Genomic DNA, 144,179 nt, shown 5'->3' with positions numbered 1-144,179 from the left:
GTATGAGCTTTTGATTTTGTGTAAATAGTTCTTGATGTTGTGGATTGAATACAAGGTTAAATGCGGGATTTTTGGGGTTGGGTTTCAGTTGAGCAGCATACTGTAAGGATAATTTAGCAGGAGCAGAAATTATCTTATCCTAAATTTAGTCGCCTTTTATGATCATGCAATAGGGGCAGCAGGTACAATTCCAAAGCCCTACCTGCAGGGCCATATCATGGTGTTAGACAAGTGGTAAAGAGACATTTTGGAAAGTTATATGAGGTGCAGAAATATTTCTTCGTTTTGAAAAAAGGATAGCATTTGTTTTTTCAGCGTTGAAATTCCTTGACCAGGTTTCCAAAATTTCTAAGTCGTGGTTGAAAGATACTTCAATTTCTTGGGTAGATTTAGCTGACTTACTTAAGAAGGTATCATCTGCAAACAATCTGCTTATGCTTGGCATGTTTTCTGAAATATCGTTTACGTATATCAAAAATAAAAGAGGACCCAGTACCGATCCCTGTGGTACTCCTGCTGTTAATGAATTCCACTGACTTGATTTATAAATTACCCTGTTTCCTGTTTGTTAAATAATTTCTTAGCCAATTTAGAATATTTCCAGATATCCCATATTTTTGTAGTTTGTGAAGTAGTCCTCTGTGCCATACTCTATCGAAAGGTGAGGCAGAGGAACAAAATAGTAAAAGTTAATCATTTACACAAAAATTTAGTCATGTTAACTGAAATTTAATATCGTTGGCATTACTCATGGTGAGCATAATGATTGTTCATGAGTTTCATTCTCGATACAGTTTGTTTTTAATTTGATTTCACAAAGATTACACCATCTCTTGTCCATGTACTGTATCTGTATATTTGCCATCCGATTTTCTGTCTCTCACTTTTGGCCCAACTCAACCTTGTTTTGGTGAAGTCTTCGTTAACAAAGACTTTCCTACATCATGGAGCAATCTTTTTGATGTAAAAAAACATTTCCACTTTTAATTTATGGAATATAAATTTTGCAATTATTGGCCTAGGTTTCCCATCTTGCTTTGGTCCTACTTTGTGGTTTCTTCCATGTCCAAACTCGAGAATCCTAGCACCAGTTTCCCTTGCTATGTCTAATACTATCCTGTCGGGTGTTTTCACCTTCAGATTCAGGAATACCGTAAACTCGTTTTTGGGGTGGTTTTTTCGACGAGGTTCAGTTACCCTGTTCACGCAGAAGTGAATTTAGAAACGGTCCCTGGCACGGATAAACGTCTGAACAATTTCAAAAATATGTTCATTGCAATAATTGGCAAACCAGCATTTCCAGACAAAATTAGATTTAAGGATAAAGGTTTATATCGTATCAACTTGATTAGCATTGCATGTCTCACAGGCACAAGAAGGAGAATCAACAAGATTAACACGATACAAATCGCAATTAAGATGGCTTCAATTGTGTCTAAGTTTAGTAAGCAGAATATTCAGATGACGTGGTCCGTTGTTGAAACAAGAGGCCCAGAGGGCCTGTATCGCTCACCTGGTTTTTTGTTAGTAATTATCACAAGACTCTGACAATTAGAAAAATAAGCAAAATTGACTCCCAAAGTTTAATTTTGAATCACAACCATACAATGATGCTATTGATACCATACAAATATGCTATCCAATACATAGGTTCAGAGACAAAGTAATTTATATGAAAATAGTAGCCTAATTGACCTTTTGACCTCGCATCTATTGCCGTTTAAGGCCCCGGGGGTCAACCCTATCATTTGTACAATTTCAAATCCCAACCCTATAAGGATGCTAATATTGCATATATGTGCTCTTCCATTCTTAGTTGCAGAGAAGAAGTTGTTTATATGGAAATAGCTAAATTGACCCCTTTTGACCCCACCCTGCAGGCCCCCGGGGGGTCAGCCCTATCATTTGTACAATTTTGAATCGCCACCCTATAAGGATGCTACCATTGCATTCTGAGCGCAATCCCATGTTAAGTTGCAGAGAAAAAGTCATTTATATGGAAATTGACCACTTTTGACCCCGCCCCTCAGGCCCCCGGGGGTTAGCCCTATCATTTGCTCAATTTGGAATCCCCACACTATAAGGATGCTACCACTGCATTATGGGTGCTATACCATGCTTAGTTGCAGAGAAGAAGTCATATATATGGAAATAGCCAAATTGACCCCTTTTGACCCCGCCCCTCAGGCCCCAGGGGGGTCAGCCCTATCATTTGCACAATTTTGAATCCCCACACTATAAGGATGCTACCATTGCATTATGGGTGCTATACCATGCTTGGTTTCAGAGAAGAAGTCGTTTATATGGAAATAGCCAAATTGACCCCTTTTGACCATGCCTCTCAGGCCCCCGAAGGGTCAGCCCCATCATTTGAACAATTTGGAATCCCCACCCTATAACGATGCTACCATTGCATAATAGGTGCTAAACCATGCTTAGTTGCAGAGAAGAAGTCATTTATATGGAAATAGCCAAATTGACCCCTTTAGACCCGCCCCTCAGGCCCCCCGGGGGTCAGCCCCATCATTTGTACAATTTTGAATCCCCACCCTATAACGATACTACAATTGCATTATGAGTGCTATACCATGCTTGGTTTTAGAGAAGTCGTTTATATGGAAATAGCCAAATTGACCCCTTTTGACCCCGCCCCTCAGGCCCCCGGGGGGTCAGCCCTATCGTTTGGACAATTTTGAATCCCCACCCTATAAGGATGCTACCAATGCATTATGGGTGCTATACCATGCTTAGTTCCAGAGAAGAAGTCGTTTATAATTGGAAATAGCCAAATTGGCCCCTTTTGACCCCGCCCCTCAGGCCCCCGGGGGTCAGCCCCATTATTTGTACAATTTTGAATCCCCACCCTATAAGGATGCTACTATTGCATTATGGGTGCTATCCCATGCTTGGTTTCAGAGAAGAAGTCGTTTATATGGAAATAGCCAAATTGACCCCGCCCCTCAGGCCCCCCGGGAGTCAGCCCCATCATTTGTACAATTTTGAATCCCCATCCTATAACGATACTACAATTGCATTATGAGTGCTATCTCATGCTTAGTTTCAGAGAAGTCGTTTATATGGAAATAGCCAAATTGACCCCGCCCCTCAGGCCCCCCGGGGGTCAGCCCTATCATTTGTACAATTTTGAATCGCCACCCTATAAGGATGCTACCATTGCATTATGAGTGCTATACCATGCTTAGTTTCAGAGAAGAAGTCGTTTATATGGAAATAGCCAAATTGACCCCTTTTGGCCCCGCCCCTCAGGCCCCTGGGGGGTCAGCCCCATCATTTGTACAATTTTCAGTTAGTAGCCCATAAGGATGCTACCAGTCAAATTTTGTTGAAATCCGACCAGCGGTTATGGAGAAGAAGTCGATTGTTGACGGACGCCGGACGACGGACGCTGCGGTATCCCATAAGCTCACCTCGGTCCTTTGGACCAGGTGAGCTAAAAACATGGCGGCTTATGGCGTTCAGGAGTGACAACAGCTTTAAATTTTTTAAATTCTTTAAATTCCAATTTACTGTGGTTGCCGGTATAAACGAGGACCTAGTACTAGTAAGACTATAATTGTGCACTGTATAGTTATTATCATTTCTTAGAGGGTATGGGTTTCCATCACCTTATAAGCGTCATTTTATTATGCATTTTATAAAACAAAGCAAGATTTCTTCGTTCTCTTCGACTTTTAACGTATCCCAACCGGTTTCAAAATACAACGATTGTCTACTGGCATATACCAGCAACCAGTAACCACCCTTGCGGCTTCCAGTTGAATTTTTTCTAACATGTCAATATGAGTATTAGATAAGCCACTCCAGAGTTCACATGCATACTCAAACACAGGTAAAATAAAACTGGTATAAATTTTACTAAGGGTTGTCCTATTCAATAGGAATTTCGATTGTCTTAAAGCATTTATTCTTCTAGACGCACTGTTACAAATATTTTCAACACGATCACCCCGTTTAGCATTGGCGCTTAGAGTTACCCCTAAATGTCTATAATTATAAGAAAAAGTTAGAACATTGTTATCACACAATAACTCAATATCGTTATAGTTTTAGAATATTTGAAATAAACAGAACGTCAGTTTGTTTGAATTAAATGTGACTAACCATTTCTTAGACCATTAATTTATAAGTTGAAGGTCATGATTCAGTACATGCTCAATCTCATTGCATGAATTGGAACCATAAATCAAAGATGTCATCAGCAAACAAGAGGCCCATGGGCCTTAACGGTCATCTGACTATTAGTACAATACAACATAATCGTTTAAAGATTTTAGCCTATTTGACCACTGTGACCTTGATTGAAGGTCAAGGTAATTCATTTGAACAAACTTGGTAGTCCTTCATCCCAGCATGCTACATGCCCAATATCAGTACCCTGGGCCTTCTGGTTCTTAAGAAGAATTCATTTAAATATTTTAGCCTATTTGACCCCTGTGACCTTGAATGAAGATCAAGGTCATTCATTTGGACAAACTTGGTAGCCCTTCATCCCAGCATGCCACAGGCCTAATATCAGGTCTCTAGGCCTCATAGTTATTCACAAGAATTTGTTTAAATGATTTTAGCCTATTTGACCCCTGTGACCTTGAATGAAGGTCAAGGTCATTTATTTGAACTAACGTGGTAGCCCTTCATCCCAGCATCCTACAGGCCAAATATCAGTACCCTGGGCCTTCTGGTTCTTGAGAAGAAGTCGTTTAAAGATTTTAGCCTTTTTGACCCCCGTGACCTTGAATGAAGGTTAAGGTCATTCATTTGAACAAACTTGGTAGCCCTTCATCCAAGCATGTCACAGTCCCAATATCAGTACCCTGGGCCTTCTGGTTCTTGAGAAGAAGTCGTTTAAAGATTTTAGCCTATTTGACCCTCGTGACCTTGAATGAAGGTCAAGGTCATTTATTTGAACAAACTTGGTAGTCCTTCATCCCAGCATGCTACATGCCCAATATCAGTACCCTGGGCCTTCTGGTTCTTAAGAAGAATTCATTTAAAGATTTTAGCCTATTTGACCCCTGTGACCTTGAATGAAGATCAAGGTCATTCATTTGGACAAACTTGGTAGCCCTTCATCCCAGCATGCCACAGGCCTAATATCAGGTCTCTAGGCCTCATAGTTATTCACAAGAATTTGTTTAAATGATTTTAGCCTATTTGACCCCTGTGACCTTGAATGAAGGTCAAGGTCATTTATTTGAACTAACGTGGTAGCCCTTCATCCCAGCATCCTACAGGCCAAATATCAGTACCCTGGGCCTTCTGGTTCTTGAGAAGAAGTCGTTTAAAGATTTTAGCCTTTTTGACCCCCGTGACCTTGAATGAAGGTTAAGGTCATTCATTTGAACAAACTTGGTAGCCCTTCATCCAAGCATGTCACAGTCCCAATATCAGTACCCTGGGCCTTCTGGTTCTTGAGAAGAAGTCGTTTAAAGATTTTAGCCTATATGACCCTCGTGACCTTGAATGAAGGTCAAGGTCATTTATTTGAACAAACTTGGTAGCCCTTCATCCCAGCATCCTACAGGGCAAATATCAGTACCCTGGGCCTTCTGGTTCTTGAGAAGAAGTTGTTTAAAGATTTTAGCCTTTTTGACCCTCGTGACCTTGAATGAAGGTCAAGGTCATTTATTTGAACAAACTTGGTAGCCCTTCATCCCAGCATGCCACAGGCCTAATATCAGGTCTCTAGGCCTCTTAGTTATTCACAAGCAGTTGTTTAAAGGATTTTAGCCTATTTGACCCCTGTGACCTTGAATGAAGGTCAAGGTCATTTATTCGAACAAACTTGGTAGCCCTTCATCCAAGCATGTCACAGTCCCAATATCAGTACCCTGGGCCTTCTGGTTCTTGAGAAGAAGTCTTTTAAAGATTTTAGCCTATTTGACCCTCGTGACCTTGAATGAAGGTTAAGGTCATTTATTTGAACAAACTTGGTAGCCCTTCATCCCAGCATCCTACAGGGCAAATATCAGTACCCTGGGCCTTCTGGTTCTTGAGAAGAAGTTGTTTAAAGATTTTAGCCTTTTTGACCCTCGTGACCTTGAATGAAGGTCAAGGTCATTTATTTGAACAAACTTGGTAGCCCTTCATCCAAGCATGTCACAGGCCCAATATCAGTACCCTGGGCCTTCTGGTTCTTGAGAAGAAGTTGTTTAAAGATTTTAGCCTATGGCGAATCGAGGCCAGTTACCTTACTTGAAATCGACAGGTGGCGCTTCGGGCGACCCGGTCCAAGTTGGTTTCCGGTAACATTACGATTTTAGACGATTTCGTCAACGATTTTCTGCGTCTCTTTTATCGCTAAAAGTCGTTATCCTGAATGAAACTTTGCCGGTAACGATGTCTTCAGACAAGTATGGAACATGGACAATTGATCAACTTAAGTGTGAACTGAAGAAACGCAATGCGAAAGTGTCTGGGCGTAAAAAAGAACTGATTGAAAGGTTAGCTAATGTACTGTATGTAGGGCCTATGTATAACGTAAACAAAGATGGTCTGATGCGCTCATCCTGTTTTGGTTTTTGACAAAGGTCGCTAGTATTATCAATTAATCATACTTGCTGTAAATAATAAACAAATAAAGAATTATTATGGCTGTTTTAGATTCATGGCGTTATTTGTTCTTGTTTAAAAATACGTCTGTATTCGGTAGACTTGTGTAAGTCCGACTGTGCTTGAACGCATTGTAAATTCTTATGGGGGATCGTCAAGTCGATATCATCGCAGCTATGCAGCCTATCTATTTTATCCAGACATGATTATTTTAAAATTTCTTTGAAAAAGATGATGATATCGAATACAAGATCAATATAAGATAGTGGACTGCTATTGTATGTAAATTTGCCTGTATAATGTAATCATTTGTGAACATATGATAACACCCCTTGTTATAGATATAGACTACTACCGTCTACTGTAAATTTGTTGAGCTTCATAGCTAAAAACCACTCAATATTTGAACTACAAGAACTTGTTTAATGGCTTGAGTTAATTTATTGATAGCTATAGTAGTAGTATTAGCTTCAATTGCAATTTCAGACTGGAATCATATACAAGAAATTTCAACTTTGGCAGCAATAATGACGTCAGAATGGAAGATTTCAAAATGCAGCTTCCAGATGAAGCAGGGTATTGTGACCTGAACAGTGACAGAAAATTCCCTAATGTAACAACTGCTAATATAAACACTTACCTTGAACAATATGACAAATCTATTGAGAAGGTATCGATGAATATGTACAAAGAGAAATACCTCATGTACATGCGAAGTGTTAGTTATAATGATATGTTCTTTGTAAGAAGTTCCTGTCATGCTGAAATGTCAAAATCAGTAGCTTACAAAATTGATGTTTCATTTGATTCTGATGGGCATGTTCAAGAGTCACAGTGTGAATGTGCTGCGGGCATGGGACCAAATGCCCACTGTAAGCATGTGTGTACTGTACTGTATGCTGTATCAGAATTTTCTTGTAAAAAATGTGATCGTGGAACTAACATGTACAGAAAAGCTACAAACTTTCCATCATGTAAAGAGGTGTAAGGGATCTCCACTTAAAGCAAGAGAGTTGAAAATGGATGGTGCTAATGAAGTCTGTAACATAAAATTTGATCCTAGACCATTGCATTTGAGAAAGTGTGACAACTATAAGGACAATTTCAGAAACATTTGTCTGTCTTCTCCAGGAATTTCTAATTTACCAATTTTTCAAACTTTTGTTCCAGCAAATACATTGGCTGTAGCTCATGATCATGACTACTTTGCTTTGACGCATGAGGATAATTTTCTGACTTCATTAGGTGTAAAAGATGTTGATGAACATTATGTTTCTAAAATTGAGTCAAACACGAGAGAACAATCAAACAGTAAACTTTGGGGAGCAGAGAGAAGCAAAAGGCTTTGCTCCTCTTCATTTGGAAGAATATGCAAGTTGACAAGCCTCACCGATAAAAAGCGGCTTGCAAGTGCATATCTGAAACCAGCTGAAAAGTTGAAGGCCCCATCCATTATTCATGGGAAGAAGTATGAACCATTTGCTATAGAAAGATACATGTCAGAAAAAAAGTGTGATGTTTCAAAATGTGGACTATTCATTTCTGAATCCCATCCTTATTTGGCAGCTTCACCCGATGGTGTAGTTGAAGGGTCACATTTAGTTGAGGTTAAGTGTCCGTATGTTTCTAGAGACAAGGAGATCACCCCGCAGTCCATACCATACCTGAGAGAAAATGGGAAGGGAAATCTAATCTTATCTCCTAAGCATGATTACTTCTATCAAGTCCAAGGACAGCTTTTTTGTACCAAAATGCACAGATGTGATTTTGTTGTTTTCACTCTGTGTGATATGAAAATAATTGAAATTGAAAGAGATGATAACTTTATATCAAATATGGTTTCCAGTCTCACCAACTTCTTTGATGAATACTTCTGTCCAGCACTTCTGAGCAAACAGTACTATAAAACGTACAAAGGAGATGTAGAAGTTCACAGAAAATAATCACATAAGAGTACTTGCCAGATTCTGAGTTGGATGTATGAACAGATGTATGAGTGTTAAAGGCTTAGTAATGTCAAATTTCCATTCTTCCTTGAATGATTTTTTTTTTATTTTGTTAAGGTTATGAGAGAGAATAATGATTGAGCACAAGTAAAATTAAAATTGCAAAATCATGGCATAATTTAAGCTGATTGATGTAAAATTCACTGTCTCAATTATCAATTTATCATTATTTCAATTATCATTTTCCTCCTATGGCATAATATAAACAAAGTAAATAATTATTCCTTCTATTTACAGTTTTCTGTAAATATACCATGTTTTTTTACCAAAATGTTCTGTCAAACATCCTGACATTGTCTTAGATCTATTCAACAGCTGATTCATGATCAGTGGAACACATCATTTGTTATGGAGGCTGAGGTATCCTGTTTGTATAGTGTGATATTTAATCATAAACATTACCACCAATATTTTCATAATAACAGTTACAGATCTAGTATGTGTTCCAGTATCATTGACATTATGCAGCACTTGATAATGATAATTTCAGAAGGTACATGGGTGATTAATTATTGAGTCAGTGCCATTTGTAAATATATCACATATAAACTTTATGAAAAAATAATGGAAAGAGTAATGAATTTATGTACTTTTATTGTTATCAGTTATGTATTCTGACATGTGCGTACCAAGTACCCGCTACTGTATAACATGATAATTAAAGATTTGAGTTGTCAGTTCACTCTTCTCTGAACGATTAAGTTTATCAGTACATTGCATAAAGTACACTTATATGATACAAGACACTACGAATGAATCTTTATGATCATGTTGAAATTTAACCTCTCCAAAATATTGACCAAGTTCATTTATTAGCCAACTTGTTGTTTGTTTTGTCTAAAGCATACAAATAAAAATTTTACTTTTATACATGTAAGTGATATACACTGTCACTTAATTAATGTAAACAAAAAATATTTCGCATGTAAATTTGTTGCAGTATTTGATTAACCGGTATATAAAATGTAAAGACAAAGTGAGTTTGACTCTGGGATACTTTAGCTGAGTGATTCATGTCCTGATAGGCTGAAAGTGAACATTACCATGGCCACAATCTCTAGATTTCCACATGTGCACTAATACTTCTAGGCCGCTAGTTTGAATCCCATGTGGGACATGAACAGATAGACCTGTAGTGACCGCTAGCTATAGCTTGTCAACGGTTTTTCGCTGGGTACTCTGGCCTTTCCTCCACAATCTAAACCTGACAGGTCCTTATAAGCCTGGCTGTTCCAAACAAACCAAACCTTTAAATTACTGTGTTCCAGATTAGCTTCAAAATCATTAGGACCTTTTGGGATTTTTACAAAATTTTGTTATGACAATATTGATATCTATAGCTAGCTCTATTGGAATGATTATGGATTTTCAAAATCTTAAGGACATTTGGAAAGAGTATATACGTACTAGCAAAATGGACTAAATTAAGTAAATTTATCCCCAATCTGAATCACTGACTTAATTTATATACACTATTAATATAAATATTTAGTTATAAATGTAAATACATTTAAAGGGACAATTCAGTGAAGGTAATTCTGCTACAAATGTATTGTTCTACATTCGTTATGAAACATATATTAACAAGAAATATTGACAAATTTCATGAGTCATGACATTATGTAATTTGATTGATATCGTTGAAATTCCAAATCGTTGATCAATACGATTAAGCAGGTACATCATGTATGCTGTACCAACACCCAAGCCAAAGTCATGCAAGTTAAACAAATGCAGTACATAACCAGAGGAGTTGATAAAATAATGTTTAGACAAGAACATGCATCTAATTAGGTAAACACCCTACTGTAAGAGCGATATGAGTAGTTCTAGACAAAAAAATCTTTACTACAAGAATGGCAAGGGCCAGGGTTCTGCATGCAAGACATCCGATCACTATAGTGTAAAACTGAATTTTCCTTTAAGCATGAGATGGAACAATGCAAGGGCGAAAAATTACAAAGCATGAAGCAAATAAATATAATTTCAGTTGCCAACTTTGTCTCTGTACTTGTCATAGGCTCAGTTAATATTTTATAAGTTTTTGCTAAACCAATTATTCGTTCAATATGAACACGCTTGCTTGCAATTTTCCTATCCTTCATGACAATTTCTCCAGAAAGTCTATTCTTCTTTTTAAAGAAACTTGGTATGTTTATAGATATATCCATCGGTGCAAATATATCTTGTACATTAAAGCCTTTGTCAGCCATAATAGAATCCCCAGGGTCACATTTTGTTAATAGATTGCTTCTCTCACATATCTGACGGTCACTAGTTGAACCAGCATAAGCTGGGGAAACATATGAAATAAACCCACCAGGTGTGGCACCAACGAGAGTCTTCACAGTGTTTCTGTTTTTATATGTTGAAAAAGTAGCTTGTTGAGCCTTGGGTGCTTTTGGCTTCTTAATAGGACACTCAGTTCCATCAACAATTAATCTGGTGGTGGGAAACTTCAATCCAAAGTCAGATGGTGTAAAGTGATGTACAAGTTCTCTTACTGGCCACAAATCTAACTCTTTCCATTGTAAATACATAAAATTTATCCAAGTTAATACAATATTAGATACTGTGTTGTCAGATATCCCGAAGAGTCTTGACAGTTCAAAATACTTCACCGGTGTGACGTCTTAATTTCATCAATGTCATAAAAAAATGATTTTCAACTGACAAATTACAAACTTGATGTCCTATATATTCCAAAGAATATGCAGCTGGTCCAAGTGTTCGTAAAACAAACAGAAATCGAAAATAATTTTCTAGTCCAGTATAGAAATGTATTCCAGCATCATCATCAATGAAGTTATAAATGTTAAACATTGGATGAGCTGGTGTCTGAGTGGATGAAGTAAAGGTGGTTGGAACACTTATGTCAGACTTGGTTTCATTTTCCTGTAATACTTCACCGGTTTCATCATCACAAATCTCAACATTAAGTCCAATGTCTGGTACAGTATGTAAATTGTCATCAGACTCAGTATTAGCTACAGCATCAAGTTCTACGAGTAGTTTCCTTTTGATACCTCTATTCATTACACGTTGTCCTCTAGCATGGTCCTGTGGCGATGGTTCATCAGTCCATGAGAATACACTTGGAACAACACCTTTCTTTAGACGTTGATGTAATGGTGATGATCCTAAAAATATTAAAAGTGAAAAATAAAAAATTAAATTTTGCAGCTGCATGAATCACATTTTAATACCACTTAAAATTTAATATGATAATTACATATTGCTTTGATGTAAAAAAAAATTAATACACATTTGCTCATTTTTTGTTTGTTTATTTTGCTTTTTATCCTTTTTACACATACACAGAGTATCATGGGAATCTCGTTTCATTAAACCTTAGCACTTGCAAGGCGTAAATTAAATATTTTATATCTATCTACATGTGCACGTGTCAAAGACGTAATAGCAACGATATATTCCAGATAACACTGAATCCTTATGTATGTTGTGTGTGTGTGTGGAGGGAGGGGACCGGGTGTGATAACGAAGCGACTATGTTTAGCCGATAGCAGTAGTTACTAGATCGCTCGATATAACAATATCAGTATTATATTACAACATTAGTTGTACATGTCGTATTTTCTACATCGTGAATATGTCTGACTGTACTGTAGAGATTGTGCGATCACTGGTTGCAGTACCGAGCAGGTACCGAGCAGGACCTGCCGAGTGCATTTAACTGTTTACAGTCATATCTCTTTCCAGTCAGATAACATTAGACCGTCGCCTCGGACGGTAATCACTACGAGTCCGAAATACCATCATAACATATATGCATACACAATGGTCAAACACGTTTTTTTTTCAATGAAATATTATAATTAGTCTATCTATAAACTAACTTACCATAAGATGTTTCTTGACTGTAATCATCGTCCTTGAAATGCATTTTACAGACGACGCTATGTTGGTTTGGCTCCCACAAACTAAACCTGGTATTGCCTCGCTTGATAGCACAAATCCATGCTTTTCGCAGCTTACTTTCGGTGGGGAAACTATGACCTCCTCTATTGTGACACCCAGGTACGGAACAACAGGTTGAAGGCATTATAAAACAGCTTTGTTGACAGTGCTCACGGTTCAGTAATTCACAATGGCGTATCTAATATAGCTGGATAAAACCCGAGACTTAATATAGAGGAGTTCCGAGAGCGGGACCGGCTTTCCCCCTGCTGCCACCTAGAATACCGGTAACGGTAGATAACTGGCCTCGATACACCATTTGACCCTCGAGACCTTGAATGAAGGTCAAGGTCATTTATTTGAACAAACTAAGTAGCCCTTCATCCCAGCATGCCACAGGCCTAATATCAGGTCTCTGGGCCTCTTAGTTATTCACAAGAAGTTATTTAAAGGATTTTAGCCTATTTGACCCCTGTGACCTTGAATGAAGGTATGTATTATGTTTAACAATTCATCGTTCAAATACTTTACCTACAGCTGACAGTAAAGGGAAAGGTCGTTGATTTGAAGGGATATGCCTATCATCTTTTTTTAAATAACGGCCTAACTATGGTTTGTTTCCACAGGTTGGGGTAAGTACATGAATTCAGAGACATATTAATAATATTTGAAGAGGTTTACATATAGTATTTGCAGTGTAACGTAGCATGTGATGACTAATACCATCTATTCCTGGTGCCTTTCCCAATTTCAATACTACCAAAACATATTTTATATTTCTCTAAAGTTTAGTTCACTATCCAGAGAAGAATTTGTTCTAAAATCAAGGGAAAGAACTATAGCATCACCATCATCAAGGTTCGTAATAGAAGAAAAATAATTGTTCAGAAGCTCGACGTTTTCAAAATCGTTTTACACAATACTACCATTACGTGGATCAACCATAGGCGGGATTTCATTAGATGTATCCTTGTTTTAATTAACCTTCTCAACAGTTTCCAATATGCCTTCGGATCATAATTATCAATAATACCAACAATATTAGTATAGAACGTTTCTCATATAATTAACACGATTTCTAGCTCGTTTATAACAGGTTATATCAATATCTCTCATACTTTTGCATTTCCTGTGTAACCGATCATGTATACGAATATTTTTTCTCAGTTCTGATGTCATCCACGGCTTATCATTCGGTTTAATAGATACAACTTTTTTGGGAATACATTTATTTACCCTAGATTTAAATTTGTCAGTAAAATATATACATGCTTCAACAATACTGTTTGATTCTATAAACATATCATTCCAGGTAAAATTTACAATTAGTCTATTTAATTCATTAAAATCCGCTTGTTTATAATACCATACTTCACGTTTGTAAGATATGTTAAGTCTACTCAAAACTTCTACATATACCACACATTCTTCATGATCGCTCATGTTTCTATCAAAAGATAACACTGACGATTCAATGTGTTTGACATTTTCTGACAGAATAACTGGATCTAGAAGACTGGCACTGTTATTGGTTATACGTGTAGGAGAGTTATTAACATTTCTTAGATTATAAGCGGTTTAAATATCCGACAAGGCATGTTGCCGCGGTAGAGTTAGCATGTCAACATTAATGTCAACTACTATAACACAATTAGAAGATGATTCTAAAGCGCCTGCTAAAGATGCCCGTAAAGGATTCCAGAAAGTGTTGTCAGAATTTGGGAGTCTATGTACAAAACGCAACTCCACGGAAATTCTAGCCGAGTCCAAACTACCTCCCCGTTCGTAAACTCTAAATCTAAACGTCTCGTGGCTTTCATTTGTGACGAAACATAAACCAATATTCTACTCCCTGCAAATTTCTATCCACCCTAAAAGGACTACTGAAACCATTTAATTCTAGTTCACTGGTAAGTATATTGGCATCGAGACGTGTTTTAGTTAGAGCGTTAACATTATAATCATTTGCTATTTCCGCGGCTATGAAGTCAATTTTGTTTCTAAAACTACGAATGTTTAAATGGAAGATTGATATCTCACCAATAATTGGTCCTGGATTACGTTCAACATACACGCAAATCAGTAATAATTATAATAGAAAAACTGTATATAGTTTATGTTTAAAATAATTATGGAGTCTTTCATGTAACACCACTGTCCTGCAGGTAGGGCGTTAGAATTGTACCTGCTGCCCCTATTGCATGATCGTAGAAGGCGACTAAATTTAGGATCTTATCTTTTCTCTTCTTCCTAACTGACTTTATCTTTCCTAATGCCTCACTTGGCACCGCCTCACTTTTGGCCTTGAGTTGAGCGTTCGCCCCTGTGAGGAAGGCTCTGGGTTCTGTCCCCTGGCCGAGACTCACCAAAGTCTATAAAAGCGGTAGTTTCTGCTCCGGCTTAGCGTTCAGCATAACGGGAGTGGGACGACTGGTTCACCCGTTGTCAGTATAATGTGACCGGGTGGGGTGTGTTGCTTGGTGTCTTCGGCGGCATGCTTCAGTGATATAGCACTATAAAAAGGGAAATAGTTCCACTATACAAGGAGACACAACATGAATATACCGCAGTCTCCCAAAAACACACCTCGCACAACATACACGCAACACCGCATACATGGGAGGCCGTCCTTACATGACCATAGCTGTTAATAGGACGTTAATTAATCAAACAAACAAACAAACAAACAAACAAAATCATGTAACACCAATACATCGTTTGGTTTATAAATAAACTGTTTACACATATCAGTAAAAGATGAAAGTATGAACATAAAAGTAATGAATACTTTTTAACAGACAATACCTAAAAACTTTATATAATGCACTCCAATCGCGGCCCTATAACACTCAAGACTATTACCCATTGTCAAAAAACATTTGCACTACAAGTTATTGGGTCATGTCAGGACGTACACGTTAAAGACACTAGGTGCTGACGCACGGGAAGATCGACTCACTACACGTGAACAGGGAAGTCTGCGATGAGAAGGTTGAGTAAAGGGAGGAAATAGAGATGAAAGAGTAAGCAGGAAAAGAAGCGAGGAGAAAAGCATGTTAATAAGTAAGTGAAAGTTGTTATTGATTTAAATAGCTTTAAGGGATTTCTCAAGCACTGCTGAGTCTCAAGAGTATGCATTTTTTACAGGTATGTACATACAATAGTAATGATATTATAGTTATAAGAATCACTTCACATATAAAACTTCATATAAAAGCATTCGTCGGGTAGTCTTTGTCATAAATTCCTTTACACCGATACATATTTTAAAGTAGTATAAGCATGTATTAGGTTGACTTTGCAAACAATACACCGATCTACATATTAGGTTAATTTTGTAAATAAAACACTGATCTATAAATTAGGTTGACATTGTAAACTGATATATGTATATAGGTTGACTTTTTAAACAAAAAAACACTGAATTATATGTATATGTATATGTATAGGTTGACTTTGTAAACAATACTTTGTTTGTTTGTTGATTTATTAACGTCCTATTAACAGCTATGGTCATGTAAGGACGGCCTCCCATGTATGCGGTGTGTTGCGTGTATGTTGTGCGAGGTGAGTGTACTTGAAGACTGCGGTATGTTCGTGTTGTGTCTTCTTGTATAGTGGAACTGTTGCCCTTTTTATAGTGCTATATCACTGAAGCATGCCGCCGAAGACACCAAGCAACACACCCCACCCGGTCACATTATACTGACAACGGGCGAACCAGTCGTCCCACTCCTTGTATGCTGAACGCTAAGCAGGAGCAGAAATTACCACTTTTATAGACTTTGGTGTGTCTCGGCCAGGGGACAGAACCCAGAGCCTTCCTCACAAGGGCGAACGCTCAACTCAAGGCCAAAAGTGAGGCGGTGCCAAGGGAGGCATTAGGAAAAATGAAGTCAGTTAGGAAGAAGAGAAAAGATAAGATCCTAAATTTAGTCGCCTTTTACGATCATGCAATAGGGGCAGCAGGTACAATTCTAACGCGCTACCTGCAGGGCCATGTAAACAATACACTGATATATGTATTAGGCTGACTTTGTAAACAAAAACACTGGTAAATTTATTAAGTAATAAAGGAGATAATAAACCCATTGGATTGAAATGAAATGACTTCTTGAATATTTGTAAATTTTTCTGTGATTACATGACTTTATAATGGAATTTAAGAAATATACTGACCACTAAATATTTAAAAGTATTTTTTATTCTGTCATTTTAGGTTCAGAGATACCTATGCCGCATATGCGATCATTTCGAGTCTCCAAAAAGAGACCATGTGGAAAAACGTTTGACAGGGCAAAGTTCCAATTTTGCCTGTGTGCCAGGAATTCAAAAAGACTGATGAACAGGCCCCGATTGCGAGCATAGATTGCAACGCCACCATTACTCCAGTCAAATGCTCATGCATGCTATATATAATGTAGTCCGGAGGAGTAGGAGGAATTTCGACTTTTACAAATCGCCTCGAGCGGCAAGGTAAAAACGGTGGTGAGGGAACTACCACCTCCTACACAGAATATTCTTAAGAAAGTGGTACCAACACCCACTCCTCGCACTCCAAGGGGAAGTCCACTATCTTCATTGATGTGCCTACTAGGATTACAAACAAGTCACTTCGACTGTGAGTACCGCCTCTAAAACCACTCCTCACAATCTGTCGGTCAGTTCTTCATCTATCATCAACTAACAAAGAACACCCCGTGTCCCAATTCGCCAATTTTTTTGACAATCTATCTGTGTCTTCGTGACCAGCGCCAGCAGAGAAGGAGCAGGCTCCAATTGTATCGTCCATCATCACCGAAGCGAAACCAAAAAAGAGAAAGAAGAAAGCATGCCGTCCCATTAGGCCTAAGAATACCACAGAAATACCCTCATTAATATAAGAGGGAAATATCGACATAGTCCAAGGGGTAGAATTTAAAAAAGGAAATAAGACTTAAGAAGCAACACACCGCATACATGGGAGGCCGTCCTTACATGACCGTAGCTGTTAATAGGACGTTAATTAATAAAAAAAAATCAGTATGTTGTAGCAACGGATATCTCATCTACAAATATGTCAACATTCACATCAGCAGGATTTCTGTCAAACAGTACTTTTGTTTGTTTGATTAATTAACGTCCTATTTAAACAGCTATGGTCATGTAAGGACGGCCTCCCATGTATGCGGTGTGTTTGTGTGCGAGGTGCGTGTTTTGGGAGATTGCGGTAAATTCATGTTGTGTCTTCTTGTATAGTGGAACTATTGCCCTTTTTTCATAGTGCTATATCACTGAAGCATGCCGCCGAAGACACCAAGCAACACAACCCACCCCAGTCACAGCAGGAGCAGAAACTACCACTTTTATAGACTTTGGTGTGTCTCGGCCAGGGGACAGAACCCAGAGCCTTCCTCACAGGGGCGAACTCTCAACGCAAGGCCAAAAGTGAGGCGGTGCCAAGGAAGGCATTGGGAAAGATAAAGTCAGTTAGCAAGAAAAGAAAAGATAAGATCCTAAATTTAGTCGCCTTTTACAATCATGCAATAGGGACAGCAGGTACAATTCCTATGCCCTACCTGCATGTATGTGGTGTGTAGCGTGTGTGTAGTGCGAGGTGCGTGTTTTGGGAGACTGTGGTTTGTTTGTTTGATTAATTAACGTCCTATTAACAGCTATGGTCATGTAAGGACGGCCTCCATGTATGCGGTGTGTTGTGTGTATGTTGTGCGAGGTGCGTGTTTCGGGAGACTGCGGTATATTCATGTAGTGTCTTGTATAGTGGAACTGTTGCCCTTTTTATAGTGCTATATCACTGAAGCATGCCGCCGAAGACACCAAGCAACACACCCACCCGGTCACATTATACTGACAACGGCGCGAACCAGTCGTCCCACTCCCTGTATGCTGAACGCTAAGCAGGAGCAGAAACTACAACTTTTATAGACTTTGGTGTGTCTCGGCCAGGGGACAGAACCCAGAGCCTTCCTCACAGGGGCCAACGCTCAACTAAAGGCCAAAAGTGAGGCGGTGCCAAGGGAGGCATTAGGAAAGAGTTAAAGTTAGATTACTGGGTATGAAGAGAAATATACAAGAAGACACAACACTATCCGCACTGTGGTACCTGCATAACATACACGTGTTGTGTCTTCTTAATAGTTATAGTGGGAACTGTTGCCCTTTTTTAAGTTCTTCCTGGTCATTTTCTTTAACATGTGTCTTCTAAGATGTCCATAGCAGAATATTGGAACACTTTGCTTCCTAGCCAAACATCCACCTGGTTCAGAAAAGTCATGTCAAGGAACAGATTCCAAAATATATCCCATTTCTACGTGTAGTAGATTTTCAGAGGATTGGTTCAAAACAGGTATTTTAAACAGTCTTACAACTTTTGTGTCCCGACAAGGCCTTCTACTAAAACATTACAGTATCGTGTCCATTTAGTACAGTATTTCCATTGAAGTTTGAAAAAAACGTTGTGATAACACCATGTTTTGTCAATAAATTCGTTCCAAATCTATTTCTATGTAAATGTTTGTTTATTCGATTATTTTAACATCCTATTAACAGCAAGGGTCATGTAAGGACGGCCTCTCATGTATACAGTGTGTGAAGTGCGAGGTGCGTGTTTTGGGGAGACTGTGGTATGATTGTTTGTTTGTTTGTTTGATTAATTAACGTCCTATAAACAGCTATGGTCATATAAGGACGGCCTCCCATGTATGCGGTGTGTTGCGTGTATGTTGTGCGAGGTGAGTGTACTGGGAGACTGCGGTATGTTCGTGTTGTGTCTTCTTGTATAGTGGAACTGTTGCCCTTTTTATAGTGCTAATATCACTGAAGCATGCCGCCGAAGACACCAAGCAACACACCCCACCCGGTCACATTATACTGACAACGGGCGAACCAGTCGTCCCACTCCCTGTATGCTGAACGCTAAGCAGGAGCAGAAAACTACCACTTTTATAGACTTTGGTGTGTCTCGGCCAGGGGACAGAACCCAGAGCCTTCCTCACAGGAGCGAACGCTCAACTCAAGGCCAAAAGTGAGGCGGTGCCAAGGAAGGCATTAGGAAAGATAAAGTCAGTTAGGAAGAAGAGAAAAGATAAGATCCTAAATTTAGTCGCCTTTTACGATCATGCAATAGGGGCAGCAGGTACAATTCTAACGCCCTACCTGCAGGGCTGAGCAATCGGATAATAAATTCATCCATTATTAGTACTACTTACAAAGTTAGTCCATGTATAAAAAGGTCACGTAATCGGTAAACTGACACACATGCTTACTTAATGTCGTATTTTTCCTGGAGCTTTCGTAGTTAACATTGGAAAAACTCCCGGTGTCTTAAATAGATGGAGACGATAGTTATAAATATAAAGGTATGTGTGAGATCGCAGTTATGTTCTGTTATGACCAGGGCCAAATCATGGAAGTGCTGACGGTATGTCCAGATGCGAGAAACCACATGATTGTGACTGTCCAGAAGCTGATGTGCAGAGTATCTGAGATTGGCCCTGCATGTAAGGGCGTCAGAATTGTACCTGCTGCCCCTATTGCATGATCGTAAAAGGCGACTAAATTTAGGGTCTTATCTTTTCTCTTCTTCCTAACTAACTTTATCTTTCCTAATGCCTCCCTTGGCAACGCCTCACTTTTGGTCCTGAGTTGAGCGTTCGCCCTGTGAGGAAGGCTCTGGGTTCTGTCCCCTGGCCGGGACACACCAACGTCTATAAAAGTGGTAGTTTCTGGTCCTGTTTAGCGCTCAGCGTACAGGGAGTGGGACGACTGGTTCGCCCGTTGTCAGTATAATGTGACCGGGTGAGGTTTGTTGCTTGGTGTCTTCGGCGGCATGCTCCAGTGCTATAGCACTATAAAAAGGGCAATAGTTCCACTATACAAGAAGACACAACATGAATATACCGCAGTCTCCCATGACACACACCTCGCATAACATACACGCAACACACCGCATACATGGGAGGCCGTCCTTACATGACTATAGCTGTTAATAGGACGTTAATAAATCAAACAAACAAACAAAAGTATCTGAGATGTGAACCTTGTGCGAAATGTACCAAACGAGGTAGAGATTGATGAGCTCATTAGTCCAAGATGTAATAGATGAAGTCAGATCTGTTAAGACCAGATATCAAACTATTCTAGAGGAAGATTTTACATGGACTCCTTGGAAAGTTTCCTGTACTACCAAGGCTATTAAGAAGCTTCAGTTACAAGACCCTACCTTGAAAATTCTATATAAAAGGGTCTAAGATATGACATGACCACCATACTTTGTAGTAACCCAATCCAGTTTAGCAGTCCGCCATTATTGTCGCATAATTAAGTATTTGCTTATAAAAGGATGACGTCCTTTACAGAACTTTTCATCGTAAAGACGGAAGCTGTCATCAAATACAGTTACTGGTACCAAAGATCATTATAACTAAATTCTTACATCATATGCATAACTAACTTTCTGAGGTCATTTGTCATAGATCATTTTTTCCAAGTGGGTTGACATACTTTTCAGTTCCAGACCAGACTGCGAAGACGTGTGCATATGTTATATTAAACGAAGTCATCAGACGTTTTGGATGTCATCTATCTATACACTCAGACAAAGGAAGAAACTACGAGAATACCATTTTTAAAGAACTTTCTACGATGTTAGAGATGATGACCAGAACTTCACTTCGTCACCTCCAGTGCTACTGCATATAGGGCAACATCACATGAATAAACTGGTTTAACACGGAATATGCTGATGATGGGACGAGAACTACGATTACCTGTAGAAATTCCTCCTGCGAGACGTTGATAAATGAATATTTGTTTGATTATATTGTTTGTTAGATTATTAAAACGTCATATTAACAGCCAGGGTCATGTAAGGACGACCTCCCATGTATGCAGTGCGTAGCCTGTCTGAAGTGCGAGGTGCGTGTTTTTGGGAGACTGCAGTATGTTTGTGTTGTCTTCTTGTACAGTGGAACTGTTGCTCTTTTTATAGTGCTAGCATTACTGAAGCATGCCGCCGAAGACACAAGTAACACATCCCACCCGGTCACATAATACTGACAACGGGCAAACAAGTTGTCCCACTCCCTGTTTGCTGAGCGCTAAACAGGAGTAGAGACTACCACTTTTATAGACTTTGGTGGGTCTCGGCCAGGGGACGGAACCCAGAGCCTTCCTCACAGGGGCGAACGCTCAACTCAAAGCCAAAAGTGAAGCGGTGCCAAGGGAGGCATTAGAAAACAAAATCAGTTAAGAAGAAGAGAAAAGATAAAATCCTAGATTTAGTCGCCTTTTACGATCATGCAATAGGAGCAGCAAGAACAATTTAAACGCATTACCTACCTGCACGGCTAGATGTAGAACATTTATAAATTATTCATGAATATCCTCCAATTATTCATGAAGATTTTCATACAATTGATGAACTTCATGAATAATTTAGGAATACATGAACATTCATGAATATTCAAAAAAAAACCTGCGTATTTTGCGATTTTTGTTTGTGTATCTAGTTTCGGAGAAATACTACAGGAAAATTTGTCAGTATCGTCATGCTAGTAAATAACCATGGTACACTTTTTTTACATTTTTGTAGATCCCTGTAAACATTTTGTTTGTTTGTTTAATTAACGTCCTATTAACAGCTATGGTCATGTAAGGACGGCCTCCCTTGTATGAAGTGCGAGGTGCCTGCTTTTGGGAGACTGCGGTATATTCATGTTGTGTCTTCTTGTATAGTGGAACTGTTGCCCTTTTTATAGTGCTTAACACTGAAGTATGCTGCCGAAGACACCAAGCAACACACCCCACCCAGTCACATCATATTGACAACGGGCGGACCAGTCGTCCCACTCCCTGTATGCTGAGCGCTAAGCAGAAGCAGAAACTACCACTTTTATAGACTTTGGTGTATCTCGGCCAGGGGACCGAACCCAGAGCCTTCCTGCTCAACTAAAGGCCAAAAGTGAGGCGGTGCCAAGGGAGGCATTAGGAAGGATTAAGTCAGTTAGGAAGAAGAGAAAAGATAAGATCCTAAATTTAGACACCTTTTACGATCATGCAATACAGGCAGTGGTTACAATTTTAACGCCCTACCTGCAGGGCAACCCTGTAAACATTCAAAAGTGTTACCAAAACCAAATATTTATCAAAGTCCTGTATACTCTTTAAGGTCACTTGAGAAGAAGTCCGTTATAAGTCCATAAACATTTAACATTTTTGACTTCTCCAAAACTGCTAAAGCAATTTCGATTACATTTTGTACAAACCTTACAAGGCATAAGGACAACCAAACTTGTGAATCTCGGGAGTACATGTATGGGAGGGGGGATAAATCGTCTAAAATTTCAAAAATCTTTTCCGCTCACATACCGGGTAGAATCAAATACGCTTAATAGATGGAAAGGTGTTAAGGTCCTTTACAAAAGAACGTGAAATGTATGATCCTAGGGTCTCACGTTTTGCCCTGGGGAGGGGGTCAAATTTACTATAGTAAAACACATTTAAGGGCACTATTTGCTCAATTTTTCTACGATTTGTTTGTTTGTTTGTTTGTTTGATTAATTAACGTTCTGTTAACAGCTATGATCATGTAATGACGGCCTCCCATGTATGTAATGACGGCCTCCCATGTATGCGGTGTGTTAAGTGTACGTTGTGCGAGGTGCGTGTTTTGGGAGTCTGCGGTATATTAATGTATTTTTTATAGTGCTATATCGCTGAAGTATGCCGTCGAAGACACCAAGCAACACCCCATCCGGTCACATTATACTGACAATGGGCGAACTAGTCGTCCCACTACCGGTATGCTGAGTGCTAAACAGCGGCAGACACTACCACTTTTATAGACTTTGATGTGTTTTGACCAGGGGACATTATCCAGAGTCTACTGTACCTCACCGGGACAAGCGCTCATCTGGAGACGTTAGGAAGATATAAGAAAGTAAGCTAGGAACAAAGAAGAGATCTTAAATTTAGTCGCCTTTTCCGATAATTATATGGGCAGCAGGTACAATTCAAATGCCCTACCTGCACGATCAAAACTGTCTTGTTATATTCTACTGTCATTGTCTATCTTTCTTTATTTTACCTCAATAAATAAGTTGTAAATAGCAGTGGCATAATTATCGTTATTCTATGAAAATGATGTGGTTCTATTATTGCCACGACTTACTCTATATTAATACTTCAATACTGCGAAGTTGCCAACCATACGCCATATGATAATTTTAGTTGGATAATAATAAATAATAATAGTATTAGTTATCTTGTTTACCGCGTTAAAAGAACGACATGCATGCGCATCTTGGATTGCTAGGCCGATCGGGAACCGCCGGCACATTCCATACACGTAGAGATGTGTTTAGTTGTAGGTTACTACAGAGATAATAATTAAATAAACTGTTTTTTATGTTTTTTGTTGTTCACTAGCACTGTATCTATCGGCTGCTATCTTTGAAAGATGTTTTTACAAGCTGAAAATATATTAAGCCCTGTATGTAGAGCGTTACAATTGTATCTGCTGTCGCTATTGCATTGATCGTAAAAGGCGACTAAATTCAGGATCCTATCTTTTCTCCCTAACTGACTTTACTCTTCCTTACGTCTCCTTTGACACCACCTCACTTTTGGCCTTTGGTTGAGCGCTCGCCGCTATGAGGAAGGCTTTGGGATCTGTCCCCTGGCCGAGACACATGAAAGTCTATAAAAGTGATTGTTTCTGTTACTGATTAGCGCTAAGCATAACTGGTGTGTTTGTTTGTTTGTTTGTTTGTTTGATTAGTTAACGTCCTATTAACAGCTATGGTCATGTAAGGACGGCCTTTCATATATGCAGTGTCTTGCGTGTATGTTGTGCGAGGTGCGTGTTTTCGGAGACTGCGGTACATTAATGTTGTGTCTTCCTGTATAGTGGAACTGTTGCCCTTTTTATAGTGCTGTATCACTGAAGCATGCCGCCGAAGACACCAAGCAACACACCCCACACGGTCACATTATACTGACAACGGGCGAACCAGCCGTCCCACTCCCTGTATGCTGAACGCTAAGCAGGAGCAGAAACTACCACTTTTATAGACTTTGGTGTGTCTCGGCCAGGGGACAGAACCCAGAGCCTTCCTCACAGGGGCGAACGCTCAACTCAAAGCCAAAAGTGAGGCGGTGCCAAGGAAGGCATTAGGAAAGATAAAGTCAGTTAGGAAGAAGAGAAAAGATAAGATCCTAAATTTAGTCGCCTTTTACGATCATGCAATAGGGGCAGCAGGTACAATTCTAACATATATCAGCATAATATACCAGGATATTAAAAAACTTTCTGATTGTATTTAATTTAATTGTGTATTATTTTGTGATCACATAAAATTAGTTAAAGCATTTCTAACATTAGTTTTTAGATATTATCTATTCTCTATAATTATTATTATTTCCTTACTATATATTTAATTACACTGATATGATAGTGCATGCAGTTAGTATGCTTTTTTAAGTTTCATGTTACTTTTGTACACTAAAAATGTATAATTAAATAGTTACATTTCAAAACAAATTTTATCTCATAGTTTGGTTTTGGATTGATGCTTATTCTCACTGTTGTGATGATGTGGTAGCTATATACACACAGGTAATTTTTATAGGTGCCCTCTACCTGTATCAGTGTCAGGTGTGACCCCCCACTGTGTTGTTATGTAATACAGGTAGACCAGGTGCAATTTACTACTCGTACAGTCACCTTGTCACCTATATAGGCATATACTGCTGATTTTCTGTTTATTTTCTTAACATTACTAATCTTTATTTGGAAAGCATTAACAGACAATGGGGGGATACTTTTTGGATAGGGGGGCTAGTTTTTTGATGGGCAGAAAAAGTATCCGGATATTTTTTTGATGGGGGATACTTTTTTGATATGACACCGGGTGTTGAGTCTGTATACTTCCGCTATGCGCAAATTCCAACTGTGCATGCGATACCAGAAGTCAGTGTCTTATAGTGTTAAATAGATTTTGCCATGATTTAGTGACACCAAACTTTCAAAAACATATTAAGATATACATGTCGGCGATAATCTACCATAAATTAACAACAGTGACATTACACACTGCTAAACGCATTTGTTTTGTGTTAACTTCAAGCGACTTATCATACAAACTCTTGAATTGGTCAGGATATTCTAAGCATCTGATCGACTTTGGAAACTTCCGGAACAATATAATGCAATTCAGGTTTATTTAGTCAATAAGAGAAAGTGACGAAGGATGATGAGCGAAAGCGCTACGTACACCTGTTGCAGAGGATGATTTCATAGCGAAAATTAAGGTTAGGAAGTATCTAGCGAGCACTTAATGTCTAACAGACATATTTCTAGTTATCACATAATCCACCTGCTATCCAGTAATTTTGCCCGTGTGATATTTTCGCATATGTCACTAGTGTAATATGACCTGTAGCATTTTTCATTAGTTGAAAATTCATTGACGTCTGGCAGAAACAATAAAATGACGTCAGGATTACGAGGACGGTGGGGCTTAATGGCGGCATTTGCTGGATTTTTAGGTCACCTGAGACGAAGTCTCAAGTGACCTATTCTAATCGCCTTTTGTCCGTCGTCGTGCGTCGTGCGTCGTCCGTCGTGCGTCGTATGTCCGTAAACAATTTACATTTTCGACTTCTTCTCCAAAACTGCTGAAGCAATTTCATTGAAATTTTGCACAAACCTTCTAAGGCATAAGGCCAATCAAAATTGTGAATTATATGGTCCACACCACCCAGGGGGCTGTGGGAGGGGCCAAAAGGGGTAAAATTGAGTAAAATTTCAAAAATCTTCTTCTCTACTCACAGATGTGGTAGAATCAAATACTCTTCATAGATAGAAAGGTCTTAAGGTCCTTTACAAAAAATGTGAATTATATGACCCTGGGGTCTCTAGTTTCCCCCTGGGGAGGGGGTTAATTTTACTATACTTTATATTGAGAAAACACTTTTCTGCGCATTATTTGGTCATTTGTAATAGGAAATGAGTCAAATGTTGTCAGAATTATCAGTATGACATGGCCATTTAATCCTATTAACAAATTTTCTATGACTGACCCCCAGGGGCCTTAAGGGCGGGGTCGAAAGGGGTCAAATAGGCTAAAACTTCAAAAATCTTCTTCTGAAATTCTGGAAATGGTAGAATCAAATACTTTTCATAAATAGAAAGGTCTTAAGGTCCTTTACAAAAATTGTGAATTATATGACCCTGGGGTCTCACGTTTCCCCCTGGGGAGGGGGTCAAGTTTACTATAGTTTATATAGGGAAAACACATTTATGAGCATTTTTTGCTCAATTTTCATTGGAAACGAGTCAAACTTGGTTAAAATTATTAGCCTGAGATAGCATTTTAATATCATATCCACATTGGTTCTGGCCGACCCCCTAGGGGCAGAGGGGCGGGGCTAAAAAAGGGTCAAATAGGCTAAAACTTCAAAAATCTTCTTCTGAAATTCTGGAAATGGTAGAAACAAATACTTTTCATAAATAGAAAGGTCTTAAGGTCCTTTACAACAAGAGGCCCAGAGGGCCTGTATCGCTCACCTGGTTTGTAATGCCAAGTAATGTTCTGAATACAGGTTCATTGTTTCTTTTCTGAAGGAATTTTGATATTAACCTCTAAATCCCCTATTAGGCCCCACCCCTCCTGCCCCCAGGGGGTCAGAGCCAAAATTTATACAAGTTCTGTTCCCCTTCCCCCAAGGATGTTTGCGGCCAAATTTGGTCACAATCCAAGCAAAACTCTAGGACAATTTATTTTAGCAATTTATAGGATTTACCTCTATTTCCCCTTTTGGGCCCCACCTGTCCTGCCCCTGGGGGGCCAGAGCCAAAACTTTTACAAGTTCTGTTCCCCTTCCCCCAAGGATGTTTGTGGCCAAATTTGGTTACAATCCATACAGAACTCTATGACTAGTAGCGATTTAAAGAATTTACCTCTATTTCCCCTATTGGGCCCCGCCCCTCCTGCCCCCCGGGACCAGAACCAAAATTTATACAAACTCAGTTCTTATTCTCCCAAGGATATTTCTGGCCAAATTTGGTTACATTCCATGCCAAACTCTGTGACAAGTAGCGATTTAAAGGATTTACCTCTATTTCCCCTATTAGCCTCCGCCCCTCCAGCCCCCGGGGGGCCAGAGCCAAAATTTATACAAGTTCTGTTCCCCTTCCCCCAAGGATGTTTGTGGCCAAATTTGGTTCCAATTCCTGCAGAACTCTATGACTAGTAGCGATTTAAAGGATTTACCTCTATTTCCCCTATTGGGCCCCGCCCCTCCTGCCCCCGGGGGGGTCAGAGCCAAAATTTATAAAAGTTCTGTTCCCCTTCCCCCAAGGATGTTTGTGGCCAAATTTGGTTGCAATCCATGCAGAACTCTATGACTAGTAGCGATTTAAAGGATTTACCTCTATTTCCCCTATTGGGCCCCGCCCCTCCTGCCCCCGGGGGGGCCAGAGCCAAAATTTATACAAGTTCTGTTCCCCTTCCCCAAAGGATGTTTGTGGCCAAATTTGGGTACATTCCATTCACAACTCTATGACTAGTAGCGATTTAAAGGATTTACCTCTATTTCCCCTATTGGGCCCCGCCCCTCCTGCCCCTGGGTGATCAGAGCCAAAATTTATACAAGTACTGTTCCCCTTCCCCCAAGGATGTTTGTGGCTGATTTTGGTTACATTCCATGCCAAACTCTAGGACAAGTAGCGATTTAAAGGATTTACCTCTATTTCCCCTATTGGGCCCCGCCCCTCCTGCCCCCGGGGGATCAGAGCCAAAGTTTATACAAGTTCTGTTCCCCTTCCCCCAAGGATGTTTGTGGCCAAATTTGGTTCCAATTCCTGCAGAACTCTATGACTAGTAGCGATTTAAAGGATTTACCTCTATTTCCCCTATTGGGCCCCGCCCCTCCTGCCCCCGGGGGGGTCAGAGCCAAAATTTATACAAGTTCTGTTCCCCTTCCCCCAAGGATGTTTGTGGCCAATTTGGTTCCAATCCATGCAGAACTCTATGACTAGTAGCGATTTAAAGGATTTACCTCTATTTCCCCTATTGGGCCCCGCCCCTCCTGCCCCTGGGGGATCAGAGCCAAAATTTATACAAGTTCTGTTCCCCTTCCCCGAAGGATGTTTGTGGCTGATTTTGGTTACAATCCATGCCAAACTCTAGGACAAGTAGCGATTTAAAGGATTTACCTCTATTTCCCCTATTGGGCCCCGCCCCTCCTGCCCCTGGGGGGTCAGAGCCAAAATTTATACAAGTTCTGTTCCCCCTCCCCCAAGGATGTTTGTGGCCAAATTTGGTTACAATCCATGCAGAACTCTAGGACAAGTAGCGATTTATAGGAAATGTTGACGGACGGACGGACGGACGGACGGACGACGGACGACGGACGACGGACGCCGCGCCATGACATAAGCTCACCGGCCCTTCGGGCCAGGTGAGCTAAAAATTGTGAATTATATGATCCTGAGGTTTCACATTTCCCCCTGGGGAGGGGGTCAAGTTTACTATACTTTATATAGGGAAAACACATTTATGAGCATTTTTTGCTCAATTTTCATTTGAAACGAGTCAAACTTGGTTAGAATTATTAGCCTGAGATAGCATTTTAATATCATATCCATATTGGTCCAGGCCGACCCCCTGGGGGCAGAGGGGCGGGGCCAAAAAAGGGCCAAATAGGCTAAAACTTCAAAAATATTCTTTTAAAATTCTGGAAATGGTATAATCAAATACACTTTATAGATAAAAAGGTCTTAAAGTTTGTTTATAAAAATTGTAAATTATATGACCCTGGGATCTCCTGTTTCCCCTTAGGGAGGGGGTCAAGTTTACTGTAGTTTATATAGGAAAAACACATTAATGAGCATTTTTTGCTGAATTTTCATAGGAAATGAGTCAAACTTGGTTAGAATTATTAGCCTGAGATAGCATTTTAATATCATATCCACATTGGTCCTGGCCGACCCCCTGGGGGTAGAGGGGCGGGCTAAAAAAGGGTCAAATAGGCTAAAACTTCAAAAATCTTCTAAGATTCTGGATATATGTAGAATCAAATAATTATAGATGGAAAGGTCTTCAGGTGTTTTATAAAAACTGTGAATTATATGACCTTGGGGTCTTACGTTACCCCCTGGGGAGGGGTCAAGTTTGCTTTAGTTTATATAGGAAAAACATATTTGTGAACATTATTTGCCCAATTTTCGTAGGAAATTAGTCAAACTTGATTAGAATTATTAGCCTAAGATATAGCATTTTAACATCCATATCCGTCCTCGATGACCCCCTGGGGGACCAGAGGGGCAGGACCAAATAGGGTCAAATTGATTAAAATTTCAAAAAATACCTCTCTCTAAGTTCACAGGTTTGATGGAAGCAAATACTCTTCATAGTCTAAAAAGGTCAAATTTATAAATCACTGACCAACTTCAAGGCCCAGCAATAGAGGGGGCTGTGGGAGGGGCCAAAAGGGGTAAAATTGAGTAAAATTTCAAAAATCTTCTTCTCTACTCACAGATGTGGTAGAATCAAATACTCTTCATAGATAGAAAGGTCTTAAGGTCCTTTACAAAAATTGTGAATTATATGACCCTGGGGTCTCTAGTTTCCCCCTGGGGAGGGGGTTAAGTTTACTATACTTTATATTGAGAAAACACTTTTCTGCGCATTATTTGGTCATTTGTAATAGGAAATGAGTCAAATGTTGCCAGAATTATCAGTATGACATGGCCATTTAATCCTATTAACAAATTTTCTATGACTGACCCCCAGGGGCCTTAAGGGCAGGGTCAAAAGGGGTCAAATAGGCTAAAACTTCAAAAATCTTCTTCTGAAATTCTGGAAATGGTAGAATCAAATACTTTTCATAAATAGAAAGGTCTTAAGGTCCTTTACAAAAATTGTGAATTATATGACCCTGGGGTCTCACGTTTCCCCCTGGGGAGGGGGTCAAGTTTACTATACTTTATATAGGGAAAACACATTTATGAGCATTTTTTGCTCAATTTTCATTTGAAACGAGTCAAACTTGGTTAGAATTATTAGCCTGAGATAGCATTTTAATATCATATCCATATTGGTCCAGGCCGACCCCCTGGGGGCAGAGGGGCGGGGCCAAAAAAGGGCCAAATAGGCTAAAACTTCAAAAATATTCTTTTAAAATTCTGGAAATGGTATAATCAAATACACTTTATAGATAAAAAGGTCTTAAAGTTTGTTTATAAAAATTGTAAATTATATGACCCTGGGATCTCCTGTTTCCCCTTAGGGAGGGGGTCAAGTTTACTGTAGTTTATATAGGAAAAACACATTAATGAGCATTTTTTGCTGAATTTTCATAGGAAATGAGTCAAACTTGGTTAGAATTATTAGCCTGAGATAGCATTTTAATATCATATCCACATTGGTCCTGGCCGACCCCCTGGGGGTAGAGGGGCGGGCTAAAAAAGGGTCAAATAGGCTAAAACTTCAAAAATCTTCTAAGATTCTGGATATAGTAGAATCAAATAATTATAGATGGAAAGGTCTTCAGGTGTTTTATAAAAACTGTGAATTATATGACCTTGGGGTCTTACGTTACCCCCTGGGGAGGGGTCAAGTTTGCTTTAGTTTATATAGGAAAAACATATTTGTGAACATTATTTGCCCAATTTTCGTAGGAAATTAGTCAAACTTGATTAGAATTATTAGCCTAAGATATAGCATTTTAACATCCATATCCGTCCTCGATGACCCCCTGGGGGACCAGAGGGGCAGGACCAAATAGGGTCAAATTGATTAAAATTTCAAAAAATACCTCTCTCTAAGTTCACAGGTTTGATGGAAGCAAATACTCTTCATAGTCTAAAAAGGTCAAATTTATAAATCACTGACCAACTTCAAGGCCCAGCAATAGAGCATATAGTGTTTTTATGTCTTTCATTTGTTTTATTATTTGTTTTATTATATATTCTAACTCAGGTGACCGTTAAGGCCCATGGGCCTCTTGTCATTATACATTTTGACGTGAAATTCTTTGTTTTGTTATGTGATAAAAAGTATTTTAAATTTGTGTTCATTTCTTATGAGATTTTATGAAACTGGTCTCGAAGATTTTATTTTTGCTCGCCAAGGCTCGCAAAACTTCTTCGACTCGTTTTATAAAATCTCATGAAATGAAGATCCTATATATCCCACTCCCTGTTTACCGAGTGCTAAGCAGGAGTAGAAACTACCACTTTTACAGACTTTGGTGTGTCTCAGCCAGGAGACTGAAACCAGAGCATGACCATAGCTGTTAATAGGACGTTAATTAATTAAACAAACAAACAAACCTTCCTCACAGGGGCGAACGCTCAAGGCCAAAAGTGAGGCGGTGCCAAGGGAGGCATTAGGAAACAGTCAGTTAGGAAGAGAAAATATAAGATCCTAAATTTAGTCGCCTTTTACGATCATGCAATAGGGGCAGCAGGTACAACTTTAACGCCCTACCTGCAGGGCAGACACGCACATTGTTCATCATATATAATAGTCACTAAATGTCCTATCCATATATTCCCTATCATTGGAGAAATATATAATTTATCTTTTTAGATACACCCGAGGTCACTTGTCAACAAATAGAACTGCATAAGGGAGACATTCAAAATATTCTGGTTGAACAGCCAGGGTCATGTAAGGATGGCCTCCCATGTATGCGGTGTGTAGCGTGTGTGTAGTGCGAGGTGCGTGTTTTGGGAGACTGTGGTATGTTCGTGTTGTGTATAGTGGAACTGTTGCCCTTTTATAGTGCAATATCACTGAAGCATGCTGCCGAAGATCAAAAACATTGAAAACTTTAAGGATAAATAATTTAAAGTTCTTCCTGGCCATTTTCTTTAACACGTGTCTTCTTAAGATGTCCATAGCGGAATATTGGAACACTTTGCTTCCAAGCCAAGTATCCACCTGGTTCAGAAAAGTCATGTCGAGGAACAGATTCCAAAGTATATCCCATTTCTACGTGTAGTAGATTTTCAGAGGATGGTTCAGAACAGGTATTTTAAACAGTCTTACAACTTTTGTGTCCCGATAAGGCCTTCTACTAAACATTACAGTATCTTGTCCATTTAGTACAGTATTTCCATTGAAGTTTGAAAAAAACATTGTGACAACACCACGTTTTGTCATTAAATTCGGTCCAAATCTACTTCTATGTAAATCAGACGTTTTAAACTAGCAATCGGATAATTAATTCATCCATTATTAGTACTACTTACAAAGTTACTCCCTGTATAAAAGGTCACGTAATCGATAAACTGAAACACATGCTTACTTAATGTCGTATTTTTCCTGGAGCTTTCGTAGTTTACATTGGAAAAACTTCCGGTGTCTTAAATAGATGGAGACGATAGTTATAAATATAAAGGTATGTGTGATATCGCAGTTATGTTCTGTTATGACCAGGGCCAAATCATGGAAGTGCTGACGGTATGTCCAGATGCGAGAAACCACATGACTGTGACTGTCCAGAAGTTGATATGCAGAGTATCTGAGATGTGTAAGATGTGCGAAATGTACCAAACAAGGTAGAGATTGATGAGCTCATTAGTCCAAGATGTAATAGATGAAGTCAGATCTGTTAAGACCAGATCTCAAACTATTCTAGAGGACGATTTTACATGGACTCCTTGGAAAGTTTCCTGTACTACCAAGACTATTAAGAAGCTTCAGTTACAAGACCCTACCTTAAAAATTCTATATAAAAGGGTCCAAGATATGGCATGACCACCATACTTTGTAGTAACCCAATCCAGTTTAGCAGTCAGCCATTATTGTCACATAGTTAAGTATTTGCTTATAAAAGGATGACGTCCTTTGCAGAACTTTTCATCGTAAAGACGGAAGCTGTCATCAAATACAGTTACTAGTACCAAATATCATTATAACTAAATTCTTACTTCATATGCAAAACAAACTTCTTGAGGTTATTTGTCATAGATCACTTTTCTAAGTTGGTTGACATACTTTCAGTTCCAGACCAGACTGCGAAGGCGTGTGCATATGTTATATTAAACGAAGTAATCAGACGTTTTGGATGTCATCTATCTATAAGGTCACAGTACCCAAATCGGATCAGTACCCAAATCGGATCACGGATTCGAGAAATTGCTCTTTTTATCGCATGCACATTTTACGTTTAAAATAAACGTACATATAGTCATAAAAATGCATTTCCGCGATATTTAAACCAAATTTTGAAGCAGTGATCGATTTTATTATGCTTTAATGAAGACTTTGAAATCGGCAAGTTGGTGTTATTTTCGTCAATCTCCTACAATGTCACCGTGCGACGGTCTATTTTCTCATGTTTAACCCCATTACACTGCACTACATATCATCAAAACATAAAAGTATGTACCCAAAACAAGAATAGAGAAACATTTAGGGAGGTATTCGATGAACAGGGTAGTCCATACCTTTATTTAGGATGCCACTAGAAACGATTCATATTCTGCCGCCATCTTGGAACTATTACTCAATGATCTTTGCGCATGTCAAAAAGTCATTCTAAACGAACAGGTACTTGTACTATGATTTTCCGGTTTTTTCAATGTTGTATAAGAGTTATTTCCCTTCTGTCATTGTTTCGATTTTTTTTGAGTTTTGCATATCTGTGATTATTAATATTTATAATAATTATTATCTTACTATAAGATGTTGCTATTATCAATTATAATGTAACATTATTTGTTTTCTCCAGCAACAAAGAATATACAAAACACAACTACAGATATGAGAATGTGTTATTAAATAAAATGTTTAAAATATGTAAATACAAATAGTGAAATACAGAAATGAATATTACAAAATGTTCAAATTCATATTATTTGTATTATTGATTATGAAAAAATGTATTTTAGTACACAAGATGTTAACAAATTACCATAAAATATTTATATTATTTTAAATACTGTTTTAAACAAAACAAATATAAAGGAGATTATACAAATGCAATATTAGGTAATGATATGTAAACTGGTTTAAAAAATATCTTTCTGAACAGTAGTGTCTACAGATAAGAAGAGGTAGTTTGTTTCATATACAGAGCACTGTCAGTGAAGTTTTTTTCTATTTACAGGGAAAATAGTAAAAACCTTTAAATAGAAATATCTGGTGCCAGCATGGCAATATCAAGTACGTGGCCTTCTGACATTGGTAGAGATCATTCTTGAAGCAGAACAAACAAATTTCAGCGAGGAATACCAGAGTACATAAATCGTGTTACATCTATCAAATTAATTAGATTGGTTTTGAATTTGTATTATTCTAAATTTTTTATATTTTCAGATCACTGCACTGCCATCCAAGTTTCTGATATTTCCTCCTCTAGTCTGTTTTATTTTTATTACACAATGTATATCATTTGACAATCTGATAATAAGTTGATTTTTAAGTGTATATTTTATTAATTCATCAATGATACTTGGGAAAGCAAAATACAACAAGAATTATTCATCAATGATACTTGGGAAAGCAAAATACAACAAGAATTATTTATCAACACTTTATTTAATCTAGAGTGACATATCAATTTTACTGTGAGACCCTGCATTTCCAAGTGAATCAGCATGAGTGAAATATTCATTTGATATTAGTTACAATTATTGAAGTGGCTGCTATTTTAAAATCCAAGCATCAATTAAAGATAAGCATCAATTAAAGATATTGTACACTTCCATTTCAGACATAGGGTAAGTGCATCTATAATATGAATGAAACATGTTTGGTCAAGGAACATTCCTGTACAAAGTATGCCACCTTGATAGACAAGGGTTGTATACAAGGTCATTGGATCTCCGTGACAAACTCCCACACAACAGCAGCAGTATGTTTGTCCATGAAAAAGTCCTCTTGATAAATTGCCCATGAAAAAGTCCTTCTGACGTTTGTAATTTATGAAAAGTCATTTCCAAGTGCAGGCTACCTTGATGATAAGTCTACAAAACCTGAAATAAAAAAAGAATAACTGAGACATATGTAGCTGTAAAATATTGATAATTTCTGAGCAAATGTTTAAAGCCTTAAGATTTGGAAAAAAAATCTTAAAATTTCAAATGAAAATCCACAGCTTTACTAATAAAGTAATGTTTAATGTTATAGCTTATAGACATACCTCTACATAAAATCCTCCAGGTATCTTTTGAAGCGTCCATCAAAAGGAAGACTCCTGATGTTAATACTTTGGTTGAGAAGGCCAGAGTGAACAGTGTGGAATATTTTTGTTTCCTTCCTCACTACTCATTTGCTACAGGCTTTTAGTGTAGCCTTGTTTCAGCTAATGAAGGCACTGACTTCATTTCAGAGCTGGCAATCAGTCATGGATACCTGAACAGTCACCTAGTTATAGAAGAAAAAAAAGGTTTAACTCTTGAAGTTTTTCATTTACAAAATATCTTGTACACATGTGATCAATAATAAACAACTAATTAGAAAAAAAATACTGTCTGATCTTGTTAACTGACACTTAGGTTTTCATAATTCTTAGACATGTAATATATATATATAAGCTATTAACTAAACCTAAATTTGCCAGTTGTCTCCCTTCCATCAAGTTCATACAATACCTGTTGCTCTTCTGGACAACCTGTTATTGTACATGTAAGAAAAGTGACTATCAATATCGCCTCCCATGAACAGCTCTCAGACAACAAAACAGACTTGGCTCATTTACATATTATTAGCATGTTTATACTTAATACTGTGAATAAAGTTACTGAAGATAGAATGAATTATCCACATTTCTGTTAAATATAAGTCAGAGGGTTTTGAGATCACATTTTAACTTGAACTGGATTATTTATTATTGCCTTGTATTTCGCCTTATCACTCTGTTCGAAACAAGGACAACATATATATAATAATTGTATTGAACTTAATAAGTACAGATCTACAATTTGAAGACTTTGAAATTTAAAATGAAAAAATAAATATGAGAATTGATTTTTGCTTCAAGGTTGCCCAAGTACTTGTGTTCCATTTTTCTGATGCATGCACACAGTGATTAAAGCAGTCATTCATTAATCAATAATAATTAAACAAAATACTAACCAATCATGTTTTGTATAATAAGCTGAATTAAGACACATTTTTCAGTTCTTCAGAAGGTTGGGGCCTGCAATAATGAAATAATATAGTATGTATTATACATCACAATAATATAGTAATAATACAAATTCATAGTTTGCCAGGTACAGTACTGTATCAGGGATCAAGCCTCTCTTGTGTAAACATACATGAAAGTGAAGGGAATGGGTGTTTTTTTTTAAATAGTTATGACATGGTTGCGTACAATATGTAGATACAATGTATGTCAGTACACCTGAGTTCCATATATATACATGTGTAGAAGAAAATAGAAAATGTATACGTAGCGGCCAGACAGGGATTCAAACTTAGAACCTCCCAACAATAGCTGACTGAGCAACTTGGTCACCGACTATCGATCCAGTCTTATCCTGCTACACATATGCAGTCACATGTGCCTGATCATTGTTGATGCTTATGAGATTTGTATAATGACTATAATTATGTATGTCTGCAGTTCAAATAGTTATAAGACAAAATTATCAAAAGTTCCCAATTCCCAGAAATCTCTTGCTTGTGTGAGATTTAATCTACTATTTTTTTTCTATTAATTTCACAAATTAAATTTTAATAAATCACTAAAAGGCAGCAAGATTTACATTATAATTTAAAAAAAAGAATTACCAATATATTTTATATGTAAATATAAATAAAAACAATAATTGATAGATATTCATTTGATGCATGTTACATTTTAAAGAATAAAATCTACCAAAGTGCACTGTATGTATTTCAGTTGTTGATGTTACATGTTGTCACACAATCTACTGATTGTGTTATGTGGAAGATCGACAGTAAATAAACTTGAGACCCCATCAGGATTCGAAAAAAACTACGAAAATTTTGTTATACTTTGATAGACATAGGGTAGAAATGGTTAATTTCTCAATTAAAGCATAAAATCATTTAATTGTTGCAGCTAAACAATAATAAATATCGACCAATTATCATTTTCGTCAATCTAACAATGCGCACCTGTTCGGTTTGTCAACCGGAAATTGAAACCGTCATGCGGTCGATCGTGTTATGAATTTGAAAGGCTCAATAAAACACTAAAAAATGACTGTGACGCACAAAATTACTGATCAATCTTGTCAATAGTGATGATATTTATCGTACATACCAATTATTTAACTATATAATGCATAAAATATACCTATTTTGGGTTATTTCTCTCGCTGATCCGATTTGGGTACTCTTCTGTTAAAAAACCGGAAGTTCATCTGTCAATGTTTGTGACGTCATAATTCACGCGCGCACGCGACTATGACAGTGTGGAGCTGTCTGAACTTCGTCAGGCATAGCCTTTTTATGAAAAAACACGATATGTAAAAGGTCAGTTGCAAAATTTGGTTTAGAAAGAAGAAAATGTTGTTTTGGTGATCCGATTTGGGTACTGTGACCTTACACTCAGACAAAGGAAGAAACTACGAGAATACCATTTTTAAAGAACTTGGTACCATGTTAGAGATGATGACCAAAACTTCACATCGTCACCTCCAGTGCTACTGCATATAGGGCAACATCACATGAATAAACTGGTTTAACACGGAATATGCTGATGATGGGAAGAGAACTACGATTACCTGTAGAAATTCCTCCTGTGAGACGTTAATAAATGAATATTTGTTTGTTTGATTGTTTGTTTCATTATTATAACGTCCTATTAACAGCCTGGGTCATGTAAGGACGACCTCCCATGTATGCAGTGTGTAGCCTGTCTGAAGTGCGAGGTGCGTGTTTTGGGAGACTGCAGTATGTTTGTGTTGTCTTCTTGTATAGTGGAACTGTTGCCCTTTTTATAGTGCTATATTACTGAAGCATACCGCCGAAGACACCAAGTAACACATCCCACACGGTCACATAATACTGACAACGGGCAAACAAGTTGTCCCGCTCCCTGTTTGCTGAGCGCTAAACAGGAGTAGAGACTACCACTTTTATAGACTTTGGTGGGTCTCGGCCAGGGGACGGAACCCAGAGCCTTCCTCACAGGGGCGAACGCTCAACTCAAGGCCAAAAGTGAAGCGGTGCCAAGGGAGGCATTAGGAAACAAAATCAGTTAGGAAGAAGAGAAAAGATAAGATCCTAGATTTAGTCGCCTTTTACGATCATGCAATAGGAGCAGCAAGTACAATGCAAACGCCTTACCTACCTGCACGGCTAGATGTAGAACATTTATAAATTATTCATGAATATCCTCCAATTATTCATGAAGATTGTCATACAATTGATGAACTTCATGAATAATTTAGGAATACATGAACATTCATGAATATTCTTTTATTCATGAAATCAAAAATATTCATGAAAATTAAAAAAAAATCCTGCGTATTTTGCGATTTTTGTTTGTGTATCTAGTTTCGGTGAAATACTACAGGAAAATTTGTCAGTATCGTCATGCTAGTAAAAAACCATGGTACACTTTTTTTTTTTACATTTTTGTAGATCCCTGTAAACATTTTGTTTGTTTGATTAATTAACGTCCTATTAACAGCTATGGTCATGTAAGGACGGCCTCCCTTGTATGCGATGTGTTGCGTGTATGTAGTGCGAGGTGCCTGTTTTGGGAGACTACGGTATATTCATGTTGTGTCTTTTTGTATAGTGGAACTGTTGCCCTTTTTATAGTGCTTAACACTGAAATATGCCGCCGAAGACACCAAGCAACACACCCCACCCAGTCACATTATACTGACAACGGGCGGACCAGTCGTCTCACTCCCTGTATGCTGAGCGCTAAGCAGAAGAAGAAACTACCACTTTTATAGACTTTGATGTATCTCAGCCAGGGGACCGAACTCAGAGCCTTCCTGCTCAACTCAAGGCCAAGAGTGAGGCGGTGCAAAGGGAGGCATTAGGAAGGATCAAGTCAGTTAGGAAGAAAAGAAAAGATCCTAAATTTAGACACCTTTTACGATCATGCAATACAGGCATCGGGTACAATTCTAACGCCCTACATGCAGGGCAACCCTGTAAACATTCAAAAGTATTACCAAAACCAAATATTTATCAAAGACCTGTATACTCTTTAAGGTCACTTGAGAAGAAGTCCGTTGTAAGTCCATAAACATTTAACATTTTTGACTTCTCCAAAACTGCTAAAGCAATTTCGATTACATTTTGCACAAACCTTACAAGGCATAAGCCAAGGACAACCAAACTTGTGTATTTCGGGAGTACACGTATGGAAGGGGTGAAAATCGACTAAAATTTCAAAAATCTTTTCCGCTCACATACCGGGTAGAATCAAATACGCTTAATAGATGGAAAGGTGTTAAGGTCCTTTACAAAAGAACGTGAAATGTATGATCCTAGGGTCTCACGTTTTGCCCTGGGGAGGGGGTCAAATTTACTATAGTAAAACACATTTAAGGGCACTATTTGCTCAATTTTTCTACGATTTGTTTGTTTGTTTGTTTGTTTGATTAATTAACGTTCTGTTAACAGCTATGATCATGTAATGACGGCCTCCCATGTATGCGGTGTGTTAAGTGTACGTTGTGCGAGGTGCGTGTTTTGGGAGTCTGCGGTATATTAATGTACTTTTTATAGTGCTATATCGCTGAAGTATGCCGTCGAAGACACCAAGCAACACCCCATCCGGTCACATTATACTGACAATGGGCGAACTAGTCGTCCCACTACCGGTATGCTGAGTGCTAAACAGCGGCAGACACTACCACTTTTATAGACTTTGATGTGTTTTGACCAGGGGACATTATCCAGAGTCTACTGTACCTCACCGGGACAAGCGCTCATCTGGAGACGTTAGGAAGATATAAGAAAGTAAGCTAGGAACAAAGAAGAGATCTTAAATTTAGTCGCCTTTTCCGATAATTATCTGGGCAGCAGGTACAATTCAAACGCCCTACCTGCACGATCAAAACTGAAAATAACAAAATGTATTTTCAGTTTTGATATCTTATTATATTCTACTGACATTGTCTATCTTTCTATATTTTACCTCAATAAATAAGTTGTAAATAGCAGTGGCATAATTATCGTTATTCTATGAAAATGATGTGGTTCTATTATTGCCACGACTTACTCTATATTAATACTTCAATACTGCGAAGTTGCCAACCATGCACCATATGATAATTTTGGTTGGATAATAATAAATAATAATAGTATTAGTTATCTTGTTTACCGCGTTAAAAGAACGACGTGCATGCGCATCTTGGATTGCTAGGCCGATCGGGAATCGCCGGCATATTCCATACACGTAGAGCTGTGTTTAGTTGTAGGTTACTTCAGAGATAACTCACTTTTTTCGTTTTTTGTTGTTCACTAGTATCTATCGGCTGCTATCTTTGACAGATGTTTTTACAAGTTGAAAATATATTTAGCCCTGTAGATAGGGCATTACAATTGTATCTGCTGTCGCTATTGCATGATCGTAAAAGGCGACTAAATTTAGGATCCTATCTTTACTCCCTAACTGACTTTACTCTTCCTTACCACAGGGGGCCAACTCAATGAAAATGAATGTTGTATTTGGTGGATGGACTGATGAGTATATGACAGTCATGTGATTTTTTTTCCAAAAATACCAGATTTGAAAAATTATTAAAAAATCGGGATATTTACTATAAAACAGAGAAAGGGACGACAGTCGCCATATTGGATTTTTTACCCCACCTCGATTAAAGTTAATTTTTTCATAATAGTATACCTTTTTTCCTAGAGTCATAGTCACGCATCAGTCCTCCGATAATCCATAATCACACACATACCATGCAAAAGCATATAAACGATGTCTATATAGTCAAACGCAATATTTTAATCCAAAATTACCGGCGCTTTCTGACTTGTGACATCGAAAGCAACGTCCTAGTAAAGAGCGACTAGAGTGACTTCCCCTGCAGTGTAATTCAATGGGTTTAATCAGAGATATTCCGATACGTTTGTTTTCGCGGAAAATTTGAATATTAAAACGTATCGGAATACCTCTGACTAAACCCATTGAATGACATTGCAGGGGAAGTCACTCTAATCGCTCTTCATTAGAACGTTGCTTTCGATGTCACAAGTCAGAAAGCGCCGGTAATTTTGGATTAAAATATTGCGTTTGGACCGAATGGTACATTCAGATATTTCCATTAGCCTTACAAATTCTGACGTTTGGTTTTTTGTCCAGCTGATTTCATTTCCACAATAATATCCTTGATGCTATCCATGAATTTTTCCTTCGATTTCCTTCCCATTTTGACAGGATATTTGTTTACGTCGAATACACGTAAAAGAGGACGGTGCACAGTTCAAATTTAAGGGGAAAAATAACAATTCTTGTGTGAGTTACACCACCTTAAACACTCTAAGCGCACAACGACTAAATCGCCATTTTGGAAAATTGGTGTCATAGGGCTGTACATTACTCTCGCATGTGACCTGTTTTCATAACAGAAGCTCGTCAAAGGACACTTCGCAACGTTATCTTCATTTCCACAACATGGTGTTACATGTACATTAAAAGTTCAACTTTTAAATTGTCGCAGAAGTCTGTTTTTCTTTAAAACGATATTCAGTTTCATGAAGATTTAAGATAAATCAATATAGGACAAGAGTGAGCTGTCTTCTGTAGAAAAGCAACATTTGCTTCCCTCCCCGCAACACATTAACTTAAAACAAATATTCAAACTTTAAACAATGATATTAAGCATCGAAGAAGAATGGAATTCTATTAATATGTCATGTGTTATTAATGATGCTCCTATAGATATACGAGTCTAAGAAAAAAAATCATGTAAATATTTCTAAATAAGGGAGATAATTCAATATAGACAGAATTATAGTATAATAGTAATGGTAAGCCATTGATACATTTTTTATAGATTTTCTCGGTTTGTAATGGGTACATAATGCAGTGATTCTGTCTGTGTCTCGGACTACATTGAACTGAAATGAAAACTTGATTTGCTCCCTTGAAAACAGAGTCATTTATAATGCCAAACGTCGTGTTATCGGGTGGTTCCTGAAGATAACGTCGTGTCCCATGTCTAATAGCGCATAAAATTCACCTTTCTTATTCCTTACATTAGCGAAAAAAATCCTTCAAAAGATCTAGAGCACTCAGATAACATTCGGAGGGAATGCCAAAGGTTTCTTGTAATCCCCTCTCGAAGCAGAATTCTCGTAATATCGATGCAGCATTTCTTGTCATATCTTTAGTTTTCTTAGACACTTGATCTTGTACGAACTGTTCATTGTCTTCTGAAAATCGACGTTTTGTTCCGCTACCGTTACGCATCCTGTCGGCCATCTTGACGTCCGCATCTACATCTAATACGACGTAATAATGACGTAACGCGATAATGACGTCACATTTCATTCACACGCAGCGTCGCCCGGGCCAGTGGGCACTATTGTAAATAGTTTTCATGTGTGTAGGCAATCAGAACTCATTATTTTGTCATATGATGTACTAAAATAGTAATTACTTATACCTGGAATTACTTAGTAAATTTTGTATTAACGCATTTTGTTTCTGTAGACATTAAGAAAAATTGGTTGTCACATATTCCTTTTTCCGAGAAGAGAAATTGAGCGCAAAGTATGCGGAAACCCATCGTTAGCTATTTTTGTCCAATATCTAATGGTAAAAAATCATTGCCTAGATAAAGTCTATTTGTTATGGTGCTTTTACATTATCAGTGAGAAGACTTGATACAGAGTAAGAATTATTTCTTCTTATCTGACGTACACTTACTTTGTCATCAATGTTTTAACATCAACTTTCCAAGTCCCTTTAACTCTTTGCTTCAACACGCAAGCAGATCTCATCAATGTAAACGCACGCAACGATGGCATGCTAAAAAGTGTTCTCATCTGCAGAAAAGTCGACACCATATCGTAAATAAAATATGAAGATACTGAATACACGTCGTTCATAATAAATGACAAAAGACATTGTATAAAGATTTAGCTTCACTTTCTATCAGGATGATGTGGTGTACATACCTATTCTTTCTGTGGATGGCTTACAATGGTTTGTATATCATAAGCTTACATTTATTACAGTATCGGTAGTGTTATGGATTAGTACATAACACTACCGATACTCCAATACCAATACCGTATGTTTACGCAATTTAACTGTCGGAGCGGATAGTAACTTAGAGTAATATCGAAAATGTACAGAATGAAAACTCAGAAAAAACACTAACAACTATATGAAATAATAAAAATAAGATGTCGCACCTATCGTGTAATTCGTGAAAGCACTGCCTGAATCTACGTGATATTTCATAATACTATGTCTCGGACTTCTTAGTCAGTTTGACCGATTGCAAAGTGACAATATCGTTAGTAAAACTGATGATATGCAGTAAGACACCGATAGGCAATGTGTTATCTGTAATCACTGTTAGATGTCAATATGTATTGATATAAATATTATACTATTAATGGCCGATCTTTCCTCAAGCAATAAGGTATTTCCTCATAAATATTGCAATATTTGAGTTTTTCCTATTCCATACACTGGACCAAGGACCTCAATTGGTCACTCACAACCGTACGTGAGTTCATGAAATTTCGTTTTGTTTCGATGAAAACTAAAGTATAAACGTTAAAAAATCCAACTTGTAACAAGCATTTGCATTGGCGTAAAAATGACGTCATCGTTTGTAACGTCAACTCTGATTGGATGTAATAACTGCGCCAAAAGTAGAAAAAAATGTCCCTGAAAGGAGTTTCACGGGATTAGTGAGAGTAACTTGGATTATAGGGATTTGTATGTTATGGAGATATAATATAAAATAGTAAGTGTACTCTGATCATATACTGTTTCCTGGTTTCTTCAGAATGCATTTCGATTATAGAGTTATATCGTCACAATATATATACTCGATTTAATCATTAAAAATGATTTGTAATTAGTGTGATACAGCGATACCGCTTATTATTATAAAATTTTAATTTAGCAAAACTTGTAACGGTAAATAGTTTGGATCCCTTTGATCTCCCACACAGCTCGGCGACGATCAGTTTGCAAAACGTTTCTGACTGGCCGACCAATTAGGGAACAGTATCGGCGTGAGTGTAACACTTTGACTAATAGTTTGGGAAGAAGGCGGGGCAACTTATCGTCGCAGGTTTTTTTTTTAATTTCTATTTAAAGATGCTCCACCGCTTGCAAATGGTATTTTTCACTATCAAAAAACAGGAACAGACAATTTAGTATTTAGCTGTTAGAGAATGTTAAAATTCCATCATGTTTTGAATATGCCATATTTGTTCCACATTTGCAAATTTTCAGATCATATATACAGTAGCGTTAGAGAATGTTAAAATTCCATCATGTTTTGAATATTCCATATTTGTTCCACATTTGCAAATTTTCAGATCATATATACAGTAGCGTTAGAGAATGTTAAAATTCCATCATGTTTTGAATATTCCATATTTGTTCCACATTTGCAAATTTTCAGATCATATATACAGTAGCAACAAAAATGATTGGTTGAACTATTTTTGATAAACTGTTAAAAGGGTTATTTTCTTTCATAAATGATTTTTACCTGGTGTAATGTTTTTTTTTCTGAGGCAAATTTTCAATAATTGATACATGCCATGCATATGGTAATAAAATTAAAATATAATTTCTTAACTTTATGTTACACAAAAAGATGTTGGTTATAAACTGAACGCTGCATTTGGCGAAGGTGGACATTTGAATATTATGCAAACAATTGAAAAACAAAAAAGAAGGAAAAAAAGGAGATGACTTTAACCGTCAAACGTTGGTCCCGCCTACAAGCAAAACTATTAGTCAGTCAAAGTATTACACTCACGCCAATACTGTTCCCTGATTGGTCGGCCAATCAGAATTATTTTGAAAACTGATCGTCGCCGAGCTGTGTGTGAGATCAAAAGGATCCAAACTCTTTACCGCTACAAGTTTTGCTAAAAAATAAGCGGTCTCGCTGTATGTTTTGTCTCGATTACGATAAAAGGAATGTTAGAGAAGAGTTTGTGGCTATCCTGTCTCGATATCCAAATCAATTTGAATTAAAGAATTAATTGAATAAAAGTTTTCCTGTCTAAAACACGAAAAAACGGATCTTGCAAATGAGGGGAACATAACATGTACTACATGTAAGTACCAAAGTGTTAAAAAGGCGCTCTTGTTAGGAGAGAAACGGTCGTGAATTTCATAAAATATTGTTGATAACTTTGGCGTAAGTGATATGTCTTCATTAAGTGCAATATACAATGAAATTGAACACATTTTCTATAGATTTCAGCGTCATTGGTGTTTTCTGTTATACAGATATGGTGTTTGCTGTTCCGGAACCTGATCGGTCTTTATCGTCAACGTTAAGTAGTCACTTAGTAATGTTTGACAGCAATACGATGGAAAGTTCAGTTAAACCAGAGAACGATGTAGTCGAACAGATCCGACCTACAACGTCTTCCCAGTACCACATTAGTTTACATTCCAGTGGTGGTATCGATGTTACGGGATATTACTCGACTGAAGAAATATTGGATGCAACAATCAGTGATTCAGACGAGCATATTCTATCAAGCGAACCTACCACTCCCAGAAATGTGGCATCCGAGCTTGACTTTGCTGCTTCCGCGTCGGCAAATGATACCTACGTTCAGGAATACACCACTTCCAACTTGGACAACGTTACCCCGATCATAGACAATGTGTCCTCCGTCATGGATAATGCCACTTCCGTCATGGACAACGTCACTTCCGCTCCTGTTCCAGAAGTACCCATGTGTCGATGTTCCTGCCACTACGCTGCCAACCTTAAACTATACCGCAATGCGACTACGGTCAATATAACGTCTGAGGAGGTTCAAAAGGAACTCAAAAAACAGGTGACGAATCTGCAGAAGCAGTTGTCTATCAACAAGACAAACTTATCGTCTGAAAAGCGGAAGAAGTCCAGCATGGTTGACGACCGTGCCAGCGCACGTGGGGTCGGCTTTATAGGAGTTGCTATGCTTGTCTTACTGATGGGTGGTCTGGTCCTCATGGATCTCACTACCATCAAACGGGACTTCCAGCGTCTCCGGGACAATCTTGGACACTGTTGTAAGGAGAGTGACAATGTCTGTTAACTAATAACTACACAAACGGGACTTCCAGCGTCTCTTCGACAAGTCCTTGGACATTGTTGTTTGAAAAATAATTATAGAGTTAAGTAGTCGTTCGTCTTGCGTCATGCGACGTCCGTTTTCAACGCGATAACTTAAACCTAGCTTAAAGAAATTTATTTTGTAGACTAGCATTAAAAATATCTCGCACGAGTTAGAAAATCAGCTTGATTCGAGAGTAATTTAAGGAGTTATTGCCCTTTGCACTAATAATTATTATTGAATCTTGTGAACGCGATAACTTTAAGAAACCGAGCTTAATGAAACTTTGTGTGTAGACTAACATTGGCACGATCTCGGACGAGGTCTAAAATCAACATGATCAAGTCGCAATTTACGGAGTTATTGCCCTTTGCACTAATAATTACTATTGAACCTTGTGAACACGATAGTAAATATGAACTAAGATTAATGAAACTTTGTCTGTAGCCTAATATTGAAAAGATCACGGACAAGTTTGAAAATCAGCTTGATTCGGCGATAATTGATGGGGTTATTGCCCTTTGTACTGATAGTTATTATTGAATCTTGTGAACATGATAACTTGAATTTTTTTGTAGACTAGCATTGGAAATATATCGGACGAGTTCGAAAATCAGCTTGATTCAATTGTAACTTACGGAGTTATTGACCTTTGCAATTATAATTATTGAATCTTGTGAACATGGTAACTTGAGTAAATATGATCCAAGCTTAATTGAACTTTGTGCATAGACCTATTAGATGTATGTTCCTATTTCGTGAACAAAATACAGCAGTTGCCTACTAAATACATAACTAATTTGAATCAAATATCAGGTGACCGTTAAGGCCCATGGGCTTCTAGTTAAGGTTTATTTTTACCTTTAGACACAACTACTTACACGTTGAACTACATTTGTATATTTTAGAATTATATCATGAATGTCATGTTAGATGGTATCACTTTAATGAAAGTATGTTTTATATGTAAAAAAATCAATAACAACATGCAATCGATGTAGACGTAAGTCTACAAAAATGCTCTGTCAGATCAATATATACTTATCCTGGAGTTATGTTTTTAAATATAGCGCTAGGTAAATTCAATAATTTTGATAGGTATAAAAAAAAAAACGATTCAATTCTACACAAAATATAAATAGTTCCTATGTTTACATGTGTATGTACTTTTATCGTCTGTATATCTTCAATAATTTAGAATATTTAGGAAATAGTATGAAGTGTCGTCTATACATGTAATAAATGATAGCCATATGCATGTCTCTGTAGTGAACAAAGATAATGTACATACATGTACACTTGCAGCGCCAGTATGTTCTTGCGTGTAACTTGTTTTTTATATATATTTGATAAATTGTCATATCTTCATGAAATCACGCAAAACAATCGATATATCTCTCTGAACATGGTCGATATTACAATATCAAAAGCAGTTTTTTGCGTGTGAGATCACTTGACGAGTCTTTTGTAAAGCATGTTCTTATTTGATGTATAAGAGCGGGGGAGGGGGGGGGGAATCTTAATAATTATGCAAGTGGTAAAACGTACTGTGTCGCTCAAAATTTAATCATCACGTTATAGTTTTTTTCACTTTTTTATTCAGAATTGTTAGTTTTATGAGCGTTCACAAATTCGCGACGATCAATTATCGCTATTCCACTTTGATTGCGAAATTATAGCACACGCAAAAATAAGATGGTTTTTATTATATTTAGAAGTACATGCGAAAACATTGTAAGCACTTATCATATCTTAAAAAGTGAATTTGTATTTTAGCAACTTGTAAAAACGACTTTATACAATACCGTTTGTTTGGTTCAAATATGGTGAAGGTACTTGTAATGGCTGGTGAACTCATGGAAAATGAGTGTTTGAAATGCTCTCTGAATTCATTCAGTTTTTAACATCATGGTCAACAGATTTGTACTTTGTAGTCAATGTTGAATGGTGCATTGGCATAATTTAATTGCAAGTCCTGAAGATTACGTCTTATGCTCTATGTAAGTCTGCTAAGTTTATTCTGGAGAATATTTGTAATTGGTACAGTAGGAAGCCTTAATTCATTCAGTTTTCAACATCATGGACAATCGAGATCATTTATGTTTTTGTCCATTAGTATCCGGTGAGAGGGCTGGCCAAGGATTCACATCAGTCGACTTGTAGATATCGTCTTGCGCAATATTCTAATATACGATGTGGCCTTGCATTGTCGTCCATGAAGGCAGGATGTCTGGCTATAACAAGCTTGTGAAAATGATTTCTGTATTTCTCGCTCATCAAGAAGCTGTCAAAAACTGCATGTTCATATTACAATAGTTGGAGAAGCAAGATTCAGACGGTGACTAAATCTCAAAATATTGAGTGCGTTCAGAGAAGCAGCAATGGCACCAATCATTAGTTACCATTGGTAGAATTAATAACTATTGGCACCACCACTGACAGAGCTCTAGACCGTTTGATAAAAAACAAGTTTCCGATGGTAAATTTTGTTTGTTATTATTGGCACCAATTGTAACTATATCTACCAATGGTAAATCTAAGGTAAATGGATTTACTCTTAACGCGCGCCCACTGTAGACAACATTTCTCAGGTCATATACAGTATTCTTCAGATATCCTATATATACTGAACGTTTGCTCTCACTTACAGAACCGATAGTACCATAAACGCACAATGAGGGAATGGTGTATTCCGAAATGGCAACATTCGGCTTCAGATAAGTTTACCTTGTCATCTGACACATGTAAACGTATTGTACTACCATAAGACACGAGCGACATTTTCCAATCTCATAATATAAACACGTACTATTGAAAACTATATCGTCAAGTACCTAAATCGGTTCTACAACCATTTCAGTCGTGTTTACCATAATCCCTCGCTCGCTTTTGCCTTCATATACATACACACACTCCCTCTCTCACACACTCTTCCTTTCACATTCTATCTCACTTTTGTCTCGTATTTTCACGGACTCTCTCACTCTGTCAAATATATGGGAAGACCAGTAGTAGGTTAAAGGTTTGTTTGTTTGTTTGTTTGATTTATTAACGTCCTATTAACAGCTATGGTCATGTAAGGACGGCCTCCCATGTATGCGGTGTGTTGCGTGTATGTTGTGCGAGGTGAGTGTACTGGGAGACTGCGGTATGTTCGTGTTGTGTCTTCTTGTATAGTGGAACTGTTGCCCTTTTTAAAGTGCTACATCACTGAAGCATGCCGCCGAAGACACCAAGCAACACACCCCACCCGGTCACATTATACTGACAACGGACGAACCAGTCGTCCCACTCCCTGTGTGCTGAACGCTAAGCAGGAGCAGAAACTACCACTTTTATAGACTTTGGGTGTGTCTCGGCCAGGCACAATTCTAACGCCCTACCTGCAAGGAGCTATGTTTACACATTGGTACCGATCGCACCTGTGTTTGAATTTAATCTACCAATCCATGCCAAATCTTCAGAATATATGACAAATCTTATCGATCTTGCAAAAGATTTATGTTTTATATAAATATACATGGGTTCCTCTCTTACCCTTATTTTTTACCATGCTATAATGGAAAGTGGTTAAGCAGATTGGCACATTCAGAAATTAATTTGATGTTTTAATGGATACTGTAGAATGTCGAAGTTTTTTATTTCGTTGTTTTTTTCCTGTAAAATACATGGGAGGTAATCCTTGCTGCCCCTCTATGCAGACCAGTTATCTGATCTACAGTTAATCCCCTAATGGGATGATACTAATCCGTTTAATAAATGTCGTTACCGACAGTTACAGTTCACTACACATGTACACGTGTAGAATAATTGCAGCCAAAAAGATTTGGTGTAATATGACAATAAAAGGCAATCGTGACTTTCATTAGATTTTTCTTCCATAGCAAACCACAAATGTTCAAAGTTAAATTTAACAAACTGATGTGGCGTGCAACTTTCAAAATAGGTTAAAAATATGTCCGTTGTCTTCGACAACAAGAGTAGATCTTCCGTTAAAATGCTGACTTTCCGTTTTCTGACGTTACATTTTTATTTTAGGACCATTTCTATTTATATAAATATATCATATCAGACATGAATCTTGAAAGTCTTTCAACACTTTTTGCGGATGATACGTGTATACTTCATTAAGTAACTTTGTTCTGAGCCCGCATTTCTAGATACTGAAACCAAAATAAAGAATATCAAGTATTGGGCAGGAAAGTGAATGGTAAATCATTGCATCTCCGAAAAACGGCAAGTTCTACTAATTTAATAATGAACATGTTATTCGTGTTATTGATTTAAAGTGAAATGTTAATGTAGAATTAGTTGAAAACCACTATAAGCACCTAGGAGTTATAATCTAATGCTACGTGTGACTACGTGTATAATGATGTCTGAGGAGAAGTAAAGGTACTTAGCTTTTAAAACTTAAATCAAAATAAACACACAGATGTTGTCATTATATTAATATTGTTGTGATGTTTTTTTGTGATCAATTTACTCTATGTGACACACATATATTTGTTGAAACAAAAATAATATCAGGATTACCTTGTTTTGTCAGTAGCTATAGATTATCATTATACTTTTTAAAAAGTGAAGAGGGACACCTTGTTAATCATCACTGAGTTACAACTCTTTTGTACAACATACACATGTATATTACTATAAAATCAATACCAAAGTACTGCATTTGTCAGATTTATTACCACGTACCATTACGCTTGTATTATCAGAAAATTCTTATTATAACCTCATAACGACTATATGTACATATGTACATGTACTCCCTACTAAAGTAAAAAAAAAAAAAAAAAAATATTTTTAAAAAAATGTTAAGTTCTATATTTTTGAATCTCTTCCAAGAAAAAAAAATCTTGTACCGCTGAGGAATATTAATAAAATGAAACATGTTTGTGGTCAACGAAAAATCAGCACAACTTTAAAACTTCGCGCCTTGGGTGAAAATCGAGAGTAGTTTCCCTTTGAAGAACTCTTACGTTTGTTTCCTTTATCAACGGTTTCCCGCGGACAAAACAGGTGATACATCGCAAAATATAAGTGTAAACGGAACAAAGATAATTCAGTACTGAGTAAGTATCAATCAGATCATGTTTGTTTAATCAATTGTCGAGGACACGTGTGACATTTGATTCTGACGTGTGCATATCATGTTAACCTTGTCACCGCGGCCTATGTCGAACAGTAGGCTTAGTCCGTAAGTTAGTCCGTACACACTAAAATGAGCTAATTCGATCCTGTGTTGTCTGTTAGACTACCGTAGTGCCACTAATTTTGAAAGTATTTGATGTGTTGTCATGTGTTGTTACTCTTGTTCTTTGTTGCCGTTTTAAGTAATATAAATCATGCACGGCATGGAAAAAGCAAAGCTCTATTTCCTCCTTTAGATTATCTGCAAGAAGAGCGGTCTCTGTGCCACTGACTGTCGCTGAGACTAGTCTGCAGAATCATTTTTTTATTCTGAGTTATGAGGGTCCAGAGCCTATGACATTGGCCCCACTCCAGCTATCCAGCAGTAGATCAAAATGGGAAGTGGCACAAAACAGCTTCCAAGGTCTTAATTTATCTCCTACTGAGGCTGTAAATGATGAGCACCAATTAAAAATAACAGGAAAGTGGAGACATAATGCCTTCAAATAATTGTAAAATTAAAAACTAAGTATAACACATTTAGAACCAGCAACTAATTAAACAAACTGTATGAAAGAAAAAATAAAATCAAAGCAAAGAGCAGAAAAAATTTACTTCCCCTAGGTCGGAAATAAACTTTATATGACCTTGCCAGTCCCATAAAGGAGGCTGGGTCATCAAATTGTTCAGCATTTCCCCTATTTTTCAACTTTAATTTCTAGGGAAAGAAGATTTTGATCTCGGGTAATTGAATTTTGGATGTCTGCTTGTCCTTGGCAATTACAATTGACATCAAGATTATTTTTATACCCCTGTGGAAAATACTAATTCTAGCAATATTTAGATCATAGTTCCATTTAATTCCTAAATAACAAACGCATTCCAGTGATAGACTGGAACTAGAAAAGTTGAGAGAGCTATATACTTCTATTTAAAGTTATAAGTTTATCGTGAATACTCAAACTCTTGATTCCGTTATGTTTCTCCCTTGGTTAGCCATGCCAGCGCGTCGTGCCCAGAGGTGTGGTTGTGGTAGAGGAGTGTTTGGACTGATAGATTGGACCACGCCACTTAGACGACCAGCCGCTCTCAAAAACTTTGCTGATGCACCGATCTCTCCAGGAGTTACCTCCCCTCAGTCTGTCACATCTCCCTTCTCACCTTTTCCAATCTCCCCAGGAAACGCTGTGGGTTGTAAGTATTACAGAAATATATACCTCTGGAAAGAACCAATGTTTCTTGTAACCCGACCATTAACACTCCTATTTCTGTGTATACCATGAAATGCTTTTGATTTTCAAGACAGAAAATAAATTATCAAGTCAATAACTGTAATAAATATTATCCGATTTTCTTCAAACTTGCATGGTAACAAGGTTGAATGCCTTAAGTGCCTGACCATGTTCGATCAACTCTTTCAGGGGATGTTATTTATCAGAGTTATGGTCCTTTAATTTACTACAAATATCATTTTTCTGCAGTTTCTGTGTTATAACTAGCAAATGTTAAAACTAATATTGTTAAAACTGGTAACAAATTTAAATGTCTTGAGGGCTTATAGCCAAGTTCGATCGCCACTTTTGGCAGATCTTCATTAGTAGAAATATGGCCCTTTGATTAACTTTTTTTTTTTAATTCATTTTCTGCCACTTCCATACAATAACTGTTATAAATATTAACCGATTTTCTTCAAACTTTGTTACAAAGTTAAATGTCTTACTTCCAAATAAGACTTCAGTTTATTATCCCCCGCCCAACGAAGTTGGCGGGGGTTATACAAATGGGTTCCGTCCGTCCGTCCGTCTGTCCGTCCGTACGAATGGTTTCCGGAGCATAACTCTAAAACCAGTAGAGATATTTCCACGAAACTTCATACACACATTGGTCTTATGGTTTAGTAGTGCCTTTTGCTATTTTTAGGTTTTGATTTTTTGCGTTTTTTTCGGTAACCATGGAAACATTGCTGAAAAAATCATATTTTTGTACCAGGTTCGTTTCCGGAGCATAACTCTAAAACCGGTTGAGATATATGCACGGAACTCCATAGTCACATTAGTCTTATGATCTAGTAGTGCCTTTTACTATTTTAAGGTTTTCACTTTTTGTACTTTTTTCTGTAACCATGGAAACATTGCTGAAAATGACAGATTTTTGTGTAAGAATCCTTTCCGGAGCACAACTCTAAAACCAGCAGAGATATTTCCATGAAACGTCATAGACACATTGTTCTTATGGTCTAGTAGTGCCTTTTGCTATTTTTAGGTTTTCACTTTTTGTACTTTTTTCTGTAACCATAAAAACATTGCTGAAAATATCATATTTTTGTAGCAGGTTCATTTCCGGAGCATAACTCTAAAACCAGCAGAGATATTTCCACGAAACTTCATAGACACATTCTTTTTATGGTCTAGTAGTACCTTTTGCTATTTTTAGGTTTCATTTTTTGCACTTTTTCCGTTACCATGGAAACATTGCTGAAAATATCATGGTAAATGGTAAATGTTACTTTGCAAAACTCCACCCATCTTTGTGTATATAGTCAAATATAAATGTCAAGGCTGTATACCTGATTCAACAATTGCAGCCCCGCTCTACTTGAATTATACTCCATCTTTCTTTAGCTCAACTTCCTTTTTCCTGGTTTTTTTTCATACACATAAGTCTCCACAATCAAACTTACTTCAGCTTTGATATCTCCATTGGCGGGGGATCTGAATGACTATGTCCTTGTTTTTTCATGTTTCAACCAAGGTTAAACCTAACCTCAATGATATTTACCTACAATATGTCTTGGAAGCGGGAGATGGAAATTTCATGAATTTGCATGTATACAATAAATATGGTTTTCACTGACAATTCAAAATCAAATTGGATTTAATCTTTTGTTTTATACGATAAATATGGATTTCACTGACAATGCAAGATCAACTTGGATTTAACCTTTGAAAAAGCTTGCACCAAACCAAATCAGAAAGGGTTGTAGAGTGAAAATTTTGTCATAATTCGCTAAATATTTTGTACATTATACATGTACATGCCCTTTTGTTTTGTGTTTATTAAGATATCATTTAAATCCAATATAAGTTTAAGAAGAATCATTTTGATATCTGTATATTTCAGCTTGGGCAGATGCAGTAGAGAGTCCTTCATCAACTCAGAAGTTTAGCCCTGGAGACAAACTTATGGTGAAATTCAGCTACACAGCCAATGTCAACAGTCCTCTGGATCAGGCAGAATTAAATGTTTCTCAGAAGGATAATGTGGAATTTATTGATTTTCATGCTGACAATAAACTTTGGTCTTGTGTTCGAGATCGTAGTGGGAAGCAGGGCTATGTTCCTACAGACTATCTTATGGTAAGTTATTTTACATCCCCTCCACATTCTTTATCGCCTTTTCTTTCTTATACCAGGTGATGTACCTTTCAGGTTGGCCAATCCAATAACTGCTTTCAAAATCTTGAAAAAAAACTTTAGGGAACATAATGGCTTCCAACTTTCTTTTTATGCATTGTCATTATACACATTATTATTGTAGTCCAAACTTTATTTTGTAGATTGTGGAGGACAATGTGAATGCGTTGCCATGGTTACCAAAGTCTGCTGAGGTTCCACAAGAGAAAGGTAAACGTTAATCTCGTTGTGATATACACTACAGGCAGGTGGATGTATTTAACCAAGTTTATACATATATAGAGACTAACAAATTTTTGATATACCTACAAAACAGTGTGGGTTAAGTACAATTTATTGTCGATTAATTCCACTTTCTGGTTGTTGTGACATTGCAAAAATCAGACATCATAATCACCACAAGATTGGACTAATCTTCGATAAATTGTACTTCAACAACGTCATCATTTTGGTACATGATGTATCTTGAAATAAGCATACGTGTATTGGTCATTATCAGAGGTCAAATTGTATTACAATTTGTCATTTTGGACTTATTAAGCAGGTGGTCTTTATACAGAGGTCATTATCTTATTCTCATGGAGTTATGTGCTGTTTTCTGTAGGTATTGAATTGAATTGTGAGATCATGAATGTCATATAGTTTACACTTTAATAGGCTAGTACAGTACTTACATGTAGATGATATCAAACTATAAAATAGTACGTATACATGTAGCAGAACAAAAACAGGAGACTACAAAAAATTGGAAATGAGGATTGTTATTTTATCTCTCTTAATAATTATTTGTCATATTGGTATCCATATTAGAATTTTGTCAATCTGTTGACTATTGTCTTTTCAGTCGAATACAAGCCTTACAAATCAGCATATCAGACAAACATGGCTAAAGAGACAGCCAAACAGAACTATATATGTGATGTGTGTTGTCGTGAGTTTAATGGACCAATGCCCTACAACGCTCACATGAAGAGTAAAGCTCATCTGGAGGAGGTTATGCTATTGGAGGAGAACTCTTGAGAGTGAGGCAACGTTAGGAAGTGTGTTGGGAACAGTCCGGAAATTGGCAGCAAATTATTAGGATTTGATCGAGATTTATTTGGATGATCAAAGATTATTACTATGATACAGACTTAGAATCTTAACTCATTCCCCCTTAAAGACACATTTGAACTCTTCTGATTCAAAGACTGGAAGTGTTCATTATGAAAATTCAGGGGTGCATGAGTTAAAAGGAATGTGAATATAGGAAAAGGTGGCAGGGATATTTAATTTAGAATACAGGGAATTTCAATATAAAAACAACAATTTCTCTTCTGGTGTTCATATTTTTCCAGAAGTTTGAAAAATCATGTATTTTCATATAAAAATGAAGATTTCTAATATTTTCTGAAGAATGAGAATATACAATGTATTGAAGGAGCAGAAATTAGAGTAAGTTTAACTATAGAAAATATTTGCTATCATTGTTTTGATTGATATTCACTGAAATGAATGTGTATGAATTGTTGATATTAAGATTTCTTAATGAAAAGAATCTTACAAAAGTTTTTATATGTTTGATATTAAGTGTTTTAAGATGGAAACCCTATCTTAAAATGATAATGATTGAATGTATTCAATTAGAAATTGTTGTTTATTAGTTCCTAAAATCTTATAAGTTGTTAACTGGGAATTTTTTGTTGTTATATTTAGTTTTTTATTGATTCTGAAACAAACATTCCATGTTTTTCCATCCCCTTCCCTCACCTCATCTGATAATTTTTTCAACATAATACTGGTACCTTATGTGAAGGAGTGTAGAATGACATTTGTGATGAAAAAATCCACTATTATCAAATGGTATTTACATTACATTTTATAATTTGATATTCACAAACAGAAAAAAAGCATAATAATATTATGGCATGAAGTGATTACTGCAGGATTGCATTTTAGGTATAAAGGTCAAAGGTGAAGGTCACTGTTTCTAGAAATACAATGTGCAACAAAAAAAAAAAATATTTTTATTAGTTTATAAGTCCTTGGTTTATTGAAGTCAAACTTAATACTTACATTATTCTCCTTTCCATATGTAGTCTTCTTACATGTATATTTTATTTCTTTGATGAAAAATCTATGTGTACATATAATTTCCAATGTTACAATATTTCAATATGTAGGTATAGGTATAATATCTATACATTCTGTTGTAGCACAACTGACAAATTATAAAAATGAACAAATTAAATTATTGAAATACAAAAGAAATAGTGTAGTAACTCATTTGCTATTATACACATACTTTGTTTGCCTAATGGATGTTTCTTTCTCTTTTTAAGAATGATTATGGTGCCATTCTTGTAATGCAAAGTGATACATTGTCATTATTTTTAACAGATTGATGATTTACTGCTTCACAATTCATTAATTAAGCTGCCTTCCTGTCTTGACATTTTTGTGTTCATACCTGTTCAGTGTTAAATTGTTTTAGACAATTGGTAATATTAAAACATGCAAAATATGTTCTGATAGAGCTTAAAGGTAGGTTTCGCCCAACCAAATAAATATATTTTTGTGAAATGCGATAAACGGGAGAAAAGATGGAAAAACATATTAAAATACCTCAATTTAATTTCTTTATGCGTTTGAGATTGAACAAATGTGTCTTGAATACAAAATTGAAGGAAATCCTTGATTTTATTACGGTGTCCGTCAGACAAAATAGTATGCAAATGAAGCTGTGATGGATTGTGTTGTCTAAGTTTCGCGCATGCGCATTGTCACGCACTAAAAGTAAACAAAATGGCTGAACGAAAGTGTGTGAGATAAACAAAACAAAAATATCTGAATCGGCAACAAAGTGGAGGAAATTATAATGGATTCGGTAGCGTAATAGGATATCTATAAGGAATTAATTCAGAGATGGCATGTACAATAGAAGAAACAGAAGCCACATCTCAAGTGGAACTTGCCCGAATCTGTTGGGACTCGTGTAATGGCATTGCACGTGGTGAGTTAAATTTCAATACATAATGCCAGCGCACAAACAGCCGCAGACTAACTACATGTATATTTGGAGTACAAAGCTAGCGAGCGCATGTAAGTAACATGAAGTGTTTTAGATTATATGATAATGTATAAACAGTCCATCGCACTTCGATTTGTTGTTGGGTTTTTTTTTTTAACTAAACATGCCGTGTCAAGACTGTCACTTCTATCTGACATTTTGTTGCACGCTTCCGTTTGTTGATGCGGCCTCGTTTTGGAAAAAAATACGTCATGTTCTATGTAAAGCTTGACTTCACTCTATTTTTAGAGGAGTGTTTTCCTGGTCAAGCTAGGCAACTGACCACCCATATTGTTCGCTGTATCCATTGAAAATGATCTCAAGATTATATCTATGTACAGGATAAATTTCAATTTCGTAGTCTTTATATTTCATTGGGCGAAACCTACCTTTAATTATGCATATTACTTTTTGGATGAATGATCAATAATTTAGAAATAATGATCTCTTCATTACACATATAAAAATATCAAGTTCTTTTGTGTGGTACAGTTCAGTTGTAATTTTGACAATAGTTAAGATACATATCAATATTCATAATTCTGTTAAAGGGAAATAATTCAAAGAATAGTATGATTTGTGAAATTATAATTATACATTCTTAGTAAAACCAAAGAAAAGATTTTTGACAGCATTTTATATACGAATGAAAAACATATAACTATGTATGTGTATACATTGTATGTCAGTGTGTATATTTGACTTTTAATAGGCATATAGTTACAGTTTAGTGAAGGTTTAATTAGCCAAAATGATGAACCTATCAACTTAAATAGACAGCTAGAAGAGAGTAATCATAAACTTGTATGTCTGTCAGCTTGGAAACCTGAAATATGGCTATCTAAGTAGAGTCTTAAGTCATGGAAGCATTTCATTGTGTTCAAATGTAGCAGCATTTCTTGAGAAAGATTAATAAATAAAAAAAAATAATGCATGAATGTAATTAAGATCAAACTCACCAAACTGGTAATAAAATGACAATAGATTTAATCATTTACATGACAGTATTGATATTACAAGATGTCTTTCACTGTTTTACCAAAGAATATTTTGTCTTACACATGGACCTTGGATGTCCAAAGTGATCTCACAATCTCACCCATAAGTGATGTGTTGGATCAACTCTAGATTTAATTGGTTTGATAGTCAGGATTCTTTAGACTTAATACATGTCTATTGTAGTCATAAGGACCTTGTATGAATTCCTCACAAACATGTAAATTGTATACTTCTTCCTATGTATATTGTGTATTTGTTACAGATCAAGCTTCCTGTTGACATGTCTGTGTGTTCATTCATAGATATCAAAACTGCTCCAGTCTTGGAATGAGAAGAACTCCTATGTACATTTGTATATCATTCTGATCTGTTAGATTTACTTCCTTTATTTCACTCCGTCAGTACTCTTCCCTGTAACTCTGATATAGCAGAATGATGTATATACATGTATGGGGAGATGGTTGTAGTCAGGAGAAAATGGAATTGTTGTGTATCAACATACGGTTTAAAGGTTACTACTTACAGAATATACAAACCACAAATACCGTATACTGATATTGGTTCCCGTAAAATATATGTCTAAAAACTTACATTAATATTCCAATATTTTATATTTTTTTCACAGAGTCATCTATTCATGAGAGAAGGATAAGATTGTTGTGTCATTCATTTGTGATAAAGTAATGAGTAATTCATATTTTCTGAATGTAACCAATACCAACACTAGTACTGAGTACTACTTTAACTTTAATAAAAGATAGGACAAACATGTCGACCTATACTAGACCATTCTGATCTATTTGAGTTACTTCCCTTCGTTTTACTCATCTCAAACAAAGGGAAGTAACTGATCGATCACATTGACACTAAACACTTGATCTGACCCATTGCTTTATTTCTTGGAGTAAAGTCAAATCATAGAGCCTAAATATTTGTAAAAAAATAATTTCTGATTTTCATCTCTCACCCTCTATATATCATTAGATAGTAGTTTGTTTGTTTGCGGGGTATGGGGTGTACTGACAGTACATACACATAGGTAGAGGTTAGTCTGTCTCATAGCTTTGAGCATAATATTTAAATAGTGCTTTACATCAATATCATGGGTATGAAACTGTGGATCTATGAGTAGTTTTGTTCAAGGAGTTTTGGGACCAAGATTTTTTGTTATTTGTTTCTTAGAGAACAGGTACAGGTCATAGGTCATAGTGCTTATCATTGCTTCGGTGAAGGTCATTAAAAATTATGTCTGTTGTTTTATTACAAAGTGGTATTATCTTGTGTTTCATCAGGATTTAAAATTTTATTGGTAAATTAGAATGTGAATCATTGCAAATTGATTCTAGATATTTTAATTTGATTCAGGTAAATGATAATATTTTGTCACACCTATGGTTTTGTTTAATGCTTTAAATTTGCAGGGGTTCACCTTACATTATAAGTTTTAGAACACATTGCATTTGCAAATAATGTTACCATTGTTTGAACTTGAACCTTCTTATTAATAACAAGTCTATTTTTGTTGACAATAAAGACACACTAATTCCCTGGAATATCCTACTAGAGCCAAAGAATACTGTATAGTTTACTTTGTTGTGAATGTTTTCGGTATTTTTTCTTGTCTCACCATTCCCAAATAGAAGTATTTTTTGTTTTATTGGTGTTACAGTATGAAGATGTATGTTATCCATTGTCAGTATGTAAGCGGCAACTTTAATTTGAAACATGATATAATAATGCATCATAGCTGTATGTATATTATTTGCTTTTGTTTGTTATCTTGTGTAGTTGTTATTGAAGACAGGGGTTGTTATTAATTTCTTGTTCATTTTGCAGAGAAAATAAATTTGGTTTAGAGATTAAGTTTAAGAGGGACCAGAACAACATTTCATTTACAAGCTTTGTTTAAAATTCTTTGGAATGACATGTATAGTGTCTTGACATCTAAGTGCTATGAACAAGAAGTTTCAACGTTTGAAACCAGTATTTGTAGACTTAGTTTTTGTTTTCATTTTGATTTTTTTTTAGTTTTAATGAATAAATTTGGAAAAAAAAATGGAAAAAAGATTTTGTTTATATTAAATATTTTTCTTCAGATTTTTGGCCTGATTTCCTTTGCCATCCTCAATATCCCAGTGGTTACTCTCACTGTCTTTCTATCCTCCCCATGACTGTGCCATAGCGAAATGGAAGGCATTTTCAGGAAAGAGAAAAGTGACCAAGCATAGGCTTACAGAGACTCCTTTTGAAGATTATATAGAAAGAGAATGACACCCAACTTCAAAGCCGTACATTGTACCTTTATTTGATTCTTTTGATGTAAGGTCCAAATTACTGTACCTGTCCTGTTGTCGCATATACTGCCTTCAGTTTTGCTATGAAATGTTCCAGGGGCCTGATATTATCATGCGTAATGCACATGTGTACTGGGGACAACAGCTGTTACATGTATCTCTGTAAGATAGGTGTACATGTCTGGTACTGGGACCAGAGGAAATTCGGACTAGGTACAGTGGTAATATATCCACGGCACATTAGGGTGACCATAGCACAGCTAGAGCGGTGTCCTTTCTGTTGGACATCTTGTTAAGCTTAATAAATCTGTCGTGTACGTTATGCAATTGTATCAAGAAAGTGTTACAGACTGTAATTTTAACATACAAAGGACCTAATGGCCAAAGCTACAGTATACAAAAATGTGTAGGACATCCTGACCCGAAGGGTCAGATGACCTATAGTTGCTTTTTCGTCCGTTCGTCGTCCGTCCGTACCCGCCGTGCTGCCGTGCGCCCGGCGATTAAACTATTCCCGACATTTGAACTTCTTCTCAAGATTCTACCAGTGCGATTAGGCTGAAACTTGCGTGAAATGATCCTGACATGGTCCCGACAAAGTGTTGTTATTTTTCGGGTCGATCCGAAATCCAAGATGGCCGCCACAGCCGCCATCTTGAAAACACATTTTGAACTTCTTCTCAAGTTCTACCGGTGCGATTTGGCTGAAACTTGCATGAAATGATCCTGACATGGTCCCGACAAAGTGTTGTTATTTTTCGGGTCGATCCGAAATCCAAGATGGCCGCCACAGCCGCCATCTTGAAAACACATTTTGAACTTCTTCTCAAGTTCTACTGGTGCGATTTGGCTGAAACTTGCGTGAAATGATCCTGATATGTTCCCGACAAAGTGTTGTTATTTTTCGGGTCGATCCGAAATCCAAGATGGCCGCCACAGCCGCCATCTTGAAAACACATTTTGAACTTCTTCTCAAGTTCTACCGGTGCGATTTGGCTGAAACTTGCATGAAATGATCCTGACATGGTCCCGACAAAGTGTTGTTATTTTTCGGGTCGATCCGAAATCCAAGATGGCCGCCACAGCCGCCATCTTGAAAACACATTTTGAACTTCTTCTCAAGTTCTACTGGTGCGATTTGGCTGAAACTTGCGTGAAATGATCCTGACATGGTCCCGACAAAGTGTTGTTATTTTTTCGGGTTGATCCAAAATCCAAGATGGCCGCCACAGCCGCCATCTTGAAAACACATTTTGAACTTCTTCTCAAGTTCTACCGGTGCGATTTGGCTGAAACTTGCGTGAAATGATCCTGACATGGTCCCGACAAAGTGTTGTATATTTTTCGGGTCGATCCGAAATCCAAGATGGCCGCCACAGCCGCCATCTTGAAAACACATTTTGAACTTCTTCTCGAGTTCTACCGGTGCGATTTGGCTGAAACTTGAGTGAAATGATCCTGACATGGTCCCGACAAAGTGTTGTTATTTTTCGGGTCGATCCAAAATCCAAGATGGCCGCCACAGCCGCCATCTTGAAAACACATTTTGAACTTCTTCTCAAATTCTACCAGTGCGATTTGGCTGAAACTTGCATGAAATGATCCTGACATGGTCCCAACAAAGTGTTGTTATTTTTCGGGTCGATCCGAAATCCAAGATGGCCGCCACAGCCGCCATCTTGAAAACACATTTTGAACTCTTCTCAAGTTCTACCGGTGCGATTTGGCTGAAACTTGCATGAAATGATCCTGACATGGTCCCGACAAAGTGTTGTTATTTTTCGGGTCGATCCGAAATCCAAGATGGCCGCCACAACCGCCATCTTGAAAACACATTTTGAACTTCTTCTCAAGTTCTACCGGTGCGATTTGGCTGAAACTTGCATGAAATGGTCCTGACATGGTCCCGACAAAGTGTTGTTATTTTTCGGGTTGATCCAAAATCCAAGATGGCCGCCACAGCCGCCATCTTGAAAACACATTTTGAACTTCTTCTCAAGTTCTACCGGTGCGATTTGGCTGAAACTTGAGTGAAATGATCCTGACATGGTCCCGACAAAGTGTTGTTATTTTTCGTGTTGATCCAAAATCCAAGATGGCCGCCACAGCCGCCATCTTGAAAACACATTTTGAGCTTCTTCTCAAGTTCTGCCGGTGCGATTTGGCTGAAACTTGCATGAAATGATCCTGATATGGTCCAGACAAAGTATTGTTACATCTAGATCTGGTTGATCCCAAATCGAAGATGACTACCATGACACTATATATATCTAATTAATTTCCTATATGTTAAGGCCCTTGGGCCTCTTGTTTGAAATAAAATTTGTTGAAAGAAATTGAAAATGATCCTGACATGGTCCTGACAAAGGGACACCATATATAATTAATTTTACTATGGCCAAGGTAGTCAGATGACCGTTAAGGCCCTTTGGGCCTCTTGTTTCTAATGAGGACACTCTTCAAGAGTCGCCGATACTACACGTATAATCAGATCATCATCCAGTAAACTGAAAAATAGATGGAGGTCTTATTTGCAGACATTCCCCCTAAGTCTGGAAATGTGTCAAAATAGGTGGGGGGCCTTTTTGCGGTCGAATACGGTACCTCGAGCTTTTATATGACGCGCCCCCCAGTTAGAGGGTTGTGAGCGGGAAGGGCTACTGTTCATGTTTTCACACACGTCCGTGTTCTCCCTACTCGGGACCCCCTATACATTTGCAAAAAACGTTGCAGCAAAACTGTGATATTAAGTTGCAATGAAGACTTCACACAACAACACGAGGCTTGACCGAAAACTGTCACGAAAATGATCTTGCAACAGAAGTTTCAACAAATGGAAGCAGAAGCCTAATACAATATACCTCTGTAAGGGCTGTACTTTTCTGTCTTCAGCCTTTATTTTTTTTCATCATTATTACCATTCCTCTTCTTTTTCTCATACTCGATTCGCAGTTCTGACCTGTAAAATGTTTTCTCCTTCTCACCTATGAAATGTTCGTTTTATGTTACAGTTTCATTGCACTATTTGGAAATACCATGTTAAAAGTCTATAAACTATACTACATATGCTTATTGTAATCTTTCCAGCAGGATGTTATTACCACGAACATCTTTAGGGATTCATTCTAGTACCGATATCCCGTTTTATCATTACGTTTGTGATTTTGTGTATGTTTTATTGCATAAATTTAAACCTCAACCCCCTTACAAACGCACCAGAATATAAAACATGACCGTCTGGACACCAGTAATATATTCTGAACTTTCAGGAGACATTTGTACACGCGAAGCAATCCATAATACATTTACCTGTGATCCGCAAACACACAAAAAGCATTTGTGCACATACATCTTATTTATGTGGCACACAAAATGCGAGTTGGGATCTCAGGATAGTATTCACAGGGAAGCATTGTCATTCACCAAGACATGGCAGAAACATCGGATAATAATGTAAGTGAAGTTTTAACAGCTAATTAACGTTATATTCGTTACCTTTTGTAACAGATTAATTTTAAAATTTGGCAGGATTGTGAAGTCATGTTTTAAATCGAGCATATTATAGATTTGTTCACGTTCAGGACTTGTCTAGTACCTACATACATAAAATGTAGGTAACAATCACGCAGGCAGACAGCTTTTGTTTTAGTATGTAAATTAAACATTAGTATGCAGCACGAAAGGATGCCATCACACAGAGTAATGTGTTGGAGAAACACATACTAGGTAAATCGTTTTGTTATCAAAACTTTGAGGGAAAAGATAATTAAGAAAATTTCGATTTCTACGATTTAAGCGTCGTGCATATAATAAATTACAAAAAAAAAAAAAACATTCTTTGTTCCCCAGACATATCTGTATCATTTGAAGGCTGCCAAGGATGGGGCCTTGGGGTCAGCCTTCATATATAAATGATGTCCCCTCACAAGGGGTGGGGGGAGGGGGGCTGGGGGCTGGGGCTCTCACACATCACACATATCTTTCACACATCACACATATCTTTCATCGCAATCAAAATATCCTTAGACTTAAATTTTCTACATTAGTTTCATTCTATTCTTCCTGTCTAACTACTATCAGACATCAAATATGTATGCTTATGAAATCTATTTATGTACGCATTCATTCATTCATTCATATTTTTTCATATTTGATTAATACGATTTCTACAATTAATCTGGTACTTAGTTTAACCTATTTTTTCTGGAAGACCCTACGTACAATTACATAAATATCACAAACCTGGGTATTGTTAGCACATGCACATGTATTTATAAGCTATTATTAAAAGCTCTACACCTGTTTTCATGACCATACATATGTCTTAGTTACCAGTAGGTACAACTTTTCGCTTACAAGCATCGTACATATAATAAAACATACAATCTACTCCAATAGGAAACATCAGTCATTATTAATCTCGGCCTACCACACCGAAAGTATGGCATGACATTTCCAGGGAAGGTCATCCTTAATTGATCATAGCTGAAGAGCAAAATGTAAGAGCTGTGTACGAACATTCAATATAGATATGTAGTCTCTGGTAGCTTTTACTATTTTGGCCCCTTTTGTCAATATCCTACATATTCTTCATTCAAAAGATTGCCAATACACAAAACAACACTTACAAGTAAAAACGCCTATTCCAATGTAGATACAATTGTAGTAATGCCATTTGTTAAAGATGCTCCACCGCCGACAGACCATAAATGATACTCATCATTTGAACAACAATAGGTGTTTAATCGTTTATATATATGTTTATTTTGCTTTTGGTCCATGCGCAGTCAGAACTTCATTCTATATAGAACATAGTGGCATGGAATTTTTTCAGGATGCAATTAATTATTTCTAATATTTTTATCTTAAAGTAAAATTAGAAGCTCAAACTTTCCAATGGTGGTAATGGTGTAAAGTAAGTGACTTTTGTAACTGAAGAAAAATACCAAATCGTCTGATCCTGCGGTTGATAGTGAAAAAATACCATTTGTCAGCGATGGAGCATCTTTAAAGAAAATAGGATTATAATACTTTCACCTGAACCTTTCTACCACTTGGATGCTAACGCCAAAGTGTTCTTTAAAGTTCCCATTATAATAACCAGCTTCAAAAGGTTCGCCAAACAAAATGCACCAGTGGTCATATATCACATAATTAAAATGTAATTTTATAATAAAGTTGCTTAGTTGATATGTTGTTCAATAAGCAATAAATTGAATTTCCGTCTAGATGCTACATGTTGGTGGTGAAAGTATAAAGGTCCACCGGGATCTTAGAATTAGTTACAGATTATATAATCATGGACCCACCAGAGTGCCCTAAGACCATTTTTAGACGTTTTAGAGCTCTTGATAAAAAAACCCGATAAAAATCTTACTCTACATGGTACTATATACGAGAAGGGTCCATGATTATATAATCTGTAACTAATTCTCAGATCTCTGTGTAAAGGTCTTTATAACATGACCCCGAATTGGCTGTTGTTAAGATTCTTTATGGAACGAACTGGGAAGATTTGAGTCTTTTTGAGATTGTGTCATATGAAATAAAATAACCAAATGAGAAGCAATAATGTCAAACATATAATAGACGAGCTTGTACAATAATTATGAGGTGATTGTTCTGTTTTTTAGGTTCCATCTCCCGGAAATGGCACTACACAGTCTGGCATGTCAATGTCGCTTCACACTAAGAACAGTATGGACATTAGTCTAACAGCTTCCAACACATTTGAGAGTCCAGACAAACCATTGAATTTACATGAGAAGATTCGTTTTATATCCCTCCTCGTGTTCATCAACGCCTCCTTCATTGCAGCTGTGATTCTGACTTCGATCTACAACAAATGACATTGATTCTGTCTTTGGCCATCAGTGGCGCCCGTGGATACTTACAAGAATGACATTGCTTCTCTATTGCAAATTACAAATGAGACATTTAAAAATTGGCCCTTTTACGTTGTATGTATACATGCAACTAAAAACTTTAGACTAGTATCGGTCAATTGGTGGTATTAAAATGAAAATTTTCATACAGGCAAAAATGATAGTTTTTCTTACAAAATGATTCAAAGAGCTCAAAAGATGTAGCTAGAATACGAACGTATCATGTCAGAATGATATGTGTCCTGTTAAAGACTGTATAATATTTAGGTATCATGCTCCGGTTCTTTTTATTATAAAATGTTGAAATTCTAGGTCAAATTTCGTTTGTTTCTATCCATTAATGTTTAAATGCAGTTTCACACAAGGGATTGAAACAGTTGTGATAAAACTTTCTCGTATGATCTCATTCTGCCTTCGATCATTGGGTCGTTATCGTATATATGATGTCTGCCGGATACTATATATCAGCTCAGGACTACATTGTACAATGTATCTCATATTGCATTCTTGGATGTCTTGCTTTATTAACACGATATTTGGACTATATGTGTAATTTTAATGGACATCGTAAGAATTCTGTAAATTATAAAGGTACTACCTGTATTACTACAATGAAATCCATCTTGAAGAGGGAATGGATGCATTTTCTTTTTCAATAATAAAGAGATACTTGGCTTATTTTGTAAGCGTGTATGCCTAATCGACCGTGACCGTAAACTTTTAAAGCTGTATGACTGACGATAATCTCAGTCCTAGAGCCATCACAAGTGCTCATTTTTGTGTATTTCACTCTAAAGTGAAATAAACAGAGCGTGACGTTTTCTACGTCTACCTGTAAGTAAAGGTATACAATCAAGGTGACAGCTGAAATCCAAAATGGCGACCACCAGGCCAGAGGTAAGTATTTATCATAATATAACATTTACTTCCAACAGCAGTCACTTAGTGTGCATATCATTATGTTTGATAAGTGTTCGTCGGTGTCAGGGATCCTGAAGGTTTGCTATTCATTGTCACGTGCAGGTAAATATAGAACACCTCTCGCTCAGTAGTGGGAAATGATGGGGAAATTTAGTATTAAGAATTCTAATCATTTGATATGCCACTAGTAAAGGCGAGTGATAATTATATACGTGTATACGATACAAACATACAATTATAAACTACATTAATTTATCTTATAATACATGACCACAAGTGGAATATTCCTTTATCACATAAGCCTAACTTATACATCAATTACATAATTTCCGTTCGCCTACGTATACAAGACAATTCTGCAACGTCATACATGACGCCTTACCTACTTGTGGCGTCACTATAATGTACTGTTATACAATGTAGTATGACCTTGATAGAAGACATATACATGTACTTTAGTGCCAGAATCGAAGGCCATGGTGTAGATTCATATTATGAATGTTGTCTGTATGGTTTCTTACATCGGCTTCAAAGAGGCGATTTATCTTCCTGTCAACGCGCTAATGACATACCGAAGCATATATCAGTTGCCATATTTTCACAAATATTGAAAGTAAACGAAATTAACAATACTAGACTTCTGCAGTCACATGTAGTTGGTTGGCTGATTGGGCTCTGTTCATTTGAAGATATTATCCACTGCACATGCAACGCTTGGGAGGCTGCAGCATTCTTATGCTGACTGAAGGCAGCATTGGTTCCCCTTTTACCTTTGCCTGTTCGCCACTTATTTATAATGACATCATGTTAAAGTGGTGTCATGCCCAATTGTGCCAGGGGAAGGAGTACCTTGTTATGTAATAGGCCTACGTACCCATGGATGTAGCCAATCGGAAGTCAGAATTCTGATTGGTAAAGTATTAATAAATCAAATGTTTCAAACATTATTTAAGTCACTCAGCACAGAGGAATAGAATGATGGGGTATGCATATTGATAATCGTTTGGTTGCACTATAACCGATAAATGGTCAAATCTTCTTTTTTTTTAAATTAGACGCACATGTACATGTGCAATTTTCGTCCCGTTATCTCTCTGCACACCGTCATGTAGGTTTGGGTTTTGGGGTTTACTTAATTTAACGTCATATTAACAGCCAGTGAAAGTAATGTGAAGTACACTTTTTGATGTTTCAGAATGTGACACAGACAGTGTTTACGGTGTCCAGGGACAGTGTTCGAGATTCCGTGGCGGTGGACCACGACCAGGCCGGTATTTATGGATCACACGTAAAGAAACTGCACGACATCACACCTCTAACACGGAGGGAAAAGTTCAAGGCCGCTTTTCTGTTCGCCTTCCCAGTTGTCTTTTTCTGTATAGCCATCATCCTAACTGCGATTTACACGCCGTAGTGACGTAGGAAAGTTTGTTATCGTCAAAATCATCACCATAATCATCATGCATTGTAGCAGGCATCATTTTGATTTATTATCACCCGATCGACCGCAAGCACCATTTACCCAATGGCAATGTTCAATGTTAGCATCAAGGTAGCAGACGGCACATGCAGCATGTTCCCGCTAAAACTGTCAACATACAAAAAGTGTACCACCGAGAAGTTTCTGTTTTATCACCAGACATTATGTAGCAGAATGGATCTATATAATTTTAGAGACAACTTAATGTTTTCAATGAACAGAGATTACCTACCAAAACTTGTCATTGCCTGTCAATTTGAATCTCTGGTTTCACCACAAAGACTGTAGTGAATTCGAATCCAGTGTGCATGATGAAGTACAGACAACATTTTAGCGCCAAAATATATAATCGTCTGTCAGTGTATCAGATGACACTACGTTACCGCTAAATTATTACAATCATACTCTGGACATTTCGCCGCCAAAAGCTTTAGAATTAACCACTCAACATTCCCAGAAACTTGGTTTTCGTGAAAAAACATCATCAATGTGAATCCGGTAATGCCAACAGAAAGTCATTATCAACATAGAAATCTTGTATTTTATTTTTTTTTATATAAAAATGCAATTTTTACGTCATCTTGATACCACGCCTTTCAACTGTGTCTTATCATTTTAATCATATCAATAACCCAACAATCTGATCAAAACCATCTCTAAGCTTGCCGTTATACCGGGGTACCGTTGCACGTTCAGGCGTAGTACTTGGTACAATTAATGTTAACGATATTATCAGCAGATGAGATGATTGTATCACCTTCCATCATTTTCAATGTATGTGTTCATAATTTATCAAGTTTAAAAATAAAACAGAACCATATTTATTTGTTCGTACATTTATTAGCAATTCAGTATTTCAACACGGGTATAAATAGAGGACAAGACAGATGAACACACATCTGATGGGAGAGAAGAAGAGAGTGTAGTGTTCTGTGGTAAACTAGTAAGTGTGAGTATTGCGATTGGTGGGATGGGTCTAGGGATCGTTTAAGCATGCCAATACTGGAGTAACATGCAAGATAATAAAAATTTGAAGTTGGCCAATAGATAATTTAGTTATAAATATGCAATAAGATGTCAAGCTAAGTCCTGCTTTATTTACATGTTATTCAAAACAATAGTTTGGAGACAGGAAAATAAGAAGGACAACGAAAAAATAGTAATATTTAAAAAGAAATGTTTATACTCGAATTTGATTTGATGAATGTATAGTAGGACTGTCAACTCATTTTTGAACAAAACACATAGTTATAAGAAATAAGTCTTTAGAGAAGCCAAATACATCTATGGTAGCCATATGATTCAGTGTCAGAGATATAAGAAAATTTCCTTATTTGTTTTATATGGTAAACATATTTATCTATTTATATTAATTACCACCAGCACTTAAAGAACCACCAGAACCAGGACAAAATGATAAATAAGTACACCATTTAGATTTTTAAAAACAAAAACAGAGTAAATAAAATTTCAAACGGTATAATATAGAAATTTTAAGCAACACACATTAGTATTCTGTATATTGTAACAGTTCTACCAGGTGAAGATAGAAGTGGTGGTGTCCATTTATAGTACAGTACCTTTGATCGACCCTTTGTCTGTGGCCAGATACGTACCCTGTATCACAAAACCTAATTATTGTCCATAGGATCCATAAATACAAAATCAAGCCCAAGTTTAATGATTTTGTGTTCGAAAGGATGATCCAGGGATTTATAAATAGACAAGTCTAGATCCATTATCTTGTCTTCAAATAGAATAATGGCTATCAAGTCCAGCTTGAATTGTACTTGATGCATGTACATGTACTACAAAGATCTACATGCATATATAAACATGCTACTATTTTATAATGAAGTTGTTACCACTGTTACCTCAAAATTGTGACCCTAGCTAAAGGATTAATGGTAAAATCAGGGATTAATTATATTTAAATCTCTGGTAAAATGTTGGACAGGTTCAACATTCGTTCAGCCTCAGGTGTGGATCTAGTGAAATGGAGTCAACCTTCGACATATTACACATAGGTTTTATACCCGTATGATTAGGATTTGATCTCAAATATTCTTTTAATAATCAGTATAATAATAAGCATTCCTTACAGTGTTATATTAAGTGAAATCTAGGATAAGATAAAGGCCAGTTTGAACTGAACCCAATGTGTAGTGATCCTTTGTGAATGAAAAGTACCAGGGACATTAAAATTGATCTGGTAAATCTGACAACCTAAATCAAAGTAACTAAAAGTATTTTATGTATTTGCATATTACAGAGTGATCTGCCCTTGTAGGAAGGATGTCAATTTTGATGTCGTGTGTTTGCGAGCGTAACGTCATAGAATTCCACTCACAAAATAGTGACGTCACAATACATTGTATAAGTAAATATCTACCCGCAAGGGAGGAAACCCTGTAATATCAAAGACGGAATATGGCCATGTGTTTAATATAATATCATACTCAGCTAACACACAACATACATTTGGCAGATAAGTATATATATTGACAGATCTTGTTTTCAAAATGCATAACAATACACTTATATAACCATCGCTTTGATGGGCTTCCGTCACACCAAAAATCACGTGCAAATTAATAATAGTGCTATTTATATATACAACTCAGCGAAACAAGAGAAAAGGAACTCTTACATGCTGTTGATTAACAAATAAGTATTTTTCTTGCATATATATATATTAAGTAAAACCTGTGTGACAAAGTACGGTAAAATATGTCTATAAAGGACACCAAAGGGACATAGTTGAGGTCAATTATCTAATGAATTAAACCAAATAGAGTTGACAAGTTTGTCCGTTATAGACAGATTTTCTTTCTGTAGAGGTGTCGTTTATAGCTGGCTTGACTTTTCATAATTATGAAATCTGATTAAATTGTTAATTTTAAAACTTTATTAAACTACACATTTGAAATCTGCCCCTTACCATTCAACTGTATTTTGTACCTGAATTCTGAATACAACATTATACACTAACCCCTATCTTCTACTTCGCACGAGTTCCTGATATTTGTCTATTCCTCGTTCCATTACAATTAGAAAAAAAAAGAAATAAAGTAATAGTGAGAGTAGTCTCAAAAATACAAAATAGTATGATTGTAATGTTGTTTAATAATATCTTGTGTCTATTTTTCGAACAAGGAAAATTACAAAAACCCTGCATTCTGTCTTTTGCATAATTCTATCTCTCCCCGTTACAAAACTTCAATATTATACATTTGCAGCACTTCCATTGCATAAATAAATTTTCGAATAAAAAAACAAGTGTATATTAACTCATTCTCCCAGACGACACATTAAGACTCTTGTAAATAAAATTCTAGACCAGTCCATCAGGAGTTAAATGTCGTACAAATGATAAATTCTCACACTTTCAGAATCACATACGTGTCCGTTAATCTAAGAGGCGAATTATCAACTGACTCATTTAGTAGATTTCTGAAGTTATTTTTGAGAATGAAGTTGATATTGATCCACACCTTTTGTTCCAATACCTCCATCCCCCTCTCCCCTGGGGATAAGTCATACAATACCCCATCCCCTCTCCCCTGGGGATGAGTCATACAATACCTCCTTCCCCTCTCCCATGGGGATAAGTCATACAATTCCACCATCCCCTCTCCCATGGGCATAAGTCATACAATTCCTCCATCCCCTTTCCCCTGGGAATAAGTCATACAATTCCTCCATCCCCTCTCCCATAGGGATAAGTCATACAATTCCTCCATCCCCTCACCCATGGGGATAAGTCATACAATTCCTCCATCCCCTCCCTCATGGGGGATAAGTCATGCAATACCTCCATCCCCTCTCCCATGGGGATAAGTCATACAATTCCTCCATCCCCTCCCTCATGGGGGATAAGTCATACAATTCCTCCATCCCCTCACCCATGGGAATAAGTCATACAATTCCTCCATCCCCTCTCCCATAGGGATAAGTCATACAATTCCTCCATCCCCTCACCCATGGGGATAAGTCATACAATACCTCCATCCCCTCCCTCATGGGGGATAAGTCATACAATTCCTCCATCCCCTCCCTCATGGGGATAAGTCATACAATTCCTCCATCCCCTCTCCCATAGGGATAAGTCATACAATTCCTCCATCCCCTCACCCATGGGGATAAGTCATACAATACCTCCATCCCCTCCCCCATGGGGATAAGTCATACAATTCCTCCATCCCCTCCCTCATGGGGGATAAGTCATGCAATACCTCCATCCCCTCTTCCATGGGGATAAGTCATACAATACCTCCATCCCCTCTCCAATGGCGATAAGTCATACATTACCTCCATCCCTCTCCCCTGGGGATAAGTCATACAATTCCTCCACCCCCTCTCTCATGGGGGATAAGTCATACAATACCTCCATTCCTCTCCCTTGGGGATAAGTCATACAATTACTCCATCCCCTCTCCCCTGGGGATAAGTCATACAATTACTCCATCCCCTCTCCCCTGGGGATAAGTCATATACCTCCATTCCCTCTCTCATGGGGAAAATTCATAGTCTTCTTCCTATCTGAAGTTTTAGACAGATCCATATTTTGCAAACTTGAATAGTTATACATGTATGTCGTTTGATTCAAACGAAAGAAAAGACACACAATATTTAAATTGATGTCTATACACTCTCTAAGGAATGTAATCATATACAGTATTTAACATAATCATAGTTTGTAGATATAGCACACACAAATAAACCATAGAGTAAAATAGAAACATTTCATTCTTTCACATACATGTACTTCTGTAGACATGCTCGCTTTTCCCAATTATTCATGATCATTTAATCAGTAATTGTTGCAATAAAATCAAAATCTGGTATTCTAATAGATTACCATGTAGTCTGTTTGAAGGTAAAGATATCAAACATGATCCTAAATCTATTTAAACATCTCCTTTTTCTTCACAGAATATTGTGTTAAAATTAAGTTTTCCACAGCCTATTATTTTACAGAACAATCATCATCACATTCTGTTAATGGACCTCTTTCATCATATTTTTTTTTCTCATTTGCAAGATTTAGAATGTTTCGGAAAGTTGGAGAAACACCACTCACTGACCATTTGTCAGTACCTTACAACTGACCACTGGTCATGATCAGTACCTTATACAATGTAACTGCCCACATGGGATTTTAACTCATACCTAAGAAGTTTCAGAACTAGAAGTAATATGTTTAAGGAACCCTGGATCAAGAAGTAAAATTCCTATCATTATTTTGATAAATTTCCATGTAATTTTACTTTTCCCTTGCGAGTCTTCTTTGATTGGTTTTCATAATTATAAATTACAATTTTTGACATGCTTTATACATCAGATTTGCCTGATGATGTTTTCCTTATATTCCATGTTAACTTTGATGGTTATTGCAGAGTTATGATCAATTTGAATGATATATCATTTTAATTGAAATGATTCTTTGAAGATATCACTAAGAAGATAAGCAAGACTCAGAAAAAAGTAAAATCACAAGAAATATGAAGGAAAAAACTAACAAAAATAGAAAAATGTTGAAAGAAACACACAGGTTCCATAATTTCCATTCAAGAAAATACTGACACATAATTTGATCACAAATGAAAAATCACAAAGTAACATTTTAAGTATATGATGATGAATGATAAAATTTGTGTACAAATCAGCAAATGTAACAAATTATGAACAAAAAGTCTGTAAATATATAAGGTATTATGCTTATTTACTACTAACAAATCTGAATATTTCAATAATTCATGAAATAATACAACACATCTAACAACACCACCTAATTCACCAGTTCAGCTAGACTACATACACAGAAAAGATTGATATCCAATCCCTTGTATATATCAATGTTTCTTTTTCCACACTTTCAGAAAACAATCAACTCATTGTTGCTGGGTAATAATCTACATAATCTAGTCTAAGAGAATATATCAAGACTCCTTTTATCAATAAATTGTTGGCAGTCACTGAAAGGGACATATTCCAAAAATTAAAGTATAAAACTTCTATATGAAATTATGAGAAACTTAACAATGGATTGAATATATCAATAGGGACAATTATTAATTCAGTTTATACAGTACAACAGAATGACTTTTCAGTGAAATTTCAAACAGAAACCACTGAAAAATATCAATAATGTACATTTAATTAATATCAGGTGTTATTAACAACGCAAATAATGTTTTGTCAAGATAGTCATTGATTTGATTTTGGGGGAATTAAGAATTAAAATAAATTTATTTTAAATATTGCAATATTAGTAGTAACTTGATCCATTAACATGGAATATCATGAATTTAATAATTAACACTTACACAATGAGTTACTAACTGTTATAGTAAATTTTATGTTGCTCAAAACCAAGAAATAAAATTTAACACCTAAAATACAAAAAAAAAAAAAAAAAAAAAAAAATACAAAAAAAGATATGAATGAATAAAACAAAGTTGAATTTTATGCTTAAAATGGCATCAAATTTCTAAAACTTTGAATGTGTGATTTTGAACTATGTTTTAATGTAATAATAAAAGTAAGTGTAGCTCTGTGCTAAATTAAGCATTCATAACCAAACAACAAATGTGTGTGAAACATAAATACTCCAGCCTCCATTCTTGTGAAATTCGGACAGGATAAAGACATGACAGGATAAGACAGACATACTCAAATAGATAACACTTTACACTTTCAATTTCATGGGAAAGGGGCAGGCAAAATGAAGATAAATTATTTCTGACCTCATAACTTGACTATAAAATAAATTAACACATAATATGTTGTTCTGGCAATAAATTTTGAAAAATCCTGTAGTTTATATTTGAAAAAAGGAGGTATATTATTTATCTTAAAAAAAGCTTTCAAGACATGCTAAATATTGTGTGTCCATTCATAGAGCTATACACGTAATAATGAGACAAAAAAACAGAAGCATACACAAAATAACTACAGTACCATACTGTCTTTGTGAGCATCCTCATTGATTATCTTCACACAGACCAAAGGGTTTGGTCCCAAATCATTTAAACGACATCATTTCAACACCGCATTGGCACAAATTTAAATCAAAATCAGAAATAAACGCCATCCATTAACATCCATACTCTCAGCAGCCCTTCCTCATAGGGGTTTTATCATTGTGACCTAGACCTTAGGTTTTCCCAAGGTGAAAATGCCCTACTCAGACAGAACGGTTGTATGTATTAGCATATATTTAGAACTTCATATATTTCAAGCTTCATATAATTAATTAATTATATAGAGCGTCGTACATTTTTGTCACACACAAGTTGTTAGACATATAAAGCTATCAAATCCAAACTGTAACAATTTGTTAACACTAAATAAGCTTTACAATAACCACATGGCTTTTGAGTTCTCTTCCAAGGTCATGATTAAAAGGTTAAGGGTCACATGCACAGCGACTTCATCAGCTTTGAATGTCAAAGGTCACAAACAATGACCCCAGCACCAAGTTCAAGATCATGATTTGAAAGAATCACAACTCTGTTCCTTCACTTACGGAGAACAAAGTCAGGTACTCTTGTTCTCAGATTTCAATTATTGTAAATTCATAAAACGGACCCTTGTTTCAACGTCCATACTAATGATAAATGACATTCAAATATCCAGCAAGCTTTCAATGTCCCTACAGGTCAAAATTCACACTGACCTTAAAAGTTTAAAGGTCACATTTAGACACACATCAGTTATTTTGGTTTTATATTGCCTTTCTTTACCAAAGCACTGCATACCAAGGTCACATGTACCAGCTCACAATATCACAATCAACAATCAGAAGGTCATCACATGCCATGTGACTCCAGTATTGAAAGGTCATAGGTCAGAGTCTGTGTCCCTGTGGTCCAGGTAGATTGACCCTCACATTGAGATGATCCTCTCTCTGTCCCATACCAAGGTCCCCGGAGGCACAATCATCCCTGTAGGCCTGCAGTATAGATAACTATACAATTAAGTGAATCATTCCTCATAAACTCCTAGATCAAAACAGAAATATGTCCTCGGCAATCTACTTGCAGAATATACACGTACGTACATATTGTAAGCTTTTGTTCCAAATCACTGCTATGCAAAAGCATTTTCAATGACAATAAATTTTAATCTTTGTGCAATAAATAAAAAAAAAATATTTGTGCATCAAATTTGAAAATTAAAAATGAAATAAAAGTGCTCACAACCTACTAACTAGTAGCTAATTAAAGTTCAACATTATTCAAGAAGGCAGATTTTCAATATTTATAACACCTATAGTGGCAAGTAGTGACTTTTAAGCTCATTATCATTAAAAGTGTCAGTTATATATAATTTATACCAATACAGAACAATACTGCAAGCACCTGAGCCAGTTTAGGAATGGATGTTGAATGAAGGTAACAGCACATGAATGAAATTGGGAAGACTCTAGTAAATATAGCCAAGGCAGTCTCTTGCTAATTTCCAGTCACCCACATATAAAAGCATTGCTAAATTATACATAATATGTCTGGTAATTCTCCATGTACCTAACACTTTTTACATGTATCACACAATCTGTGTGTTATTCAGTGACTTCACACTCATTTCTGCATTATCTTGAGTTTTTCATTGGCTATGCAGGTCAGGAAATCTATTGTGAGGTCATACATCAACGAATAATAGCAGCCTCAGCCAGCTGGATATTTTTGCAATTTTTTTTATGCTAAAATTCTTCAAAATGTAGGTAATTGTACTTCTGTGATAAAAGGTAAATGAGGTTTAGAAATACAAATTAAAATGTTTGCTATGTTAAGTTTCAGTTTTAAGCTTTTTATTACTCATAATACTCATTATAAATTGAAATGGTCAATCTTGCTCCGAGTCAATTCTGGATTATAAATTGGTGTTGTTTTAATAGCAGTTTGAAGTGATCCTGCCCATATTCATATACAGTGTAGACACTTTACACAGCAAAAACACTTCTTATAGATTCAACCAACACCAAGTGACAAAGAAACCTTGATATTCCTTAGACTATGTCATAGTAAAACTGAAGGCTCTGTGTGTGATAACAAATGAGACATATAGATTGGTCGTGATGTACATTACATGAGCGTGTAACACACTGCATGGCTATGAAGTTGGGTATCATCGCTCTATGTAATCATCAAAGGAAATCACTGTGATTGGTCAGTTTTTTTCTCCTGATTGAGATGCCTTCAGTTTTACTATTAATGACATAGTCTAGGGGTAGATATAACACCAGTGATAGTAACCCTTGGCCACTGAAGATGTATTAAGAGCATGATGAGTATGGACATAAGATTTTTAACAGAGAAAGACAAAAATTAACATGTAGAACACCAATGGGAATATAGACAAAAACTACATGTTGCAGTGATTTCAAATTAGTTTTCAGGGTACACGTGCAATTTTCTTAACCTGAATGGGAAGTGTATCAGAATAGATAGCTTCATTGAAGTAAAGATCACAACTGCTGAAGAAGAAGTAAAAAATATACTACTGCATTTTATAGAGATACAGAGTGTAAATATTCTGTGAGTTTTATAGAGATAGTGAGTGAAAATATACAGTGAGTTTTATGGAGATACTGAGTGTTACCTAACACATTCTTTCAAGTGTGAATTATTTCAAGAATTTTGCGATCAAAGTAAATCGTGAAAGTTAATCTCCGTGAATTAATGTGTAGGTCAAACATATATACTCTCATCAATTTTCATTGAATCTTAAACTCCATGAAATTCAATAATTGCAAACTTGTTTTGAAAGTGAAATCATGAAATTTAGTAGCCGTGAATAAAAGTTGTTACAGCATCAAACATCTCCAGCATCCTCAATAGATTCAGACAAAACCAGTACTTATAAAGAACAATTAATTATCATCTGTTACTACACTGATCAAATAGAAAAAGAACTAAAATGTCATAGTAATTAAACTAGTTTTCTTTCAAGACAATACAACAATGCATAATTATGTTTTTTTATAATTTCAGTCTTAACCAGTCTTAATTGATTTAGATAAAAGAATAAAATATGTTTTTTTTTCAATTCTAATTAGCATAGCATTAACAACGGAACATATTAATTATCATCTAACATTCCCTTTGAGTAAACATTGACAATTAATTTTATTTTGCATATAGCCATAGTCTGGAAATGGAAAACGGACAGAAAATTAATCATAATAAGTAAATAAATAATTAAAAAGCAAACTAAAGGAAAAACAGAATTTTAAGTTAAGAGTGGCAAAAGGAACCTGATCAATCAGAGTTAATTCCCTTGATTTCACTCCCTCAGAACTAATGGAATAAAAGAAAGGGAAGTAACTCTGATGAATTGGAATGGGGAAGATTTTGAATGAATCCTAAAAAATGAGACAAAAAGCACCAACAGAAGCAAACAGAACCAAACAACACTACAGGTTACTGGTGAAACTCAAACAACAAACAAACAAGAACTCCTAACTGTTTGTGATTGGTTAGTTTTGTCCCTCCTACCTCTCTGGTCGTTTGGCTGACATCTCAGCCCTCATGCAGTGTCATTAGCCACGTGTAATTCCAGGCTCTAAAGACATGACAACACACTCACAGTCAATCTTTTAAATAATTAACTTAGGTACAAAAATCTAATTTTACCTTTAAATACTTAAAAGTACAGTGGACCCGTTATTATTCTGACAACGATAGTCCGGTTAACTCACAATCCAGATGAAAATATCAGGGAATGGACAATTTGATTACTGAAATCAGGCATTCCAGAAAATTTGCAATCAAGATTATTTGGTCTGGGAACGAAGTGTTCAGATCATTGAAGGACCCACTGAGACTGAATTACAGTCTTGCTGCATTTGTCGTCTAATTTAGATATGAAGCTGCATCTGAATTGGTGGTCATACAGATTTATATTAACAATCAGTAGCCCCTTTTTTTGTTAAGAAAAAGTCTTTAATATTTCCAGGGAAATTCCTTATCAAGCTATTGTATTTGATTTACTCTCAGACTGGGAGGTATTTAGTTTATAGGTAATTATTTGTTTGTCTGATACTTGGATGTACCAGACATGCTTGGTCCTTAAATTTGTGAGATTCTGTGAAAAATGACACTTTATAACATTTGTTTCCACATATTTGAGCTAAACATTTGTTGTCTATAGACAACTTATTATTTTTCTTTTAAATATTTTTTGTTTGAATGCATTTTTTCCTTTACTGTAAAAATTGCATTGTATGAGCTTTGTGTTTTGCCTATTAAGTATATAAAATACAAAGTTACTTGAAGAATAAATTACATTGTATTAACAGATTGAATGACCGACCATAATAACTACAAACTAATCATTTGTTATATGAGTAAGTAGTAACAAATACTACTGTACTAACATATTGGATAAAATCTGTTGACAAAATACTCAATGGACAAGACAAATCCATTTTTTCTTAGACAACCAATCACATAATAATTGAGTGTGAATTTTCATCTTGAATTATTGATTGATTTTTTTATTTAATCCTAGAATATTTGAAAGAAACAAATTCCTGGCTCAGTTATGATATAATTCATCTTAATATTTACATTTAGATATTCTATTACATGAATTAAAAATTGCTTCTTCTGATATTCTGAAATACAAATATATGAATATATAAAATCAACTTAACTTTGTCTCAAATAAGTGCATAACAGATAAACAAACAGTTTAAGGCAATTAAAAGCATGTTTATAAATTGTATCTTAAAACGTTCATGTAATTACTGGTTATAAGACAGCAATGTTGAAAAGCAAAGGCATAGGCTATAAAAAGCTTAAGAAAGTAGAATACATATATATGTATTAGCAAATCCAAGAAGACAGAAATAGATTTTAAAGTAAAGTTTTTAAGTGATGAAGAAAAGGATTTGGTAACAGATATTAAACTCTATCATAGGCTATGATTTTTACTGAGACTTTGGGACATAGCACTCGATTTATGGCAACAGAGACTTTGGGACAGTATGTATATAACTACTAGATATAGGGTAACAGAGACTTTGGGACAGTATGTATATAACTACTAGATATAGGGTAACAGATAATTTAGGACAGTATGTATATAACTACTAGATTTAGGGCAACAGAGACTTTGGGACAGTATGTATATAACTACTAGATTTAGGGCAACACAGACTTTGGGACAGTATGTATATAACTACCAGATTTAGGGCAACAGATAATTTAGGACGTGACAGTATGTATATAACTACCAGATTTAGGGCAACAGAGACTTTGGGACAGTATGTATATAACTACTAGATTTAGGGCAACAGAGACTTTAGGACAGTATGTATATAACTACCAGATTTAGGGCAACAGATAATTTAGGACAGTATGTATATAACTACCAGATTTAGGGCAACAGAGACTTTGGGACAGTATGTATATAACTACTAGATTTAGGGCAACAGATACTTTAGGACAGTATGTATATAACTACCAGATTTAGGGCAACAGAGACTTTGGGACAGTATGTATATAACTACTAGATTTAGGGCAACAGAGACTTTGGGATAGTATGTATACAACTATTAGATTTAGGGCAACAGAAACTTTGGGACAGTATGTATATAACTACAAGATTTAGGGCAACAGAGACTTTGGGACAGTATGTATATAACTACTAGATTTAGGGTAACAGATACTTTAGGACAGTATGTATATAACTACTAGATTTAGGGCAACAGAGACTTTGGGACAGTATGTATATAACTACTAGATTTAGGGCAACAGAGACTTTAGGACAGTATGTATATAACTACCAGATTTAGGGCAACAGAGACTTTGGGACAGTATGTATATAACTACTAGATTTAGGGCAACAGATACTTTAGGACAGTATGTATATAACTACTAGATTTAGGGTAACAGAGACTTTGGGACAGTATGTATATAACTACTAGATTTAGGGTAACAGATACTTTAGGACAGTATGTATATAACTACTAGATTTAGGGCAACAGATACTTTAGGACAGTATGTATATAACTACTAGATTTAGGGCAACAGAGACTTTAGGACAGTATGTATATAACTACCAGATTTAGGGCAACAGAGACTGTGGGACAGTATGTATATAACTACTAGATTTAGGGCAACAGAGACTTTGGGACAGTATGTATATAACTACCAGATTTAGGGCAACAGATAATTTAGGACAGTATGTATATAACTACCAGATTTAGGGCAACAGAGACTGTGGGACAGTATGTATATAACTACTAGATTTAGGGCAACAGAGACTTTGGGACAGTATGTATATAACTACTAGATTTAGGGCAACAGATACTTTAGGACAGTATGTATATAACTAATAGATTTAGGGCAACAGAGACTTTGGGACAGTATGTATATAACTACTAGATTTAGGGCAACAGAGACTTTAGGACAGTATGTATATAACTACTAGATTTAGGGCAACAGAGACTTTGGGACAGTATGTATATAACTACTAGATTTAGGGCAACAGAGACTTTGGGACAGTATGTATATAACTACTAGATTTAGGGCAACAGAGACTTTAGGACAGTATGTATATAACTACTAGATTTAGGGCAACAGAAACCTAATTTGCTCCTGGATAATGAACAACTGTTACATGCACCTATACTCTCTAAATAGTATATAAACTAGGGTGGACGTCCTCAAAATCTTGTAGGTATTTTCTAGCGTATCATACTAGTATTATACAAACTATATATCTATTGGGGTGGATCATACACAGGACATTAAACATTGCTCCAGTCTAAGGATTATGTGCACATTGGATAGTAACAAAGGTATAAATCTTTGCTCTGGGACATTGCATACACTTGCTTGGGATATGCAACATGTACTACTGACACTTCTGTACATATGTATTAGCTCTGAAACATTTAGTACACACATGTACATGTTTTGACACACATGTTTTGACACACATGTACATTTTTTGGGCACTCTTAGACATTAAGACTAGGTTGACATAAGGACAAACACATGAATACAAGTTTTGTTCCTAGCTATAACAGATACACTAAGTATACGTGGGGAATTTTGTACCTACACTATATACACTTACAATTGGCAGGTGATTATCACAGGTGAAAAAGATTGAGAGGTCAGAGGTCAAGGGGTCAGGGGAGGGTCGTCTATAGAAATCTGGGATTGGGAATTAACCCGCACATCCACCTCAAAACAAAAGAAAAATTAAATTCAAAGCAAAATCAAGCAAACCATGATTAATTTTGACAATAAAGCAAATTATTGCATGACAAATCAGCTGATGCCAGAATCAGTTATAATTCATTGAGTTTCTATAGATCTATTACTATATGATTACATCTTCAGCATCAATAGAGTACATAGAAATTAGGAATGTGGAATAGTTCATTGAGACCAAATATTAACTCATTCACCCCTAAAATGTTATAATGGACTGTTCTAGTTCTTGATTTAGGAAAGTCTAATGTGTTTCAGAAGTGAATGGGTTATCAAAGACTTTATTCTCCTTCAACCTTATTTTGTAACAGTAATACTACATAATTATATGAATTATAGGTGTATTTTAAACAATTAAGTCATAACAAGTATTAAAATTAAAATCTTTTATTTCTAAATTATAGGTCCAATGCATGAAGAAGGGATTGATGGAGGGCCTCGGATGGTTACATACAGGGACACTGAGCGCATTATTACCAGAAAAATTTATTACAACTTTGAAACTTTGACCTCCATGTTACCAAAAACCTTATGGAAGGTTTACAATCATGTTTAAAATGAATTGTTGTTAGTTTACTTCTGCTTTTATAACACTGATTATTAGTGATTTGTGAATAACTTCCAAGATATGTGTGCAGTATTTACAGAGATTAAATAATATATCTTAAGTGCTATCTTTCTGAAACACACTTTCAAAAACTTAGTATATAGAATAGTATACACCTTTCTCTTGTACATTACTCTGTACAGGCATCATATGGACTGAAGTTAGAAGCAAAACAAAATAAGAAAAAATTGCTGGACATAACCTATAGTTCTAAAGATTTGATAAAAATGGGAGGGGGCTTATTGCTGGACATGAACCTATAGTTCTAAATTGTTTGATAAAAAGGTGAGGGGGCTTATTGCTGGACATGAACATATAGTTCTAAAAGATTTGATAAAAAGGGGAGAGGGCTTGTTGTTGGACATGAACCTATAGTTCTAAAAGGTTTGATAAAAAAGGGGAGAGAGCTTATTGCTGGACATGAACTTATAGTTCTAAAAGATTTGATAAAAAGGGGAGAGAGCTTATTGCTGGACATGAACCTATACTTCTACAAGGTTTGATAAAAAGGGGAGAGAGGCTTATTGCTGGACATGAACTTATAGTTCTAAAAGATTTGATAAAAAGGGGAGGGGGCTTATTGCTGGACATGAACTTATAGTTCTAAAAGATTTGATAAAAAGGGGAGAGAGCTTATTGCTGGACATGAACCTATACTTCTACAAGGTTTGATAAAAAGGGGAGGGGGCTTATTGCTGGACATGAACTTATAGTTCTAAAAGATTTGATAACAAGAGATCCCAGAGGGATCTTGGCGCCCACCAAAGATTGATCTATGTCTGACAAATGAAAGAGGGATCTTTTCTCTGCTTTTCAAACTTACAATTCTTTTTTCTGCTTTTCAAACTTTAAACTATCAAAATCCAAGATGGTGGTCGCAAAATGCAATAGGCAGAACTAGGGTCCTAGAGGAACCTACATATGATATTTGAGAACAATCCCTTCAATACTTTCTGAGAAATAGCGGTAACAAACTTTAACTATCAAAATCCAAGATGGCCACCGGTCGGCCATCTTGTTGACCGATCAGTCCCAAAATGCAATATGCACAACTGGGGTCCTAGGGGAACCTACATATGAAATTTGAGAAAGATCCCTTCAGTGCTTTCTGAGAAATAGCGGTAACAAACTTTAACTATCAAAATCCAAGATGGCCACCGGTCGGCCATCTTGTTGACCGATCAGTCCCAAAATGCAATATGCACAACTGGGGTCCTAGGGGAACCTACATATGAAATTTGAGAAAAATCCCTTCAGTACTTTCTGAGAAATAGCGGTAACAAACTTTAACTATCAAAATCCAAGATGGCTACCTGGCGGCCATCTTGTTGACCGATCAGTCCCAAAATGCAATATGCACAACTGGGGTCCTAGGGGAACCTACATGTGAAATTTGAGAAAGATCCCTTTAGTGCTTTTTGAGAAATAGCGGTAACAAACTTTAACTATCAAAATCCAAGATGGCTACCTGGCGGCCATCTTGTTGACTGATCAGTCCCAAAATGCAATATGCACTACAAGGGTCCTAGGGGAACCTACATATGAAATTTGAGAACAATCCCTTCAATACTTTCTAAGAAATAGCCGTAACAAACTTTAACTATCAAAATCCAAGATGGCCACCGGTCGGCCATCTTGTTGACCGATCAGTCCCAAAATGCAATATGCACAACTGGGGTCCTAGGGGAACCTACATATGAAATTTGAGAAAGATCCCTTCAGTACTTTCTGAGAATTAGCGGTAACAAACTTTAACTATCAAAATCCAAGATGGCGGCTGGTCGGCCATCTTGTTGACCGATCAGTCCCAAAATGCAATATGCACAACTAGGGTCCTACGGGAACCTACATACGAAATTTGAGAAAGATCCCTTCAATACTTTATGAGAGATAGCGGTAACAAACTTTAACTATCAAAATCCAAGATGGCTGCCTGGCGGCCATCTTGTTGACCGATCAGTCCCAAAATACAATATGCACAACTAGGGTCCTAGGGGAACCTACATATGAAATTTGAGAAAGATCCCTTCAGTGCTTTCTGAGAAATAGCGGTAACAAACTTTAACTATCAAAATCCAAGATGGCTACCTGGCGGCCATCTTGTTGACCGATCAGTCCCAAAATGCAATATGCACTACTAGGGTCCTAGGGGAACCTACATATGAAATTTGAGAAAGATCCCTTCAGTACTTTCTGAGAATTAGCCGTAACAAACTTTAACTATCAAAATCCAAGATGGCGGCTGGTCGGCCATCTTGTTGACCGATCAGTCCCAAAATGCAATATGCACAACTAGGGTCCTAGGGGAACCTACATATGAAATTTGAGAAAGATCCCTTCAGTGCTTTCTGAGAAATAGCGGTAACAAACTTTAACTATCAAAATCCAAGATGGCCACCGGTCGGCCATCTTGTTGACCGATCAGTCCCAAAATGCAATATGCACTACTAGGGTCCTAGGGGAACCTACATATGAAATTTGAGAAAGATCCCTTCAGTACTTTCTGAGAATTAGCCGTAACAAACTTTAACTATCAAAATCCAAGATGGCGGCTGGTCAGCCATCTTGTAGACCGATCAGTCCCAAAATGCAATATGCACAACTAGGGTCCTAGGGAAACCTACATATGAAATTTGAGAAAGATCCCTTCAGTACTTTCTGAGAAATAGCGGTAACAAACTTTAACTATCAAAATCCAAGATGGCTGCCTGGCGGCCATCTTGTTGACCGATCAGTCCCAAAATACAATATGCACAACTAGGGTCCTAGGGGAACCTACATATGAAATTTGAGAAAGATCCCTTCAGTACTTTTAGAGAAATAGCGGTAACAAGAATTGTTAACGGACGGACGGACGGACGGAAGGACGGACGGACGGACGGAAGGACGGACGGACGACGGACCACGGACGAAAGGCGATTTGAATAGCCCACCATCTGATGATGGTGGGCTAAAAAGGGGAGGGGGCTTATTGCTGGACATGAACCTATACTTCTACAAGGTCTGATAAAAAGGGGAGGGGGCTTATTGCTGGACATGAACCTATAGTTCTAAAAGATTTGATAAAAAGGGGAGGGGGCTTATTGCTGGACATGAACCTATAGTTCTACAAGGTTTGATAAAAAGGGGAGAGGGCTTATTGCTGGACATAAACCTATAGTTCTAAAAGATTTGATAAAAAGGGGAGAGAGCTTATTGCTGGACATGAACCTATACTTCTACAAGGTCTGATAAAAAGGGGAGGGGGCTTATTGCTGGACATGAACCTATAGTTCTAAAAGATTTGATAAAAAGGGGAGGGGGCTTATAGCTGAGAGGGTTTTATTACTTGTAGAATATGGTATTAGTTATGGATCTTAAGAATATGACATAATGTGAACACATTAAAACAGGTTAATTCAAGATTTACACATTCAAATGGTCAGAACATATAAAACAGGAACCGAAAAGTGATCCAAAGGGTTGGGGATGTGACTACTACTAAGATAATCTGACTTTGACAGTTGGTTTATTATATTTAGGTAATTATTACCTGTGATGCTGGTTCCGTACTGGTGTATGGTTTGGTCTGGGACACAGTACTAATCGTATCTTCTCCTATGGAGAGTTCCCGATGGTCTATTATCATATCTATATCTGAGTCTGCATCCTTCGTGGGGTCACTCTGGAACAGCAAACAAAATATTTTATTATGTAGTATATAATAGCTTACACCTTGATATTTAATCCAATGCATTAAAGTAGAAGGTCATTGAACTTATATCAATTAATGATCCAACAATTACATCACAATACTGATATCTTGTTAATCAATATCAATTAAAAACTTTTAAAGACCACCTGTTTATTACGACCAATTTCTCTGGGCCCCAAAAGGTCAATTTCAACATAATTTATTCAGTGTATAAAGACCATCTTGCTTGGTGTCTTGGGTGATTTTAATAGTCAGAATGGAATGAAAATACACTTTCAGATCTTGTGTTCACAACATTTTGGATAAGAATGAAGTTGCAGTAGAAAAACATCACGATTTTATTGGACAAGGAATATTGATAATCTAAAATGAATTATCAAAATAATGTACCATATACCTTTTAGTATATTCATCACTTGTAGTTATATATTGACTAATTTGAACATCATAATACTGTGAGCCAACTTATGTTCACATATGATTTAATTTTGTGTATTTCACAGACATTACAATTTAAAAATATATACACACAGCAAAACAAATCAATTACAAATTACTATTTTAGCTATAATTCGTGAACTTAAATCGCTGTGAAAATGTCACTGGGTATGAAAATGTGAAATTTAGGAACTGCAATTTATTTTTCACTCCTAATTAAGATTGTAATCAAGGATTGGAATACTATACCCCCTGTAGCTGTTCGTCTGTGGTGAGGAGACGGGCCAGAGGCATACAGCAGGCAGGTGATGTTTCCATCAAGGTGGGGCGACAGTTGGTCAGGAACGGCTTCATAAACCTGTTAACCACAAGTACACATAATTGCAAGGATACAGCTACACCAGCACATCAAGCATTCAAACTTTAATTGTTTTTTCTTGAAATTTCTTTAAAATGTTTCAAAAACATTGCAAAACAAAGTGATGTAAATAATGACAATATCTCCCTGTGCCCATAAACAAAAGGAAGCTTTTGACAAGTCAGAAAAGATAATGAAAATGGAAGGGTACCCATGAGTATCAACAGGCATATTTAGGGCATTATCTTGAAATATATATACAGGAAGTTTTATGGAGCTAGTATGTTGCATAGTTTTTGAGTAATAGCTCAAAAAAGCATCTTAGGATAAAAAAACCCGCCAAAAACAATATCCAAAGCAAACGTAATTACATGTAGAGACTATATATATTATACTTCATGGCTTACCTGACATCAAAACTATGCCACTGGGCCACGAGCCAGGCTTTGGCATCACGTGGTTTCTTCACCTGGCTTATTTCTATGGTGGATCCACCCTGCAAGGTAAATATTGAATGTAAAATAGTTATCTCCCCTTTCTGTTGTCTCCCCTTCCTGTTACTGACCTTGCTGTTTTTAATATTTTTCCTGGACTGATAAGGGAAGATTTGATTATGAGGTTATTACATGTAAATGATACGCTTTCAAAATAGATCTTAAGAGGATTTTTTTTAACTTCCAGAAAAACGAATGGCCTATGATTGTAAAGAATTGAAAGAGAAACCAGAACAAATATTTGATACATTTTAGCCCAGATGGTCAAATTAAATATTTGTTTTCAAATTGGCATGTAAATTTGGATTAAAATCTAAAAGTTTTATCCACAATTCCTTCCTTTAATCTAAATTGTTAGTAGGTTTTGTTAAGAACAAGAGGCCCAGAGGGCCTGTATCGCTCACCTGGTTTTTTGTTAGTAATTATCACAAGACTCTGACAATTAGAAAAATAAGCAAAATTGACTCCCAAAGTTTAATTTTGAATCACAACCATACAATGATGCTATTGATACCATACAAATATGCTATCCAATACATAGGTTCAGAGACAAAGTAATTTATATGAAAATAGTAGCCTAATTGACCTTTTGACCTCGCATCTATTGCCGTCTAAGGCCCCGGGGGTCAGCCCTATCATTTGTACAATTTCAAATCCCAACCCTATAAGGATGCTACCATTGCACTATAAGTGCTCTTCCATTCTTAGTTGCAGAGAAGAAGTCGTTTATATGGAAATAGCTAAATTGACCCCTTTTGACCCCACCCTTCAGGCCCCCGGGGGGTCAGCCCCATCATTTGCAAAATTTTGAATCCAAACACTATAAGGATGTAACCATTGCATTATGAGCGTAATCCCATGTTAAGTTGCAGAGAAAATGTCATATATATATGGAAATTGACCACTTTTGACCCCGCCCCTCAGGCCCCCGGGGGGTCAGCCCTATCATTTGCACAATTTTGAATCCCCACACTATAAGGATACTACCATTGTATTATGGGTGCTATACCGTGCTTAGTTTCAGAGAAGAAGTCGTTTAAATGGAAATAGCCAAATTGGCCCCTTTTGACCCCGCCCCTAAGGCCCCCCGGGGGTCAGCCCCATCATTTGTACAATTTTGAATCCCCAACCTATAAAGATACTACCATTGCATTATGAGTGCTATCTCATGCTTAGTTTCAGAGAAGAAGTCGTTTATATGGAAATAGCCAAATTGACTCCATTTGACCCCGCCCCTCAGGCCCCCGGGGGGGTCAGCCCCATCATTTGTACAATTTTGAATCCCCACCCTATAAGGATGCTACCATTGCATTATGGGTGCTATCCCATGCTTGGTTTCAGAGAAGAAGTCGTTTATATGGAAATAGCCAAATTGACCCCTTTTGACCCCGCCCCTCAGGCCCCCGGGGGGTCAGCCACATCATTTGTACAATTTTTAATCCCCACCCTATAACGATACTACCATTGCATTATGAGTGCTATCTCATGCTTAGTTTCAGAGAAGAAGTCGTTTATATGGAAATAGCCAAATTGACCCCATTTGACCCCGCCCCTCAGGCCCCCGGGGGGTCAGCCCCATCATTTGTACAATTTTGAATCCCCACCCTATAAGGATGCTACCATTGCATTATGGATGCTATCCCATGCTTGGTTTCAGAGAAGAAGTCGTTTATATGGAAATAGCCAAATTGACCCCTTTTGGCCCCGCCCCTCAGGCCCCTGGGGGGTCAGCCCCATCATTTGTACAATTTTGAATCCCCACCCTATAAGGATGCTACCATTGCATTATGTGTGCTATCCCATGCTTGGTTTCAGAGAAGAAGTCGTTTATATGGAAATAGCCAAATTGACCCCTTTTGGCCCCGCCCCTCAGGCCCCTGGGGGGTCAGCCCCATCATTTGTACAATTTTCAGTTAGTAGCCCATAAGGATGCTACCAGTCAAATTTTGTTGAAATCCGACCAGCGGTTATGGAGAAGAAGTCGATTGTTGACGGACGGACGGACGGACGGACGACGGACGACGGACGCCGGACGCCGGACGCCACGGTATGGCATAAGCTCACCTTGGTCCTTCGGACCAGGTGAGCTAAAAATGAAATATGGAAAAAGGCAGTTCTGTAAAAGTTGAAAAAGTTAAAATTAGTTGTTCTAATACTCATAGCAATGTATATATACATACAAGGATCGTTATTAATTATAGCTAAAGATCATCAAAGTATCATGCAGATAGATCCCTTATGGTATAATTTTAGCAAGACGAAAACTGTCAAATCTTATAAAATTAGGTTGAGTTTAACCAAATCTATATTGGCAGTTCAAACTTAAGTTATATAGTCACAAAAAATCTCCCAATACTGATATTACTGTTTAGAAAATGGAAGGCAAAAACGTTAAAGACCTTTAAACAACTCTTGCTTGGTTTGCCCCTTAACAAGGATGCAGAATGCAGATTTTCTTAAACAAATATGAAAATTAAAAGTTGCATACCCACATGAAGTTCAATAATTTAAACAAGTTATAGAGTCTGATATAACTATCTTAGTGCTTAGATTAAAGAAAAGAATAAAATTGCATCGTGAAGATGCATCCTATAAAAAGTACTAACAGTGATCCAGCATTGCATAAACAGTGAATAATAAATGTATCTGTCACTATATGTGCATGATAACATTGGTACAACATACGTATTTTATAAATTATACTTAAAGATGCTCCACCGCCGACAAATGGTATTTTTTCACTATCAAAAACAGGAGAAGATGATTTAGTGTTTTTCTTCAGTTACAAAAGTTACTTACTTTACACCATTACCAACATTGAAAAGTATGAGCTTCTAATTTTACTTCAAATTAAAAATATGAAAAATAATTAATTGCATCCCGAAAAAAATCCGTGGCACTATATCCTATATGGAATGAAGTACTGATTGCGCATGCACCAAAAGCAAAATAAATTATTTTATATTACTTTTTGTGTTAATTAGACATATATATATATACGATAATACACCAATTATTGTTCAAATAATGAATATCATTTATGCTCTGTCGGCGGTGGAGCATCTTTAATGTTAAATGAGTAGCTAGTCTATTAGAGAGACAGTAAAGTTATAAAAATGTAGAGACATCTGAATAAACTACATGTATCGGGGTTACCAAATTTCAAAGAGAACATGAAATGTATTTTGGGAAATGAATTAAGAAATACTTTCATGTAACTAGCTAGTAAATAAATAATTAGGTGTCACATTAGCTATAAGCACATTGTAACTATATACACACTATAATAGGACACTTAGTAGGTTATTATAAAAAAGAGTATCTATAAGCTAATGCTGACAACAACAAGATATATGTATTAAGATATTAATATTATATTAATAAAAAATATTTCAACATAATGAATTTCAAACATTGTCAGGATGATAATGATTCCTACACTGTACATGAAAATTAATTATAGAGAAATGAAAAGTTTGAACACCTACCTATCTATATTTCTAAGGTCAAAAGATTGTAACTGTCACCACGAAGCAGAATTTACAATGCGATGCTTATTTAGTTTCACACTCATTTCAAAAGGTAAAAAAATCCAGAAAAATAATTAAACAATTATAGAATTTTGATTTCGGTCAATACATGGTTATATCGACCACAGAACAAATATTGACCTCGGACGACGTCCTCAGTCAATGTTTTTCCTTTGGTCGATATAACCATGTATCGACCTCAACAAAATGCCATATTTGTATAGTATCAATGTAATGTAAGGCCTTAAAGGTTAATGTACTTATTAATACTATCATGTTAAGTTCACTTTTTGCTGTATACATAATTTATCATGATGCATTGGATATAATTTATTTACCATTACATTAATTAATTAATAGATTAAATTCTAAATTAGTACACTCATGCATTTTTTTTTTTTTTTTTCAGCAAGCGTTTAGTCAGATTACAACTCACAATTATATACAACGGTGAAGTAATAATCAAATAGTACACTTAGTCTATATTATACAAAATACAACAATCATTGTACATTCATATCATCTAATGCTATCTCCTCTTAACAATTTCAAATCTAGTTGAATTTGAGAATATGTAATAAATTACCAATTTTGCTAAATAAAACAGGATAAAACAAATTATTTTGTTGACAATTTTGTGTTAATTTGTGTGGATTTATTACATTTATTAAAGTTTTGTCTCCAGTGGTAAGGTAATATGAAGATTTATTTGCCCTCAGATGTGACATCAGATCGGGTAAATAAATCTCCAAAACAAGATTAATGCCACTAAGGGCCATAAATGTATGTCATGAAAAAAATATTAAAATTGGGGCTAAACGATTAAGGAAGATAATATAACTATTGTATGTTAATGTAGCTATAAAAGCCTTAAAAACTAAACCCATTTAGTTTCTTCAGCTACTGAGGGTATTTTCTTCAATAAGCAGCTAACAAAACTAATTGAAATCTTGGATATCCCCATCATGTAAAGGTTATTGCATGGCTTTCAAGTAATATAGGATTAAGTACACCCTAATGAAGTGAAACACGATGCGACACCCCATATAAAATCAACTTAAGCAAGATTCAATCCTTAACAATGTCATTCATAGCAATAACGTAAAATAAATAATAGTCATCCTTATTAAAAGATAATTAATATAAATGTATACAATGTAAACAGTCCAATTAAATCTTCACTCACCATGAATCAGGAACAAATAAATGAATATTTGAAGAAAAAACAACAACTTGTATTTGTATAGTCTAAGCCCTTCAAGTGCAAAAAACAATGTTTTTACTTTTCTTTAACTGTTACAGAAAGTATCATTTTGGGTCGGTCGGGTAACCCTAAACAGACATTTTTTTTTTTTTTTTTTTTCTGGCCTAATTTCCTGCGTATTGCCTGTGGGCTATACAATTTTTTTACACTAGAAGTTGCCTAATATGGGCTATGTGCTATCTGCCTCTAACTATATGTTACTAAATACTGTATGTTATTGATAACTTTGCTTGTCTTTGAGTAAACCTATACTGTAACTCTTCAGCCTATAGACTAACATACTATTAAAAGTATATTACCTGTGGGTAATCTACCTGTGCACGTTATCTGCTATTTGTTTTACAAAATTATAGAAAATGCATGAGTTTACATCCTGCGGGAATACCCCAGTGCCGGTAATACGCAGGAAATTACGGTAATGTATCTGATGTACTTCAATCTATACCCTTTTAGATTATGTTTTGGTGATCTAAATAACTGGACATAAAACGTTATTTCCAAAGAATCAATTTGAAAAGGGTTTATGAATCAATAAATAAGTAGCAAGACCTCATAATCAAACAATGCATGGAGGTACAAAATATAAGATGTACATTGCTATTAAACATATCGTCAATCAAGGTCACAGTGACCTAATTTTGCTAATTGCAAGCAGGACTGCTTTAGATATCTTGAAGCACAAAACATTACTTTTGAATTACTAAACAGTGATTATTGTGTTTCTGTAAACTCTTTCAATTGCATTCTGTATGTTACATAAACAGAGTAGCAAATGGAAGAATTTATGAGCCAATTAACAGTAAATTAATTTACAGATCAATTTGATGAATATATTCTACTATGACAGTCACAGAGTGATGTAATTGTGGACAGCTACAAGCTTGTACCAGGAAGATGCTTGCTCATGCAGCAAGATCATGCTCCGCAGTACAGGTGAGAGATATAAAGGTATACTTCATTTGCATATCCAGGTTATAACTCTTAGAAAAATGTTAACGAATTAGGATCACAGCAAATAAGGTTATTGTCAAAAACGTCTATAATGTCCTTCCTTAAAGGGAGATGTTCTAGATCTTCTTGAGGAAGACAAATAAATGTCCACAACCCCTCGAAAACACAACAGCCTTTTTCACATATTCTCAAAAATAATTCACCTTTTTTCCTTTTTTTTTTCAAATACCTTTGTCCAATTCTCATTCAATAAATCAAGTAATAATACATGAAAAACGATTGTTACTTACAATGATGAAAAGAAAAATATTTTGTTGTAAATGAAGAGAACTGTCGACAAATGGTTTAATGTTCATTGTTACAATGAAAGTTTTATCATTTCATATCACGAATAATTAAAACAAAGAACAATTAATTTGTAGGTAAACTTAACAGCAGTAACCCTAACTTACTTAGTTTTGGGGTCTAGTATTTTTGTTTGTTTGAGGGTCCATCTTGAATGGAATGTGGGTTTGGGCTTATTCTTGAGAAATGATAAAAAGCAATCTTGTAGAAGAGAGTTGGGGACTCTAGAAATCAACACTACCTCCAGCAGGGGAGATTCTGGCTGCTCTGGCATGCTACTCTCATCTAAGTATTCCTCCTGTTGAGAGATAAGATTATCACTTAAATGTTATTCTGATATCAAAAGACTCTCCCATGGCGTCTCCACAGAACATGGAGAAATTCATCTTTTTGATCATTTTTAAGCATTGAGTGACTAGTTTATGTCTTTCATCATTTGCTTTTATGATCCTCATTCCCAAAAACTTGCATCAGACTTATCACCAACATACATTAACCTTTTCACATGCATCCTATTTGATGTTCATCGCCCAATAAACTGCTACAATATTCACCATCCCCATAAACTGCTATTGTATTTACCATCCCATAAACTGCTATTGCATTAATCACTCAAATAAACTCTTATTGTATTCATCACTTCAATAAACTGCTATTGCATTCTGATTCACCACCCAATAAACTGCTATTGCATTCATCATCCCCATAAACTGCTATTGCATTCATCATCCCCATAAACTGCTATTGCATTTGTCATTCCCATAAACTGCTATTGCAATCATTACCTCCATAAATTGTTATCACAATCACCCCCCATAAACTGCTATAACATTCACCACCCCACAAACTGCTATTGCATTCACCACCCTCCTAAATTGCTAATGCACTCATCATCCCTACAAATAGCTATTACAATCACCATCCCGTAAACTGCTATTGCATTCATGACCACCATAAACTGTTAACCCCAATAACCTGCTAGTTCAATCATGACTCCCATAAACTGCTAGAGCAATCATTACCCTATAAAGTGCTATTGCATTCATCACCCCCATAAACTGTTATTAAATTTATCTCCCTTCTACTAACTGATGTTACATTTACCATCTCCACAAAAAACTGTTATATGTATATTCCTCCATATTTCCTGATCATGTTGATTTCACTTAATCACTGCTTTAAGATTCATCACTCCTGTTACAAAGCTGGTCATCACCTGGCCTTCTGTGTCAGTAAATCAATGCCCATCCCATCACCCCATTGTTATTACTAGAAGTTCATTGATGTCATCAACTGTGTTTATGATTACTACAGTCTCCATATACTCTATATAACAACTATTATGATATAACTTTCAACTCTCTAAGAAATGCTACAGCTTAGAATCCTTTAAAGCTGCAGAACCAAGTTATATGAATCTCAATAATTTCTCATTACACATGTATGTATTTTCATCTCAGATAATTATTTCAAATTGATATAATTTGTACACCATCACCTAGCTTAAATGAAGGAAAACATAAAAGAGGAATATGAATAAGCTTTACTTTCAAATCATATTCCATCTTTGCATATTACAAAATTAGCTCCCTTGTAGGAAGGTATCGATAGTTACGTCATTATTTTGTGTGCGCAATGCATGTCGTTTTCTCCGAAAAGTTTGACGTTACCCTCGCAAACATGTGACATCACAATCAATACCTACCCACAAGGGTAGATATCTCTAATATCAAAATACAGATAACCAGGGGTATATTAATGTAGTAAAACATACTTGCCTCTATACTATATGGTAAAGAAATGAATCTTATGTTGGAAAAAGATTATGAAATTTGATTTTAAGAATGCACCCAAAATGCTTTTCCTTAATAACATTGCCTTTACTTACTTTTGTGTTCTATATTCCAAATAATATTTTGTATATCAATATCCATGAAAATAATCTTTGACAAGGCAATTAGGTAGTCCTACCCACCAGAAACTTGCCTCCTTCATGAAAGATGAAGACTTAAGCAAGACTGAGCAAGATTTCGCTGACTGGATGGTAGAATAATTAATTATTATCAACATACAAATAGAAGGTTTGACTGTTAATTAAATACTGGTGATGATATATACAGTCTTGTCTGATGAAAATTAATTGAGTATTCAATGGTTTTACATTATACTTTGCACTACAGAAATTAAATCAATACAGACTGGGAACAAGAGGCTAAGAGGGCCTGTATCGCTCACCTGGTTTGTAATGCCAAGGAATATGTTCTGAATACAGGTTCGTTGTTACTTTTCTGAGAATTTGATTATTTACCTTTAATACCCCTATTGGGCCCTGCCCCTCCTGCCCTGAGGGGGTCAGAGCCAAAACTTATACAAGTTCTGTTCCCCTTCCCCCAAAAATCAGAAATCTGAGAAATGTAGGACAAAATGGACATTTAATTATATAAGTAGAACTTGGAGCAAACAGAGAGTTGTCTATATTTATTGTAAATATTGACAGTATATATCTTTGTCAATTATTTGAAAGATGAGTCTCTGACTCAAAGTGTACTGGCTTGATTTACAATGAAAACAATCTTTATTACTTGTTATATTATATCAATAATTTAAATGAACATCAGAAGAACGTCATATTCTCTACCACTGCAACATATCACAAATAACTGGAATACTTGTGACCAATCCCATTGTACATGTATATAACGGTATTTAAAGTTATTATAAAATATATTCATATTAAATAAAAAATATATTTTTCTACAGTATTTTTAGAATTATATCAATTCTGCAGACCACCATAAGCAATGGGTAACAAGCGAAGGGAAAACTAGCAATTGCTGCTTTTACAATATATTACATATTATAAAGAAACTGCAACAAAAATAATTTAATAAATTGAAAAGTATTTAAACAAACCTCTAAATCTCCAACCACTTAAATATGTTTTCTGTGCCTGTAGTACTTACATACATAGCAAGGATAACTGTTTACACTAGAAACATAAACTAATAGACATTTTGTCATTCTTATAAACTTAAAGATATTGTACCTCAAGCATCGCAATCTCAATACATTAACTGAAAAATGTTAAAACAATTTTAACTACACTAAATGCAATAAACATGACAAATAAATATCCTCACTTGCGTGCGAATAACTTTCATATTCCTTTAATCTGTCATATTACTTCCAAGAAATTGAGATCTGTTACTACTGTGAAATATATTTAAAAGCTTCTAAAGGAGTATTGAAGTGTTCAGCTTCAAGGGTAGTGAGACTTAAGCTTAATACTCGACGAGTGAAACTTAAGCTTCTGGGGGAGTGAGACTTAAGCTTCTGTGGGAGTGAGACTCAAGCATCTCTGGGAGTGTGACTTAAGCTTCTGGAGGAGTGAGACTAAAGTAAGCTTCTAGCTTACAGGATTACTTCATACTAGACTTCAGCTTCCCTGGGAGTGAGCCTGAAAAGTTTCCACAGGATTGGAATTCAAGGTTAAGAGGCAGGAAATGTTGTGACTTTTGCAGATGTAAGGTTTCTAGGGAAATTTTAATTAACTTCTTAATGGGGAAAGTGAGTTTTAGTCTCGCAGAATGTGAGACAAAATATGATGAATGTGAATGTTTGTGCAGACAGCATGACTCTTCAAACCATGTATAAAGTAGAAAATCTGAATATCTAATTTGAACAGCGATTAAAAATTACATCATACATTTCTAAGTTTGACTGTATCTACTTTACACTTTGTTAGAAGAGATGTGCTCTGGGAGATGGGATATATTTAATATGTTGCCTTTTGTGAAGAACAACACCTTCCACACAGACCCATGGGAAAACAAGAACATTCTGGTAAGCTAAACTGCAAAGTAAAACAATCAGGCATGCACAGTCATATGTCTAAAAAGCCTTGTCTGAAAATTCAAAGACTAGGATTTCTAAGAATAGGACAGCCATGATATAAACTGATTATTATGAATCAAAAAGAATGAGTGATACGATTATAATATATTCAAAGGAAGATAACCCTTAATCATTTACAGGCAGAAATGTAAGGTACAAAGCATAATATTTCATATCATTAGATCAAATCAGTCAATTACCAATTAGTGAGATATATACATTGCATTCAAATCAAAGACATAGGTAGGTAATACTTAACTTTCAGATAATTAGTATTTGTCCTTGAGAGAACCAGCACATTAACATTTCAACTTGAAAAAATAGTACTTGACCTTTACATAAATGTAACTTGACCTTCAGGGAATCAGCACCTTAACATGAAGTTTAACTTGACCATGTGACCAATAACACTTGATTTTTAGACAACACTTGACCTTGAGAAAAGTGGTTTTGTCCTTGAAAGTAGAAGCCCTTGACCAAAAGTAAATTTGAACTTTCAATTGACATTTAATTGACATAGATAACACTTGAAAGTATAGTAGCACTTGGTTTTGATGATGGTAATTATTTCTTTACTTTGAAAGAAGTAGCAATCAAAATGGAAAAAAACACATTTCAATGACAGAAGCAGTACTTGACCTTCAAGTGACCTTAGAGAATTAACCTTTAACTTTCAGTAAAAGTAGTAAGACATAATTTGATAGAAAAAAAAAACACTTAACCTTATAAAGAAAAGTAGCATTAAATTCCTGGGAGGAAGCACTCAAAATTGGTTGTAATTAATAAGCTAGACCAAGTGTAAGATATTAAATTTTCTTTTTTATGCACTGATATGCTGATAAGTACCTACTAATTCTTAATTTTCCTAAATTACAAGAAGACAGATCAGCTAGCTAACAAAATGAAAACATGAAATGGTGGGGTTTTGATGAGAATCAAAGAGCTGGGGGGAAAAAAGAGCCCTAAAAAATTCTACAAACAAATCTGATACAACACGTACCAACAACAACATGCTTATGAACAAATGAATATACAACACCATGTAGCTAGAAAGACATCCCAGAACTACAGAACACATGCTAGTTAGGGCTGCCAGCTCAGGTAATACCAAACAAGTCTATCATGGCTCTACCTCATTAAGAGTTTATCTGTAAGTTGTTATTTTCAGTGTATTTTCTTAATGCAAAATTAAATGAATAATACAGAATTATGTACGATACCCTTTTTAAATGATTCTGATTTTCATGTCACTTGTTTGTGTTATTTTTCTTCAACAATTGATGGTAACCTTTATTTATTAAATGAAAATCAAATCAGAAACATAACCTGCCAACCAGAAAAGATGACCATTCTTGAATAATCATATCACCAAACTGGATTTTAAATTGAATTAAATTTGAACATACTGGCAGCCCCACATACATGAACACCCATGCATAATCTACAACACCATGGCGACGCACCAGATCGTTTGAGAAGGTGGGTGTTTCTGCGACAGGGCTCTCCATGGAACTGTACTGACGCTGGCGCGTTGAGGCCTAATACAAACATCAGTTGAATCACAGCATTATCATAGCAAAGATGGATTTATCCTTATATGATACACATTAAAACAACAGTGAAACCAAATCTTCACCAAATAACTAACCAAATAACTAACCAATATGTAAACGACCAAATATAGGACCATTTTCTTTCTTTTTTTGGCACTTTAAAATTATACCACCAGATCAGATAAAATGTGGAAACTATGATGATGACAATACAAATGAACTTGTATCGTTAATAAGCCTTGATGTAATTATTTAAATTGATACCCTTCACTGCCAAGACGAATGTATTGATGACATGGTTCTTCAGATGATATCTAATTCCTTTGAAACTTTACTCACCCAGTAAATCTTGATTTCTCATGAATTAGATTTTAATGATCTATTAATTGTGCATGCTTTTTAATTTTTAAATTAGCAGTATCTAAAATTGAAAAGTCTGAAAAAAGTTTTTTTCGGATTAGCTAACACTAATAGGGTCAACTATACTATTAATTTTATGTTTATGTTAAATAATTAGTCATAGTGGATGGGTTATACCCCTGAGGAACTGGAGATACATGTACCATATGGAATATAACAGTATGGTAGGAATGTTGTGTTGATACTTACAGTTCTAATACTGGATCCATCTGTAGCACCTTCTTGGTCCTCTTCAACACCAACCCTGAAAATAGGTAATTTCAAATCATATGAGTGTGTGGTTCTTAACAGATGGTGCTCTGAGATCTAAAGCTGACAGCTGATTTCTTATCCTCTCCGTTATTTTGGTATGATTCTGTGGTTAGTTGCTTATTTTATTTCACTTTTTCGAGGGGCACTTTTAAAAGCATAAATTGTATGCTAGAGTACTCAGTCTAGTAGAAATTAGTGCTGTGTATTGCAAGGTATGTGACGATACAATACGTATCATGATACAGATTTCACAATACGATAAGGAATCGCAATATTTTGATAAACACTTTGAATGTTGTGGTGTCATTGTAAATGTGTTGTTTGGTTGGTTGTATTTCCGGCATATTTTAACTTTTGCTTACACTACATTACAACAGATGCAAGTTTTATTCATTTCCCATGTTCCGTTACTAGATTTAGTAGACAGAAACTTGAAATAAGACCAGCAAGCAGTAAGCCACTCAAGTTTAGTGTTTTGCTGCTCGTGGGATTCCGCCATTTTGATACTAACAAACGTTTGGCTGACGTTAACCAAGAAAGATAATCCAATGTTCAATTCTTATTTTTTAGGTATCGCGATACTAATAAATTGTATACTTTGCATCACCAAGCGATGCAATACATTGATGCATCAGTGAATTGTTACACCTCTAGAAATTGTAGAAATTTACTATATTGTGCTGAGTTCTTATTCTGGTTGTAAATGAGCCTGGGAGGCACATCATTTACATGATGCTTACCTGATCTGCAGCCACTGTAATATAGAGTGGTGACCCGACCACAGACAGCCAATGAGATGTCAGTATTTAGTCACATGATACTTACCTAATCTGCAGCCACTGTAACATAGGGTTGGTGTCCCCACCACAGATAGCCAATGAGATGTCAGTATTTAGCCACATGATACTTACCTGAACTGCAGCCACTGTCACATAGGGGTGGTGACCCCACCACAGATAGCCAATGAGACGTCAGTATTTAGTCACATGATACTTACCTGACCTGCAGCCACTGTAACATAGGGGTGGTGTCCCCACCACAGATAGCCAATGAGATGTCAGTATTTAGTCACATGATACTTACCTAATCTGCAGCCACTGTAACATAGGGGTAGTGACCCCACCACAGATAGCCAATGAGATGTCAGTATTTAGTCACATGATACTTACCTAATCTGCAGCCACTGTAACATAGGGGTGGTGACCCCACCACAGATAGCCAATGAGATGTCAGTATTAAGTCACATGATACTTACCTGATCTGCAGCCACTGTAACATAGGGGTGGTGAACCCACCACATATGACGACGGTTACCAGGACGACCATCATTGTTGAGGACACCATCAATCTCCTGGCTTCAGATGAAGTGTTCCGGATAGACAGAGCAAAAGCAATGGCTCCTCGTAGGCCTGGATAAAGAAAGAATGATGTTCTAAATATTGTAAAATATTCATTCAAGTAGGTCCTTCCAATCTTCAGAAATAGTCAGTGATTAGTAAGTTACTGGCATGTATTTTTAGAAATTTTAATTATTGCTTGGAAAAATCTTATGCAAATATATTTTTCAATGATATATGTTATGAATTATTATTGATAAGAATAAAAATATTCACGAGTAATAATCAATAAATTGTAATCCTTTGTTAAATTGTGTTTCTTTGATATGTGTAAGAATACGTTTGTTCATGCATACAAGCTTATTTTAATTCAACAAACAAGAATATTAATCAATCAGGTCATCAAGCATTTTCCTCTAAATCCCCAACATACATGAATCTGTTACTTACCAGAAAACATCATCATATTCATGAAGGAACTTTTGATTTTTTTCCGTCGGCCAAGATTGAGTAATAGTGATAATGGGTAAATATTACAAAACCTCGCTACAATGATGGCGAGCTGGATAAGGTCAAGGTCAAAAGTTCACTGATATAAGTTTGGAAGTGTAAAGACAAGCATATGTAATGAAATTAATTCTACATATTCTGACATTATCATGATATAACAATTAAATTATTAATAATTTAAAATGTATTCAAACAATTTGATATCAATTCTAAGTGAAAACGGCTTTAAAGCAGGTCAAGGTTATTCATTTCAACAACTTTGGTAACCATCCATTCTACCATTGGTGCAATATCATGAATATGGTCACTTTATTATTGGGAAGAAGTTGAAAATGTAAATTATTTACAAAATTATCTATAAAACTTTATTATCAATATTAACAGACTGAAGTGTGCAATCAATATTATTAGTGCTGAAACGGTTAGTAAAAATACCAACCGGTTAACCGGATCGGATTAATCGAACCGTAACCGGGTAACCATAGCTGTTTACATTTTTTGTAAGTAACGTTAACGTTACAGTCGTACGTACATCGGTGCCATAAGTTTGTCATACTCCTCCTGGATTCCATAACAATCGCTCACATCTTTCAGGAAACAATCATTTGACACAAAGAATTATTGCTTTGAACAATATTTATTTTGTTTGTTTTTGATAAAACCATGATGGTGATTGGAAATAAATGTAAACACTTACAATGTCAAAGTTGGCCTACTTCCTGCACATGGTTTCTTTTGCACATGGGCACTTGCACACATCGCACTCACTGGAACGTTTGCATAGAAGCCAAGTGAAACCTAAGCGTTTTAGTGACTACCCAGTTTCCGATAACAACACTTTTGTCGTAACATTTTTAATTTCATTTCAAAATTGCGCTTATGAAAGCATATTACAGGAATTTCATTACTTGGCGAGGAGTATTTTTGCTGTATGAAATATATATGGCGGTTATCGGATAGCTAAAATGCTAACCGGATACAAGCTAGCTCAAACCGAACCATGAACTATCCGTTCTAGCACTTATTATGATACATTGTAGAACCTTTTTCCAGTTTTAACACAACAGTAAAGCAATCACAATATAATAGATTAAATGAGAAAGCATGATTAATTCTGCCTTCAAGGATACAAATGTGGAGAGTATGAAGCCAGCGTGCCACTTCTGTGCATGGAATGTGAATATAGAAACACCCACATAGAGAAAGACAAAGTTTTCTGCCAGGAAATTTGTCAGCTCAAATAGCTAAAATACAAAACAAAAACAGAATAATAAAAGTATAATAATGATAACATTATTTTTCTTTTTCTTTTTTTTTTCTTCTTTTTTCTCTTTCTCCTTATTATCTCTCCTTATTATCAATCAATATAATTAATATTATCAATTTAACAACAAAATACACAAAATAATATTACATGTAATATTTCAATGCCAATTTAAGTTTTAACCCACCATATCTTTGTTTGTTTGATTATTCTAATGTCTTATAAACAGCCAGGGACATATAAGGATAGCCTCCCATGCATGGTGCGTGGTTTTGGGAGACTGTGGTATGTTCGTGTTATGTCTTTTTGTATAGTGGAACTGTTGCCCTTTTTATAGTGCTATATCACTGATGCATGCCACCGAAGTCGACACCAAGCAACACACCTCACCCTGTCACATTATACTGACAACGGGTGAACCAGTCGTCCCATACCAAATCCATTGTATGTACCCCTCATAGTCTAAAACCAAATCTACATGGTTTGGTGTATCTTAAGAGATTTTACTCTCAATACAATAACATAATCAGACCTTGTTGTAGTGTTCCTCTTAAAACATTTGGTATCGTGTGCCTTACCTGTTTTGTTCTTTGTTTTGATTCCAATGATAAGTTGTTGAAGGTATAATGGGCCTGCGTGATTCCACAAAACAGGACCGCTACAATTCCTGAAATATCAACAGTAAAAGGTATAATGGGCCTGTGTGATTCCACAGAACAGGACCGCTACAATTCCTGAAATAGCAACAGTAAAAGGTATAATGGGCCTGCGTGATTCCACAGAACAGGACCGCTACAATTCCTGAAATAGCAACAGTAAAAGGTATAATGGGCCTGCGTGATTCCACAAAACAGGACCGCTACAATTCCTGAAATAGCAACAGTAAAAGGTATAATGGGCCTGCGTGATTCCACAGAACAGGACCGCTACAATTCCTGAAATAGCAACAGTAAAAGGTGAAATAGGCCTAATTTGATATTTCACATATTGGAGAATTATGAAAATAATTATTATACACGTAATAGCTATAAAGTTATTAAGAGCCTGTGCAATTGCACAGAACAGTACATCTTCAACAGAAAAAATGACTTTATCGTAAAGCACATTATCACAGACCTTAGGTTGATCTCACTACACTCCGTTATAAGAATAGCAGAGCGTAGTGAGATCCACCTTGAATCTATACCAAAGCTTTAAGCACTGGCCATTACCTTTCTTTATAGTCTGATGGTCTTACCTGTGAGCCCTGCAGCCTCTGCAGCTTGGAATGTACTATATGACATGAGGAAAAACAAAGCTGTTTCCAACAATGGAAAGTCCCGGATCTTGGTGAATTTGGTAATGTGGAAAGAGTTAAGGTATTCTCATGAAGACTGAAACACTGACAGAAAACTTATATAAATCATACAGACAGGTTTGTTAATGGCCTTGTAGACTAATATTAATGTCATAGATTAAATGAAAGGTCACTTCTTTTTATCGTTTTTATTGACATAAAGACATTGCTACAAACGTTTAAAGGTTCAAACTTAATTTTCAGCTGGTTCTCAACTAAAAAAATTTCTAAATGAAGACTTTTTATTTTCTTTGATGGGCATTATCAAATATTTCTGATAATGTGTTTTTTTTTTATTTCTCAATTATGTTGTTATTGTAACAGTAATATTTTCTTTCAGAAAATTCTAATCATTTGACTTTTTTTAAACAACAATTTTAACAGATTAAATAAACATTTGATAATTAAACAAACATTCTTCATATAATTTTTTTGTTTAAATCAATTTCCTTTTACACGAGAGATGAAGAATGTTTCAGGTTAATTTCAGGTGAAACTGACATAAAAATTGATCTGAAGTTTTTTTCATGTGAAATTGCAGACCTAAATTTCAATTAATTTTCAGGTGAATTTCGGGTCATGAATTTTTCAGGTCAAATTGACCTGTGTATTTCTGTAAATATATACACTATTGTTGATTATGTGTCTATATCAGAATTTGAATAAGATCAAGGATATGACAGCGGTGAGACAGCCGATAAAAGCTCCAATGGCAAATGCTCCAGCAAATATTCCCACAAAGCTCCCTAGGGATTTGAAAAAGGCGTTGGCACTGAAACCAGTGCTGGCATACTGTCCATATGTCTCCACAGACCTGTTAAAAAAACCCATTATCTTTTAATCAGGCAAAGTGAAGACGTCAAAGTACTGAAGTATTGAAGGGAAGAGCAAGTACTGAAAGTACTAAGAAGATCAAACTTGACAGAAAAATATGTTAAAGACTTCTAAATGAGACAGTACATTAGAAAAGGTTTGATATAAAAGGAAATAGCTTTGAGTACATGTACATCTACTTTGTAGGTACTTTAATTACTGATGTATAAATAAAGCATTTTAGTATGAAATAAGATCTTTGATGGTGAATGTTACTATAACTGCAGATATTAAAGGTATTACTGCTGCAGTATACTTTTATTTATAACTCAATAAATTTAATCCATAATATTTCATAAACAGATATCATTGGAGAATTCCAGTTTCTTTTTTAGAACAGAAATATTACAGAATATTGAATTAAAAACCAATGAAAATGAATGAGAAATATAATGCACGTATCGATAAGCATTCATATTTTTTTTATCAGAAATGATTATGTTTTAGGCAAATGTGTTATGGCCTAGTTATCAATGATTCCTGGGAATATTTTAGCACTAGTCTTGTCGATCACATCTTGTAAATCTATTAAAAATTTCAAATATCCTTCATTATAATCATTGTTGGATCTGATCTAATATTCCATATTAATCCATACACTTGTTAAAGGCATACAGGGAATTCATATCACCATATTTTACACTGTCTTTGCATATTACAGAGTTAGCTCTCTTGCAGGTAGGTATCAATTGTTACGTTGGGTTTTTTTTGTGAGCACTATATTTATGTCATTTTTTTCGAAAGTATCATGTTACGCATGCAAACACATGAGGTCACAATCAATACCCACCCTGCAAGGGCAGATAACTCTGTAATATGCAAATACAGAATATGTATCCAAAGGTAAAAAAGGACAAATACATTTTGCTTTTTACATCATCAACTCTTGAGTATGTATATGTTACGACATCACCAAACCACAAGTATAAATTGTATAGCTTAATGTGATCAAATCAAAGTGTGATTTTCAGTTTAAGTGATGATACACAGCAATACAATGTCACACAGCTTTATTCCAAAATCTGTTTATCAGGTATGAGTTTCCAACATGATATTACCCAAGGTTCAAGTATTGCAGAGATCTAGATAAAAGCATAATTATAGCAATGCCTACAGTCAATCAAATCAAATCTACAGGCCAGTGGCAATTTCTTATGCAGTGTCACTATTAGAATCAGACTTTGTAAGTGTATAGAGAGTCAGTATCTTAAAATGTCACATTATGAAATCAAGTGTTACAGCATTCTGATTAAAATACAGATCATTAGCATGACTACGTTGGATAAGAGCATCTGACAACATCACATTAGGGGTCATGTTCAGGTAACCTTTGGAAATGGCAAATCAAAATGCTGCTACCAGATTCTTGTCTGGGGAGGAAACCGTTAAAAAAGCTGTCAGAATTATCTTCATTTACGTAGTCATCTCCCCCAAATAGCGCAACAAAGCTAATTCTATACTGTACTCGGACAAAATGGTATTTTCAATTGATGTAGCAAGGTTTAGAAAATACATTTGATCTGATGTGCAGGTGGTATAAAAGTCTTCCGAACATGACCCCATACGGGATTTTTTTCAGATCCTTTTTTGAATAAAGTGGTTATAAGGGTCTGTATTTTAATCAGATTGGTGTTACATAGAGATAAAGGTGTTGATAATGGAAACAAACATCAATACTCTTAACATATAAACAAAAGAAATATAATCATGATTCAAGAACACCTTAAAGGTGTTTTGTCTAAACAGAAATCACAATTAAGAAAGACTTGCACTTGAGAAATTTATGTGAAAGTGGGTAAGTTTTGAAGTAAAGAAAAAAATATATTTCTGTTGTGTAACAGTAAAACATGGTTATAAGAAACCACTATGGACTATAAAAAATATATAGCTATAAATAGTATAGTTCATTATTTCTAACATGCATCTTGCAGGAACTTTGACAGAAATTAAAAGTAATACAATTATTAATGTATATAAGTGAATCAGAATGTGCTTAAGTATGTTCGTGTCTTACAACAAATTGATTATTATCAAAACGAAATAACTAGCATGAATCCAGGAATTACTGGAAGCACATAAATCAAAGATCAAAGAAAGATAATTAAAATCTTAACTTATGACATGATTAATCTAAACTTACTCAGACAAGACAATGGCCACAGCATCGTTGAGGACACTCTCTCCAAACACAAATGCAAACAAGTCTACATCTACCTTCAGATCACTAAATATAGCCAGCACAGTCACTGAAAGGCAAGAAAATCTAATTACACAACAACATTGGTGAGGTCAATAATAGTTTGTTATGGTGAACTAATGCTGCCCCTTTTGCCAATATTGATAGGTTTAATATGTTCCATACAGGAGTACTTAAAGCATTTGATAAAATTTCTGCTTCGTAAATTAACTCTACTTCTACCGTGCGCATTTCAAAAGAATTTTTAAATGAGGAAATTTTCTCTATGTATCCCAAGTTTATTAAATATCTAAGTTTAACAATCTATGGCGTAGAGATTATTTTAAGATTAATTTGTACTTTGCCAGTGGTTACATAATTTAAAAGAAATCATCGATACTCCAGAGGTACCGATCACTTACGATCTCTACACACCTGGACTATCTCATAATGAAATTGAAGGCAGCTAAGTGGAAAACATTTGACCAATCACAGATCAGCAAAGATTTCCTTTGAAGACTACAGAGAGGGAGACGCCTAACATCAAAGCCACATAGTCAACCACAGTGTACTGTTATACGCCTCTTTTGATGTACATCAAACGACTTAATTACCTGTTCTGTTCTGTTGCTTCAAGTTTTACTATGAGATAGTCCAGGGGTGTAGATACCGTAAGTGATTGGAACCCCTGGAGTATCGAGGATGTTTAAAAGAATGCCTCCCAGAAATGTTAAATCACTTTTTAACAAATATTCGAGACTAATAGTGGAAGACATGTTTTAGTAATAAGAGATAAAAATATTTAATGAAACTACAAACCTGGATCAGTAGCAGAGATTATTGCTCCAAAGAAAAAACAATCATTTAAACTGAATTTTATTTCCATCAGCCTTGTCAGTCCATACATAATCCCACTGTCAGTAAAAGATTACCAGGTATTAGAGAAAATATTAATATGATAATAGAACTGCATCAAGTAGGCTATTTTGTCCTTCTAGGAGCTTTCATTGATGCTAATTTTCAGAAGTATTGGTGATAAGAACACTTTATATTACAGTATATTAAAATATGCCAGAAAGTTCCATAGCAGTAATTATATAATTACAGTAAAGCATTACAGAAGTTAAGTAAAGTTTCGTAATAAGTTGATAAAAGACCTGTTCCTTAACTTCCGGTTCTGGTATGGTTTCTCATGGAGAATTTCAAGTTAAGGAATTCCTTAATTTTTAAAAGTTAAGAATGTCCATGTAACTAGGAGCTTAACTGCTCTCACCAAAACCTGGTGTGTCTTTAAAAGACCATAGCTTTTAATAGGATGTAATTTAAAAGCAAAATAACAAACTCAGACCCTTTATTTATATTAAATAAATGTTAATCAGTATTTATACTTACCCTACCACACAACATGATATTGTAGTTCCTATAAATGCATATGTCATAATGGCTCCAAAATTTCGGAAAAAATGTCGCTGAAATATAAGAATGAACATGTGTAATGATAAATCATGCCTTTCTCACTTTTAACCAATTCACTGTTGGAGACACATTTAAACTCTTCTAAACCAAAGACTAAACCTGTCCATCAAGAAATTTCAGGGATGAATCATAACTTTCTATGGATCTAACAGGATTAGCCCATTAGAATTTAGATAGATATAACTTTATGTTATTATATTCATTGTACAGCATTTGTATACTACATACCCTTTTCATACTGTAACCAGCTTCAAAAATAATGAATGGCAGCATAATGTTGAAAAAGAACTCGGGATCAAATGTCACCTGGAAAAAGTAAACAAATAATTACCAGTACATTGCTAGATATACAGTTTTTTTGTTTCTTTTTTTTTTGTTCAGTTAATATGGAAAAAACAAATCCTCTTATGTGCTTTTAGAATATAATATTCAGAAGCAAACTTCAAATTTCAACAATATCATACTCTAAAATTTGAAATATTTCCATAATAAGTTTAGGCCTAGGTATGCCCATCATCTACTAGTGAAAACCTTTAACAATCTGACAGTTTGTTGACATTTATTTTATACAAATGAAAATAATCAGACAATAATTGACAAATTAGGTTTGCAGTGACATTGTTTTTGTTTGAATGCCATCATTTCTTAATCATCAACTGACATTTAGTTACATACCATATTCGACCAAATAAACGCCGCTTATATATTATATATAAATGAAAAAAAAAATTTTAAAAAATAAGGGGACACATCATAGAGCCTTTAATTTGGGCTGTATATATATAGCCATTCATTAAGTAATTGTGCTAAGTATTTAAAATCAATTTGCAACAGAAATCAAATAAAGAAACCTACACAGGTCGAATATGGCATATACAGATTTACTGGCATACATGAATTAATGTACACATTTACAATAACAAATGACGCTGGTTTTAAATATCAACTTTGTTATATTTACCGCACGGACAATAGGAGCCATTTGTTCATTTTCATTTACTATTCCCCACAAATTGTACTTTAGGGAATGGGTTTTCTCTGTAGAATTTTCATCGGGGCCTAAGTTGAGAATGAGAGATGATGGTGGCTGAAATGCATGAAATGTTCGATTTCCAGTCAGCATCACTTCCGGGGTCTCTGTGCTCGCTGAACTGCCGTATCGGATCACCATGCCTACAATCATACCTACAACAAAATTAAAAGAGGCCAGGTTAGTGAGGTTACCAACAATTATTGAGCAAAATGAATTTATACTGGATGTTCAATAAACAGGGTCCTTCTCAGGTAAAACAGGGTCCCTCTGTATAAATCGAATGGATTTCATAAAGCACAAACATTGACTGAAACAGATTTTGTTTTTACACTATTACTGAAGGTTATTTCAGTTAATTAAATAAATGATTAAAGCATTTGTAACAGCATTACTAGGTATATGTATTCATTTACATAAATATATAATTAAGGATTTATAAGTGAGAAGGATTCGTGACTGTCTCTTTACATTACTAACACCACGCAAGACGCCTATGAACATAGAATAAAAACCATTTTTCTCAACAAATACTGTCTTATCCAGTCAAACGAAACACCAATGTAAAGTTTGTTAAATTTCACAACGCTTATTACTTGCTTTAAGGACAGAATATTTAGAGGATACACTGTATGTCTTAAATTTTCGTTAAACAAATACGACAGCTCATGAAATGACAGCCCGCTTCAGAATGTAACCCGCAAGCTACATCAAAGGCTGTGCCGACGGATATCAAAGGAAAATCAGTCGTCGCCTAACGTCACGGTCAGTGCACAAACACAAAAGCTCCTGCATTGTACTTTCCCAAAACCCAGTGTGACTTATCCTTCTCATATACGTCCTTGATATAATAAAATATGGCAAAAAATATGCTAGACTTTCAATATCAAAATGTCCAGGAAAAGGGGGTATGTCAGACATTTTCTATCTTCTTTTTCTTTTATTATTTTTATTACCACTTGCATTTGTCATATATAAGTGTAATGTTTTCTGATATAACTAGTACCTACATGTATGTTTCATAACTAATATATATATTTTTATATAAACTTATATATGTTTATTGACAGTAGAGGTCTGTATCTACCAAGTGGCAAGCGAGCATTGCTTATAATTTGTAAGCTTAGATCATTGAAATCTTTAAAGTGAATAGTCGGGCAAAGAAAACCAGTCTAAATGCGTTCATTGGCCTTCCAAAAGTTCTCACATATTAATACGACGGTCAAGTTCTGCTTAGTTTCCCAGTTCTAACCATTAAAGTAAAGAAAAGTTGAAAGCATTGAAAGCAAGGCTGCATGGAAATGTAACCACGGACATAGTGAGCCGGGAGGACGTTTTAGAATTTCCATACTTTAAATTCATTTCTTCGTACGCAGACAGATTTTGACAAGAGATTTTATTTTTCCATTTCATAAGAAATTATACTGGATACATTCACACCATTTTTACCGATTTTAGCCATCCTTACCCGACTGTTCACTTTAATTACTGTGACAGAATATTTAATTTAGATTTAATCTGTTTGCAAATTATCAGTTTAATCATATAATAAATACCCAAATAAAACTTTTTCCTAATTGAATGATTTAATTGAAATAAATCATACAGGAATGCGCTATTGCAAGGATTCGCATATATTTTGGGACTCACTGATTTTGTCTGGGACTCACTAATTTTGTCTGGGACTCACCATTTTCAAAAGTGGTGAGTCCAGGACTCACAAGAAAATTATCCTACATTAATTGCTGAAACACATATTACAATGTGACTGTACTGGGATACAAAGACTACTGAATATATTTGCTCTGTGAACATGTTTCTTTTTTTTCAAAAGCTCTGCTATGACTCACTTTCACATGGTAATTATAAAAGCTTCCATTTTGAAACCGGTTTTATGTGCGAACCGCCGGCGTCATTAAATGATATAAAACAAATAAAAAGATCTCATTTTGGTATAAGTGTGATATAGGTTATACTTCTACAGGTCTAAATCACATACATTAATGATTATTATTAAGTTGCTATTGCTATGTAGTAATGATGATGTTACCGGTATTTATTTCCTACTGCACATGCTTCCGATATCAGACGCACTAAAGCAATTTTGTAATTCATGGACGTGCACCCATAAGACAATAAAGAATGATGCATGGCTAGATCTAATGCGAAGTTACCGTAAATCATAGACAATCCTGATTCGTGCACGAAGCGTAGCCGACGATGCTTGAAGAGCCAGATTGTCAAAATCGTCAGTAAAAGTATTCCAAGCAGGATTAAAATGGTGGCACTGTCTGTCTTGTGTACAGTGAGCACCTGCTCCTCTTCTTCCATTGCAACCGACATCTTGGTAGGAAAGATTCTTGCTATTAAAAACACCGAAGCAATAAACTAACAACTCAATGATGCAAAAACATAACTACACGTCATGTTGACATTGGTCTCACGCCGCCATATTGGAAACTCCCCATACAAATTATATCGATTAGTTTCGTATTTCTGTTATTACCCGCTAGTTTTATCGTAATTTAACAGTGATGCTAATAAATGAAAAATTTATAATAAGTATGTTTAATAATGAACGCGCAAATTAAGAATTTCTTATAAAATATATCTTCTTATTTGAATTGATTTAATACGAAACTACTAATGAAGGCATAATTCGTTGCGTAGTGGGTGCACGCATGAATGATCATGTTAGAAGTTTCTAGTTGGTAGAATTTGTAATTTATATTATGCGTGGTTTGGCCACGGTTCATGCATGTTTAAATAGTAGTAATCAATATTCTTGTACATAAGCTTCAGGATTTTGTATTTTGACTTACATCACAATGGTTTTGATTATCAGAAACGGTCTCAAACCAAAGAACGAAATCCTCGTCAGAAACATGTACATGTATTAGAGCTCGAGTTGCATAACGGTACACCAGACTTAGACATTATGACAGATACATGTAGGGTAAAGGTAGGGAAGTTCGGACACTGTCGTAGTAAAAGCGCATATAACGTCATTGGCCATAAAAAATATTCAGTAATGAGATGTATATCATATATCAAATTAAACTGCCAATAAAATCCAACATTTTGATAGGGTTCTCCAAAAAATATTTCGGTTAAGACGTGAAATACAGCCAGCTGAAGTTACCCACATCGGTCTTCCCGATTTTCAGAGAGGGGAGGTAAGTTCGGACATGTGGTAGGTAAGTTCGGACACAGGATTCTGAATAAGTTAGGCCTAGTGTGTGCGTTACATAAATTGAGTTTTCATTAATATCAATCAATGAAATTATCTTAAATTACTGTATTTCATTTATGTTAATTGTTTATATTATAGTTAGCATATTGATAAGTGTCGCCTCTCAAATATGCCTCTGTAGTAAAGTGTGAACTTGAGCAAGTCTACGCTGAGGTCTACGCTGGTTGCCGTGTTTAAAAATAGTAAACCAATTAATTGCATCTGTTTTGTGGTTGTTTGTTATTTTCGTTAAAAATGTATTAAGATTTAATATAAAATTTAAATTGTTTGAAAAATGTTTTAAAATTATTATCAATGTCATCACGACTTGTTTACTTCCTGATCCGTGATAGCCTTCGTGTAAGCCCCATATGTGTCAACCGCGAAACCCCAATTAGTGACAGGCCAAGCTGAAACAGGTGCACGTGAAGTTCTGCTGTCGTCTGCACTTGTTGCGCTGCAACTTGCCATGCTTTCAGATGATTGTTTGCAAGTTTTTTATCACGGAAATACCATGTACCGTAAGTTATGCAGAAAATAGCGTATTACCTAAAACAATTCTTTTTTTTTTGGCACAATCTAAACCAATTAGCAGTTCGTAAATGCAGTACATTGATTGTGTGTAACGTTATGCTACCTAAATTGGAACACTTTTAAAATATGTGTCATAGGATTTTCAGTTAACAATCTAAACTAACAATAACTGTCATTTACACAAATTAAGGTGCTGAATGGTAACTATGACAAAAGTAGATGTCTCTTTGTTTCCTGTTGCTTATTATCTGTTAAAATAATGAAAATGTAAAAAAAAATATAAAAAATCTGGAAACATCGTCGTGATACAACACTTAAAAAACACCATATATTGTAAAACAAGAAAGGCATTTTTAATGGGATATTTTAGACAAATTTTAATATTTGGCTGAAATAAACAAGTTTTTTCAAACTTTACTTAATTGAATTCAAACTTTTAAATTTATGATGTCAAGACATTTCTTAATTATACTATATTTAGGAGGTGTTCCATTTTGGGTACTTGAACCTGCTGAAACACAGGGCTGGACTGGGCTTGCTTCAATACTTTTTATTTCAAAATATATTTATATGCACTGCTAACAAGAAAACAAATCATGAAATTTTAGGTCCTATCTTAAGGCGTCTATTTGTGGAAACCATAGGAAAGTCAAGAGAAAAGCATGGATTGAAGCACATTTTAGAAACTTTTAGCAATTATCTTTAAAAAATGTTCCAATTTGGGTAGAGTGTCAGTCACGTTAAAGCTAGACTACTGTATGATTTTAGGCTTCTGTTTGGGCCGCAGCAAGTTCAAATACTATGTTGGGCAGTTGCCAGGTACTGACCGCTTGTCGATGGTTTTTCTCCAGGTACTCTGGCTTTCATATACCAACAAACTGGCATGTCCTTACATGACCCTAGCTGATAATAGGTCGTTGAACTAACAGAACCTTCTGAAAGCTGTGATAAAAGTAAACGTTATCGCAATATATTTTTGCAGGCTGAAACTATGAAAACCTGGAAGATAAAATTTCTCTGTTTGCTTTCTGTTGTAAATGAATTAACTATGTTTGAGGTACGTATTGGCAATTTTTTTATCACGCAAATACCCTTATATTAAAAAATTGATACTGAATGTTACATTTAAACTTGAATATATTATCCATTTTTTTTCAGAAAAAAATCCAATGCAGTACCAGAGTATCAGCATGCGGCTAGCCTAACCAAACATAACTACAACAAATGAGTCTACAAAAGCAGAGATTGGTAATTTTTTAATGGTGTAAAATATTTTACACCATGTTTTTAAATTCCATTGAGCCTTTTTTTTCAAACTACAGAAGTGAAATAACTATGAGGTATATATATGATGTAATTATAAGTTAATGTTTATAGAAAGTGTCTCTTAAATAAGCAGTCTTATGAGATGTTAGCAGACTTGAAAATTACATTTTGACGTGTGCTAATTTTTGACTTGAAACTTAAAATGTTGGATTGTTCAATAGTCTCTTGCTCAGACATTGTACACATTTCTTGTTCACACAACATTTTTACTGTTTTTGGCCTGCTTTTTGTTTTCACTTTTTTTCATTATTTTTTTCATCAGTTTTTCATCTTTCTCTTCTTTTTGCTTTCTTTTGATGTTGATAATTGCAGGAGTGGTAAGAAGTCTGTGAGACGTTAATCTCTTTCCTTTTTTTGTTGTAGATTTTGGGAGTGGACTTGGTATATTAAACAAGTTGTCCAATTCCTCATTCCATTGTTTTGACCAATTGATTTCTGATGGAACTTCACAAACATTTGCCGATGGAACAGAGGAGTCCAACTCTATGCCACCATCAACTAAACCAGCCAGAATGGTTGCAGCATCCATGTCTGAAATGGTGCTTTCCGATAACATGGGATCAGTACTGGTCTGCATTTCATTACATACCGATTCTTCTGCACATACAAGAGTAGAAGGGGATGACTCAAAGATCTGAGCTGAGTAGGATTTTGGAGGTACAAAATCATCTGACAATACAAACTCACTCACTGTAGATGATGTTTCAAGGGAAACTAAGGGAAAAGCTTGCATGGATAAGGAGGACGACATGGTTGACGAGGCTGATGTGATTAGTGAGGCTGGTATGGATGGCAAGGTTGGCATGGATAAGGACAGAGGCGTGGCTGGCGAGTCATACATAGATGGGATGGCAGGCACGGTTGAGGAGGCTGGTATGGATGACAAGGCTGGCATGGATAGGGAGGGCGGCGTGGCTGACAAGTCCTGCATAAATGGGATTGCTGGCATGGTTGACGAGGCTGATGTGGGCAGCGAGGCTGGTATGGATGGCAAGGCAGGCATGGATAAGGACAGAGGCGTGGCTGGCGAGTCATTCATGGTTGGGATGGCAGGCACGGTTGACGAGGCTGGCAGAGAGGGCGGCGTGGCTGACGAGTCATGCATGGATGGGATGGCTGGCATGGATAAGGAGGAGGGAGTGGCTGACGAGGCTGGCATGGATGGAATGGCTGGCACTGTTGACGAGGCTGGCAATGGAGCTATAGACGAGACTCTTGTTCTTTCTACACGTCGTTGCACCCATTGCAGTGGATGGATATCTGTTTCTTCGGTATCTTCAGGTCTACAATCGAAAGGCGCTGATGGTGCAAATGCGTCCTTTGGAATTGCTAATGGATTCCATTCAAAAATTCCTGTAGACTCGAAGCCTGAGACGATGTTTGTTCGAGAAAAAGATTTCTCATATGCCGCTTTAATGAGGCCTGGAGCAGATTCCTTGTTTACAATGTTATTTGGGCTCGTGCTCATATATTCCGTGCAGACCCTGTTGTATTCGCGCATGAAAGGCCCAAAAACAGTTCTATCTAGGGGGCACAAGTAATGCGTAGTATGGGGGGGCATGGCCATGACATGGATGGTGTTCCTCATGGCTGATTCTAACAATCCTAGTGTCTCATGTGAATGGTGGGAGTCAAGAATTAACAGCTGAGGCCTCTGTTCCCCGCAATGTCTGAGGAAAACCTCCTCGAACCATTGGACCCCGAGTTGGTCGTCCATCCATGCCTTTGCCTGGTACTTCCAAATGGCTCCCTCAGGTCCTTCGTGGGTATTAAAAGATCTCAGGCATCTCGGAGTCTTACCCTTGCCAACTATAAAAGGTGGCATGCGCTCACCAGCAGCACTTACACAGGGCAGAAAAGTGATGTTCTCCCGTGAATTTCCAACTCTCCCTGGAACACTCTTGCTCCCCTGCCTTGCAATGACCCTGGATGGCTGGTGCTCTAAAGAAATTCCCGTCTCATCCATATTCCATATGCAAGTTGGAGGTAGGCTTGTCACCAGGGGATGTAAATCAATAAAATAGTTCCCAACAGTAGCACTGTTCAACATCCTAGATCGTACCGTGGACAACTTCTCCGGTTTGCGTAGGACGACTTGTGGATTCCTCCGTCGAAAGCCCATCCACCAAAACTTCCCTGGGATGTTGTTCGTGAAGGGCGTCTTGATGTCCAGGTCCTTGCAAACAGTTGATGCCCTGGCGATCATCTGGCGACGACCGATCCCAAACCCCTTCGCTGCCAAATCCATTGCCATATCCGCCATTTTGGACTCTACTTCCAAGGGAATCACTGGTGGTCGGCCAAAGTTCACTCCAACCTGGCTTCTGCCTGTGACGTAGTCACTAAGTGAGGATTTAGGCACCCCAAATTGGCTGGCTGCTTTTCGAATTGACATGTTTGTGACTTTCACGGCATCAATTGCCTTCGTCATATCAGCAGGATTGTATTTCCTGTAAAGGTTTTTACCTGTTTTCGGCATAGCTATACAGTGTTAAGGATCACAATATAAAACTGGTCAGAACAAAATGTAAATCTATAGAAAGAGAAAGTGTACCTGTAGAAGCTTTTGGTTTTGCTCTATCTTGTGCTTTCTCTCTCTCTCCCTCTCTCTCTTTCTCTCTCATGCACTTATTCTCTCAAGTTCTGTTTTGCTCTCTTTTTCTCTTTAGCTATCTTCCTCTCGTGCTCTGTCTCTTTTGCTCTATATTTCGTGCTCTGTCGCTTTTGCTCTCTCTCGTGTTCTGTCTCTTTTGCTCTTATCTCTCATGCACTTGTTTTCTCTTGCATACTGTTCTATTCTCGCACGGAGGGCCCAAAAACTGTTCAATCAAGGGGACATAGTTAGTGTGCGGTATCAGGAGACATGGTCATTACATGAATGCTGTTCCTCGTGGCCTGCTCTCTTTCTCCTGCTTTTGCTCTCTCTCTTTTGCTATATTTCTCGTGCTATCTGTTCTCTCTTTCATTCTCTTTTTCTCTCATGCTCTGTTATGCTCATTCTCATGTGCTCTCTCTCTCGTGATTTGTTTCTTTGGCTCCATCTCTGTCATGCTCTCCTGTCCTTGCTCTCTTCTTCTCTTTCTCTCTCTCGTGCTCTCTTTCTCTCTTGCACTTTTTCTCTCTTGCATACTGTTCTATTCTCGCATGAAAGGCCCAAAAACCGTTCAATCAAGGGGACATAGTTAGTGTGCGGTATGGGGAGACATGGTCATTACATGAATGCTGTTCCTCTTGGCCTCTAACGCTCTCTTTCTTCTGCTTTTGCTCTCTCTCTTTTGCTATATTTCTCGTGCTATCTGTTCTCTCTTTCATGCCCTTTTTCTCTCGTGCTCTGTTATGCTCATTCTCATGTGCTCTCTCTCGTGCTCTGTCTCTTTAACTCTTATCTCTCGTGCTCTCTCTCTTGCTACTTCTCTCCTGATCTCTCTCTCCCCTGCACACTCTCCCTCACACAAGCACTCAAAATTGTTTTGTCTGATTGTTTGTATAGGGAACTATGTTTAAAGATGCTCCACCGCCGACAGAGCATAAATGATATTAATCACTTGAACAATAATTGGTGTTTAATCGTGTATATATAATTTAATTAACACAAAAAATATTATTGAATAAATTATTTTGCCTTGGGTACATGCGCAATCAGTACTTAATTCCATATATGATATAGTGCCACGGAATTTTTTCGGGGTGCAGTTAATTATTTTTTGTAACTTGAACTTTAAGTGAAATTAGAAGCTCAAACTTTTCAATGGTGGTAATGGTGTAAAGTATGTAACTTTTGAAACTGAAGAAAAATACTAAATCGTCTGCTCGTGTTTTTGATAGTGAAAAAATGTCATTTGTAAGCGGTGGAGCATCTTTAAATGACCTGTAAAAAATCCACCTTTCAACGATTTTGCGGGGCGTACATACAATACTTGAAACAACTTAAGTCATTTTTTTAAAGACTGAACATCTTTATTTCCTCTACAAGTTCTTTTAATTCATTTAATTTGCAGAAACATTTGCGTTGCGATGTCAGAATATGCGCCACTATCACAATGCTTCTGGCTGAATAAACTTGTCCTTTGTTAAATTCTTCGCCCGTGATGATGTGGCAAATTTCTTCAGCAACCCTCGGACATGACTCAACAATGTTTAACATCTTGCAAAGTAGGCGGTATACACTTGGGTGATCATACAACCATTCATTCTGAAACATGCTTTGAAGTTCTTGTCTCACTACCATTTCATTTATTTTGTCCATATTTCTTTTACCCCTGCTTCTGTCGAAAATCTCGCGTGTAATAGACATAGCTATCGTTTGTAAAGGAACAAATAAAACAGGTAATTCAATGACGGTGGTTTCATAACAAAACAGGACAGAAAACGTTGCACAACATTGTTAGACTTTGTCCATGTTAACATTTACTCCCCACAGACTACATGATGCAATAAAATTTTATAGTTTGTTCGAGCGCGTGATTTTTTTTGGGATTTTTTTTCTTTTTTTTTATATATATATATATTTACTGACGGTACTGTACTGTAGGCATATAAAGGAACCAGTAGGTAAGTCAAAACTGTTATAAGATCGGTAACGATCCACTAAACCTGCCTATATTTATATCGTATAGATTGAGAGGTAGATAGGGGGGCGAGTTCTACGCAGGTTTAACGGACTATCTGTAACAGCTATAAGGCTAAAGCTGTATCAAATTTATAGGCAGGTTAAGCGGACTATCGGTAACGGCAAAGAATCGGATGATCTTTTATGTGTATGTTTTGTGTCGAATGTGGTAGGCCTATGTTATTTGATTCCAAGGTGACTTTGGTGTTGTTTGCAGGTGTCCGGACTTCCCTACCTAGTGTTTCATGAGGGGGTAGGGATGTTCGGACACTTTATTTTCTCGATTTATTTAATGCATTGTTTATTTTATTTTTCTTAAACAATGCAATAATGATCTTAATACAACATATTTTAGAAAGGATACTTTCCGTCGGGTGATAAGGCGGTTAAAGATACAAATATAACGTAACTTATGCAGCGCACTGCCAGTGACCTTCTGAATCGCTGATTTAAAGTTCCCGCAGGAATTTGTGACGTATACACAATACTGAACTTTTGACCAATCGGAACTGGTATAACATATCGAGTACACTGTTGACATGTATATCATCAGTTGCGGAATTTTATTGGCTATGGAATGCATGATTTGTGTTGTATGTACAAAGCGAGGTAAAGAGTGTATCGTAAGAAATGTAAGGTGTCCGAACTTCCCTCCCTGTCCGAACTTCCCTACCTTTACCCTGGTGTAGGGCCAAAGCGCAGTGCTATATCAAAATATTTGGTATCGGGCCAGGTCAACTCCGTTTGAGACTGCTTACACCCATAGCAATCCATTTTATCATGCGAGTATGCACGTTATATTATGTTAATAATCTTCATCCTCGTTGTCGCCAGTTTCTCATAGTATGCAAATCGCCTCTAATCGACGGATTGCTATATTTGGGTAGATAAATGTACTAGCTTTATACCGTTTTTCCTCATTATGATAAATTACTCATTTGTCGAAAAGACCAAGGTAAGTGGGGCTTCTCGGAGTTTAGTCTAAATTTGGAGATAACCTGGCCCGATACCAAACGGTGTCGGCGAGTTCCAGCTTTTGATATAGCACTGCGCTCTGGCCCTAAACCAGACATCTATATCTGTCATAACGTATACGTCTGGTGTCAGGGCGAGAGTATCTCGGGCTAATCAGTTACAGTACAGTAGGCCTAACTGCAGTACGAGTAGAAGAATCACTGCAACAATGAACTCTGTGACTATATATAAGGTAATAAAACAAAGGGGAAGTGGACTGATAATAAAGACAGTTCCGCGGACTACGGTAGCTGTTGCCCCGGTGGATACTTTTCGCTACGTGTATCCCACATGCATATTGTGTCCCCTTTTAACCATTGTTCTTCTAAAAAAATGCACTGGTTTTATGTTACTGGAAATTAGTTTGCATATTAAGATTGATATTAAAACATGTTTAAGATAACACATTAATTTGACAGTATCCTCATGACTTATGAATGTAAATGTATTTTATTCATTTTATAAAGAAAACTATTTCGTAAGAAACTTTTTTTTCGCAGAAGTCCTACTTCGTTTGAATTTTAGAAAAGTTGCATTTTCAGTTTTTAATTGGCATTGATACTAAATTCCGACAGAGCCATCCTTTGAACAACGTGCACATACATACATGTATGTCTAATTAACACAAAAAAATAATTTAAGTTAGATTGCCTTTGGTGCATGTACAATAAGTACTTCATTCAATAGAGGACATAGTGCCACAATTTTTTATCGAGATGCAATTAAGTATTTTTAATATTTCTATCTTGAAGTAAAATAAGAAGCTCCAACTTTTCAATGGCGGTAATTGTATAAAAGAAGTAATTCTTGCCACTGAAGAAAAATACTTATTCGTCTGCTCATGTTTTGATAGCGAACAAATATCGTCTGTCATGTGATGGAGCATCTTTAAATTGGTTATCGTGAACTTTTGTTTTTACTGTCAAATTATATTACATGCTTATAGGGTGGACTTGGGGGCTATTTTGATGGTATTTGTCGATTTTAATTTAAAGGCCCATTACCTTTCCGGAGCAAAATATAAAGGTTTCTTAAAAAACCATTAATAACATCAGAAAATGCGTACCGATGACCTAAAATAAGGTTACGACACCAAACATATGCAAGATTTCCTGCGTAATATGTGAAAACAATGGAGAGTCAATTCGCTGTTTTGCCGTCTGGCGCAGTGATAGTCAACTACCGCCCGGTATTTAGGACGACGGCGGGAAACATAATACGACCCGCGTTATGAAAATAAACATTTTATTTATTTTAATCAAATCGTTCAGAAGGTGATGATAAATATAGTATTAACGGTAAGTTAATAATTCTTAAGACTCTACAAAATTATCGATCTTGTTTTACATTCCCATTTTAAAAATTTAAAGCCGTTTCGGAACGGTAGTGGGCCTTTAAGTGTTCAAATTATATATTTGGAATTAATCTATCATAATATGATGATGTGGGTCAGCTGGTCCTATGTACACCATCTAAAATAATTATCTTCTAATGTGTGTTTCATAATATGTTTTACTTTGAATAAAATCAGCTGAAAATTATCTTCTGTGTTGTCATTGAAATGTTTTAAGACTTTAGAAGGACGTTAATCGACCTCTCTAAAAATAATGTCTAACGTTATATATATATTATAAGACTCTTTCATATGTGGATATGAAGGATAGGGATATTCTACCCGAGGGTCACAAAATGTAGTAAAACCCGAGGCTTGCCGAGGGTTTTGCAACATTTTGTGATCACGAGAGTAGAATATCCCTATCATTCATGTTCACTTATGAAAGAGTATATTTTTCTTTCATACCTTGACGTTTTGAAATAAATTCGGAGAAATCCACGACTAAAAGTCAATTTTCCATACATGAAAAATTACGTGATATTTTCAACAAAAATCCGTTGTTTGCATCCTTTATAGTAAAACCAGTCAAGTTTGTGGGAAAAAAATGTTAAAATTTTACCGAGGATGTGTCACGAGGCTTGAGTGTATTGCCCTAGACCAGCAAGTATTACACCCGTAGACACATTTCGGATGGTACTGATGCTTCATGGTCCGTCATCAGGGCCGTTTTCGTTTATTCGGAACAACCGGTTCGACGGTTTGTTAAAGTCATTATTTCAAGTATAAATCCTGACAGACCTGCAGTTTTTGATACAGGCCTCTGAGGGCTTGTCAAGGCTCGTCTGCAAACAATATATAAAAATCGCCATATCCGTCTTTAATTCATAAACGGACAACTTGGTCCAACCAGTCAAACCGTCACATTATAATCGAAAACGGCCCAGGCGAATCCTCCTTTCTTGGTTGTTTCGTTCACTACAACCTCCGGAGGTGCACCGACTGTGATGATCAGGTCCTAGCCCGGAACCACTATATATATATATATGCTGTCAGCTTGTAAATTGTAACACTGTCGTTCTGATAGTTAATGTTCATACACAATTTGATGTTACTGGTGTTGCCCTCTCCACTGTTCCTCTCTCTTCTTCCACAGCCACATTGATGCCACCTCAGCCTATCAATCTTCTTCTCTCTATGCCAGTGATAACGATGATCAGTCCTCCACTGCCCAACGAAACCACGACAACCAATTGCAACCTCTACAGGAAGACACCACATTTTCCACCCTGGCAGCCTGATACCGAATCTTAGTATTTGGCCTGTTTTCGCTCGTAAACGTCGTTGATAGGTCCTCAGACGGCACTGTCAATTCCACCAGCACAGCCTGTTTTGACGATAAAGACTACATTACTAGGTCTTTGATTGGTTACTGCTATTTCTGGTGGAAGCGTCATCCAGCCATTCAGATTTGCCCTCAGCTGCCAATCTCATGATGTACATTGTGCATAGCACTCCACTGCTTTCAACACTGCCTTTCACATTCTGTTCCCCAGCCCTGATGAAATTAATAAATTTCAAGCCGCCTTTGTCCCTCTTTGGTCTCTTTCTGGTGCATTCCAGGGTGTCTGCAAGACAATAAAGAACCATGTCGTGACTTTAGGTGTACAGTTTACCTTCCATCCGCTAGAGCCACCGAGAAAGTTTAAAGGATATGCACCAAATTGGCTGGTCTTCCACAGAGTTTACTTACAAACTGGTTCGTTTGTCATTCCTCACGTTACAGAGGTAGAAAATACTCGGAAATACGCGTACGTCATAGACAGACTTTAGTTGGAATTGTAGCCTCTGAGGCTCAATGCACCAACTGTCATTCCATGATAACTTTTTTTAGCGAGCGTCTTCCCAATTCAGTCAACTAACCTGTTTCTTCACACCAGTAGCTCTAACCATTCGTGACTGTTCTTCCATTACACGAACTTCCCTCTGAACAAGATGTCTCACTCCTCCTGTTTAATGTCCTCTACTTTTTACTCGTTGTCACTCTCAACTGTCAAACCCTTGTCTACCCACAGCTACTGTGCTGACGATGTCTCCATATTGATGTTGTGATTTACCTCTTTCATAGTCTTCTTTGCTGACAATTTACGTCCTGTCGACGTCCTGATGTTTACTCTTGCCTCTCACCTTGACATCCCGACTGTCCCTCAGAATGAGTAACTGCCTGACCTTTTTCACCTCGGAACTCCTCCATCAATGATGTGAGAGAAAATTGCAGCTTACTTCCAGGGCCCAGTTGTTCAAAAGATGATTAAGCTAATCACAGTTTAACGACAATTTTTATATAAAGATAAAATATTTTCTGGTAATACAATTTTTACAAAATTTTACAAGAATCTTGAGAGCTTTTACTAAAATTTTTACAAGAATCTCATATGATTAAGCTAACCACGCTCTAAAGATTATGTTGCTGAAGCTTCACAGACATAAGCTTTCCATTGCTGACAGTTGGTATTGTGAACGATGTTGAGTAAAATAATAGTTATGTAAATCCAGGTTGTGCAGTGATAATGTTCATATTTCCCATGGCTGCCTCTGCATGTAAAAGGTCCAATTTCACAAGTAACAATCATTGGTTTCAGAATATGACAATAACCTTAAAACAATTTTGAAATGAATGCAATTTACAATTGATCTTGGTCCAATTTCCACGCTTATGAAATACAATTACAAGTTTAAGGGGGGACACCCAGATATTCTGTTGGAAAGTGTTTTGTAATTGTTTCCCTGTCGATGATGCAAAGAACAAAAAAAAAAAAAAAACAAAAAAAAAAACAAGAGGCCCAGAGGGCCTGTATCGCTCACCTGGTTTGTAATGCCAAGTAATGTTCTGAATACAGGTTCATTGTTTCTTTTCCGAAGGAATTTTAATATTAACCTCTAAATCCCCTATTGGGCCCCACCCTTCCCGCCTCCAGGGGGTCAGAGCCAAAATTTATACAAGTTCTGTTCCCCTTCCCCCAAGGATGTTTATGGCCAAATTTAGTCACAATCCAAGCAAAACTCTAGGACAAGAAGTGATTTACAGGATTTACCTCTATTTCCCCTATTGGGCCCCACCCGTCCTGCCCTCTGGGGGCCAGAGTCAAAATTTATACAAGTTCTGTTCCCCTTCCCCCAAGGATGTTTGTGGCCAAATTTGGTTACAATCCATGCAGAACTCTATGACTAGTAGCGATTTAAATGATTTACCTCTATTTCCCCTATTGGGCCCCGCCCCTCCTGCCCCCGGGGGGTCAGAGCCAAAATTTATAAAAGTTCTGTTCCCCTTCCCCCAAGGATGTTTGTGGCCAAATTTGGTTACATTCCATTCAGAACTCTATGACAAGTAGCGACTTAAAGGATTTACCTCTATTTCCCCTATTGGACCCCGCCCCTCCTGCCCCCGGGGGGTCAGAGCCAAAATTTATACAAGTTCTGTTCCCCTACCCCCACGGATGTTTGTGGCCAAATTTGGTTACAATCCATGTAGAACTCTAGGACAAGTAGCGATTGATAGAATTTACCTCTATTTCCCCTATTGGGCCCTGCCCCTCCTGCCCCCTGGGGGTCAGAGCCAAAGTTTATACAAGTTCTGTTCTCCTACCCCCAAGGATGTTTGTGGCCAAATTTGGTTACATTCCATTCAGAACTCTATGACTAGTAGCGACTTAAAGGATTTACCTCTATTTCCCCTATTGGACCCCGCCCCTCCTGCCCCCGGGGGGTCAGAGCCAAAATTTATACAAGTTCTGTTCCCCTACCCCCACGGATGTTTGTGGCCAAATTTGGTTACAATCCATGTAGAACTCTAGGACAAGTAGCGATTGATAGAATTTACCTCTATTTCCCCTATTGGGCCCTGCCCCTCCTGCCCCCTGGGGGTCAGAGCCAAAGTTTATACAAGTTCTGTTCTCCTACCCCCAAGGATGTTTGTGGCCAAATTTAGTTACAATCCATACAAAACTCTTGGACAATTAAGTAGCAATTTATAGAATTTACCTATAATTCCCCTATTGGGCCCCGCCCCTCCTGCCCCGGGGACCAGAGCCAAAATTTTTACAAACTCAGTTCTTATTCTCCCAAGGATATTTCTGGCCAAATTTGGTTACATTCCATGCAGAACTCTAGGACTAGTAGCGAATTAAAGGATTTACCTCTATTTCCCCTATTGGGCCCCACCCCTCCAGCCCCCGGGGGGCCAGAGCCAAAATTTATACAAGTTCTGTTCCCCTTCCCCCAAGGATGTTTCTGGCCAAATTTGGTTACAATCCATGCAGAACTCTACGACTAGTAGCAATTTATAGGATTTACCTCTATTTCCCCTATTGGGCCCCGCCCCTCCTGCCCCCGGGGGGTCAGAGCCAAAATTTATACAAATTCTGTTCCCCTTCCCCCACGGATGTTTGTGGCCAAATTTGGTTACAATCCATGTAGAACTCTATGACAAGTAGCGTTTTAAAGGATTTACCTCTATTTCCCCTATTGGGCCCCGCCCCTCCTGCCCCCGGGGGGTCAGAGCCAAAATTTATACAAGTTCTGTTCCCCTTCCCCCAAGGATGTTTGTGGCAAAATTTAGTTACAATCCATGTAGAACTCTATGACTAATAGCGAATTAAAGGATTTACCTCTATTTCCCCTATTGGGCCCCACCCCTCCAGCCCCCGGGGGCAAGAGCCAAAATTTATACAAGTTCTGTTCCCCTTCCCCCAAGGATGTTTGTGGCCAAATTTTGTTACATTCCATTCAGAACTCTATGACAAGTAGCGATTTAAAGGATTTACCTATATTTCCCCTATTGGGCCCCGCCCCTCCTGCCCCCAGGGGGTCAGAGCCAAAATTTATACAAGTTCTGTTCCCCTTCCCCCAAGGATGTTTGTGGCCAAATTTTGTTACATTCCATTCAGAACTCTATGACAAGTAGCGATTTAAAGGATTTACCTATATTTCCCCTATTGGGCCCGTCCCTCCTGCCCCCGGTGTGTCAGAGCCAAAATTTATACAAGTTCTGTTCCCCTCCCCCAAGGATGTTTGTGGCCAAATTTGGTTACAATCCATGCAGAACTCTATGACTAGTAGCGATTTAAAGAAAATGTTGACGGACAGACGACGGACGACGAACGACGGACGGACGACGGACGACGGACGCCGCGCCATGACATAAGCTCACAGGCCCTTCGGGCCAGGTGAGCTAAAAATTACAGCAATAATTTTAATTATGAGCTATTCCATGTATAAAACACAATGTAAATTTAATATACAATCAAGGAAAAAACAAAATTAAATTTTGGCACCGGGAACATGTAATACATATCCCTGGCAATATCACAGACTAGATAAACTGATTCATTTTAATGTTAATACTTGTTTATAAATGTACTTTATCAAATTGGCAAATAATCTTTATATATCTAAGGTAATTAAGTAGAAAATTATATATCATTATACTCAAATTATTCTTAGGCTCACCGCTGAATAACATTGTTTTCATAATAACTATATCCTGTAACACCAAGGAATATTACAATATAATTAAATAATATCCAATAACATCAAGGAATAAACAAATTAAGGATAAAATCTTTGGTATGTGCATAATATATCCATTGTTGAATGTTTTTCTATAATGATTAAACTGACAAAATAGATATAAAATTATTATATAATGAATATTATGAACTTGAAATGCAATAATATGATCTTTTAATGAGATAAATGATTACTGAGACATGATAAGTCAACATTTGCTGAGACAGTTACATTTGTACCTTAGCTCATAAACAACCAGACATAGTCATTTTGAGGCCTTGTCTCCTTGCAGCATTCAGCTATTATACTAGGTCTGAGTTACTTCCCTTTGCTTCATAATGATACATGTAGGTGTTTGGCTCTATAGATCAATACATAAAACAAATGCATATGTACACCTTTATGTATGTGTATACATACATGTATATCAGTAGAGCCAAAAGCCTGTGGACAGAGTAAAACAAAGGGCATTAACTCTGAATGATAGATCAGAATTAATGCCTGACAGCAATATACAGGTACATGTACAGCTACAATTGTAATTTCTTCTGTGATTGTTAGCTATATCCAGACCATCTAGGGTCATGGTACAGTGTTTCATTCAAGGTCATTCGCTAAATATATCATAAGAAACAGCATTCATATTAAGATTGATAAATGAAAGGGCAATTAAAAGTTTCTTTCACTTTCATTTTAGATTGCGTAGCACAAAATGCTTATAGATTAATTAGTAATTAACTATATACAGTACTGTTATCACAGATTGATAGTAATTTTGGAGAACAACAATCACTATATGAATAACATGTAACCTCTATATGAAAATATAAAAGTAATGCTGTATAAGTAATTCAATGGCACAAATTAAATTCATTGTATCATTTTGTATAATGAAATTGATTAATACAACAAAATTATGATACAGACAAGAGAGGCATCTATACATTTATAAGTATTAAATTTCGGACTTTTTTTAATGCTTGTGTAGTTATGAAAATCTTTCTTCTGATAAAACATTATAATCACTTTCTATGATTTGACTTAGAAGACTTTTCCATAATGGCACTTTCAATTTGACAGTGGACCCTTGATAATCCGGATAAGGTAAGTCCGGAACACTCACAATCCAGATGAAAATGTCAGGGAAACTTGGTTATTAGCTCCTGGTAAGTAGACAGAATTTAATTCAGTAGTCTGGAAAATTTGAAAGGTTTGGGCTTGGATGTCGGGAATGCATGTGTCAGATTATCAAGGGTTCACTGTACATGGACTAGAATTTTTCAATGTGAGCAAAATATCAAATCAGAGTCTCAATCTGATAAGGATAGGACTAAGATTATAAATAAATACACCCTCCCCACCAATCCGGTCAAATTGGGTTTCATGTAGCAGTTATAAATCTGCTACCCAGAGTCACTATAAACAGAGTACAATATAGTGTTATCATTTCATAATTTCTGACTAAATTTTTTTTCGTTGATCAAAGATTCATTAGGCCCATTAGTCGTGCACGGCTAGCCCAGTCGTCACGTGGGAGGTAACACCCGCTGACCAGCCGTCGACCCGTGAAGGATGCTCGTCCATGCATAGCACGCCAGTTATCCACAAAGAGCACCATACCTGGCCTAAGTTTTACCCAGAGTTCATTGCTTTCATCACGAACTTCTTTTGTGAGGTTTTCATAAGCCCTGTAAAAAGCCTTTTGTTGATCTGGGGGTAAGGTATACAATGGCGATCGATCGTACGGATTATACCTGTAAAACAAACAAAGAAATTGCTGATTATCATACATTATATCTGCATATGAAATAAAAGATCGATCATCATACAGATTATACCTGTAAAACAACAAAATTTAAATGAAAATCAATTGTATAGAATGTATCTGTAAAAAAAATAATGTATTACATTTTTGCATTTGATTGACTTCTATGGTTGTATGCAACTATAATGGATACTAGGTTCATGTAAAAGGATAAAAATGTATTGTTACAATTAAATAATGGCTATATGATTCAATGATGCATTTATTTGTTTTTGTTTCCTATAACAGCTGAGCTTATCTGGTCATTTAAGCAAGTGCAAGGTATACAGGAGGTGGAGAAAACTAGAATATTCATTGCAAGAAAAACCATAGTGACTGAGCTATGAACAGTATCTATAGCAACTGATGCATATGGGATTGAAACTCCTAGCCCAGAGGTGGAGTGCTTGTAGTAATATATAGAACACCTGGGGTATTAGTACATAACATGACTTTTTCTCGCGTTTTCATTGGCTCAGTCCCTGGGCACTATTTAGCCATAGTCCTGGGACTATGGTTTCCTGTGGGACTATATGAAAATGACGTCACTGTCGCTTTCCGCGCTGTTTACTGGCAAACAAGCTGTGTGTGGATGACGTTTTGCAAAACACAAATGTCAGGTTTGGGAAACTTGAATGCAGACAAATGTCATTTCTAAACAGGACATGTTGCCGCACTCACTTACATAAATTGTTATTGGTGATCGTACATAATTATTTGTCCTATCATTTATTTTTTCATTTCGTTATGTACTAAAAACATTATTGCCTTCTTTTTGGGGCACTATGGTCTTATAGTGTTGTCTTGTGATGGCATAGTACCCCTGCCTCCGGCGCGGGAACTATGCCATCCCTCAACAACACTATATAAGGCGATAGTGCCCTCAAAAAAAGGCAATAATATATAAATATAAAAGAACAGTGAAATACTCAGTTTCTACAACGTCTTACATACCAGGGGTAATATTAAAGTAGGTGAAATACTCAGCTTCTACAATGTCTTACCTATCAGGGGTAATATTAAAGAAGGTGAAATACTCAGCTTCTACAATGTCTAACCTATCAGGGGTAATATTAAAGTAGGTGAAATACTCAGCTTCTACAATGTCTTACCTATCAGGGGTAATATTAAAGTAGGTGATATACTCAGCTTCTACAAAGTCTTACCTATCAGGGGTAATATTAAAGTAGGTGAAATACTCAGCTTCTACAATGTCTTACCTGTCAAGGGTAATATTAAAGTAGGTGAAATACTCAGCTTCTACAATGTCTTACCTATCAGGGGTGATATTAAAGTAGGAGAAATACTCAGCTTCTACAATGTCTTACCTATCAGGGGTAATATTAAAGTAGGTGAAATACTCAGCTTCTACAATGTCTTACCTTTCAAGAGTAATATTAAAGTAGGTGAAATACTCAGCTTCTACAATGTCTTACCTATCAGGGGTAATATTAAAGTAGGTGAAATACTCAGCTTCTACAATGTCTTACCTATCAGGGTAATATTAAAGTAGGTGAAATACTCAGCTTCTACAATGTCTTACCGATCAGGGGTAATATTAAAGTAGGTGAAATACTCAGCTTCTACAATGTCTTACCTATCAAGGGTAATATTAAAGTAGGTGAAATACTCAGCTTCTACAATGTCTTACCTATCAGGGTAATATTAAAGTAGGTGAAATACTCAGCTTCAACAATGTCTTACCGATCAGGGGTAATATTAAAGTAGGTGAAATACTCAGCTTCTACAATGTCTTACCTATCAGGGGTAATATTAAAGTAGGAGAAATACTCAGCTTCTACAATGTCTTACCTATCAGGGTAATATTAAAGTAGGTGAAATACTCAGCTTCTACAATGTCTTACCTATCAGGGGTAATATTAAAGTAGGTGAAATACTCAGCTTCTACAATGTCTTACCTATCAGGGGTAATATTAAAGTAGGTGAAATAATCAGCTTCTACAAAGTCTTACCCCTCAGGGATAATATTAAAGTAGGTGAAATACTCAGCTTCTACAAAGTCTTACCTATCAGAGGTAATATTAAAGTAGGTGAAATAATCAGCTTCTACAAAGTCTTACCCCTCAGGAATAATATCAAGTTATGGTGAAATACTCAACTTCTACAATGTCTTACCTGTCAGGGGTAATATTAATTAAGGTACGGTGAAATACTCCACTATGAGATATAGTCCAGGGGTGAAGAGATCGTAAGGGATCAGAACCCCCGAAGTATAGAGGACAGATTAATACTGACCGTATCTGTAAGAACTGTCTGGTAGTTGGATGGACAGACAGGACAGTACCAAGACTTCGGATACGTAGCTTCTCTTCATAGTACTCGTGTGGAATAACCATCCTGGTCAGTATATCAAAGTCCTCCGGATGTTTAGCTCTCAGTTGCTCAGCACAATGCTGTCCATCTACCAGGAGAGTCTGGCCCCCATCTCCGTTGTGTTCTAGGACATGGAAAACCTGGATCCTAAAGTACAAATATACAAATGATTCAGATTGATCCAACTTTTTCATAGTGATCACAAAGTTTAACAGTTTGTTATTGATTGAAACTTTTTCAGTGATTATATTTTATAAAATCCATCCTCCCAAAATAGGATTAATCAAATCACTCTCTAATACAGGTTTGTTTATAAGAATCATCAAGTATATAATAATGAACTGTCCTTATATGTATAGCCGAGATTGGTAAAGTATGTATTGTCTGTGTGGGCCCCCAGATACATTACACTATATGTGACTTACCCTGAGGGGTTGGTACATGTAAAGTATGTATTGTCTGTGTGGGCCCCCAGATACATTCCGCTATATGTGACTTACCCTGAGGGAATGGTAAAATATGTATTGTCTGTGTGGGCCCCCAGATACATTCTGCTATATGTGACTTACCCTGAGGGGTTGGTAAAGTATGTATTGTCTGTGTGGGCCCCCAGATACATTACGCTATATGTGACTTACCCTGAGGGGTTGGTAAAGTATGTATTGTCTGTGTGGGCCCCCAAATACATAGTGCTATATGTGACTTACCCTGAGGGGTTGGTAAAGTATGTATTGTCTGTGTGGGCCCCCAGATACATTCTGCTATATGTGACTTACCCTGAGGGGTTGGTAAAGTATGTATTGTCTGTGTGGGCCCCCAGATACATTCTGCTATATGTGACTTACCCTGAGGGGTTGGTAAAGTATGTATTGTCTGTGTGGGCCCCCAGATACATTCTGCTATATATGACTTACCCTGAGGGGTTGGTAAAGTATGTATTGTCTGTGTGGGCCCCCAGATACATTCCGCTATATATGACTTACCCTGAGGGGTTGGTAAAGTATGTATTGTCTGTGTGGGCCCCCAGATACATTGCACTATATGTGACTTACCCTGAGGGGTTGGTAAAGTATGTATTGTCTGTGTGGGCCCCCAGGGCCCCCAGATACATTGCGCTATATGTGACTTACCCTGAGGGGTTGGTAAAGTATGTATTGTCTGTGTGGGCCCCCAAATACATTGCGCTATATGTGACTTACCCTGAGGGGTTGGTAAAGTATGTATTGTCTGTGTGGGCCCCCAGATACATTACGCTATATGTGACTTACCCTGAGGGGTTGGTAAAGTATGTATTGTCTGTGTGGGCCCCCAAATACATAGTGCTATATGCTGTGTCGCCTCTCTCGTTATTAGATGTAAAAGTCCAGTCTGGCCCAAAATGGGTCTCCTGTTTGAAGCATATTCTAGTGGAAACCTCCAGTGTTCCCATGTGGTGAACTGGTGGTGCCTGAAATTAGATGTATATAGTGAGCAATAAGTGAAAGTACCGGTATATAAAATAATGCATTAGAACCATAGAATGTCTTTAAAATGTGTTAAATTTTTTTATAAGTTACAAATAGTATTTTCAAGTCTGTCGCCTATGTAATATAAATGGCCAATACAAGAAGTCTCTGCTTTGTTCTTGCATGAATTTGGTTAGTTTGGTCCAAAAGGCGCCTCACCCTCAAATCGGCCAAGAATAAACATTTTTATCTCTTAGCTTCACACTATGACCTGTAAATAGGATCATTTATATTTCTGTCTTTCACTTTGTATGTTAAAGAGTTACAATGTACCTGCCATATGGGTATGTATGTCATAATTTTGTGAGCGAAACTCGTGTGGCTTTCTTTGAAAAGTAATGAGCTCACTAACACATGACATTACAATCAATTTACCTACATGGGCAGTTAACTATGTAATATACAAATATAGTATACAAGTATACCAGTATGCAGGAGGAGTGGAAAATATAACAACAGACCAGAGTTTGAAGCAGGCCCGGGACCTCAGAACACAAGCTTGATAAGATTGATAACCGTTACACTTACTGTATCTTAATATAACTCCAATGTTAACTTACAGTAGAAGGAAGGAAAATACCTATTCCTGTTGAGTGCCTGGAATAAGAATGGAACCTTGGTTTTTTAATAAAAGTATTAGTGTAACAACTATTAACAGCCATGCCCAGGGTTATTTTTTAAGAACATGTCAGGTTTGTTGTTGTAAACCAACCAGCCACCACAACCCACCATCTCCAGCATAATTAATTTATTTGATTATTATGAACATCACCATAAAAAAAATAATCAAGAGAATCAAGGGACTTAACAGTCATCTGACGTCCTTGGCAAAAGTCATAAAGGAAATTAATTAGATATGGTCTCATGGTAGCTATCTTCGATTTGGGATCAACCCAAAACATAACAAACACCTAGTTCGGACCATGTCAAGATCATTTATTGCAAGTTTCGGCTAAATTGCACTGGTAGAACTTAAGAAGAAGTTCAAAAGGTGTTTTCAAGATGACGGCCATCTTGGATTTTGGATCAACCCAAAAAATTACAACACTTAATTGGTCAGGACCATGTCAGGAACATTTAATGCAAGTTTTAACTAAATTACACTGGCAAAACTTGAGAAGAACTTCAAAAAATGTGTTTTCAAGATGGCGGCTGTGGCGGCCATATTGGATTTTGATTCAACTTGAAACATAACAACACCTGGTTGGGATCATCTTAGGATCATTTCGTGGCCGCCATATTGGATTTCAAATCAGTTTGAACCATTTGTCCATGTCAGGATCATTTCATGCAAGTTTCAGCTAACTGGCGCTGGTAGAACTTGAGACAAAGTTCAAAATGTGAAAAGTTAATGCATGGCGTAAATGGTGCACGGCGAAGGACAATTCATGATAACTATAGGTCACCCTTCTGGTCAGATTACCTAAAAAGCCTCACCTCTGTGACAATAGAAAATCCAAACTTGACTAAATTATACAGATGTTTACGAAGACCTTCGTCTGAATCCATGTATTCTTTGAAATGGACAGTTGGAAGTCCAGCAGTCTCAATAGTCTCCTTATCCCACACCACTTTGTCCACCTGGTCAGTATGTTGTTGGTGGTAGGTGTTGTCCACCAACCAGTTAATGTCGTACGACGTCAGGTGTCCATCCGACCCTAAAACATCCAAAAAGGTAAATATTAATATCATTGGGTGATACACTGTGCATTATAGTGATATGTCCTCTTGTAACTGTCAAGGGTCATATTATATGATGAAAATAATAAAATCTGTCTTTCTTTTGAAAATAAGATATGGAAATCTAAATTCATGCTGTTAAAACACATGTCAAGTGTGTATGATAGGACTGCATGGGCTGATCATTGGTGACAGGTAGCTCAATCAGTGGAGCATCTGTCTTGTCTTCCAAGGTCCCAAGTTTAAGTGAGCCCTGGTCTGGCCGCAACATTTTCTCCTCTCTTGATACAACTTGTGAAATTGAAAAGGCTGAAGAGAAAAATAGTCTATTCCCCCTAGCCATCCCATTTAGGGTGAGACAAGATATATGTCAATACTCAGGGTAAAATTCTTAAGCTGTCAAACAGCCCCTCCTTTCTCAAAGTCATGCAAGACCCTTATACCACCACTCTATAAACAATAAGGTCATGATGGAATAAAAAATGTTCATTTGTGGATAATATTTCTTGTTTTTGTTTTTACTTACATGTGATACTAAGAACCAATCCATCAAACTCCACACTTGACGGCAAGTCTTCAGAATGCAGTTTTCGATGCTGTAGGTTTTTCTGATTGGTAGTATGGTTGTAACACTCACTACAGCGACAATGGTCTCTCAGCCAGACAAACAGCAGCTCCATGTCATACTCGCCGTACTTTAGTGATATTCCGTCGGCATTCACCTTCACATTGTTAGACCTACACCCAAGGACATACACCTTATTCTCCTCTGGTTGCCATTTTCTAGATGTGGTATGAATGTTTTGTGTATTTCCATTAACAAATGATGACGGTGCCTGATTGGACAGTATTGCTCTACAATAAGTTGAAGGAGTTGACTTTTTAAGTTGCCCTGCTGACCATTGTGAACATCGCACCACCGCCCTGCCAATCGATAAGACAGTTCTGTGCATCGTTGTGATGACTCTGTTAACAACAAAAAATCGTAAGTACCACATGTTGTTTTTCTTTTAAACAATTCCTTTCAGAAAAATACAGCCCCATTATTAAGTCTGTATGATTCGTATCTTAAAGACACTAGCTGTTAAAATATTGTAACCCGTTTGCCCTTTGACTTTCGTCAGGCTCTGTCACTTTTGGTTGTGGAGGATAAGTTGTTTATTTTTATTTATCATATTTGATTCTTTTTTGACCATGAATAATGGTCATTTAGGTCCATTTAAATGATTATAAGTTAGCTCCATACTTTTAAGAAAATACATTTTGTCAATGTGTTTTATTTTCTTGCATTTGTTATGAAGATTTCAATTATGTATAGAACAGTTAGGGTTTTCAAACTATACTCTTTGAGATATCTGAGCTTGAAATATATACTATCTGTGCAAATTTGCTAACTGAAAATAGAAAAATGAATGAAATTATATAATTATGTTTTCTTTAATATTAGGAGGAATGATGTTACAATTATAATCCTGTTGATCTTATGTCTTAATTGAATTTCTAACAATACAATTATTGAACAAAATACAAAGCTACATGTATTGTTAGTAGTTTTACAAATGTTAACCAATTTTCTTTGTTTCCTAGAACCGTTTTGGCATTTGGCATATTTTTGCCCGTAAATCAAAACAGAAATGAAAACTGTCCTTCAATTTCACAACATTTATATGTACTTGTATGATATACCCAACAGGTAATATATAGGTATGTCAAATATCATATAAAAGCATAGTGTCCTTGTTCTTTTCACAAGCTTAGAGTTTGTACATGTAACTGAAAACCCTAACTCTCATTAACAGGTATGTGCTAAGATGGGTCATATTTGACTTAATTAACGAGATATCCCAGAGGGATCTTGGCGCCCACCAAAGAATGATCTATGTCTGCAAACATAAAGGGGGATCTTTTCTCTGCTTTTCAAACTTTAACTACATATGAAATTTTAGAAAGATCCTTTGAGTACTTTCTGAGATATATAATAGTAACAAACTTCAATAATAAAAATCTAAGATGGCTACCTGTCGGCCATTTTTTTGATCGACCAGTCTGAAAATGCAATATGCACAACTAAGTTCCTAGGGGAACTTACATATAAAATTTGAGACAGATCACAAACATTAATCATCAAATTCCAAGATTGTGGCCCGTCAGCCGTCTTGCTGACTGATCGGTCCCAAAATGCAATATGCATAACTAGACCAGTAGGGGAACCTTCACATGAAATTGGAGACAGATCCCTTCTGTACTTTCTGAGAAATAGTGGTAACAAGCTTCAACTATCAAAATCCAAGATGGCGGCCTGTCGGCCATCTTGCTCATCGAACGGTCCCAAAATGCGATACGCTTAACATGACCCCTAGGGGAACCTGCAGATGCAATTTGACACAGATACCTTCAGCGCTTTCTGAAAAATAGCGGTAACAAACTCCAATTGCCAAAATCCAAGATGGCATCCTGTCGGCCATCTTAATAACCGATCGGTACCAAAATGCAATATGCATAACCAGGGACCTTAAGGGGAAAACCATGCACATAAAATTTGAGACAGCTACCTTCAGAACTTTCTGAAAAATAGCCGTAACAAACTTCAATTGTTAATTGTTGATCGATCAGTCCCAAAATGCAATATGCACAACTAGGGCCCTAGGGGAACCTACATGTGGAATATGAGAAGAATCCCTTTAATACTTTCTGAGAAATAGCGGTAACAAATTTTGACTATCAAAATCCAAGATGGCGGCCTGTCAGCCATCTTGTTGACTGATTGGTCCCAAAATGCAATATGCATATCTAGACCACAGGGAAACCTACATGTGAAATTTGAGAGAGATCCCTTCAGTCCTTTCTGAGAAATAGCGGTAACAAACTTTAACTATCAAAATCCAAGATGGCTGCCTGGCGGCCATTTTGTTGACCGATTGGTCCCAAAATGCATTATGCACAACTAGGGCCCTAGGGAAACCTACATATAAAATTTGAGTAAGATCCCATCAGTACTTTCTGAGAAATAGCGGTAACAAGAATTGTTAACGGACGGAAGGACGGACAACGGACCACGGACAAAAAGCGATTTGAATAGCCCACCATCTGATGATGGTGGGCTAAAAAAACAAGCCGCAAAAACACCATTTTATAACTGATATGTTTTGTAATATCACATCTGGTTATAACATCTAGATTTATTGCTTTTACTTGATTTACTTAATATTTTAGACATTGTATATTATATGGAGGCAATTTTCACTTGTTGAAAAAATATAGTAGAATGTCTTAGTGTATTGGAAACCGTTCTGGAATTTGAAACAACCTCTTCTATTTCTGGCATGGGGACCTGGCCCAAAGTGTAGAAAAACACCTTAGCATGGCATTGCCTGGCAGTTCATTATTTTCATATTATTGAAACAACATTAACTACTGGATGTACGGGATGAAAATTTAACAAATAAATTACAATAAAATCAATTTGTTAACTCACTCGCTGCAGACAGCTTCCCAGTGTAAGTGTAGCAAAAGTCTGGATTAATTACATCCCACCTTAACCACTAAATATACACACAATGTTACTTAATTACATTGCACATTTTTTTTTGTGTAAATAAATGACGTGATCGTTGATAGCTAATCTTAAAGTTTTAAAATTTTGAAAGGACACTTATCAACATGTGACCTGTTTTATCAACAACCTTGTCCTATGTAAAGTTATGAAATTTAACATCCTTTACAATTTGGGTCATAAGACAATATTTTCAACCCTATACATGTAGGACACATGTTCTGGAATTAGCATCACAATAACCATCAGATACTGGGACATTGTGTATACAGGTACGACTGTGCATTCATGTGGATATAACTTTAACACAGATACAGTATATATGTATACAGGTATATAGCATGTACAAATTGTTTATACCAGTATTTAAAACTTTGGATGTGAAAAATGAGGCCAATTAAAGTAAAATAAGGCCAATTAAAGTAAAATAAAATATGTGTTTAAAATATAGTAACGGCTTATAAAAAAAGGGGTAACTATTCTACATATCTGATATGATATTATCATGAATGCATTAAGCAAATTATATAGTGTTGCGCTGATTGGTAAAATTAAGAAGCGTTCTGAAGAAAAAAATGAACATGGCAATTCCTGTTAAAGTTAGTGAGCACCGTGATGGTTTAAGTTAGTGAGCACCTTGATGTTTAAATGGTGTTTCTACAAAGACTTAACACCTTAAAAGGAGATTGTTGGTGAACACATTGAATGTGTGATTTATAGGTACCACCACAAGTGTAGATATTGTGATTTTGGCTTGGTAATATGGCGGTTTCAAGATCCCAAAAGGATGTGGGTAAATTAAAGTACAATTTACCGTTGATTAGTCACATCTTTAGGTGATTGTGACGTCATATTCTGACGTGAATTTAGTGATGTCATAATAACCTGAAAGTGAAACCAAATTAACAGTAAATTGTTCTTTACCAGAGTCACTTTGGGAATCTCGAAACCACCGTATTGACTGAGGTACTCATTAAAAACGAGTGTAAATGTCTACCTATAGCCTAGTTTTTGCATATTTGCCCGTTCATCAGGCCATAACTTGGTCAATACTTTGCATTTTTTTCATTAAGCACTCATTGGAAAGATGAATTATTTCTCTTTAAGGTAAGTTAAGATATATGTGATTGTCATTGATATATGTTGGGTAAGTTTATTGATAAGAACTCGGATTAAAAGAAATATTACGTTTTTCTCTACCGCAGCATTCATACCCTTGATACTGTAATAAATAATGATAAGGGTTAGAAATTCGTGCCAGGTCCCTGTGTGTACAGCTGTTGAGACTTTGAATAGCTGTACATGTTGATAATGCCAGCTGGATGCTGGACCTTGCATTTTTTTCTTTAGAACACTAATGTATATACTCTCTGTATATATCTGTATTGTGCAGTGTAAAGGCAAATACGCTAATGTGTCAAGATGGCGAGAGGTATTCTTCACTGACAGAAGAAAATAATAAACAGATAAAACAGGTCAGGGAATGACAGCCCGTCAGCTGCTCAAGGAATGGTACTCGAACGGATAGTCTAATCATCAAATTGATAAACACTACGCTTGATAGCATCAAGGATGATATTCATTATGCATCACGGCAGTCGAAATGCAATGACAATACGGATTTGAATAGGGAAATGTTTACAAATAACTTACTGTAAATGGGCCGGATTGTCCTTTAACGCCGGATGTTTGTTTTTGTGTATAATACAAAAAACCGTAAACGGAGCGATTAATCCGGAATGTTAAATAATAATAAAAAAAAAGAGTCTATGAAATTAAATTTTATTGCGTTTTCTTTATCTTTTAATCGAATCATTGTTTCGAATACTTTAGTTTATGTGTATGTGTTGTCTTAATATATATTTTACTGCGGTTGTACCTTATAGGCGGTCTTGAATTACAAATTATTTTATCCAATAAAGTTTACGTCGGCCACTTGACAGAAATCTTACGCGAGTTACCTCCCGTGCACCAGGTCCATGATTCATTGATCATGATGAAAACTTTTGAGCAAACCCATAAACAAAGCTAACACGTCGGTTGTAAATGAAGACCAGCTTTATCAATGTAAAAATGTTTTATATATGATACTGTTTTGTCAATTCTGTTCAAAGTCATCATAATTGACCGCCATTTGTCCAAACGGCGCAAAATTGGGATAATTACACACAGTGAGGGTAATTATCTACAATTTGCTGGGAAACGGAAAATAATGAAATACAATTCATATTAAAAAACAGAAACGGACTTGCGAGTTTTGTATTACCATAAATTATTCAAATAATAACTTTCCTTACCGTTATTTATGATAGTAAGTTTCAATAAATTTTACAATATATAATAGAGGGGGAAAAGTCTCCATTTTGTTAATAAAAGGCTTAAAGGCGAATTGAAGTTTGTCACTCTATAAGTGCAAATGTACGTCGATGACCAGCCGGGATCTCTTGTGAAAAATGAATGGACAGTATTTCAATTCTTATTTTCTATTTTACAAGGTGTATAATGACTACTTGATTGTATTCAGACAGGGAGAGGGGAAGTAACTCTGTTAAGACTGGGTCATCCTCACTTCTCTTGTACTGGTGGTGAACAGTCTGTCGAATAACCTATTGATATGAGTTTTTGTATGTTAGCTGGTGCCCAGAAATAATTATCAAAGTCTTGTTAGCTAGATAATTCATAATTGTCCTCAAAATCTGCAATCAAATCAACTACACTGTTCATGTTATATGGATATTTTTTATATAGATTTTAAAACCTGTAACATATTGCGTTTTACACACACTTTTTAAACAATTTTGGACAGCCTTGTCTTATTTAAAACGTTTAAGCATTAAAAATGTTATATGTTTCTGTTTTATGTTATTTCATCTGTATAAGTTTTATTACAATATGATATACAATGTCTAAATAATAAGCGAGTATTGGCTGGATATGTCTTACGTTTGATGAAATTATTATTTATAAAATGCTTATAAGATGTAAGATGTTTGACACCAAAAAATAAAATTTAAAAAAAAAAGAAAAAAACATTGGTTGATTGTGTGTTCTTATGGCCTTTAAAATGGATTTGAATCGTAATTAAAAAAAATCATTTTTTTTTCATAAATGCCGGTGCTAAATTGTTAGAACATGCAATAGCTATCGGTACTTTTAGATCACAAGCGTTTTTATTATTGAAGGACGTATCAGGTTAAGAAGGATGAAAATGGAGTACCCAGAAAAATAATAGGCGACCTGCAGTCTAAATTGTTATTCAAAAGCTAAGGTCTAGGTGTTATATATGTGAATACCTTTACCACTCGGCCACTGTTGTGATGTGGTTCACCGCTAGATCTTGGGCGTTTGGAATTACCACAATAAAAACAATATATGTGTGGAAACACTTCTTTATTGTTTTACATTTCACTAATTAGTGGCTAAGACAGTGCATACTTTGAGAAAGTGAAACATGCGACAATTCACTATGCGACATTATGTTTGTCGCATGGCGTATGGTCGCATTTCGCATGGTCGCACTCTCGCATGGCGCACTGTCGCTCTATGCTTGGTGCATTGTCGATCTTAAATTGACGCCTTGTCGTACTGTCGTTATTCGTTTGGATCACTGCCACACGCTCGCATGGCGCATTGTCTCATTGCTGCACTTCGCTTGGAACATTGTCTCACTGTCGTTCTTCTCTTGGAGCACTGCCCCATGGTCGCATGACGCACTGTCACTTTCCTTGTCGCACTATCGAGCCTAACA

General features: G+C 36.4%; 4 protein-coding genes, 2 long non-coding RNA genes and 1 pseudogene across 12 annotated transcripts; 2 read left to right on the top strand and 5 right to left on the bottom strand.

Annotated features, from left to right (window-relative positions):
- Nucleotides 1-9,153: 9,153 nt before the first annotated feature.
- On the bottom strand, nt 9,154-12,809 carry LOC138307557 (uncharacterized; annotated as a pseudogene).
- A 12,906-nt stretch (nt 12,810-25,715) lies between these two features.
- Nucleotides 25,716-33,591, top strand: LOC138307547 (uncharacterized). The gene is made up of 3 exons (XR_011206003.1): nt 25,716-25,805; nt 32,945-33,066; nt 33,512-33,591. It is a non-coding gene; the product is annotated as an uncharacterized lncRNA (long non-coding RNA).
- Nucleotides 33,592-35,031: 1,440 nt separating this feature from the next.
- Nucleotides 35,032-38,062, bottom strand: LOC138307521 (uncharacterized). The gene is made up of 4 exons (XR_011205998.1): nt 37,782-38,062; nt 36,590-36,653; nt 35,655-35,878; nt 35,032-35,487 (listed from the first exon to the last, which is right to left on the bottom strand). It is a non-coding gene; the product is annotated as an uncharacterized lncRNA (long non-coding RNA).
- Nucleotides 38,063-51,556: 13,494 nt separating this feature from the next.
- On the top strand, nt 51,557-61,192 carry LOC138307352 (uncharacterized). The gene is made up of 5 exons (XM_069248048.1): nt 51,557-51,804; nt 52,859-53,056; nt 54,983-55,218; nt 55,419-55,485; nt 56,120-61,192. Exons 2-5 carry the CDS (start codon nt 52,861-52,863, stop codon nt 56,293-56,295), a joined length of 675 nt encoding a protein of 224 aa, XP_069104149.1. The 5' UTR covers nt 51,557-51,804; nt 52,859-52,860; the 3' UTR covers nt 56,296-61,192.
- Nucleotides 61,193-70,723: 9,531 nt separating this feature from the next.
- On the bottom strand, nt 70,724-114,403 carry LOC138307404 (sodium/hydrogen exchanger 6-like). Of its 6 annotated transcripts, none has more exons than XR_011205984.1 (20): nt 114,114-114,403; nt 111,871-112,094; nt 111,138-111,215; nt 110,826-110,902; nt 110,253-110,347; nt 109,398-109,503; nt 107,058-107,198; nt 106,286-106,386; nt 105,627-105,715; nt 104,915-105,028; nt 103,725-103,836; nt 103,193-103,346; nt 101,875-101,929; nt 101,176-101,250; nt 96,060-96,116; nt 89,642-89,730; nt 89,126-89,234; nt 88,277-88,408; nt 74,215-77,860; nt 70,724-74,176 (listed from the first exon to the last, which is right to left on the bottom strand). XR_011205984.1 is itself a non-coding variant. In XM_069248141.1 (20 exons), the coding sequence occupies exons 1-19, from the start codon at nt 114,280-114,282 to the stop codon at nt 80,437-80,439; spliced, it is 2,013 nt and encodes a 670-aa protein (XP_069104242.1). In that variant the 5' UTR covers nt 114,283-114,403; the 3' UTR covers nt 70,724-77,860; nt 80,406-80,436. The 6 variants fall into 6 exon arrangements, 5 of the variants coding, with proteins under 5 accessions (XP_069104242.1, XP_069104240.1, XP_069104241.1 ...); XM_069248141.1 differs by adding an exon at nt 80,406-80,472 and having other exon boundaries at nt 70,724-77,860; XM_069248139.1 differs by having other exon boundaries at nt 70,724-77,860.
- A 2,593-nt stretch (nt 114,404-116,996) lies between these two features.
- On the bottom strand, nt 116,997-120,515 carry LOC138307202 (uncharacterized). Its single transcript, XM_069247837.1, has one exon. The coding sequence runs from the start codon at nt 119,508-119,510 to the stop codon at nt 117,225-117,227; it is 2,286 nt and encodes a 761-aa protein (XP_069103938.1). The 5' UTR covers nt 119,511-120,515; the 3' UTR covers nt 116,997-117,224.
- Nucleotides 120,516-129,221: 8,706 nt separating this feature from the next.
- On the bottom strand, nt 129,222-142,123 carry LOC138307369 (trimethyllysine dioxygenase, mitochondrial-like). Of its 2 annotated transcripts, none has more exons than XM_069248068.1 (6): nt 142,085-142,123; nt 137,405-137,844; nt 136,636-136,856; nt 134,962-135,140; nt 133,616-133,840; nt 129,222-131,309 (listed from the first exon to the last, which is right to left on the bottom strand). In XM_069248068.1, exons 2-6 carry the CDS (start codon nt 137,829-137,831, stop codon nt 131,036-131,038), a joined length of 1,326 nt encoding a protein of 441 aa, XP_069104169.1. In that variant the 5' UTR covers nt 137,832-137,844; nt 142,085-142,123; the 3' UTR covers nt 129,222-131,035. The 2 variants fall into 2 exon arrangements, with proteins under 2 accessions (XP_069104169.1, XP_069104170.1); XM_069248069.1 differs by lacking the exon at nt 142,085-142,123 and adding an exon at nt 140,354-140,540.
- Between the last annotated feature and the right edge of the window lie 2,056 nt (nt 142,124-144,179).

This window comes from Argopecten irradians, chromosome 14 (assembly GCF_041381155.1).
Source record: "Argopecten irradians isolate NY chromosome 14, Ai_NY, whole genome shotgun sequence".
Classification (NCBI taxonomy): Eukaryota; Metazoa; Mollusca; class Bivalvia; order Pectinida; family Pectinidae; genus Argopecten; species Argopecten irradians.
This window is presented reverse-complemented; position numbering and strand designations above follow the sequence as displayed.

What these genes read in the sequence shown, in the direction of transcription:
- LOC138307352 (XM_069248048.1), top strand. Translation starts at nt 52,861, where the DNA reads ATGCCAGCGCGTCGTGCCCAGAGGTGTGGTTGTGGTAGAGGAGTGTTT. An exon ending in CCCAGGAAACGCTGTGGGTT is followed by an intron (nt 53,057 to 54,982) that starts GTAAGTATTACA and finishes TGTATATTTCAG; the next exon opens with CTTGGGCAGATGCAGTAGAG. An exon ending in TGAGGTTCCACAAGAGAAAG is followed by an intron (nt 55,486 to 56,119) that starts GTAAACGTTAAT and finishes TTGTCTTTTCAG; the next exon opens with TCGAATACAAGCCTTACAAA.
- LOC138307404 (XM_069248139.1), bottom strand. Translation starts at nt 114,282, where the DNA reads ATGTCGGTTGCAATGGAAGAAGAGGAGCAGGTGCTCACTGTACACAAG. An exon ending in GTGGCCATTGTCTTGTCTGA is followed by an intron (nt 107,199 to 109,397) that starts GTAAGTTTAGAT and finishes TTTTTTTAACAG; the next exon opens with GTCTGTGGAGACATATGGAC. An exon ending in TGGCATAGTTTTGATGTCAG is followed by an intron (nt 89,235 to 89,641) that starts GTAAGCCATGAA and finishes TGTGGTTAACAG; the next exon opens with GTTTATGAAGCCGTTCCTGA.
- LOC138307202 (XM_069247837.1), bottom strand. Translation starts at nt 119,510, where the DNA reads ATGCCGAAAACAGGTAAAAACCTTTACAGGAAATACAATCCTGCTGAT.
- LOC138307369 (XM_069248068.1), bottom strand. Translation starts at nt 137,831, where the DNA reads ATGCACAGAACTGTCTTATCGATTGGCAGGGCGGTGGTGCGATGTTCA. An exon ending in ATTGGTTCTTAGTATCACAT is followed by an intron (nt 136,857 to 137,404) that starts GTAAGTAAAAAC and finishes TGGATGTTTTAG; the next exon opens with GGTCGGATGGACACCTGACG. An exon ending in TACTTTACCAACCCCTCAGG is followed by an intron (nt 133,841 to 134,961) that starts GTAAGTCACATA and finishes TTTGTACTTTAG; the next exon opens with GATCCAGGTTTTCCATGTCC.